We start from the raw sequence: 141,412 nt of genomic DNA, 5'->3' as shown, positions 1-141,412 counted from the left end.
CAAGAAGCAGCCCAAGAGATGCAAGGGTAACACTGCTCCAAGGGCAGGACAAGATGCAGTTTATATGCACTATATTGTTTATCAGCAGAGTTATTTGCAGGGCTTTTCTCCCACTTACAAAGCAAGGATAATTTTTTTTCAAAATAAAACTTTTCCAAACAAAGAGATTTCCGGAGATTTCAGTCATGGCAAGACTTTCCTGAGAATTTGCCTTAGATTTGAGTATTGATTGTTTAGAAGTTCCTTCAGATTCTAAAAGGCCAAAGCACTGGACACTGCCATTTTCAAAATGTTTCCTTAAAAACTGCCATTTACATTCCTATTCAGAGTGCTCACATGGTTCAGCTCAAATAAAATTAAATATTTTGCTCGAAAAGAAAAAAGCAGTGTTTTCCCCAGCCTTTTGGTGAATTTCAAACAAAACTCTCTGCATTATTATTCATCCACCTCCTCCCTTTGCACAGCTGGGGAAAACAAAAACGTTTTAAAAGGTTACATCTTATTACTTGAACCTCACTGGCAGAGCTGAAAAGTGGATGCCTTCTCATCCTTTTTGGATGGCCAGTGTCTCTGTTTGCCTCCTGGGCCTATCAGCCTCCCCTGCATGAACATGTGTCAAAGCTGTTTTCCTAATGCAAAGCAAAAGACACAGTGACTCAGCTTAAAAGGGGTAGTGTAAGGCCTTAAATCATAGTATTTCACTCCATCTTTGTTAGGAACAACCATTTAAAAGCTAATTCAGGGTCTGGAGCATGTGTTTTGCTTGCTCATAAATAGACCCCAGTAACACATAAATTAAAATGAGAGGTCATAGAAATGCAGTAGAAGGTAGGACACTCCCTGCAAAAACAAACACAATGGAAAGAACCCAAATTCAAATGTAAGACTTGACCCTACTTTGCCTTTTCAACACATCAGGGAAGTCAAACATACAAACTGGCTTTTAAAGGGTTGCTAGAGGAACCATGAGAGGCCCATCTGTGCCCCAACTTGAGACTGTTCTGTCCCTTTCTTTTTTGATGCTTCTTGCACCAAGCAAACATAACAATACCAATGTGGGTGATTTCAGGCAAAAATGTGAGTATCCTGGAGTCAGAGCACAAGCAGCATCTCATCTGAGAAAGCACATAAGGAATTCTTTCCCTGTTCCATGTCCTGGCAATAAAAGAACAAAGGAATTCCTGAGAAATCTGGGTTGGATCATCCAATCCCTCTCATAGAGGTCCAAAAATATAAGAACAGAGACTTGGCATCTGACTGTTAGCAATCAGATCTCTAGGACATAGCATATTTTGAAATGATAATTTGTGCTCTGTATGATTCACAGTGGTATCACTTCATAAGGAGTTCCACTTTTGAACTGGGAAACAGGCAAAGTAATTCGCCCCAATAATTACCAAATTATCAATTACCAAAATAATTTGCAGAGACAGACTAACTCACCCAAGAATGCAAGAGGCTTAAAATACTACTGTAGCTGAGATGAGCTGTCTGTGCTCCAACCACCTCCATGATACATTTCTGTACTGCCACCTAATAACTAATAAAACATTTAAATTGCTGAATTTGAAATTGCCAAACTTGCCAATTTAATATTGCCAAATGGAGGGGGAATTTTGAAGGATGGGGTAAGGTGGAGTAAGAAGCTCCAAGAAGCACACTGAGCTTGGTGATATCCACAAGCAACAAGGAAAGATCTCCAAGAGTGAGAGTCTCTCCTGGAAGCAGCAGGGAATGGGTGTGGGTCTGTGCAGGCACACACAGCAGGGGCAGGGGAACAGAAAGGCTGCTCTGCCAAAGCTCACAAGCTTGAACATTGCAGCTCCACAGGCCAGCTGAGCCCATGAAGAACCATTACTGCAAACACAAGAGAGTTTTGGGTTTCCATCTGCCAGCCTGGGCACAGGGAGATCACATTACATGTGGAGAGAAAATATGAATCATTCTCAATCCAGTGAGAGGAGTGAGAGCTGCAGTGCAGGTCCTACCAGAACTAGCTATTGCTTTGGGTCAAGAGATCATACAATTTCAGCCTGCTCCCTGACTTCTGCTCCATTCCAGCTGCTTTCCTCTTGCTTTAGTGCCTTCCTGCAGGAACAGCTACCTTTCTGGAAAAAATCCAAACACAAGGAGGAGAGGTTACATGTGCCTGAGGGAAGTGACAAGCACACAGCAGGTCACTGCTTAGCCTAGAAGAATTTGAGCAGGGTCAACAGCTACTGACAAAAAAATAGATAAATACACACCTGCACACTATGCAGGGAAAGGATTTACTCCTATGGGACAGCTAGATGCTCAGGCATGCTTGGGGTACCTGGAATCTGCATCTTTGGGAAGCTGGTGCCTCTTACATCTCAATCAGACATGGTCAGGGATTTGCAGTGCCTGAGATCTGACAAATTCCTCCTTCCAGGATGGGCTCCTGTAGCATCCAAGCTGGTAGGGACCAAAACAGCCCCCTCTCCCATCCCACATCCAGCCTGGGGGTTCCAGCTCTTTCCTGCTTCCCAAATGACCATGTCCCACATCAGACAGCCAAGGCAGTGCCACTACCACAGGCTGGTCAATCTTATGCAAATGTAATCAGGGTAATTGGGACAGTTGCAATGAGTCCCTGACAATGTTTGCCTTTGTGCACACCAGTGGTAAATATAGACTGAGCTGCTTTCTAAGGATGGGGTGAGGGGAGAGCTGCACCCAGAGACAGTTCAGCTTCTCACAGGGATGATAAGGAAGTAAGCACTATTTAAACACAAGAATGCTCTCAAAAATGTCCTGATAGCAAGGAAAGAGGGAGATGCTGCAAATAAAAGTCACTGGCTGGAAGTCTCAGAAATATTCAGGGAAGCATAGCCACTGAGACAGGTCTGTGGAGCTGTCCCTCTGCATTCCAACCCTCATTCCACAGTCAGAACACTTCCAGAGCATTCACCCCACTAAGGATATCAGCCCACAAGAGTCAGAGCACCCACCACAGCCACAACTGGACATGGCACAAACACCCCAGCCAGAGCAATTACTGACAGTCTGCAGGCTGCAAGAGCACAGCAGCTAGTCAGGCTCAGTCACTCCTGCACTGACAGCTTTGCTTCAGCCCCATAAATCTCACAATATAAGCTCTGCTTTTGTTGTAGCCCTCCAGAGCCCATTGCAGCAGCAGTGGAATAAACCTAAACAAAAAGCAATGCCCCTCTGAAATCCCATCATGCAAACAAGACTCTTCCCACCCATTGCCAAAAGGCCTGAATGGAAAGGGACTGAACACCCCCCACCCACCCCTGCCTGGTGGTCTTTTTGTCTCGTGACCTTGCCCACACAAACACAACCCCACAACAATCAGACAGGCAGCACAAAGCAGCAGTGCTGCTTTCCCAGCCCTTCAAGGCTGGGCAGGGGAGGGGGGAGAGCTGGGGACAGCTGAAAGGAGCCAGGGATGAAGAACAGATAGCATGGGCAAGAAAATACCAAGCAGTGTTCTAATTTCTACCTGTACAGTCCCATAAACCAGGATAAAAATACTTTTAATGAGAGAAACAAAAGAAATGTAGTCTCAAATGGCTTCAAAGGGACATGGGAATACCAGTCAGTGAGATTTTTGTAGAAAAATAAGTAAATAAATCCAACAATGCTTCTGTGAACATCTCTTGATATCCCCTTCAAGAAGTCAACAAAAATGAGCCGTTTGGTGTAAACTCTGCTGGTTTTATTTGGCTGTCTTTAAGATTTAGAGTCTGAGATGAATTAGAGACAAAGACTTCCCTCTAGACTGGGAGAAGACTTTTTTGCAACTGCTGTAGCTGTAGAAAGCATCAGTACACATGGAAACCCTCTCTGGTGTGATGGCTACAAAGCACAGAAAGTTTTTGCTAGTCTGTCCTGAATGTGGAAAAAGAGAGTCATCACCTGTGCTACTGACAGCCAGCAACAACCATGTCTCCAGGCCCCAGACTGCCCTTTTGGCCACTGCAGGACACAGACCACCTTTGGGAAAGAGCAACAGGGGTTTCCAAGGGCTTCCCAGGAGCAGAACAGGAGACTGATCAGGTAAGGGGAAACTCCATTCTGGATTACCATGGGATACTCCCATGCTTCCTGTGCAGACACAAGAAAAAATACAGACTCCATGGGAAAGCAAACCTGATGAAATAAAATGAAATACAAACTCTCAGAGCCTAGATTCAGTGAGTTTAGCAGGGTCCTCAGCCATGTTTCAGGGCACTGGAAATGCATACCAATTACCTTTACAGGGAAAGGGGCTGTGCTTCTGCCACAAGCTGAGATCTGTGTCCCATGAAATCCTGGCAGCTGAGGCTGTAGGAGAAAGCAAAGCCACAGGAAAGCACTTGTGTGATTTAGACACATTAACCACCTGGGGAGCATGACATGGTAAGAAATGACATCTCAACTCCCTCTGCCAGCACTCCTACTACTCTGTTAGCATTATCACTGCCTTAATTAATGCCCCACAGTGGCCACACAGTGATCCACACCTGCACAGGTGTGAAATCACCTCCATGGGATGGTACATCTGATAAAACAAACAAAAAGTCTCCTCAAAGGCCATGTGCAGCAGCTGGGTGCAGGAGGCCTCTCCCAAACCTGGACCAGACCACATCTGGCCTGATGTACTGAGGTCATGGAGCTGCAACTGACCTTGCCCACACCCAGATATGAACTGGAGTAACTGGAAGAGCAGCAGCACCAAGCTTGCACACAAAGCAAGCCCATCATCACCCTTTACTCTCAGCATTTCTATGCTAGAAAATTTCACTGCATAAAAAAATGTTCATTGTAGCAAGTAAGGCAGTACAACAGATTGGTTGCTTAGCTGAGATTAGTTCCTGTCCTATTTTATTGCATGAAAAAATTAATTATACTATACATTAGTCTTTATTATGCCAATTAAAATTATATAGTCATTTAAATTGACCAGTATTGCTTGCTCCAATTCTCAACTCTATAAGTTTGGAGGTAGCTAAAGTAAAAATTGTTTCAGGAACTGCCACCTGGTGTCACCAGAAGAAGCAGGTCCTGGTGAGTAGCTTCTCCATTCACTCTTCCCACACCAGAGCTGTTGGTTACAGTGACCTGTCCACAGTGCAATGCTGCCTTCTGCAGCCACAGGGAGTGACTGGTACCCAAAGCTGCCAAATACCTTCAGCTGCCAGTGAATTAATGGATTTGAGAAGAGAATCATGAGAATTTTACCTGGGAGACCAAGCCTCCAGAAGAAAAGCAGCTGAGGTTTGCCTACATACTTGCTGATGTCCTTCAGGGAAAACCAGCAGGTTTCTTATAAGTTGAGAGATGTGTTTATAGTAACCCAGAGCAGGCTGCAGATCCCTGCAATCACAACTAGCCAGCTTCAGACACAAGATATCATAACCAGGCACCCCTTCTTGCCTCTGGGGGAGTATTTACAAATGCCACAATGAGAGAAAGAAATGTCACAGAGGTGCCACCCACAGTCTCAGCTATTCCACACTGGTACTTCACCCTGCTATTCCTGCTGCCCACACAGCAAATCTGCCTCTTTCAATGGCCTTCTCAGAAGCACAGCAAACCACGGGTGTTTCCTCAGGCTGCAAAACTGAGACACTGCTCAGTCCAACCCTGGCACACATCCTCTGAGCACAGACCAGGCAGAGGTGGATGCAGTACCCATGGAGCAGCTCATTTTGGCAGCAGTGACAGATCCCCCAGCCAAACTCTGCTGGGCTGAAATCACCAGTATCTGGAGAGGTGGTGGCCAAGGAAGACATCAGTAAAAGATATTTTGCCTGACTTGAAAGATGCTGTCTAGTAGCAAGGCTTGGATCCAGCACTTCACCTTAGAAAATATTAAAATAAATCATAAAAGCCTCAAGGGAAGGGATTATTTGAGCCTGTTTATTCCTTTCACTTTGTCACAACTTTATGGTGTGTATCACAATATTCTCCTTGTATATTTGCTACTGTCCCTTCAGCCCAGGCTTATGGAAGGGATGAAAGGCTGAGGTATTTGTCTCACAGTGCTAAAGGGAAAAACACAAAGCACCAATGTTTTCAGAGTGTAGCTTTGCAATATCTGAGGGATCATCACCACCTCATATGTTTATAAAATGCAATTTATCACACAAATGCTTTCCCATGGAAGGAGCACACAGTGAAACCCTCAGCAAAAGAAATAGAATATTTCAATGTCTGCACGCTAAAAGAAACATTGTGAAATTAAAATTAGTGGAAGTCCTTAGCCTTCTGAAACCAGCAATGAAATTAGCATGGGGCCTGAAGGAAGCAAGGGGCCCCTTCCAAGAGGCCAGGATTTTATTTTGTGTTTAAAACCCCACAGTGGAAGATCAGTACTTATTTTAGTGACCCACCAAATCCTTTTAGTCCTTTGTAACCCTCAATGAAACCTAATAATGAAAAATTATCTTCTAAAACTTGGCTTTTCCTGGAAAATAATATCTGAGCAGATCTCCAAAGACAGCTATTTCTATGCACACTATGAATTTGACTTCAGTGTTTTGTTTTCAGATATCATTTCATTTCCCACTTTCACAGCTTCCTTGGAATAATATTTGATACAGAAAAAGTTGAAGTGATACACACAGACAACAGAACAGGCAGCCCTCAGAAACCACAGGGCCTCTCCATTTGTATTTGCTTTTTATAACAAATACAGCTGGAGCCAGAGAATTCCAAGAAAGAGACTGTCAAGAGACTTAAAAATCCAAGGAAACCATTGCCCTGCAACATTAAATGCATTCATTTTATGAGCATCAAATTCCACCTATTAACAGATCAGTCATCCTCTGCAGCTTCCAATTTACATATCCAGCCTGTGAGCTGCTGAGGGGCCAGTGGGCACAAAATACATTAAATCTGAAAAAGGAAACTAATGTCCATTATAACTCAACTTAATGATCATGTTTTCTTTAGGAGCAGCAGCAGAGCCTGTGCCTGACAGCCACACACCCTGCAAAGGCACCCCAGGTGCCAAGAGGCACTGAACCCTCTGCTGTGAGACTGCAACTGTGCTGCAAATTAATTGCATTCAAGTCCTGTAAAAAGAGGGAATTCCTTGGAGCTACCTTCTTACCAAGTCACTAAAACCCTTGCTATTGTACATGGACTAAATTCAAAGGCCTGAACCTTACTGTGGAACAGAGTTTATCTGAATATACATTAAAACCCTGGAACACTTTGTCAGGCTTTTGCCAAGCCAGGCAGTATTACCAGCTTTAATGTAAGAGCACTTTTGATCTTGAAACAGCCAGACTGTTGCTGGTACATCTATTATTCCATTCCATTCTGTTCTGGAACAGAACCATGGCCTGATATCACACCTACAATTCACTCTTTATGCACAGCTGTCTAGAAACAGATGTAAGAGAGAGGTTCTCAGAGCTACCCCTCCATCACTTCTCCAGTGCCCAATCCAGCATCAATTACAGCTATGGCAAGAAAAAGGCTTCTATTTTAAGCTTCTTGAAAAGGAAGCTGGGTGCTGCAGGCAGAAGAATAGATATGGGGGAAAGACTCCTCTAATCTGGTTTTCCTTTTTTCAATTGGGCACCACACAGGTAGACAACACCTAGAGCAAGTAGGGGCAATCCCACAATCAAATGGATTCAATTCCTTTTTTAGTCTGTAGCAGACAGCTGTAACAGAATATGATAACTGATCTCCTTGTTCCATTTTGTCACCTATGGAATTAAATTAGCTGATACTGGAGAACCAGCTTTGAAGTCCTGGAAGAGGAAGGGCTATTGCAGTGTTGAACAAGGCCAATTCCCCACAATCCACAGCCACCGTGGTGATATATGCAAAAACCCCGAGGTGCAGAAGAATCAGGCTCTGAAGGAAACTAAAAAGCTCAGACAAAAGATGAAAGAAACTGAACATGGATACTTAATACTGCTTTGAACATTTACTGAGCAGAAATCCTTCCCAAAAGGGACAGAATGCAGCTACCAATCAGGGACTCTGGGTTCAGGTTTTTAGGCAAAGCCCACACCTCCCAAGAGATCTGGCTGCAGGGCTCACTCAAAGCCATCTCACAGGCACCAGCTACAGCAGGACGTTAGAAAGGAGGGGCAGGAGATGTTGGTTGAGCAGTGGGGAAGAAGCAAACACTGCTTGTTTATTCACAGGTCTTGCTACTCATACTTGTTGCTTTCATCAGGTGTCACAGTGTAAGTACCTGTTCAAGAAAAAAATCAGGAACAAGAACTAAACCACCCCCCTGCAGCTAATCCAATTAAGACACAGGATAAAGTTGTAGAGGTTAATCAAATCTGAGCCACTGAGTCTCCCTCTGCTGCTGTTTACATATCTGATGAGCAACACCAGCAAGAGGATGGCCAGGCAGGAACACCAATGACCAGGCCAGCCCTGGGAGACAACTGCTGCTCCTCCCTTTGCTGCAGAAAAGAGGAGCACACTGCAGGGCAGCCTGTGGGAGAGCTGCTGGGCTCAGGCTTGGCTGTCCCCCTAAGCCTGGGGTGCCAGGATGCTGTGACTGATGGGCTGTGCTAGACACTCCTCACAGCAAAGACCAGGGCTGTGCCTACTGTGTGCTGCCAGGTGGAAACCAGGGAGGAAATCTACTCAGCAAGGAACAGTTCTGCCCATACAACTGCAGGGAACTCCTCTTACCTTGTGCTTCATTAGCTGTATCTCTGTGTGTGGAAAGGCTGCAGCAGGGCAGGTGAGGCTGTCCCAGTTCAAGGGGCATCAGCACAGAGACCACCTGGACTGTCACAAACAGCTCCTTCAGCACTGGGAGCCAGCAAAAAGTTCTTTTTTTTTTTCCAGGGCTTTGCACTGGAGCAGCTCCACTGGGTTCAGTGCTGACATGAGAATGCTGCTCCTGCTACATCCATGGTTTCCTGCCTCCTACCCAGCCTGACCTAAAGGTACCTCACAGAACTGGGCACTCTGCTTTTCCCCAGCTCAAACCTTCCTGTACAGTCAGACCTGCTCTGCCTCTCTCCCTCTTCCTCCCTGCAGAGCAAAAAGAAGCCAGTGGCCTCAGCTCTTATTGCTGAGACCAGAATCTGCACCCTGTTAACAACTTCATCCCATCACCTCAGCCCTGGGGGCAGGACACTCAGCAGGGAAGGATGGACCTGCTCTGGAGAGTGACCTCCCCTCTGGCCCATCAGGCAAGGAGAGCACATTCAGTGGGGAAAGGAGGAAACTTTTTCTATATCCATTTCTTCTGGGCAGGGACTGCATTTGAACCAGAAATTCATCTCTCCTGGACAGTACATGCCAGCTTTTCAGGAGGACAGATGGAGCAGGCACTCCAGTGGGATTACAGAACTGTAGTGACAGCAAGAAGATGATGAAATGTTTGTAAGCACCATTCTGACAGTGATGCCAATCTTTCTGGTTGCCAGAAATATTGTTTCAGGCAAATGATTCCTAACCAGTGACTGTTGTCTTCCCTCCTGGAAGGGAACTGGGTCTTTTGATACCATTCTACCACACAAGACTTTTGTTTGTCTCCTCTGATAAACTGTTCTCCTTCTTGGTAAATTCTTTAATATGAGGAAAGTGACTGCCACTGTTTTTCAGTTTCTCAAAGGAACTAAAATCTGTAAACCCCAAAATCAAAACTTTTGCCCTTCCTGAAGGAAGTTTTATCCTTCCTTTATAGACGTGAAGCTTTATAGCAATAATCCATGAAACTCGTCAGGAGAAAAACTACATTTTCAAACTCTGGACTCAAAACACAAAACATTTCAGAATAAAAATAGCTCCCTTTTTCACTGTCTGCCAGATCTGGGAGGAAGGTGAAAATCCACAGGGACTTGATTTGATGCATGAAAAACAGAATTCTATAGCAGCAAGTATGCACACACATTTATTTTAGGTTAAAAATAGCTCTGCAATAATACTTAGCTTTGTGGAGAAAACTAAAGCTGGGATAGACCCATGCTGGCTGATGCTCTGGTACTAAGTGCCATGACAACTTGAGCACATCCATCAGAAAGAGAATAAACAATTTTTTTAAATCTTGCCACATGACAGTTTTCCTGCTTTTAAGATGATTTCTCTTTCAAATTGCAACTACTTGCTCCCATACCAGCAACCATGAGAAGTATCTTGGTTAAACTGATAGATCCTAGGAAAAGACAACATGAATCGGAGTCTAAGAACACAGAGTTAAACATCCAGTATTAGGAATTACTGAGTAATGCAGGAGTGAGGGGAGCACAGGAGGGTTATTTCAGTAATTTGATTAAGTGAGAACAGGCAGTCAGTGCCTCCCTGCGGGTCGGGGTCGGGTGACAGAGGCTGGATCATGGTTACAGTGTTGGTAAGTGCCCTGTCACCGGCGGGGAGCACAGCACCAGGGCACTCAGCCACCCCTGCTCCGATGTCACCGTCACAGCTGGCACACACAGAGCATCCCCACGGCAGCAGACAGGCCTGAGCAGGGCTGACTCTGCCTGCTGACACCAGAGAAACACCTTGGTGTTCCTGCTGGGAAAGAGCTCATTCACCTGCATCTGAGCAGAGGGAATGGCCTCAGAAAGGCTGCAGTACTCACCTGCAGAGAGCTTCTTTTCTTAAGTGAACTGCAGTGGTTCAGCATAGTTCAGGCTGCTTTAGACTACAAGAAACCATCCAATGCAGCTTTGTATCTAACCTCCATGCACGTATCAGCTACATAATTCATAAGGATGAAAGAGGAAATTATGCCAAGCTGGTATTAAGTGTTCAGCTTTGGAAGTCAGCAAAAGGAACACACTTCACACATTGCACTACATGCTTGGTCATTAAACACAGCCTTATAAATCCATAAAGTCACTGCTGCTTGCAAATGTGGAGTATGTTTGCATGATCTGGTTTGTTTTGCAGTAGGAACAAAAGTTAATTAGTTTTCACAGTTTTATTACTCCACATGGTCAAATAACAGTCTGGAGCTTCCAGTCAGCTGGAATTACAAAAGGCTCAGAAAATTCTTACTATGCTTTCCAGGACTGTTCACCAGGGTCATAAATCAGCAGCTGGCAAATGACTTTCTGGCTCTTCTTGGCCACCAGTTCCAACACTAAAAGATCCAATAAATCAGTGCAGCAATGGCAGCTCTTAGCTCATGGAGCACAGGGGGAATAAAGATGGAAAACACTGTTTCAGATACATTAAAACAATTTTTTGGGAGGAATTTTGGCTATCACTACCCTGGGACAAACCATCCAGAGCACTGGTCTTGTTGCAGGGGACTTTGGTTCATTAAGTCCTGGAGGAGACAACACCAGAATATTTAACAAGTCAAAGGCACATCCTGCACAGAATACATATGCATAAAACCTGCCCAAACAATTCCCAGGGCTGGAAAGTCCAAGTGTGATAAAGCAAACTCACAGCTTAATAAAAATTCTGTAGACACTTTATTTAGGTTGGAAGGAAGTGGAAGTGATGTCCAGGAACAGCTCAGAGACCAAGGACAGCAGCAGCAGCAGGATCATCTCCCATGCTCTCTATTGGAGTCTGCCCCAAAAGAGCTGCCTAAATGCACAAATTCATGCAAAAATGAATATTTCCCCAAGACCTAAACACTATTGTCAGAGGACATATGAAGGAAAAATGTTTGTGCCTTCCCTCTTGACAGGGAGAAAAAACTAGAGACAGAAATCCAGTAATAGTGGGACTGTGTGCAAAAGCAACTCCTCTGTCAGCAACCAAGAGGGAGTAGCTAAGGGAAGAGGCAGCAGTTCAAATGGAAGAAGGAGCCACAATAAACACTTTGATTTTCCTCCCCAGGGCAAAAGACAAGGCTAAAAACCAACATCATTCCATAGAGGCCACTGGCTGCAGTGAGAAAAGATGCTCAAGTTCCTAATTTCCATTATTTCTCAGTGAGAGTAAAAGTGAGAGGAGTGGCAGGAAGGCAAGCATCTGGCTCTATCTTAGAGCCCAAGGGCAGAACTAAAAACCCACTTTGCTCTCTAAATTCCTATGGGCACACCCCATTCTGACACCAACCCCAGCAAAACATCCAGTTCATGTCAGACACATAAACAGTTCAGGACAACAGGCACATTTGTTTTCAAGTGCTTTGCTAAACCATCAGAGCACTCAGGATCAGATCCTCCAACAGTTTTTGTGACACTTCCAGTTTTTCACCTTCTATAATATTGATCCCTTCTCTGCCAAGAGGCAAACAAGGCTACATCTCACTGGCTGCAGGCTGCCATCAACAAACACCTCCACTACCAGGTACATCACAAACAAAAATGCTACACAAACTAGGGACTCCTTCATCACTGGCACCTATTTGTGAAGGTTCACTGAGGCAGAGGTGTTTCCCCAGGGAACACAGCCCTGAAGAACTGCATGAGACCAGAGGTTTGGTGATAGTCACAAACAGCTCTGCCTCCTGCTGTATCATTCATCTTTCCCTCGTGCAGCTCAGGAGGCTCCAGAGTATTTGCTTGTGACAAAGTACCTCAAGTATCAAAGAACATGAAGAACAGTTCCTCGGGGTAAGATTGATCTTGCTTGTTTGACATCAGTTTCATACATCATTGCTCTTCTCACCAACAACATTGGGTCACTGCAGATAGCTGTTCCCAAGCAACAGGAATGGACACTAAAAACACAGAAATTCTCTAAGTCTTGCTAGTGTGGGGTTTTGCTTTTAAAGTTGAAAGAATTCAAGGTCCAAGTGAGACTCAGAGGGATCACAAACATTTAGCAGTTTCACTACATTTTTCACCAAGAAATGGTGTCTCTAGTGAACAGAATATACCCTGTGCCACCCTGAGCAGCCAAATCGGGGTTGATGCCACCACTCAGGAGACTGGGAAAAGGAAAGAAGTTCTACAGCTTGAACAGGCAAACACAACAAGGTTTGAATCACACAAAAAACCAGGGCATTCAGAGATCAGCTTTTCTCAGCAGTCTGTACAGTGGTGCAGGAAAACAGCCCATCAGCTGAATCCCATCAACTTTGTCTCATGGTCTGTTGGTACTGATTTCAGACCAACATATAGTACAACACCTAGTGAGGAGGCAGAAAGAGATCACAGCTTCCTTGGCTGCTGTCAAACTCAAACACTCCCACTGCTGCATTTAATTTGCAAATGTGCCCCAGTACTTTTGCACTGACTGCAAATACCAGAAAGCAATAGGAACATCGTACTTCCTACTGTAGAGGAGAAACATTTGTTTTGTCTAGTAGAAAGTAACTTTAAAAGTTCTGTAAATGTTACAGGTGTAGATGATGGAGTAGAAAAGAACCTCCAAACTGTTTCCACTCGCTAAGCAGCTGGCTTGTTCCTCTGGAGACAGATGATCTCTGCTCCTTCTCTGTCATGACAGCACACAGCCACAGAGCACAATGCACCAGCTGATTTGCAAAACAGCATCAATCCACTCTGTGTTTATGGCTTTTTCTCCCCTTTCTTTCTAAACATGCAGGCTTAAATGTTTTTATTGCTTCAGTGATTTTCTATGTGCAAGACAGGATTTGAGAACAATGCATTAGCAAGAATCTATGTGCCTAAATCCCATCCTGCACATTCAGCTGAAATGGCAGAGTGGAGATTCCAAAGCCCCACTGCAGCTGGGATCAGGAAGAGACACATGGCTCTGGCACAGCTCAGCATTCCTCTTGGACACTGCACTCCAAGTGCAGGTTTCTAGGCTCAGACATGGAAGGTACACAAATGTGTAATGAGTAGGAAGCCTCCTGAGGCTTTTTACAAATCTAGAGACATCAAGCTGCCAGTAACTCATGAGCTGTGTAAGACTGACTCAGCCTCCATGTGTTTTTTGGTGTGTTTGTTATGACTCCTTGAAACATTTCAGGAGATGCCTGCTTTTACTGGCACAAGCTTAAGAGTGCTGTGTTTGCTATGCTGCCAATATCTGGTTCATATTGATGGCTTCTACTCCCAACTTTTTGCAATAGTCAAAGTCAACAGTCTGTGTACAGAGAGGAGTGTCCAAATAGCCAGGGAAAGGAGAAATGATGGGGTAGCTGATCACAAACCTTTCAAGCTGTAGGGGAGGTGTAAACACAATCTCAGAGATCCACATTCAGCATAAGGGCTGGCTGGTGCTCCCTGTACAGAGGTATTAGACAAGGAACCTGGGACATTTTTGCTGTTCATCTTGCAAGGGGCAGGAAGATCATTAATGACCTCCATGTGGCTTTTTCATGCTGAGCTATCACTCCAGGGTATTGTGGCTAAAAGCCAAATCTGGTTATAAGCCTTGAAGTGCTGGGAGATTGCCATCCACTGTAACATCACTCGGAATGGACACAGGCTAATCCAGGCATGGTAAAAGACATTATCCTGCAGAGGGAATAGTCTCTTGGACATATATTTGCTGCTCAATGCCTAAGTTTTCCTCCTTGACTGAGAGAAGGATAAATTCTCCTTCCCTTTCCCAGGCTGTATTCAAAAAAGCCTCTGGCTGAAGGCAGTGAGGAACTGATAATCCAGAGGGCATCAGCAAACCAATCTCCTTCAGCAAAACCAGATCCCCTCCTACCAGCCCCTTCTTCCCTTCAAGACTATCCACAGAGCAATGAATTTGAAGAGATTTTTTTTTTTTCCCCAACCCCATTACCTAAAGTTGAGGAGTCAAAGGGTTAATGCTGCATGACAAAGGTCAGCCCAGTTTGGAGAGAGAGGAGAAAGGGAAGTATTGTGACCAAAGACAGCAGCTCGCTGTGACCACAACTGCCACTTGAGAAATGTAAAGTGATGGTGCTGCTCAGAAAAAAGGCCTGAGAGCCCAGCCCAAATCCCAGGGCTTTATCACTGACAAAAGCCCAGCCCCTTGAGTCATTAATCGTGTGCTCCATGGCTGGGTGCCTCAAAGAGCAGCAGATGACACATGCCCAGCTGCTACTGCCCCTCCTCAAGGTATTGGGGCAGAGGCAGGTGCACTCCCAGTGCCCTCTGCTCCAGACTAATCTATTTTCCCTCCTTGTCCTCTGCCTTTCATCTCCTCCAGCAGCCCACACTGACAACTGTAAATGAGATTAGACTTCAAGGCATGGGGCAGATGCAGAACCCCCTCTGTGCATTGCCGAGAGACCCTTGTAGATTTTAAAATGTCTCTCCCCTTAACAATGCACAGCTTGGCAGAGGGGGAGAAGGGGACATATTTCTTGTCACACTCTCAGAAAGGTCTGATATGGCAGACAAGGCAGATACTGGTTTGGAGCCTGGATGTTAATCTGTTATCACCATGGACAGTCTTCCCCAGTCACCTTAGCAGATGAAGCAACAAGTTGATGACTGTTTCCTAATCACAGTTCCCATAGTGTCCTATCTGCAGCACCACTCCATTTAAATGTGGACAGATGTCCCAATGAACATGAAAAAGGCAGCAATAGTCCAAAATTCAGGCAAAGACTTGAAGGTTACCCACAACCCTGGGCTCAACCCCACAACCTACACTGCTGCTATCACTGCCATCATTTCCTATTCTTTATATTACAGCCTCTGCTCCACCTGTTCCCTGTGATCCAACAAACCAGCAGTGAGACACAAGTTGTCAGAGGAAGAGGTGAAATCTCCAGGCACAAAGCACTGCCTGCAGCTCAGTGAGACCTGCCTGGAGGGGTCTTGTAGCCACAGCTGGCAGGGGTTTGCCAGCAACAATAGGCAGGGAAATTTTTCAAAGTGAAGGGTCATGTATAGCTCAATAGTGCCCCAGTAAATAAACTGGGATTTCTTTTACAGTGTGGGAAATAGCTCTGTCTGCCTACACTAAAGGATATCGAGAGCAAAGGGACAGTTAGCATAAAAGATCATTATGTTCAAAATAATTCCCTTCCTCAGTTACCACCAACCATGATAATAGCTGCCCCAATTTTATGGATTGCTCTGCAATTTCAATTGTGCAGGAACCAGCCCTGGATTTAAGGCAGCTGCAAAGTCAGCATGTTTTAAAGTATATTTTAATGTTTTATGAGACCATGGTGGAGCAGGTTCAGGTGCACCCACTGCTGGTCGTGTCAGCAACTGAACTCTCCCTGGCAAGGGCATGTCTATCTCTACAGCCTTGTTTCTGAGCTCAAGTTTTCCATTAGCTGCCTACACAGACTGGGTAACTTGGCATCTCTCTGCACTCCCCATAAACTCTGTTCATCTGTTGCCATCACACCCACGTACAAATTTCAGAGAGGAATCCAGGATTTCTAAAGCAGCTGCAACAAAAACACAGCCTGGATTGACAAGCAATATGATCAAGGTGTTGAGCCAGTGAGAAGGGTCTTTTTGGAGAGTTTTGTGTGTGTCTATTTAAAACAAGTTTGTTGTCATGGCTACAAACAAGGGTATGGGTGAGAAGAAGTGAGAACTCCAAGATGAGGGCTGATAATGCTAATTCACCCTCAAAATCTCAGCAGCCATGGGGGATGGGGAAACAGAAGATGGTACAAGCTCTTGGCACCTAACAAGGTTAAAAGCCACCTTCAGAAGGCAGGTCTGTCCCACTGTTGTCCTAGAGAGCCCCTTTCACCCAAGGGCTGGATAACACTGAAATGCAGCCACTGCCAACACGGGCACTGAGAAATGGAGGTGAAGAACTGCACCTGAGGCTCCAGAGAGGACAGAGCAAAGCAGGAACAATCCCTCAGGACACCCATCTGCAGACTCACTCTCCAACCATCAGGCAACTTGGCTTCAGCAAGGACTGGGAGATGTTCTCATGTCTGAGTGCAAAGCAATTAACAGATCTTATTAGCACAGAAAAGCATGAAATTGTCAGCAGCTGCTCCTGGGATTGTCACGTTTTCAACTTTACCAAAAGATTAACAAAAAAATGGGGCTTTGGCCACTGAGGAACAAATGAAGAAAACCCCAAGTGATTGCAGAGGGTTGAAGAGAGCTTACCCTGCTCAGAGCTGAGACTGTTCACAGAGGCAGCACAGAGTCTGTGATGGTGCAGGCTCTGCAGAAGGCAGCAGATGCAGAGCTAATGTGTGTGTGGGGGTGGAGAGTGTTTATGAGCACAATAAATAAATGTATGAATCCCTATAAAAGTTCCCATATAAAAGTGAGTTAGAGCTGCCCGAGGGCGATGGCCCCATAATAAAAACCACATTTTGCAAGCACAGGATGAGGCAGCAGCTGAACTGTAACTGTGTGGCTGCAGCACTGAAGAGCTGGGAGTCTGCCTGCTGCCAAACTCCTGGGTGAAATGCTGACCCCACTAAATCCAGCAGGAATTTTGGTACTTGCTTTAGTGTAGTCCAGATTTTTTCCTGGGAGGGGTTTCTTTGAACCTCAATGCATAGGGAGCAGTTCTGGGTCTGACCTTTGGTAGAATTTAAATTCCTTCTTAAATTAATCAATCTGCAAGTGGCTGAAGATCTTGGCTTGAGTCACTGACAGTTCCTGGTGTGACAAATTAGAGCTGAATCAAAACAAATAAAAAATTCCTCCAGAAAACATGGTCAGTCACTCCTCTCTCCTAAAATAACCAAGCACAAAAGAACTGTTTTATGGCTGAGCAGCAGTTTTTCCATCAAGAAGTTCTGAATTTTTAATTTAAGCTGGGAGGGGGAACATAAAAATACCAAACCCCTTAAATTTTGCATGTCTAAACAGAAACCTGCTTTTTTTTTTTGTCAGTAAACTTAAATAAAAATTTTAAAAATACCTCCTCAGAGGAAAAAAAAAAAAAAAAAGGGCATTAATAATAATTTCTTTCCCCTCTCAAAAGCTATGTGTTTGTGTGCTGACAGGGATGATGGAGTATAACCAACAAGGTTATACACACTACCAGACTGAAAATTCTCAACTACTCTTAACACTTTGTCCAGAGCCTTCTCTTGCTCTCCTGGGAGGCAGTGATGCAGAGGTCCATGTGTCTCAACCAAGAGAGTGGCTCTCAAAGTTCAGTCCTGGTCCATGAGTCACAAATGCACAGACACCCTGGGCCACCCATTTCCACTCCAAGCACACACCCAGCCAGGTCCTGACTCCCAGGGAGAGCTGCAACTGTTCCAGTGTCAACACACAGGCTTTCTCTCTTTTATTAACACTGTCCTCATGTTTCACACGGATGCCAATCAGAGCTAAACAAAGTGCCCCTCCTCTCCTCTGAGAACACTGCTGCTGGGAATAGCAACCTTGTTCCATGACAAACAGCATCTTGCAATTCACTGCAGGACTAATTGCATTGCTTTGCTGATATAATGCTTCAGGAAGATGTCAGCTTTGCCCACAGGCAACAACGACATTATTGATTTATTCAGGACTTATGTGTAGTTGTCACAGGTTGCATTCTCTTTGATAATATGGCCTTACAGACAAGGTTTAAAATTCAGCTGCAGCCCTAATTGAAACATAGCTAATTACTGTAAGTCTGCCTTTAAAGCCATTGTTACTGGGCTAATGCTCTGTGCACCCAACAGTCAAACTCTCCTTTCCCTTAAAAAGAAAAAAAAAAAAACCAGAAGGAAAAAATTCCATCTACTATTCAAGCAGTCCAGTGGGAAATTACAGATTCCTCTCTTTGAGCCCAAGGTAGCTACCAGCCAACAGCCCCATCCCACAAGGACTCAATGACTTCAAAGGATGCCTGTAGAATAAGACTCCAAATTAAGGCCAGTGTTGGAGACAGGAGAATTCAAAGTGGCTGGAACAAACATTCAGCCCAGACCACAAGCAATTTATTGTGCATCCACCTTTTCAGAGGCAGCATCTCTGAGCCCCAGCGAATTCAAACACACCACACAATTTAAGTGTGATCAACAATCATCACACCCAGCTCCCAACCCTGGCTGGCTGTGCCACAGCCAACCTGCTGCAGCCCAGACACGTGGATTAGCAGCTGGTCACAGCCAACGGGGTATAAATGAGCACTCATCAGAACAGGCAGCCCCAGTGAATTGCTGAATGAGAACAGAACCCCCAGGGTACCAAGGACATCCTTTCACAGGCTGCACCACAGCTTTTGGCTTTGTAATTCAGCCAGACACAGAGGCAAGATTATCACCTCATAAAGCAGGGTTGAAATCCCATCCCAACTTTATTGCCAGGATGATCCCAGAGTCAGAGCCAGCTCCCTTACAGAAGGTGACATTTACATGCATGCACAATGGCACAAAAGTTTATGACATCAAGAGTGCTGCAGTTTAGAAGCAAATCAACTCTAGGAGAATTCCTCTGTTTATAGCTGCTACACATTTCAAGCTGGCAGATGGGATACCACAAAGAAAACGTGTCAGTTAAAGCAGCTAAAAGCAGAATTTACAAACTAGAACCCACAACCCAAAATCTCAGCAACTTTAGTTTGGAGCTCTTCAGAGCTGTGCTGACTTCAGCCACAGACCTGACCCAAGGCATTCACCTGACACAACCACAGTCTTTGGTACAGAGTGCCAGTTTAAAGCAGCAGGTCCTGCCTCGATGATGTAACCCTGCAGAAGTCAGTTTAGCAGCTGGGGAGCCATTTCAAAGAACACTGTGCTGGTTTTACAGGTCTTAGTCTGCCTGCCTTAAAGAGTAGAAGAACCTTTAATCCACAAGCAAGGACAGCACAACTGGCAGCAAACAGAGCACCTGCTGCAGCACCTTGGCTCAGCCCCTGTGCCTCCAGGGATGGGCTCACTCCTGTCCCTGGCTCCCCTGAAGAGGAACTGAGAGAAAGGCCCAAAGCAGCCCTGATAATTACAACCTGCACACCAGTATCCTGGGAACTGGGAGCATGCAGCACATTACTCCCAGGCTGTATTTTAAATGCAGGAAACAGCCAGTACAGAGGAAATTAAGCAAAGGTTAGGCTTTGCTCACAAGACAGAGAGAATATATCAGTTGTTCACATACCTGATCAAATAGGGCTTTCCAGTGCTGAGAGGCAGCATAAGGGAGGAAAAAGAATAAAAAGAAGGTATAAGAGCAATGACATTAACATGCAGAAAAAATATTCTAACAGAGAAATAACCAAATGATTTAATGCCATTTCCAACATCCTTCTTCATCCCAGAATCACCTACCCTTCCGGAGGAGGAGGCAGGGGAATCTACCAAACACAGGGAGAACAGTTTTCATTTGCAAATCCAAATTAGGATGAACTCAAAACATTCACGTTAATTCTGTTTTCTCCCACTTTGTCTATTTGCAGGCAAGCAAGGAAAAAAAGGGTTTTTACTTACAGAGATCAAGAAAGCTCTGTGTATACTGAGGGAAGGGACAAATCAGCAATGTTTTTCCAGATCATTTTCTGAGATGCTGTGGCCCAACACTGACCCATCAATTACTTTGCTGGGTTGTCAGAGCCCTGTTCACTGCCTGCTCCTGACTCTGGCTTTCTGCAGGCTTTTTGATAACCCATCAGTTCTGTGAACCACACATGTCCACATCTGAAAAACAGGTAATTCCTCTTGTGCAAGGTGGGAGGATGGGAGGCTGGAGACAGCCCATTGCAAGGATTTACCCCACATCTTTTGTTTTATCAGATCTGCCTTAAAATGCTGTACAGGAGGAAGCTCCACTTCAATGTTCACAGCCATGTGAATGCTCCACAAGTCCTTGTCACTTGGAAACAGAAAAAAATAAGCTGGAAACTGGCTCTGCTTTATGCTTTGTAGAGAAACTGATGTCAGCTCACCTCTCTGACACAGACTTGCTTCCTCAGTGTCCCATGAAACAGAGGAAGTTCCTGGTGAATTGTTTGAAGCTTTCATCTATCCTGGATTTAGGGGCCAGTTGAGAAGACAGCAACATCCATGAACATTTGCACATTTGCATATTTCTAGCTCTGTTGTCTGAAGTGCTGTTTAGTTCAACATCTTTTTTCTGTCTCATTCAACTTCCCAGAAAAAAAAATTAATTGAGTAAAACAACAAATATCAGATTCTCAGAAGCAGATCTCCTCAGAGTGCTATTAGCAAAGAAGAAATCTGGTCAGAGTCTTATCTGGTCCTGGAAGAACATTTCCTTTCACATGGTAGGCAAATCAAAAGCAGAATTGACTGGATAGACATTGGGGTATCAGGCCACTGAATTCCTTTTCATTAGTTAAGTTGTTGGCTCTCCTCCTCCATATGTCTCTCTCCATTTATAAGCTCCCATTTATCATCATAAATCAGCCCAGCACTTTAAACAGAACACTTTGGGACTGCCTGAATCCTGGCTTTATGGAATGCTGCTCTGAGAGCTACAATGACATCACTGCTGAACTGTTACACTGTCAAGGCTGGGACAGCCAAACCTCCACTGTTATATTTTTGTAGTTAATAACACATAAAGAACTGACAATGTGTCAGCTCTTGCTGGCCAAGCCAGAGAGCTTCCATTAGGCTTTCACATGTAATAGCCACAACACAAAATCAACCCCCAGTTAGGTCTCAGGGGGCACAGAGTAGCACAGAGCAGTTGAAATTTTCAGAGATGATGCTCTGTAGCCTGCTTGTTCCAGCAGGAAATCTTGGTGGAGTAGAAGGAGAGCATTTACACCACTTCCTGCTTCTCTGACTTGCAGATGATACTTGATACCTCAGGCTTCTGTCACATCATCTACTGCCAGGTCTCAGCAGCTTCCCATAACCAGTGCAGCTGCAGGCTTTCGTTTTGTTGATTATAGAAAACAGGGTACCAGAGTCAAATAACAATGCAAGTAATGGTGAGACACTGCAAGCTGGATCTGACCCAAGCTGTCCTACCTCAAGGTCAGGCAGCAAGGCAGCAACGGAACTGGGATGAGAATCTAGATTTCATCAAGGACAGCTCCTGTCCCAGGAGCCCAATCCTGCCTGGCATTCAGCATTTCAGCATCTCCTGGGCCCCCTGGCAGAACTGAATTTCTAATGGCTGCATTTTGTAAAGGCTGGAGCAACTTCAAGGGGCTTGCGTGTATCACAACAGGAAATCTTTCTTGTAGGACCATCCAGACAAGCACAAAATTCGTCAGAGAAGAAAAGGTCACAGTCTGACATAAGCAATCACTGGGATTTTTGTGAAAGCTCCTGGAAAGCCACCCTTCCCAAGTCAAAGATACACACACCCCTGAGTCAGGCATCTCCTCTTAGGACTGTCTGGCAGTGTTGTAGCAGAGGTCAAACTGCATCACACGCTCCCTCCTGACTGCACTGTCCTCAGGAATACAGACTGGGGAATGCAGCTCTGGCAAGCAGCTGCACTTCCTCCACTTCCCTCTGGGAGGAAAATCCAACAGCAAAAGAATCCTACGTTATTCAGAAGGAAGGGCTGGGGGGTGAAGAACAGGCTCTGTCCCTAAGCATGCCTGGGCAGCTTTCTCCAGCAGCATCAAAAAGGCAGAGAGAGGGCCGAGGGGATGTGCTATTGCTGGAGGTTCAGCTCTCAGGTGTCCCTTTTACAGTTGTGCAAGACCCGAGCCAGAGCCCGCTTCAGAAAGGTATCTCTGCTTCATGTCTGACAGGCTGAAACAGACCCTGCACTTACGCTGCAGACTGAGCAGACACTTTGCAGTCCTCATCCCAGCCGATTTCGCTGGGAAGGAGAGCTGCGAGCGATCCTGGGATGCACCAGGACTGCAGGATCGCTCGCGTTCCCTCCCTCGCAGACAGGTGCAGGGCGAGCTCCTGCCCCCGGCAGATGCAGAACAATCGCCCGAGCTCTGCAGGCACCGCCGCTCCGCACGGCAGGAGCGGATCCGGAGTGCGCAGGACCCCTCGCGTCCTTCGGGGCTGGGCGAGCAGAGCCGCTGCCGAGTTATCCCACCCTCACCTGCCATCAGAGCTCGGAGCGTGCAGAGAAGCCTCAGCCCTGTGGAGCCCGAGCAGAAAACTTACTCGACTGTTTGTTGCTCGGGGGCTGGAAGAGGGAGCAGCTCCCGACAGCGGGAGCGATTCACACCTGTCACCCTCCGGGTGTCTGTGACTCCGGAGAAGCTCTCTGTGCCCTGGCAGCCGCTGGAGCCAAGGCAGCAGCCCCTCTCCAGGCTCCGGAGCCGCGGCCGTGCGCTGCCCGCCGCCACTGCCCTGCCAGCCGCCGCCCGCCGCATCTCCGCACCGGAGCGGGCACCCAGCGAACCGGGAGCCGGTCACGGCCGGTGGGGCGGGAGGGACGGGAGCTGCGGCCCGGGGACGGAGCAGCCCGGCGGCTGCTGGAGCCCGCAGACACCCAGCGGCGGGAGGACGGAGGGGACGGCGGCTTTCCCTGGTCCCGCAGGGTCACCAGCCCCGTTCCTGTGCCCATCCCTGGCTTCAGCTATGAATAGCTTGAGCCGATTATCCCGACCCGGGGGAAAGGGGGGAAGATACCGAGCAAAGGAAACTTACATCCTCTGCAGCCATAGGTAGGACATCCTCGGAGTCCAGCACCTCGATTTCTTCCGCCTCCGAGCTGGCAGCGACAGCAGGGGAAGAGCTGGCGTGTGGCTCCGGCAGCCTGTCTCCCATGCTTGGAAACGGTCCCCCTCCAGCCCCCGCCCCCCTTCTCCCCAGATCCTTAAAGAAATTAAACCTAGCTGCCGGTTGGCAAACTTTCAAGCGCAGCCGAGAGGGGAGGAAATCCTCCATCCGCGGAACATCCAATTAGCGCGGGCAGCGCCGGCGGGCGGCATCCCGGCGGCCGCGCTCCGGCCGGGGCACTGACCCCTCCCCGCCTCCGCCCCTGCGGCCGGGCGGTGCCCCCGGCCCGGCCACGGCCGGCGCCTCCCCCGAGCCATGGCCCGGGGCTGGGGTCCGCCCTTGGCGGCGCGGGGGAGCCCGGAGCTGCGGCACGGCCGAGGATGCGGGGGAAGCAGCGCCCGGCGGCCCCAGCCCGCGGCCGGCACCGCCTCCACGGGACGACCCGGCGGGTTCGTCAGTGGCCGGCACCGGGCAGAGCCTGCGGGGGCCCGGCCGGTTCCAGCCCTGCCCTCCTGCCCGCGGACAGGTGACCGGACCTGCGGCTATCGGGGCTTTCTGCAGGTGACTTCTGTGTCCCGGAGCCTCACCGTGAGGGGCTGGTGTGGGTTTTACATCTTTTACCATCATTATTTGTTCCTGTATGTCAGGATGGGCAATTTAACCATCTGGAGCTTGGATTAGGAACTTGAGGAATGCCTTGACTGCCGGCAAAAATCCAGCAGTTTTAGCTTCTTCCAATCAAGTGCAGAAATAGCAGGTTGGCAAGGGGGAAGGGCGAGCAGAGCCTGGCTGATCCACATGGTGCCAGTGTCTCTTGCTTCCTGCTAAAAGCCAGACAGAGCAGAGTCAGAGCAGAGTCCAGCACCACAGGCCATGTTCTTTTGATGGAAAGGTCCACTATCAGGTCAGACACACCTCAGCCACAAGCTGGAAGTCCCTCTTTTCCCTACAATCTCTTTAAAAAACAACCACACACAAAAACAAAAGGACAAATCTCCTCGGGAAAAGGAGCAGGATCTTCCATCCTGCAGTAGCAGAGCATACAGCAGAGAAGTAAAAACTTGGACCTGAACAGAACTTTTCTAGCTTAGGATTCATGTAGGAAAATGACAACAAAATAAAAGCTCTTTTGAGTCTTCAGTGCAACTGATGAACAGGAGGGTTTCTGTCCCCTTAATGACATCAGTGAAACAGAGCAGACCTTCTGCACATTCAAAGGCAATTCCCTGAGCTATTTCTCGTTGGTCTAGAGCCTGTCCAGCCTGCTCTCCTAAAGCATAAGAACAGGATACCAACTCCAGCACTTCTGAGAAGCACTAACCCACTAACTTTCACTCATACAACACCACTCCTGCCAAAATATTCCAGGCACTAAACAGCGATTATACAAACAATCTCTTTTTGATTGAAAAACTAAACCTCATCAAAACTTCAAAACAGATGGATAAGCAAAAATATGCTATGCCAACAGAAAGAAACAGCAGTCATTTAAAGATGTCTGTAGGGAGGAGGGAAGCAAGTTTTTAGAGTAAAGAGAGAATAAATGAGCTGAATTTCAGGGGTAACAGGTTCCACTCAGTTGGGGACTGCATCATCTCTGATTTCAGATGCTAGTGGGAAAATGCCAACTGTGAAATCTAACATGAATGCAATCAACAACAGGGAGAACCCCCAAAACTCCTTACCTTAACACCAAACTCCCACTACACTGGGAAATTGCTGCAAAATTACAAGTTCATTTTTCTCTTCTAAGGACTGTTTTTCACTAGTGGTAATGATAATTTTTTTTTTTCCAGGAAAATATCTCTGCACATTGCACATATGAGCTAGTGCTGTGCTATAATTGCCACAGAAAGGAAATTAGCAGTATTCTAATCAGGAATTTTGTTACAGACAAATTATCATCTTGCAAGTGTGTGAGAGTCTCTTAATTTAGAATATCATTTCTCCCCACTGCATACCCTGGTGACTCTACCTTGGAAGACAGTAATTGCTAGATAAACTGGGGGTTTGTGGGCCACCCCAGAGCAGCTGCAGACAAAAGGAAGGGCTTGAGAAGAAATGCAGACAGAAAGGACTTGAGATAATAAACCCCAATACATTTTCACACTCAGTCATATAGGCAACTTTTATATTCCAAATACTGCAAACAAAATGTAGATGTGCATCCTCCCTGCATTGGAAGTGGCTCAAAAGGTCAGCTCATGAATATGCAATAAACCCCCCTCAAAGTAGGGACCCATCCAACATCTGTTAGCTAAGCCCTCTGGATCAAATCTAAACAGTTCGTTCACCAGTCCTTTCTCTACCCAAAGTAGCCCCAAAGGGCTTTTACAGAACTTCTCAACTCTGACAATTGCAACTGTGTGGAGAAACCTACCCAGCTTGATTTCCATACCAGAGCTCAGCCAGCTGGCCAGATCTGGGAGGCAACTTCTGAAGGAAAATGCAACATTTTGGATCAAAACCCCAAAGTGCTCGCTTCCCCTGACTCATGGGTACTCTCCCTCCTGAAGTGAAGGAATAGTGGGAAAAAATAAAGTCCAGCCTCTTCTGTGATTTCTAACTTGTGTTGAAAGATCATCCTCCTGACCCTCCTTATTCCATCTTGTACTTAGAACTTTCCAATCCAGCATTGAAAAAGCACTCTAGTCTTTCTACCCGCAGCCCTCTTCTGTCACAGTAACTGTTATTGGTTGCAGCTGGTGGTTTTCTTGGTTATAGTTAGGGAAATAATTAAATTGCCATCAACAGACAACTTTCTGGGGCAGTTGTCTTAAAAGGGAGCTCTCCTATCAGGTCAGCCTTGTGGTATTTTAAGATGTGTCTGCTTGTTTTTACCTATTACCTGCAGGGATCACAGCACAGGTTCATTCCTAAACAAAAGAATTGTTGGAATGGAGACTGATTAGTAACTCAAGGTTAATTTCCAACATAAAATCAAGTGTTACTTACTATTAATCTTGAACTGACAAGCTTTCGGACAAGAGGTCAAAGCTGAGGGGTGAAGGATGTGTCTCTAAGGAAGATGAATAAAGATCTTTGTCCTCTCAGCGACTTTACACCATGGTCAGGCAATTCATGGATCAGAAATACAACGAAAGAACTTGTTAGAAAACTGACAGCACCAGAAGAAAGAAACCAAATCACTGTAAGCGGGCTGAGGTGCTGCTTCTTCTTCCCAGTGTTTAATTGCAGTAGCTAACTTTTGGACATTCCTCATTACATACTCCATGAGAATTTCCCCTCATGGTAAAAAGAAGAAAAAGCCACAGTACACAGTGATTTTATTGAAATACTTGAAAAGGCCAGCAATGGAAAAATAGGTTTGTCATGAGGAATTTAATGTTTGGTTTATTCGATCATTAAAAAAGCTGTGTCTCTAGGTAATTCTAGCCCATTACAGAATGCACTGTGATCCATGCAACTAATATACTACAGCAGAATAGGCACTGTGTACTATTGTAATTTTCTCTTACACACAGCTTTCAATGAGTATGACTGACAGATGTGAGAAATTAAACTGCAACCCTTTCCAAATTATAACTGTTTATAACATACAAAACTTGCTCATCTGATTCATGAGGGTTATAAAACACTGACAGGGCCGCACCATGCGGGATCTCCCTCGGGCCGGTCCCGCTCCGGTCCCGTTCCCGTTTCCCGCACTCCCTCGGGCCGGTCCCGCTCCGGTCCCGTTCCCGTTTCCCGCTCTCCCTCGGGCCGGTCCCGCTCCGATCCCGTTCCCGTTTCCCGCTCTCCCTCGGGCCGCTCCCGTTCCCGTTTCCCGCTCTCCCTCGGGCCGGTCCCGTTCCCGTTTCCCGCTCTCCCTCGGGCCGGTCCCGCTCCGGTCCCGTTCCCGTTCCCCGCTCTCCCTCGGGCCGCTCCCGTTCCCGTTTCCCGCTCTCCCTCGGGCCGGTCCCGCTCCGGTCCCGTTCCCGTTTCCCGCTCTCCCTCGGGCCGCTCCCGTTCCCGTTTCCCGCTCTCCCTCGGGCCGATCCCGTTCCCGTTTCCCGCTCTCCCTCGGGCCGCTCCCGTTCCCGTTTCCCGCTCTCCCTCGGGCCGATCCCGTTCCCGTTTCCCGCTCTCCCTCGGGCCGCTCCCGTTCCCGTTTCCCGCTCTCCCCGCTCCCAGCGCTCGGCGGCAGCGCCCCCTGGCGGCCGCTCGCGGGCGGGCCGGGGTCTCTCGGTGATTCCCTCGGTGATTCCCTCGGGGATTCCTTCGGGAACATCCCGGGACCCTCCCAGCTCCCCAGGAACCCCGCACTGCCGGAGCCTGTTCAATCAACACGAAAATATTCACCAATTCACTGGCCACAGCTCCCAAAACCCCGCTGAACTATTTCGTTTTTTCTTCCAGTCTTTGTCCCTGACAGTAAATACAAAGTTCATGACTGACTATTTGCATTTCAGCTTTAAAATGTCATAGAAGGCACTTTGGTCTTCTGATATAAATCAGAAATAAACTTTTAATGTAAGTATGAAACCGCACTGCCAAGATATGTAACATCCAACAAGTGAGGCAGCATCCATTCACATAAAGGACAAAGTTTTGTTAAACTCCACCTTTCAGGGCACAGGAAGGTAAAGAAAAAGTAGACAGACACAGTACACAGTGATTTTATTGAAATACTTGAAAAGGCCAGCAATGGAAAAATAGGTTTGTCATGAGGAATTTAATGTTTGGTTTACTCGATCATTAAAAAAGCTGTGTCTCTAGGTAATTCTAGCCCATTACAGAATGCACTGTGATCCATGCAACTAATATACTACAGCAGAATAGGCACTGTGTACTATTGTAGTTTTGTCTTACACACAGCTTTCAATGAGTATGACTGACAGATGTGAGAAATTAAACTGCAACCCTTTCCAAGTTATAGCTGTTTATAACATACAAAATTTGCTCATCTGATTCATGAAGGTTATAAAACATAACATAGTGAGAAATGAAAAACACGGGTTACACACAGCATATGAAGTTGATCTGGCAGTTTTCAAAGTTTACTTTTTTCCTTTTAAAAGAAAGACCAGACTCTAAATATGTCACTGGTCATGTAAAATACAAAATCACAGGCCAGGACAGCAAAGGTGACTCTTTCCTGAAATACATGATTAGAGGGGCAAATCTGTTTGTCAGTTAAAAATATGAATGAAAATCAAAAATTCTGCCTGGTATAGCTTATAGTCCAAAAAGATAAAGTCACTTCAGATGAATGTGAAATAAATAAGCAATCCTTGAGGAAGTATGAACCTTGAGTTGAGTCTACTCTACTGAAAATTAATTTCACCTATACACTAGAATGTCACCATGGTGAACATCTAAGAACTGTATTTTGAATAGGTTTTTGGGAAGCAATGTCTTACTTGCTTTAATATGTACAGGTTATTTACAACAAATTCCCTTTTGGCCTCACAAGTTAAGCCATTTTATCTGGCTGTTAAGATGCAATTCCTTTTTTTCCACACATTATGCAACACTGTAGTTGGAGCTATAATTTAAAATAATCTTATGCATGAATTACAAATATTAATAAAGTAACTCTGCATATATAAATATTTCTAGCAGAATTTAAAGCATTCAGAATGTACATAAAAGTGATTTTTAAATTTATTTGGTAGGGCCAGATGTGCTTCTTCTCAGATCATCGCTGCTTTAGTAGTGCTTTGTACATGGCAAAACCCAAAACTGCAAACACAGTAGCACCAAAACTTGCTCGGAGCCAGAACGTTGAGCTCTTGAGGTCTGCTTGTGTCACATGCCTGAAATTTAACACACATACAAAACCAGGTTAATTCCATGACAGGAACTCCAGACAGCTTGTGCTAAACTACTCTGCTTTTGGAAATTCATCACCACACTTGTCACAGGCAAACAGCTCAGAATTCAGCCTTACGAGCACTTTACAGTCATTTGCTTTTCTTAAAGTTCAGAATTTGATCTGCAGCCCCTGACCACATCTGATCTCCCTGAAGTCAGAGCGTTCACATGGCTGAGGAGAAATGCAGGAGCAGATCATTCATTACTCATGGATGTGGGGAGGGCAGGGTTCTCCTTTCAGAGTACCAGCAAGCATCCAGGAAAGGAAAACAAAAATAGCTACAAATAATTAGTAACTCATAGAGAGAACAACTCTGTCCAGAAAAACATCTTTTTTATTTGTTTTCTAAATGTTGAGTTTAATATTTCTGCTTTTCCATGAAAAACTTCCCAGTCCTCCTGAATATTTACTTATTCTACCCCCCAAAAAAAAGTTTACTGACAAGTAGCAAGTAATATTTTTCCAAAAGCTAGAATCAAACAATTTTTAAATCCCTTTCTTCCCAGTAGTCACAAGAACAGCAATAGAAACAGTCATCCAACACCAAGCTGAAAGCTAAGAGAGTGTGAGTGAAACAAGCAGTGACGATGGCATCAACAGAAAAGGACAGTATGGAGTGAATGTATGACAGAAAAAGCTACATCTCACATGACAGTGGAGACAGGCAATGACCCAACTCTCCCAAATATTGCAAGAAGTCTGTGAACATGCTGAGTTAAACAAGGCTGGCAACCCTCGACAGCAGTCTGAAGTATGACAGCTTACCAGAAAGCAGGAGCTACCATTTAAAATAAGTTACCATAAATGCCATAATTCAAAGCACAGGAAGTTCCTAAACAATAGTAAAGTTGAATTTTTGTTTGTTTCCTTTAGAGATAGAACAGAACTTCACTAGCCTACATGTTTTAGCCTGTGTTAATCACCATGGGTTACTCAGTGAAGCTGCAGGAGGGTTAAGTAAAGGAGCAAAGAGATCCTAAGCACACGCAGGAGTTCAGAGTGAGAACTGCAGAGCTGTAGCTCACAAGCTGTTGAGCAGAGCAGGAATTGCTAGCTGCTATCAAAACACACAAAACCAGTTTTGGATATGCTTTAGCAGACATTTGCAGGAGCCATATCAGCCAGATAGTTAATCAGAGTTCTGCCACACCACATGCTGAAGAACAGGCTCTTTGATGCACACACCACTGCTCTTTAGTCTAAAAAATCCTGATCTTATTCAAGAATGTCTTGCTGGGTTATAGAACAGACCAAATCCAAAAATTCCTGCAAGCATTAGTTTTTCTACAACTAGTTTTGACAAAGTCTCTGCAAACTGGATGTCAGGTGGCTTGTTGAGGGGAAGAAAGGGAAAAGGCATCTGGGTTTGGCTGTTGTTACCTGTCTTCAAGCAAACGTGGACCAAGAGATGACTCCATGAAGATGGAATCTTCTACAGAGTGGACGGCGTGCACCTGCTGCATAATCCTGCTCTCCTGGTCTGCTAACAGCATGGCCCCCACCTCAGCTAGGTAGGCTCTTAACCTTTTCACACACATGCACACTGCAGTTCATTGCATGGCTCAACAACAGCAACCCTCTCAAAGCAAAAAGCCCAGAGAATTTCTGATTTATAGCCACCTAGCCCCTGATTCTTGTGCAGTTGTAAAAACTTAGGCCTTGAGGAAAAGCAGAAACAAATGGAGTTTGTGCTTTTAATAAGCTAAGTAAAATGTATGATTTCATGTAGCTGAGTGCTATTGCTCTAAGGACAAAGAGACCTGCTTAAGAAACTGGGTTTTTCTTCCCACTCCATCTCCACAGGCTGCACTTCCATGTGTCCCACAGGACACTGCAATACCCCTGCACCACATGCACATCAGCCCTAAAACTGATGAGATCCCACTACTCTTGAGAACTCTGTATTTTATCACTACAGTGGTAGTTTGGGGCAATTTCTTAGAAAAAGGCTGCAAAATCCTTGTCTTCAGATCTGTAAACTATAAAACTCATCTGTGTATGTAAAATGAATCACTTGTAGGTAACATGATTTTACTGGATTACATGACAAGCTCTGTTGGATAGGACATAGTGCTTGTTCTACTGTTGGATGAGTATTTGTGTAACTAACAAGTTTCCAGTTTAATTTGATTAATTAAATACCCAACTACTTGTACAATTTAAAACCCCATCACTTTAAATATTCAAATCAACGTTTAAATTGCAAATTAATGCTTTTGCACTGCCTCATACAGCACTATCTCTCACATCTAGATTTTCTGATTCCTATCTATAATTTGCCTTGTTTTGCACATGTCCATATTTAATAGTATTCAAAAAACTTGCTGAGCACGCTTCATCCTTCTCAAAACAATTAATATGTTCTCAGCTATGATAAAATCCTCTTGTAATGTCTAAAAGGAGACTGAATTGGCTTTGATCCCTTTTCTAAGCCTAACAATAGCAGACTCTTTCATTTAAATAAGGAACTAATTTGAGACGGGGACTTGTCTTCCAACCTCAAGGAAATCTACTCTGAATGTTTCAGCCCAAAAATCCAAAGTTCAAAATGCTTACTGAAATTCAGAACATTATGGATGTCTAACTGCTTTACAACTTCATAAATGTCCAATTTTTCTTCTTTCAGTATTCATTATGCTGCCATAAAATCCATTTTTACAACTTTAATCTCTAATATTGTTTAGCTGCCATTAGAGGAACAAAAAAAAAAATCTGAGATAATAAAAAAGGATCAATATTTGTTTTTAGTGCAGGTTCTTTGACATGAAGGTAGCTACAATGCACAAAAACCTTTTCAATACATACTGTATTGAAGCTGCATTTGAAACTCTTGCTTAGTAATAATAAGAATGACATTTCAAACTTTCCAGACAGGCTCCTGTGTGTACTTAATCACAATTAGTTCCACAAATATAAGAAAGCCTAGAAATTTTTGCCTTTGGCACAAAATTCAGATTTTAATGCACATTTTGGGATGGGGGAGGAAGGCATATTTCTATTCAACCTACCCTTAGCAGTGAGTCAAGTACCTTGTAACTTCATCTTTGAAATCTGAATTTTTAAAAATTTTTTTTCAAGAGACTTTAACAACTCACAAGAAGTTTGTCACATGCACTTGCTAAGAAGTTAACTGAGCATGCTTGCCATGGGTACACACAGAAAACTGCTGAGTTATGGGTCAATGCTGACACTTTTCCCTAGGTCAGCAGCAGAATAATTCTTCAGTTTGGGAAGATTTATCCTTAAATACAGAAGTTTAAAAACATTCCTATAGTAACTTCCAAAGCATTTTAAAAGCACAGTGCTGAGGCCAACAGGCTGCTCACAGCAGAACTCAAAGCAAGTCCATGCAGCAGCCTGCTCTGACAAAGGTTCTTAGCATTAAATATAAGCAACTGAATTCCCAAAGCATCACATAACCTGCACAAGCTGCTGCAGCTTCCCTTCAGGCACATATTTTCCTAGGATGCAAACTAAGTCCAGCAGTTAGAATTTTCCCCCATGCATTAGTCATCTAAAATGTGCAAAGCTCCAAATGCATCTTATTACCCATAAAACCTAAAAATGGATGTAAAATGCCAATTCAAAACACTTTATTTAGAAAGAAATCAGGGGATACAGCTTGGCAAATTTCTATGCAGTCTGGGGCACTGAACAGCTTAGAGAAGGAAGAAAATAAATTAGCAGTTTCTGATGTCTTAATGTCATTTTTAGGATGTCATTTAGCCCTGTCCCAATTTGGGGGTCACCTAAGTATAGAGATACATTACTGCAATTAGATTGAATGGTGATACACAAGTTTTGAAAAATAAACTGCATACACTGCACATGGTGAAAGGTAAAACCTGGTTATACCTTAGAACTTCCTCATTATTACAGGAAAGTACAGTAATAATGTATTATCTTAACTTTAATTTCACAGAGGAAAGGTTGTCACAGAAAGAAAATCTTACTAATAATTCCTGAAACAACCAGTTTTCATATAGAATTTCACTAAAATTCCACAATGGTTTAAAAACTTTAGAATAAAAATATCCTCTGAGAACTTTCCTTGCTGAACAACACAATTCTCATGCATTAGGATTGTCTTATTTTGAAGTGAACTTAGCTGACAGAAAAATGCCACTACTGTACAAGCAAAAGGCAACATGGATGACTTAAAACCAAGGGGGAGGAAAAGCCAAAAATTAAAGCCCATCATTAAAGATAAGAGTTAGAATGACAAAAGCAGAAATCTTGCTTTTGGTAAAACAATGTAGTAAAAAGAGATTAGGTGCCAGCCAGTCAAATCCAAGTGAACACCTTAAAAGAAGAAATTAAAAGTATAAAAATATTACAGCACATTAGTAAGTCTCATAGATGCATGTCCAGTGCTTTGAATGCTGTGCCTCCCTCAAAGAACCAACAAAGTGTGACCCTGGGCAGTTCAAACCAACACAGCAATCTCCAAGGTGAAGGTGCCTTTCTGACAGCCTGCAGCCCTTGGGGGAGCCCCTGAAGTTTGTCCACAGAAGAGAAACTGAGCAGGTTTCTCAGCTGCACAGAGGAAATGTTCTTTTAATTACTACAGTGGGAACATTCAAATGTGATTTTATACCGTGTCTTGGTAACAGTGTTTAGGAGTTACTTAGCAACAAAGGGCACAGGAAAGGGTCCAGTGTGAAAAATTTCAGTTTACCTGAAAAGCTTCCACAGCCTAAGGGAATAGGAGGAGATCAGGAGAATAAAGTGCTCAAGAGAAACCTCCTTCCCTAATCACTTATCTAACTTTTGCCCAGCTATCTAACCTAATGGTAAGCACTTGTGAAGGCAAATAAGAAAAGATATAGAAACTAACTGAATCACAAAGTCCTTCTTGATCCAAATACTTTCCCTTATCTAATCACACACCATTTGATGTATGATTTTGATAAGACAAGAAACCCATCTCTACCCTCCTATGCCTACAATAGGGAGCTATTCCAGGTATCCCAGCTCTACCATATGTGCAGTTACACAGCAGCTCATGTGCTGAATGGTAAATAACCTGCAGCAAGGGGTTAGGGAGCAGGTGAGGTGAAGGGAGGGTGCTGGAAACCTGAAACAAGCCCTAGTGACTGAGAGACAAGGGGATTCTAGCAAATAATTCTTCTTTCTGGAGGGAAGTGTTATTGAAGAGCTTTCCTCATCCTGAATTACAGACCTTTTACACAGTAGTAGACTCCTATGTTTGCTAGAGAATCCCTAGTGGCAAGGTGTGGAATCCCAAACCTCAGTAAAAGATTTTGGTACCCTGAGACCCTGACAACACTTCAGAGGAATGAAGTTCAATGTCTAATGCAGGACTCAAAAAAACCCATACAACAGAGAAGCAAACCACAACAGCAAATGGAGCAACCCATACCAGTTCCAAAAAATGAAGATATGCTAGAGGTGATTTCAGCTTCAATAATGAAGAGCTGGGATTTTCTAGTAGTGACTGCTCAATGAAGTTTTAGAATGACAATATGCAAAGAGATTGCTGTTTCAAGGGATTTCTGTCTATGGGATGACTGCTGTAGAAGAGATGCAGAATGGAGAGCCTCACTCATTCAGTCTTTTCCTAAGCTAATGAGTTCTTCACCCTTCCTTGAATTCTCACTCTGTGGTTAACACTTGGATTAAAGTGGTATTTGACAAGGAAAATGCTCAGTAGGTGGGTGTATCAGCAGACCTCCTACATGTGTGTCATTTGCATTTAAAGGAGACAGACACTCTTACATGGAGCAGCTACATCTAAAACCTGTAACAAGGAGTAACATCCATGGACCAGCAGCACCTCAGGATATTCCAACCATGGCCTTCAAATAAACACATTTACCATCTAAGTTCCAAGAAGGCCATGGAGGATGGAACCACTGCACTGCAACAGTTGTTTGGTTTGAACTCCCAATTGCTGGGGTGTGATGACAAGTGCTGGGGTGTTAGTAAATCCTGTGTGTCAAAAGCTGCCTGCAGTACACACAGGACAAGCTATAGCACTGCTTTCAATGCTGAAAACCAGTTATCTCTCTTTACCAATTGTTTTTCCAAAAGTATCTGGAAATGCAAATGTTTAAGCATTTACCACTTCTTACATGTTGCATTTCATTCAGAGAGGAATTGGATGTTAAAAGATCTGGATTATTTTTTAACACAAAAAAAAGAGCCCACTCTTTGTGTAAACCAAGCATAACACACACACACACAGAAATTCTATGAATTCCCAAATATCAAATTAGCAATTATAAACATGTAATATGTTACATGATGCTGCTGTAAGTCAAGCTGTGTCTATGAAAGTATCTGTGTAACTGGGATCTAAAAGACACCACCTCTAATCAATACTAAAAAAAGCTGTAATGTCTCAAGTGAGGAACATTACAGATTTGTAGACACTACTTAATGTCCATTAGCAGTTCCCTAAAAACACAGTCCTAATTCCTGCATAGCACTTCTGCAATCACAAAGACCCTGAATCAACAACCAAATCAGTAATGTTCCAGAAAAACAACTGAACTAAGCTCAAAAGAACCTCCAAGTTAAACCAAGTTTGATAATTCTGTGACAATTATTAAAGCATTGGCCTATTTAGTGGATATGGAGTGAAAAATCTGCGGTGTACAAGGTTACCAATTGCTTTTTCAAAGCCACCCTTTATTTTAAAAAGCACACCTGGTACCTAGTAAATAAAGTTAAGGACCTGTTAAGAACTGCAGTGAAGAGTTTGTTCTTTACAGATTGCAGCAAGTCTGAGTTGAGGAAGTTCTGACAGATGCAAAATGTACACCTGTTGCAGGCGCACATACAGCGTAACCGGGCATGGCTGCGAAAACACACAGAAGGACAGGAGTTGAAATCTTGCTCATCAAATCAGGTGCACATTAGGACTGTGCCACAACCAAGAGAGAGATTTAGGAATAAAAGGTACATTTGAATGAGTAAGGAGAGGAGGAAAAAAAAAATACACTGGGGAAGAAAGGGTACAACTACAGCTGTGCAGAATTTAAAGGTTAGAGGTTCTACGTCTTGGACATTTTGGCATCACCACCATACACAGATCTTAACAGCAAAGCACAAATATGAATGAAAGTGTTTGTTGAATTTATACAAGTCCCCATAAAAGGGAAGCATTTGAAGGCTTCTGAGTATGTCTGCACAGCAATAGGTAACACCCCTTTTTCAAAGGAAAGGAAGCCACATTTTCTACCACTTGGAATGCACTCTTTACAGGGTGAGCGTTGCCTCTATTTTCCCACCCTACCAAATACATGCTTGAAAACTAAGGGAGAAGCAGGAATATTGATATCACAGACATTTGGTCAGTGCTACACTTTAGTGGTTTCCCACTATTCCAGTTCTACACAATGAACACAAGAGAAAAACAAACAAACAAAACCAAAACTAAAGCTTTACAGATGTAATTCAGTAAATTCAGTTTCAAATAATTAAAAATACCCTATTATTTTGGGTGAAAGTGACATTAGTTCTATTTATTTTAAAGCAAATGTCAGCTGTCATACTAGACTCCATCTGCTGTAATATTTATGTAGTTCATCACCATATTAAAAGCTTCACCCACCAAAAAAAGAGATGCAAAGTGAGTTTAGCAACAGGGAAATGTGTAGTGAAGGACAATCTGAGCTTAAGTATCTTGTACCTGAAGTCCAAAAATGTTTATACAAAAATTCTACTAAGATTATAAGATTTATTAGATGAATGAACTGAAGCACATAGTAATAAAAACCCTGAAAACAAAAGTACTTTAAGCAGTGCATTGGGGGAACTGTTGAGCACTAAGGTGCCATTGTTTGTAATCAACTGTCAAGTTGAGCTACCAACAAGAACTGCAGTACAACTCACTCTCAAAAATACCAAAATATGAAAACTGCTATACTTTTTATATCCCCAATACCCTGTTTGTTGGAATTTGCATTCCAAATGATAATTCCAAGTGAGCTGGATAAACTAGGGTATTTTTTAAAAACACCTTAGCAACAATAGCCGAGACTAACTTCTGTGTTGGACACATGCCAATTTCCTCAATTTGAAATAATTTAAAGTTTCTATTGAGATCATTGATATCTCTCTGTTGCTAAAGCCCAGTGAGGCAGTTCCATCCTGTGGCTAACAATGGCATGCAGTGAGTGGTGCTGTGTGACCATGCACGTGGGAAACAGAACAGCTCTGGTACTTACGGATACATTGCCATAGTAGTCAGCTTAACAAAGATATCCTTACTCGGCACATCAGCAGTATTACAAGTAAAGGCTTGGGGTGGAGGCATTTTGTGTTTTTTGCAGAATTCAGCAGGAGAAATACTATATTCCTGTCTAACTTCATGCAAGTCGGACTTGGCAGCTACCACTAAACATGGTATTCTGCTGTCCATGAAGTGCTGCTGTAAATTTAAAGAAAAAAAAAGTGAAAGAAACAGTATATGACACATTCAAGCTGGAACAGGCTGTATTACACTGGTTGCAGCAGCACTGACATACATTCATGGCACTGAAGTCAGGCATTTCTAGAAGCAGAGTAGTTTACATAGAAAGGTAGATGTTTGCTTTGTATGAGTAACAGAACTGCACCTCTGCTAAGGAATCCTGATATATAAGAAGCACTTAGAAATAAAATGTCTTTTAAGTACTAGAACTATGTATAGGTCAGGTAACTGGTACTGAATATTTAGCCAGTGAGAAGAAATATAAATGCAGAGGTTTGTAAATATAAATTCTACAAACCTTAAAAATCCTGGCGCAGTACTCAAAGGATTTAGGATTACTGACATCATATACCAGGCAGACAGCATCGCATATGGTCTCAGCATCAGTTAAAAAGTCTGAGTCACTGACATCGTGTAGCTGGAAAAAAAGATGGTTGCAGAGGGAAGAAAGCTTGTCATTATGCAGTTAAAGGAAATTTGTAACTTGTCTCATAATTTTCATGGTTTCTTTTTATGTATCCCTCAAACTAATGGACAGACAATAGGCAGAATTAATGAAAAAGAACAGTAGCAATTTTCCATGGAGCCAGCATATGTGAGCTGTTATCATCACATCTGCAAGCAATTACAACCTCAACATAAAAAGTGATATTTACTTTAAAACAAAGGCTTAGACACCCACAGAAATGGGCATTCATGCTACAGAGGAAAGCCACAGAGCAGGACTAGATCTCAGAAAACAAAGAAAGAGATCATATTATCATAAAGGAAAACTAGAGTGGAACAAGCCTTAAAGAACAGATTTCTCCCACTGAATACTAATTTTAGCCATTCCAATCACTCTGTGTGACAGATGCTTCTTACTGAATAGGTAGACTGACTTCTGATCATTTGTCACATGTTATAATTTGAAACACTGCAGTATAGTCATAAATGGACTAGATTTTGTACAACTCAGGTTAAGGTTTCAAAAATAACAGGTTTGACCAGGTTTGGCTAAATTAACAAAAAACCCCAGAACTTATTTGGGACAGAAAATAAAATGTTAAGAAGAGAGAATTAAAACTAGCTTGCTGTAGAAGGGTCTGAATAATTCAGAGAACTTTAGCACTAACCAGTCTTAGGCAAACAAGAATGAGGCAGTCTTACCAGCAGGTATTTTTCCTGTCCATATACATAGACTGTATTAATGGCATAGTAAGATTTGTGTTCTGCACGTATTTGCCTCTGTCTCTGAAAAGGCAGAATTTCATGTTAGACCACAGCAACTTTTTCCTTTAAGTTAGATTTGAACTGCTGGTTTACTCCATCTATTAATGAAATAAAAATAGAGTAATTTTTGGTGTTTTTTGTAAGGAAATGCACAGCTATAATCTATGATGTACAAGTCATTACTGCATGCAATAGCCACTGCCAAAATAGAACAAAAACAATAAAAAAGCAAACTCCTCCTTAGTAATTCCATATTTCCTCGAAGAGCTCTGCAAACTGAGTAATAACCATTAAAGCTCTAAAATCTATAATTTCTGCTGTTTAATCTTAACCCAAGATCATATATAGGTGAATACAGGCAAAATGTTTCCTACCATTAGATTTCTCCCAAGAAGAGCTTGAAGAACTCCACTTTTCCCACAGCCTTTCATTCCAACAACATTGCATCGGAAGACATTTCGCTGAGTCTGTTTTTTCTGGAGGTCTATTTTTTTATCTCTTGTCACTTTTGGGAAAACACAAGATATAAATTCATGTGAAAACATGAAAATGCACACAAAACAATCTCTCAAAAATATTAAATCAAAGGTTTCACTTGAGCAGAAAGCAAGAGCAAATGAAAATAGCTGATCCATTAAATAATTTACTCTTTAGCGTATTTCTAAATTTAAATTTCTCTGTTATATCAAATTTTTATTACCTGTAATTGCTGATGCTTGAGATTCTTGTTCTGCAAGTATGGAGTACCCTAAATAACCCAGGTACTCCAGGCAACGCTGCACATCCAGGTATGTGGTTAGTCTGGCAGAGGGGACAAAAAGAACTTTCAGGTGTCACCATCTGGGGAACCAATTCTTTATAGTACTGGAACAATCCTTATCTCCTGTCTCCAGACTGACATGACAGAAACATTCCTGGTACTATGCAGTACTGAAGGACAAAAATCTCTGAGAGTAAATGATGATAACTTCAGCAGCCTTACTAGTCACCAGAACTCTCCAAAGGCAGTACTTGCTGAGGTCTATCAACCCACACTGTATTTTCTTATCTCCCCAAGTAACGTTTTTCTCATTTTCTGTATTTTAAATTGGGAAAAAAGCCCCTTGTTATTGAGCACGGTTTTTCAAATCATCTCTAAGGGGTAAAACAACAGCAATAACATTGTGAAGAGACACTTCTTCATTGTTACCACTAAATACTGGCCAAATCCTGAACAGGTTATAGCAACAATCTGAAAATCAGGCTACTGAATGGCTACAAACACTTGACTGCCTGGATCAATTTTCAACTATTAAATTTCTACTCTTTCCAACAGTTTTTTAAGAGGAATCTACAAACACATGATCATACCCAAAGCTCTCAACTACTAAAATGTCCTGTATCACACTCACGTCCACTGGGAGAGAAACCCTTGGTATGTGATCCATCCTCTTTCATTTGTACAAACTGTGTTGTTCACATCAGGTCCCCATGGCATGTAAGGGAAGACTTTGAACAAGTCTTTCAATTCTTCAGGAGATAAAGCACAATCTCTATCCTGAAACAAAATATGGTATCAGACATAATTTAATTTGTGTCTATTCTAAATTGGTATTTTCTTGCTATATATACACTTTCAAGATACAAGAAACAAAGCTTATTTCTTTTTAATCTTTGTTCTTTTCTTGTTTTTTAATAAAATTAAATGTATGAGCTAGTTAAAAACAATTTGGTACTACAGCTGTAACTGCCAACTCTCCTTGTAGAAATCATAAGCTGCAGGTTAGTTTTGACTCACAGGTTAAGCTAAAGCAGGTTTCTGAATAAAATGACATAATGATAAAAACACGTTTTTGTTAGCAAAACTCCTGACAAACTAAGGCTTGTAAGTATAAAGACACACACACACACTCAAATGAAATGCTTACCAAATCATGTTTATCAAAAATACTTTGAAGAAACAAGTATGCATGATGATTTAGTTCTGTTGTGCAGTCAGGGGGAATTTTTAGGCTGTTTATTGAAAACAAAAAACAAACACAAGAGGCATTAATTGTTTATGAAATACAGAATATTAAAACTCAAAATACATACTTTTGGATTATAATATTTAGTATCTGACTTGGCACTTAAATGTTAAGAATTTATCTTCACATAGATCAAAGCACATACTTTTTATTAGGAATTCTAAAATGATGAGTGAGTACCTTTATATGATATATAGCTCTATAGCAATCACATTTTTGTTGGTTGGCTTTGTATCTGTACTTTGGGGTTTAGGATTTTTTAATAAAAAATGATGCAGTTACATTTTTTTAACAGAAACCACAGAATTGGTCAATCTCTTTTTAATTCGGGGAATTTTCAATAAGTCTCAAATGCTACGAAAATTCTGAAAGATTTGTCAGTATTGAATACAATAAGCAACTGCACAGATTTATATTCTAGTTTCTTACTAAGAGTCTCTTCTGCCACCTTTGTTACAAAGAAAGAGAACAGAACCCGATCTGTCACACGGGTGCTCTTCCTTCATGCTGTTCAGTCACATGTAGGTTTTGGCTGGTGGTTCTGGGTAGTCACTAAGTAAGGGATGTATTTGATGTAACAGTGTGCTAAATAAACACTGCAATAACTCTCTCCTGCTGCCAAAGCAGGAGCAGCACAGCCTAAACTCCAGCTGAGCAGCTGAGCTGGTACTTACGGAGGGAACAGGTACTCTGGTGTGAGCTCTAGGTCATCGTCGTAGCCAAAGCGACGCAGAACAGTCCAGGTTGTCTCATGCCTTCCTCGCTGAATGAAAAGTGTGTGTAGGAAAAGAAAACCTAAAAATCAAAAATGGCAAAATCTTAAGGCCCTGAAGTGCTTTACCTGCTACAAGTGGTTTCAATAGAATCAGTATCACACTTGGCAACAAAAAAAAGCTCGAAATGCACATTAAGATTTGAAACCTCCTGGGTGATATTACAGCATTATCTACACAGACTGAACATTCAGGAATCATGGTATTTGCAAATTTTCTCCAAGGAAACACTTCCTTCAAACAATCCCCTTGGTTTTCTGTTGTTTGCTTTCTCCAATACCAGCATTTTAAAGCTGTATGAAAATAAACCAAATATTTTCAGTAGTTTAAAACAGAAAGCTTTAGCCTGGAGAAGGGTCTCATGGAAGATTGCTTTTAGTTTTCTTGTATCAAAATAACCAGGTAGGATTTTTGTTTGGCACTTTCCAGGGCTTAAAGAGCACTGAGAGATCACTGTTCAGTAATCTCAGCTCTTGTAGTCTGAAAATCAAGACAGATTATATTCTAAAAGACCACCATTTTTATGTAAGAGTGATTAGCAACTGTATAAAGACACATCTTTTAAGAGTTAAATAAGACTCACCTTTTAATGTCAATCCATTATCTGCGACTCCATCACTTAGGTTTTTCCTGACTACATTCTTAACGTCTTCCAAAGCTTGAGGTGCCAGTGGTGTATTAAAACAAATTCTCTAACACAAAAGCCAAAAACAGCATTTTAGGACCACTGGCTACTGAGCTGGACAAACAGCATGAAATAAAGGTGTAGAAACTGATTTTTAAGTACATTAATAGATTTTAAAATTTTGCTTTTGAACTTGAACAATGGTTAGAAATAAAAATAATTTCATTTCTGTTTTTACAAATCCATTCTTTTATGCTGCACTTGAGACCTAGTATTTAGGCTTGATTCCCTTACAGTTCATCTTCCTATTATTTTTTCAAAACCAATCACTTGTTTTTCTAGCATTATACAGTTCACCTTTAAGCATGGTGGAAAGCAAAAGAGGTACCTGAAAGAAGTTGAGCTCTGCATCATTGAGAGTACCATCATTATCTTGATCAGAAATTCTAAAAATGCGAGTCAGTGCTTTAATACAGGCAGGTTTCATCTAAGGAATAAAATGAAGTTCAGTATCTTTCTAGGCTTGAATATAAAAGGATTACACTGAATGACACTAGGCAGCTCAATCAGATGGAAACACACACTAGTCCTCATTTACAGTTTCAGAACAGAGGCATTCATTCACATGTACACAAAAGTCAAAAGCAAGAGGAAATTAAAAATTGATTTAGCAAATTTATATCCATAAATTTAAAGCAATCATTCCACATTAAATGCTTTTCTATTCAATTATTAGAAGAATCTCGAACTCTTCACAAGCTGAAGGTGGCACTACTAAGTTATTAAAAAAAAAATAAAGCTCAGTTCTCTAAACTCAGTTTTATTGCTACAGAAAACTTTGAGAAACAACTAAATTTTTTTCCCCAAAACGATTTTTGATGGGGAAAACTACTATAAAATTCCAGTGCTTTGCAAAACTAAATAGGTCTAGAACTACAGCCAGGTAGCTTCAAACATCAAATACTGAAAAATCTTCACAGGACTCATTCATCTACCAGGCAAAGCATTGAGCATATGGACTATCTCTAGGACAAAAGAACTGCTAGGATACCTTCCAAGTGAAGGAAAACAGACACTGGTAATTCTCTCCCAACAACTACCGTGATGATGGACTCTTCTCTTCACAGAGGTCACATAGATTGCATAGAGATTGGTTTTGGAAAACCAAAAAAGATTTCAGCACAACAATTTTATCACAACATTACTAACTCATATAGATGATTCTGATGGAAGAAATCAAAACAGGGTTATTTCTCTGATTCTCTACTTAACATGGTATTTACAGCTGAAGCAACTTTCTTACTTCCCAATACTAAATGGATACAATTAAGAGATTCTATTTGTATGTGCCCTGGAAATTTTTATTAAAAAAAAAAAAATACTCCTTCATAATATACTCAGCCAACCACCTGATACCTAAAGACCAGATCATCACTTGTTTCTCATCCCTTTTGATAAAGTTTCATAGTTTTCCCAAAAAAAAAAAAACCAATTCTCTTAGATCAGACCAAGTCTAGAGTGTTTTCCCTGAAATAAATGGAGTTCCTGTGAAATGTACATCTAAAGGAGAACTGAATTGAAGACATAATTTGGGTCACATTACATTTGGCTCAAAGCCATTAGCAAAGCTTCTCATTTTACCCAGCAGCTCACACAGGCAAAAAAAAACCAACTGTCTTCTTTGCTTTGAACAAAGAAGAAAGACAGGTCAGGTTCATATATCACAAAACAACCCCTGTGGTTCTGGGATGCAATGCCTGACATTTGGGGGTGGGGTGCTGGTAACAGAACACACTAAAAGATGCAAAATCCACTGAAAAGGAAAGAACAGGAAAGTGATTCACTCCCCCCAGATTATTTACTTTGAGAATCTATGGATAAATACCTCTTTCTCCTCTGGGCAATAAAGAGGACCTGTAGGATGTAGAACAGCTTTCTGTGCATAATAAAATAGCTCAGATATATTCTTCAAGTTTTTGGCTGAACACTGAAAGAGAAATCCTCACATTGATGAGCTAGTTTCTTGACTATTTGGCGATTTCTTCTGAAATTTAAGTAAGCATCAAATTTTTAAAGACTTAGACCCCTCCTGTTGGTACAGGGCTGGAAAAAAGGCATCCAGCCCCTGTATCTGTTCAATTAATTAACAACTTGAGGCTTCACTACAATTTGTTGTCACACCATGAACAGAAATCAAAAACCTGTATCTACTCTGGGGGGAAAAAAAAGAAAAGAAAAAAAAAAAAAAAGGAGACATATCCATACATATGAAATCAATTTTGAATACTTTGCAGACATCTGTCTGGCTTAATATTAAATTGAAAACTCTTGTTAAAGGGAAGTATGTGAGGAGGCTCTAAATATTAGAATTTGACAGTAACATTTGATTATACAATAATGTAGTCTTCTCTAAAGAAAGACAGCATATAAACTCACTATTATAATTACTCATGTTTGAAATATTTAGTTTGGAAAAAAGGAAAACCCCTTTTTCTACTATCAAACTGCCATACATGCTTGGCAAGAATGTATTTTTTGTTATTTAACTTCAGAAAGTCTTGCATACCTCTACACACGTTTCTATCTCTGTATATTGATTCATAATGGGAAGGATAGTTTCCATACTACTGTACTCCACTAGATCAGACTTGTTTCCAACTAATATAAGAGGCAGCCTAAAAACAAAAGAATATTAAGAGCTTTAAAGACAGATTGATAAAAATATGTATCTTAATTTAGCATTTTATGTCCCACCAGAAACTATTGTATTCTTTTTATTATGTACTTAAATGTCACTGGAGGCAATGGGCAAAACTAAATGAGAGCAGTTTAAATGAAGTGTTTTGATATACACTCAGACAGAAATGTACTTCTTGTTGATTCTACAAAACCCACACATTTAAATACAATGGTAACTAATCACATTGTTATTACCCAAACCAGCATCAGTAGAAAAGCTACACAGACCATGGAGCCAAAGCCAGTCATACCACAGCAAATATAAACACACCTGGTAAAAGCTGCCCATGAAATTCAAAATAAATAACATTGCTGGCACATGTAACAGACCTACATACATCAAAGCTCTTGCTGCTTGGACTTCTTATATAAACTTTAAGTTTAGTATTTGATTTTCTTAAACAATTAACATCCTCAACACTGTTGACTGACACCCATCGATGTGCAGCCTAATTCACACTTCTCATCTTTACTTAAGCACCTGCTATCTTTGTCTGTCCTTTCATTGATGAGAGGAATCCATCGACTCGTTACCTAAGTGGGATTAAAAACAGACATGAAAAATACATATTCAAATTAATGTGACTGAACTGTGCACAAGTTTCACTACAACTGCTACTGGTTCTTTCACAAAAAGGCACATACTGACCCACAAAGGAGGAAACAAAAATTGGAGCTGATTAATGAGCAACTTTCTCAGAAAGTGAAATGACTAAAAACTCTTATGTTGAAATGGAGCAGAAGCAAACCTGTCTGTTCTCTTAACAACCAATCTCAAACTCCATCTCAGGCATTTGAAATGTCTAATCCAGGTTTCAGCTTGACATCAATTAACAGTGCACAAGTTACATCTCAATAATGGGATAAAATGTGTTACTGTACCTTATCAATAGAATTCTTGTTGTTAACAGCATAGACTATACAAATCACATTTGCCTGAAATGAAGAGAAAGGAAAGGCATGGAATTGCAATGCTCAGAAACCCTGAGTAACACAGACAATTAAAGACCATACATAACAACATCAGAGTCAACTCTCTATAGAACTCTGTTCCTGGCTTGTTTAAGCTACTTGGAGCCTCAACAACAAGATTAAAACAAAGAACTTATATGGTGAGCAGTGCCAAAAAGCCTGTCTTGCAGTGTGACAGTCACAGCTGGTGCCTGCAGAGACCTGTGCCACCAGGAAATCCAAACTCAAGAGTCATAATGTGCAGCCTCCACTGAAGCACCAAACTAAATGCCAGAAATGGAACACAACACCATGACAGACTGTACAGAAAATGTGCAAAGGTGCTCAGAAAGAACTGAAAATAGAAATCAGAAGGGATGACAAAGTCACCAAGAAGCCTGTGCTATTCATAAATGCAAGAGCACCATGTGACAGGAAGAAGTAAAATGGATCTTTTCAGGGTAGAATTATTTATACAAAACTGGCTTGCTGATTAAAGGACATTTAGGTTCTGTCCTTTCACTTGGAAGGACAAAGCTTAAGTTCCATTCACCAACACAGTGCCATTACCTACTTTCTTCAATTAAGATTTCTTAAATAAATATATCTTTCCTATAGCACAAGTCACAAAAAACCCCAGAAAATACCAAGAAAGAAAGGTCTTTTTCCTTTGATTTAAACTGAAGCCCATCTAATGCAGAGACCTTCAAAGGAAAGACTAGTATTTTCCCTAAACTATTTTCTAGCAAACATTAAAATACACTTACCTGTGATATTTCATGGTAAAGCTGCTCATCACTTTGCTCTGCTTCTGCATTCAATAGAAGAAGTTATTCATTAATACCAAAATTTTTGCAAACACAAAAATTTCTGAAACTGAACTAGGGTATTTCAGAAGGCTCATGAGACAACTTTGTCAAAGCCTTGTTATTTAAACTTCTTTTTATAAAACACACTAATGAGTGCTCCTTCCAAAACAATAATTAAATTGGTCCATTAATTTGTAAGACAGAAACAGTCTGTTGCACATCAATTTTCTACATCCATTTGGAAGAGGAATAATTATATTTGTAGAGAGGCTCTCTACAAATCTCTCTTGGAACAAATGATAGTTTGCATCCTTCTACATTTTTCAAGAGCCCCTTCCTTCTATAATGCAAACTTCACATCAGAATATATGTTGATTTTACTACAGCAGTAATGATTTTTATAGTGATACCAAGCCTCTGCTAACTGAATCTATGAAAAAATCATTCAGTAGAAAGAAAAACTCACATAAATTTAAGATCAAGTCCAACAACAACAACAAAAAAATGCATTATTTCTTTTTCCAGGTGGTTAAACACATCAAAGACACTTCCTCAGCAGTGATGGGAGAGACAAGGTACCTGCTAACTTGGCCTTGCTCTTGGCTTGCACTGTAAATGGCAGAAGGGTTTTTCTAGCTGTGCAACAGTTGTACAGATTTATGATAGCACACAAACCTTCTCAGTGAATCTATTTATCTATTCAGCAATAAGATTAAAATACAAGAAAAAAATACAAAAGAGTAAACTGACCCAAAATCATGAGGTGTCCTAACTTAGAAATTTGGAAAATTTCTGCTTTTCTCCAGGCTTGTCCCACCTGTAGCTCTAGTCCCAGACCTGTCTGTGACAGGCTGTTGAGTCAAACAATCCCACACCAAATCAGTGATGGTGCTGAGCAGCCCCTACCTGAATAATCCACTATGTGGGTTGGCACTCTCTCAGGAGTGACATCAGCTGGAATGGTGATTTCTTCAGCTCGGGGAGGAACCTGAGGTTGAAAGGAACAGAAAGAAAGAGCCTTTCAAGATAATCCAAATAGTGAAAAATGTCATATATTGTAATACAGCTGCCATTTAGTCAGCTTTAAACAGAACAACTAATGCTAGTTGTTCAAGTTGTTTCGTTATTTGAGTACTTTTGGTTCTTATTTGTTTGGTTTTCTTATTTTTTAAGTACTGAAAGTCACTGCTACCTTCTCATTTTTACCTGTCTAGTTACTGCATATGGAACTTCCTGCATGCTTTGCAGAAAAAGCATAAAGAATATTTCTATAAAACTCAAATCCACTCTATTCAGCACCTAAACAAGCATGACAGACAAAACACATCTCAATTTTTAAACAACTGTAACCTGACAACATCCTTGCTTTTGATAGTGCTAACCATTAAATTCAGAAAATCCTGAAAAGCAAAACATGATGCTAAAAAAAGCCAATTCTGAAAAATGCTCTAAACTCTGATAGCCCTTTTTTCCAAAGAACACTAATCCATATTCAGGAACAATCAACTTAAACCTGATTTTAATGAAAATATCCTGCACATCTATTTATTGCCTTTCACCTGTTGACACTGAACTTCTATGATATTTTCCTTTTTGAAAACAAGGGAAAAAGTCAATCACCACAAGAATGTCTCTTTGTGGAGCTTCTGCTCAGATCTTCTTCAAGAGTGATTATTGATAACACCCTGAACATTAAACACCATTTTCAAGCCTGAAGTGCCTGTTAGACCCCAAAATGTTGATCTAATCTGCCTGACTGCCCTGAGGAACTGGGCAGGTCTCTTTCAGCAGCTTTTATAGAATGCAGCATTTTCACAAAAGTTTTTTTCTGTAATGTCAGGGAGATCTTGTGTTATATATAAATCATGCTTTTTCTCTACATGCCCATTTAGATAAATATTGTAGGTTACACTACAGGGAGAAGCTGAGAAGTGAACAGAGGACTACAACTCACTAAATACAATAAGAAACAACCTGCCAAAGGAACTAGATCTCCTTTTTACCTGCAAGGTTAGGAACTAAATTCAATTATGTTAACAAAATTCAGTTATGTTTACAATCCAATCTTGACTCCTGAACTGTTGTAACCTACAGATTTGCACTAAACCCAGAGCAGAGTAGATTCAAAGAGCAGCACATGATGTCTATTTTAAGACCTGTGATCAGAAGAAATAAACATTCATGTTTATATGTAAAAAGCTTAACTATTTGCAGCAGCTGTGGTTCTTTTTATGATACAAACAAAACTATGTGCTGCTTTTTTAAAGCAACAATATATAGAAGTAGTTTTTTCTACAGTTTTTACTTCAGAGTCAATAAAACATTATTCAAATACAGAAGTGCAGGCAATGTCTTGCTTAGGTACAAAAAACTGGCTAATTTAAACAATGTAACTTCGAATTCCTTATTCTCAAATATTTTACAATCTACCTGCTCCTTGAATGCAACAGCCCCCCAAAAATAACTGATGGTCTCTTTCAGCACCTTCCCATTTATGTGTCTCTCATATTGAAACATGCTGTCGGTTTGGACCAATTACAGCTCCTTAAAAAACCTGCCCCTCATCAGAACTTAGATAAAACTTAAATTCCTAATGTCATGCAGACATGTATTTAAACTAACCTATATCACTCTTACTGAAGTAATCTTTGTAATTTTAAACTTTATTTTGTTTTTAAACATTACAGCAGAGTCTATTAACTTATTTTATGACAAGATAGAAATAAAATTGAGAATACAAATGAAAGTGCTCTACCTCTTCTGGGAATTCCTCACTGACAAGAGACATAATTAGTGATGTCTTCCCAACTCTGGCTGCAAAACATTAAAAACAGATATTAGCTTGTTTTGTTACACTTAACAGTTGCACCCCATCACAAAACAAGAAGATTTAAAAATTGTTTTCCAATTCACCACATTAAAAGCTTATAAGCTGTTGTTTAATCATATGAAATATGGATGACAGCAATTTTCTTGCAATTCTTTTACTGCAAAAACCTGGGGTCCATCTGCCACTTCCACATTTCCTCCAGAAGGGAAGGGAATTCTGCTCTGCCTTACACAGAAGAATTGTCAGGTTTTAACCTTTACATAGAATACTCAAGCAAACAAATAATCAAAACAAACTAGAAATGATTTAATACATCTTCAGAAATACAAAGAGAGCAAACAGAAAAGCATGTAGAAATTAACTGTTTTTATATAATTCTTAATATGATGATTGCACTTTAGTCCTAAAATACCAAGGATGAGAGCTGGAAAAGATGACAAGAACAAAGTCTGCAGTACTTTGACTACTTCTAAAGTGCAAGAGCTTAATCCCTTTGATATAAATGAGCTGCCCCCCCACTAAAAGTGAAAAATACCCCAAACCACCAACCCTTCTAAAGTCACAGTTTTTTAATCCAAGAGTATCATCTCAGCTTCAGTACCCGAAACCATTTAATCAAATAAATGACTTTGTTTGCCTGCAAAGTTCAGACTTCTGATATCACAACTTAGCTGCTTGGATTTGAGAAGCTCTGAAGTGACTATTTAAAAACAAGAGTTGGTAACTTCTCTCAGCGTTCCACTCTCTCTAAATCCCTTAATTTGTGAATTTTCTGGTCCTCTGGAAGTCTTGTAAGACTATTACTGCTTTATTTGGTTTTGAGACACTTCTTAAAAACCAAAATGCTCATGTTCAAATATCCTCTGAGTCTGTCTATTTCTAGCAAAACTCAAATTCACCCTGGATGTACCAACACCTCTGCCAGCAGGAATGTGTTCAGCTGATATCACTGCATTTACACTTAACTGTGTAATTGTATAGAAACCCAAACATGGAAGATGAAGAGAATTAATTATACCACTGGCTGATTTTGTGCAAGAATTGGTGTTACTGACCTGATGATCCAGTCAGAGCATACTCAACTTATCTAGGTCTATTTTTGGTATGCTACCATGTTCTGACATTCAGAAATAAAATCTTCTCTTTAATTTACCGTGGTGAAGAGTAGCTGTAATAAGGTTATGCCAAGTGAAGAAAAGCTGCTCTGAGGAAGAAGATTTCTGTTTTCCTTAAGAGAGAACTGCTGTAAACTTCTCCCTGGTGGGACTCCCTGCAGAGCAGCAGGTTGCAGGTTTAACAGCAATGCAGTTGTGTTTCCATCAAAGATACTCAAGTGAGCTAAAACCCTAACTTAAACAGCCAGGCATCCTCCTGCATCAACTTCATCTTAGTTTTCATCCTGACAGAATGGGAAAAGCTTCAGAAGCTCTCCTAATTTCACAGGGAAAAGAGATGAGTACTTCCCTTACAGGTAAGTAAAGTTACTAATTAGTGAAAATAGTTATGTGTGTTTTGCACCTGACCAAGACAGTTCCCACTTGAAGCAGTGGCAAAACTGGTTTTGCAGATACAGAAATTCTGAAAATAGAAGATATGTGTTGCTGGTGAGTAAATGTTCAGTATTTAGAAGCTCTTGATACATTTTCTAGTGTCCTTGAGTTTTATGAAAATCCGTAAGTTCTAGTGCAGAGATTTGGGTTATTTTGTTCAAATCTAGGTCAACCTTCTGTCCTTCCCAATCTGTTTATAGTCTTAGAAATAACAGCCTAAACAGTATCAGCTGACTGGGAAGGAAAGCACCACAGCACTTTATGATAACTAATTTGTCTTTTTCCTCATATGTCTTCTACATCATGCAGCATAACATGCTGAACATATTCTGAAAATTACTGGCTATGAAAAATTGATGTTTGCACCCCCCATATGAGGACTAAACCAACTTAAACCTAAGTTAGGACCACTGGGGATGAAAAAGGCTGAGTTTTGGAACAGGCTTACAATAGAGTTCTTGGCATATTTCAGATTCTGAACCTGATGGTCTGCTGTCACCATCTAACAAGTTTTATATGGTCTGGACTAATCTGTGGTTTCAGACTAATAAATACACATAAGATACATACATACATAACTGACAAGTTTTACCAATTTGTAAAACAAATTTCTCCCTCCTCCTCACTACAAGTCAAACAAAAGTGTAATACAGAGATGCTCACAATCTCTGGTGTGTGCCATGTACTACACATTGCTCTATTTAAGAAACCTGTATTTTTAATATTCCCATTTGGACACAGTGTAAACCTTGTAGCCAAAACAAAGTACCTGTTACACCTGTGCAGAAACCACTGCACAGAGCCAGCTCAGAACACAGCCTTGCCAAAGACAGTGAGGTTAACCAGGCATGTATTCTAAAAGAGGAATTAAACTGTGTATTCAAAGGCACCAATTGCTAAACACAGTCATGCAAAACTAACCAAATACAATCTTAATGAGTTAGTTCTTTCTGCACAGGGACAGCTCCCTCAAGATTTCCCTCTAGAGAAGTCAGTGTCCTTCTATGCAGTATAGACAAAGCCAACCTGCACTGTAAAACAACTGCATAAACTGCACTATAAATATATATGGGGCATTCAATCCTCCCAAAAGCTTTGTTAGTAGTACCACATTCTTAGTATAACTAGGTGATTTTACTAATAACACTTGCTAATTACTGTGCATTGTTTCCCCTCGAGGAACATAAGCTGGCTTTGCAAACTAACAGAACCTTGCTGCTATTTATACCGATGAAAAGCTGAGCCTCTGCAAGCCTTGTCAACTTCAGGACTCAATTTTATTAAAAATTCCAGACCCATAGCACCTCTAGCGTGCACCTACGTGTGTGCTGTTTATCCAAGGTCACACAGAAAGTTAAAAGCAAAAAAAAAGGATGCGGACTCCCTGTCCCTGTCCTGGCCACAAACACACAACACCCAACCTATAACAACTAGGAGCACATCAAGCCACTGATTTCCAAAAGCAGTAAATGGAAAACGTGCAAGTGTGATTTTCACGCAGAAAAAGAAGGGGGAAGGAAATAAGAAAAAGAAAAAAAAAAGAAAAAATAAGAGAAAAAATAAGAGAAAAAATAAGAGAAAAAGAAAAATCAAAACTTTAAACAGGCCGTGGCCAAATACCGGTCAAGAATTTCACCCCGGTGTCATCTCCAGGGACGTCCCAGCCGCACAATTCCACCAAGCGTCGGCCGTGCCGGTGCCCGGAGCAGGGGGCCGAGGGGCTGCAGGCCCCGCTCCGAGCGCTCACGGCGAGCCCAGCCCGAGCCCTGCCCGCCCCGCGGGGCCGCCGCCGCCCCGCGCTCCCCGCCCGGGCCGGGCTGAGCCTCACGACACCGGGGCGATGTGACAGCCGGCGGCCCCACCGCTACCCGGCCCTCCTGCCTCGGCACTCACGTTCTCCCACCAGGAGGATCCGCACGTCCTTCTTCATGGCCGCGCTGGCTGCCCCCGGCGCGGGGCCGCTCACATCGGGCGGGGCGGCGGCGGCGGCGCCGCTGCGGCCTGGGCTGCCCGGGCTCCCCTCACGGAGCGGGGCGGGCGCGCTACGGCGGCTCGCGAGGGACCGGCCGCGAGCGGCGGCTGCGCGGCGGCTGCGCGGGGCGGCGGCCGCCCCTGAGGGCGCGGGCGGGAGGCGGCGGCTGCCCCGGGCCGGCCGGGACCGCGGCGAGCGCTGAGGAACAGCCCGGGGCACAGCGGGGATCAGGCAGTGAGGGTGGAAAAGAGATCATCCCGTCCAACCCACGAGCCAACACCGCCGTGCCAAGCAGAGCGTGGCACCGAGTGCCATGTCCGGTCTCTCCCTAAACACCCCTAGGGACGGTGACTCCAACCCGGGCAGCCCGTTCCAATGTTTAATCACCTAATCAGGAAATTCTTCCCAATGTTCCAGCAGTGATACAGTGGGTCCCCATCTGCACTGTGTGTCGTTAGGTGTGTTGTTGCTGTGATCCAAACCATAACAAATTGCTGCCTCTGGGCACTACAGTGCAGCTTGTGTGTGGGAAATTAGGGATGTCCAGAGTTCATACTGCAGCTGTTGTTTTTCCAGATGAACCAGTAAAGGACACCTCAAGACTAACAAGGCTGTGGCTTTGGCTATCCCAGGAAAGCCACCCCAGCCTTGGAGATGCTGAGACACAGCCCTGAGATCATACAAATGTACATTTAGTCCATCAGCGTTCAGTGACAGCAGGGAGTAACTCTGGAGGTGAGCAGCAGTTCTGTAAATTAGTTTAAAAGCCAAGGAACTCCATTCCACTAAACCAGATAGTTGAATCCCACACGCTTTATTCACAATAAACTATTTACTTTGTCAATTCTGGAATGCCAGTCTTCCTGAAAAAGTTTTTGCTTCTTGGGAATGCACTTTCCAGTTTGCCTGCATGAAGCAGTGATCTCTCAGAACTCAAGCTGTAGGTTTTGTGGGACCTCAGCTCTGGTCCCTTCACCCCCACAGGCAACTGAGAAGCTCTGAGAAGCTCTTCTCTCTTGAGAAGTTTTGTCTCAGGCTTGCTGGCAGGATCAGATGGTCCTTCCCATGACAGAGTCCTGTTTGCAGGCCCTTTAAAAGGGCAGTAAAGTGACTGCATGATTTACCAGCTGGTATAAACACACTTGAGTATCTGTTTCCACAACCATACCCATGGTCACACCACCACCAGGAATGACAACCCTTTGGCCTGGGCATGACTAAAATATGGTTCCAGTGAGATGATTTTCTTCTGGGACACCTCCCTGAAATGCCAGGTCCTCAAATCCAAACCCTATTTCCTAGTTAGTGTCTACCCTAAAGGGAAAGACTTTCATACCTAAGATCAGTAACATTCTTGCCCTCTGAGCATTCCTAAATCAATCAGATCTTCTGAAGAAAACTCACTCGACAGAAAGTAAAGGCATAATCTGTTCTCCTGTATTTTTTTATAAAAATGTAGGAAAAAATGAAGAAAGGTTCATCCCCAACATTAGAGCACCCTTAGTACATTCTTTCCTAGGAATATCCTGGGACTACTTAAAGCTGCCTGACTCCCACAGGGGTGCTTACTGCCTTTAGCATAGGCTGGAATTGCTTTAGTGAAGTACAGCTAGACTGGAGCAGAGAGTGAAGTATCAGTTGCTGATTCCCAGAAAAGCCTGGATAGTTATTCCTAGCATTCATTCCTTGATACATTCATTCCTGTGCTAAACACTGAGGCTTTTACAGAAACTCTGCAGTCATTGCCAGAATTGTCCCTCTTCTCAACAGACTTTATCTCCTGTTTGGCTCACTTATAGTTAAAGATCCATTTCTTTCTAGAGTGTACAGCCAGAAAGCAGGGTAGAGAGGATTTGAGGTACTGATTTCAAAGGTGTACAAAAGCATTTCTTTGTCAGCAATGGAGTAAAATGACACTGTCTTCTTTTGTAGCTCCAGGAAAACTCCAACCTTCAGTGGCTTGTCCTTGTGTAATAATGTTTCTTGATTCTTATGCCATGCTGACAGCTGTTTTTTAGGACCCACCCATTCTACACACCAGGAATGCTCAGTCCTTCCCAGTTTCTCCCTTTTACCAATCATTTCATGAGCAACTCCAACAGCCCATCCATCACTGTCCTTGGTAATTACTTCCCAGTAGTGGCTCCCAGTAGAGAAGCCCTGTGAACACATCACTTGGCTGATGCAGAATCTTTTGGGTGATGGTTGATAAGTGGTTGGGTGGCTGGAAACCACCACTCTCCTGTTCTGGGCTGTGAGTGCCAAGCGCTCGTGTACTCTTGTGGGGTCAAAAGTCACATTCTCTGCCCCTGGAAGACAGAAAGGAAAATATTCTCACATGCAGGGAACAAGAAGGCAGGTGAATCCCTGCTCCAGAAGAGAAATGAAACCCAGTGATCATACCATAAACCTGAATCAAAGTTCAAGAATCAAAGTTCAACCAAGCAACTGTATCCTGGGCATATTGAAACATTGAACAGGAACATCTCTGTAAATATCCATGACAGGCTCATGTGCACTCCAGTGGAAAGGTGAAAGTACCTTGCACCCTACAAGATGGATCTTATTCCTAGACACAATATTTTTTTTTAAATTACCCTTCTGTCAATAATAAATGGGATGTTTACTCTAATAAAGCTTACAGTCAGCTGTTCACTGGGACAAGTTCTTACATATTTTATCAGCTCAAACATTTGTTAAGCCACAGCTGCAGTACAGTGTGTTGATTGTAAAAATGTTTCTGTCAAAATGATGCAGAATTCAAGTAACAACTGGAGTGATTAAAGCTTAACAGCAAAGATCAGTGAGATGCAGTAACTGCCTGTACACCAGCTCAGACTCTGCAGCCAGCACAAGTTACCACAGTTTATATGAAAGAGGTTTCTTATCTCATTTTTTATCCTACACCTGCAGTCAGGTACAGTGTTACATTATGTGTCAGTAGCTGATTCATTCATGGCAACTCCATTGTGTTTCCATGCTTCAGTAAACAGTCACATCTCCTGCTGGCCTTGGCAAGGACAGTGCCCTTCAGCAAATCCAGTCTCAGGGTCACCTGGATGTTGTTAGGAGTCCTGCTGGCTTGGATACTTACACTGAGATAATGGGTTGGAAATGCTTGGTTCAGGACTTTGAGCTGCAGACTCTGGAGATGATGAGCAGACACTTGGCTCCTGATACGAGTCTGGAGGCTGCACTAAATACAAAAATAAGTAAAGTGTTAAGACATTTATCTAAAATGTACATAGGAAGTATTTAAGCTTCTGGAGGAAAACACACCTTAATTGAACAGAGCCACTCGTTCAAGTACAAAACAAGGAGTTGCTTTTCTTGATTGCATAAATTACAAAGGATGGGTAGGCAAACATTTTACTAAAACATTTTTACAAAACACTGTACACTGCTGTGGTTAGAAGGGAGCTGGGTGAGATGGGTAAAGCAGTTGGATTGTTTTATGCAGATAAAGCAAGTTCTGTCTTAGAAATTTTTACAGTGTTCTTTATTTTTTTGCTGAGTATTGTGTTTCTTGTTTTACTTGCATATGTATTTCATAAGCACAAAGTAATTTTTTTAATCTGTTTGCTAGATCCATTGCCTTTAAGGAAAATATTTCAAAATAAGGGAAACTCACCTGGTGGGAGTTGCTGAGCATAATTCTCGAAGAGTAAAATTTCCAACTTTCTCTTAAGATCTTCTACAGCACTTTTGACAACATTAAGCTTCTCATCAAGTGTGATTTTATTAATTGTTGAAGGTGAGCCTTCATACCTCTGCCTCTCAGATAAGTCACTCTAATAATGACAAAGTATCAAGGGAAAGATGTAGACAGCAGCAGTTATTTAATCTCACAGATCAGATCATAATGTAAAACCCAGTGGAAAAAGAGCAGTCATCTCTACAAGAATCTTATTCTTTGAATCAAAAGTTTCCTATATAGAACAGTTACCTGAGCAGAACAACCTGAAAGCTTACAGAAAATAGGAAAGGATATTCTTATTAAAAAATAAAAAGACTGTGTTTTCCCTAAGAAAACTGAAAATGTGACTACGTTTTCTTTTATATATATATATATTACAATTTCCATAAGTATTCATATGAATACACAAAGTTACTCTTTTTAAATTTCCTCCTTCTTCTAGAATCAAAACCGAATGTTTGAAAATGCATTAGTGGGAAGAAAGGGTGAGGTCAGTTTGCCTAAATTTAGAAATTGTGGAAATCTACATCTGCAGTTGCTCTGTTAGTTTGTGTGTACAGCCTGTAGGAGGAATCCTTTTGGAGGCTGGATTAATCTCCTTTGCAGGTGGATATCTCAAGTAGGCCAGATAACTCTGAAAGTTCCCATTTCTCCTCACTGACTCTACAGGACCCTGGATCAAGTGAATTCCAGCATGGGCACCTGTGCCTGGGCCCTGGAAGTCCAATTCTGTCTCATGGCACTTCCACACCCAGTGAGCCTCACTCCAAATTCCTGCTGGCTAACTTGTACCACTTGGCACTGCAACATCAAAACGGGCTCTGCACAATCTCAAGTGCTTTACCTGCATCTTTTGAGGGCCCTTGACATGTTTTCCCCAAGAAAGTTGTTACAAAATATTTAATAACTCTGTGAGTTCTTTAACTTTCACACCTATGTGTAAGTACAAATTCTGGAAAATAAAAAAATCATGAAAGATCTCAACTTTAGATTTGACTGAGGACTGGATTTCAGCACTGCAGCTCCCACTTCATTCCAGCTCACCAATATCCTTGGAAAAAATCTAGTTCTGAATTGCATTCCCAGCCTGTTCCTCTTACAGTACTTTTTTCCTCTGCATTTCTCACTCCAAACTCTCCCTGCTGACAGCAATGTCCATGGATTGGCACCATTGTTTCTATGAGAATGGTGCAGTGGGGACCTCAAAGGTGCTCTGTACATATTCAGCTATCCCAGACACTGAGCTTAAGAGTTTCTACTCATATTCTGCCACCTCATTTCATCACTTACAGTTTGGGCTTTGATGTCTGTGAGCTGGTGAATAGTCTTTTCAATTTTCTGCTGAGTAGCTTTTTGCTCTTGTTCAATGAACATCAGTGTGTTTCTCTCCTGTCTCTCAACATATTCCTTCATGCAACAGAAATCTTTAGTAATCTGGCTTTTGATCTGAGATGTATATTCCTGAAAGGCAGAAAATATGGAGTTCATTGTGTGGTTAGGAAAGATACATGGAATATGAGAATTACTGTCTCATCTAATGTGCTCTTTGACTGACCCCTGCAGACCATGAAACTTTATTCAAAGGAATAAAATACATTTGACACTATCCTGCATTTCATGCAATGAGATTTGGGGCATGCTAAAGATCATGACTATTTTATGGCCAGTGGACTCTGCTTGACAACTTAGAAAGTTCAATATTCCCTCTTATGATTTGTAATTTGCATCTAAGTGTACCAGAAACATTCAGGCTGCTCCTGGGACAAACAGAAAAATGCAACAATGTACAACTCCAGTTGCCTTTGTGCCAGCCAAGACACAAAATAATGCAGCTGATGCCATATATTCATTCTCACCACTAAAAACAGAATTGTGACAGAAAAGAAGGAAACAAAAAGGCAGATTCCTGCTCTGAGCTGGAAGGCAACCCTGCAATCACATTGCTAGCCCAGAACAGAAACTGAAAGTTTCATTAGCAGGAAGTTACTGTAGGTGATGAATGTACAATGTGTACCTTTGTTTTATTGAGATCTTTCCTCAACAGGTGGACAGTCTCTGCAGTTATTTCTTGGTTCTTGGAGCTCTCCCATATCTCTTCCTCCTTTAAAGTGACACATTGGACTATTTATCTATATAAACCTCAGAGAAAGCATGACTAGGTTAAGCAGCAGGATGACAAAAATTCCCTACATCACTGACATTAGTTAAGCAATGGACTGGTTGAGGAGGTGCCTGAAAAACACAATTCTGAGTAGGAATAATCAAATGAAGCCAACATCAACAGTCACCAATTAATTACATGTTCAACTATAATTGTGAGCTTCAATATCCTCTTAGCTTGAATAAGATACCAATGTACTAAAATAACGAAGGTCAATTGATTTTCTCGTCTCCTCCTCTGAGAGTCGTTATAAGCAGAGACCTAGATCATGAACCTATCCCATTTTGTGCCATGAAGCTGGGTGGAGCTGTAACCCTGTTTAATAATGTTATGTGTCCTTCCAGCAGTCTCCAGTGCAACGCTGATGCAATAAATAACACCCAGCACAACGAAGTCACTTATTAGTCACTTATTACTACTGTGCATCAGCCGAACATGTACAGGTATTAGTTCTTTTAATTCAGCTATGCAGCTCTCAGTGTGGCAGACACCACCACTGAGCCCTAAACACTGTTATCGAAGCCATCTGCTCCATGGATTACCGTGGGATGGAGAGGACGGAGCCTCGGGCTACGCTGGGGATGCCGCGGCATGGAAAGCCGGGCGGTGCCTCTGCTGCTGTCGCAGAATGTCGGGGGCAGGAATCCCTGGGTGTCGGGGGATGTCACCCGGGGATGTCCCGGGGGAGCTGGGGGATGTCACCCGGGGATGTCCCGGGGCAGCTGGGGAGTCGCGGAGGAGCCCCGAGATGTCGGGGGTGAAGCTCGCGGGTGTCGGGGATGGAGCCCCGGCTGCCCCGGCCGTACCTTCTCCGCCGGTGCCCGCCCCGCCGCGCTCAGGTCGTTGCAGGCAGCAGCTCCACAGGGCTCCGGCTCCTGCGGCGTTTCCCAGCCGTCCTGCAGCTCCCGCGGGATGAGGCTGAGCAGCGCGGCCAGCTCGCGGTTGGGCCGCAGGTGCCAGGGCGCGAAGGGGCGGCGGCAGAGCGGGCAGAGGGCGCGGGCCCGGCCCGAGCAGTGGTTGAGGATGCAGTCCCGGCAGAAGCTGTGGCCGCAGTCCGTGAGCCGCACGGGCTCGGCGAAGGGCTGCAGGCAGCAGGAGCACTGCAGCTCCAGGACGCGCTGCAGCTGCTCCAGCTCGATGACGGCGGCCATGGCCCCGCAGTTTCGATTTCCCCGGGCTCCTCCTCCGGTGCCAGAACGCCCCGGGCCGCGCCGGGTCTGCCCCGCTCCGTTCTCTGCTCCCCTCACGTGCCTTGCCCGCAGGATTTGGGTTGCGGTGGAAATGGACTGTGACGCAGAACTCTCCAGGACCTGGCCTTGACTTTGATTGACTGTCCAAAAACCCCCGTTATTTGCCCCACTTCGTTTCCACCGTGAATTTCCCGATTTTGTAATAGTGAGAGTTGCTGACATGGGCAGTCTGAGCAGTGGCACAGCGCAGCGCAGACCCTGTCTGACTGAACTCCAGGCTATGGGAGGGACCAAACCCTTCTGAGGTCACCCCGAGCTACTCAAAATAACGATTAACAAATGAAGACTGACACTATTCCTCACACAAGTCAAAAGTTACTTTCTGTTGATTTCAGAAGCTGAAGCATTAGGCTGTTTAATAGAACTGCTGAACCACAATGTGAGCTAAAACAATTGGGGGTGTGTGGGGACAGAGCCTGGAACACAGGGAAGTTCATAGGAGCATGTCAACACATAAAACTGCTGCACATTGCTCAGAGCTGGACGATGAGCTGGCTGAGAAAGGCAGAATGATGATCCCACTCAATTCCTTTGCACTATTGGGCGAGTGGGGGTGGGGAGAAAGAAGAATTAGTGTCACTAATTCCTGCAAGTATTGGCACTTCTCTTTTTAGCAGAAAAAAAAAGAACTATTTTCAGTATCTCAAGACCAGCTGGCAATTGTCAGCAGAAGGTGGAAGCCTCACCAGAAACTTGGTCTGCAAGACTTCCTCGATTTACAAAATAAGGCTATCTGTAAAGAAGAATTAAATGTGTGAATGACTTGCTGCTTGGTAAAACCAGATCTCAAACTTTGTCTTGAGGCATGGAAACACTCAGTGCTCTGTGTCAGCCAGTACAATCTCCATCAGCTCCTGCACACAGTGGTACCTGATAAGAAGGCTCCTCTCCAACACTGAACACCAGTCCTTATTCATGGGGTTTTTGCAAGCAAGTCACTAAAGAAAATACTTTTAAAATTTGTTTCTGCCTTTCAATGTTCAGTCTAATCAAGCTCATTAAGCTTCATCTGTTTTTAGGTGAGACAGATCAGTGTATGTTCATCCTGCACTCTCGATGTGCTCATCAGGGCACCATGTGGGGTTGTGCTTTGGAAAAAATTCATTGGATGTTGGATTTGCCATTCATATAAATGCCAAACAGTAGATACTGTTGAAAGCAAAGAGCTAGAAACATCTGTGTGATTCCATTAGAGGAGTGATTCTATTACAGTATCCTCCACAATTTAAGCTTGGCTTGTTTTTTTAGTGCCAGAAATGTAGCTCTGTAAGAAGCATTCAACCCTCGCTGTTGGAAATAACCTGTCCCTGTGTGGCCAGGAGCTGCAGCCAGCTGGAATGTAGCTGCCTGCCTGCTCCTCCCTGGGGACATCAGAGCTGGGTGATGACTTCGTTCAAGGCATCCATCCACTCCTTCTGCCTCCTGTCATTCTCACAGATGAACACAAACTCTCTCACTGGTGTGACCAGAGTGATCACTGGTTTTTTCTTCTTCACGCAGACTTTCTGGGGTAAATCATCTCGTACTTCATATCCCTCATCCCTCCTTCCAAGGTAAACCTGGCCCAGTGCAAATGCATCCTGGAAAGAAGGAAGCAGAGGACAGCCATCAGCAGCAGACAGTGGAGCTGCAGCAGGCACTGCTCTATTCTTTCACATGGAACAGGATCTGGGGATGCATGGAGAGGAGCCAGTGACATGGACTGGGGACACCAACAGGAACATACAAGGGGTATTTTGCACTCACAGGGGTTCTCAGGAGAAGGCAGGGCCCCACTCACACAGAGCTGGTTGGTGGGTGCTCAGAAGGGGAAGGGAAGGACATTCCCATGGCTAAAGCAGTGCTAGGCAGCAGGATACTGGGGCCTGGTACTGGAATATTGCTCATCTTGGCTAAGGTTACAGACACAGAGGCACTAGGGCTGGGGGAGAGGGGGCATGAACACCACAGGCAGTAGCAGTTAGTTTTAAAATATCTTTCTCACAGCCACTGTATAGGCCAGAGTTCCCAACCAGCTCAGCTTCAGAGACATCCTTGGACTCTTGAGGCTGGGCCTGCTCCAGTCTGGCACAGCCACTGGAAAAGGTGGATGAGAACAGACCTTTCCTCCCCACCTGCTTCATGAAGGGGCTGTGGAACAAAGAGCACTCCTCTTACCAGTGGATTTTTTAAGTATATCAGGTTCCTTTCATGAGAATCCAAGCAGAACCAGCGTACCTTAAAGGCCTCCTTCTGCTGCAAGGAAATGGTAGAAATTCTTTAAAGACCCATGTCTCAAAGTGTACTTTGGTCTATCCAAATTCCAGGACCACTTAAATGACTTGGAGTTGGAGTTCAGTTTCCTTCATCCCTGCAACTGGTAACAGGACTGCAATGTGCAGCCCTCAGCTCTCTCTTCTCCCTGAGCTCAAAATACAGATTTACATTCAATGACAATCCTTTGGGCAGGGAAGTAATCAAATTAACAGGATTAAGGAACTTGCATGAAATGGATTGAAAACACTGCAGAGAACAACCCCTGAGCCAGGGGTGATAGTGAAAAGAGGGAGCAATCAATTTCAACAATCTGATCAGGGAAGTTGTCCCTGGAATTTTGGGTGTACAATACTAGCTGGTTTTTTTTAAGTGCTAATTCCATCAGCTACACTTACTTGACCATTCCTGAGCTATTACTTGCTCAGGCTGAACTGAACTCTTCTAGGACTCAGCTCAGTTTAAGCAGAACTTAGGCCTCAGAAAAAAAAAACCCACAAAATCTTTCATGTGCAAGTACCTGCAGAAAGAAGTGCTGGAACACTGGCACAAGCTGGGCCAACACCCAGCATATTCAGTATCAGAACTGCACCACTGAACGGGCTTGGCTTGTGGTTCACTCAGAGGAGAGCAAGGCAAGAAGTGCCTATGTTCAAACAAGAACTTAGATCTTTTTCTCCTCCTTCAGCCATGCCCAAAACCTTGCTCTTCTACTCCCAGAGTACTGGCCCAAACACACTTTCCACAACAAAACAAACCAAACTAATGGCTTCACTGCAGAGAAATTTGCTCAAATGACACTTTGCTGCTCTAAGTAGATACAACTTACATGCAACTGACACTAAGTGAAACAGAGAAGTAGGGGGATCAGCACTTCATGTTCCGCTGTGGCAGGAGCTGCAGTTGGCAGATAGAGCAATCCACTGGAGCTGTGTAACAGCACTTTGCATGTCCATTCACAGCTAATCCATCTTGCTACTCTTCAAGGATTCTTCTTCCCAATCTTATTTTTCATATAAAACATGGTCCAAAAGAACATAACAGGCTTGAATATAGTGTTTTTTATCAACCCAGAAAGCAGAGAGTCACTGAGCAAATATTTTACAAGTCAGCATCATTGAACTACCAAATATTCTCTATGTGGAATGATCCTGTTTGTGTAATGCCAAGCATGCACTTACTTTTGGTCCTGTTTTCTCCATATATCCTTCCTTGACAAAATTTCTGGTGATCCTGGGTATGAGCTAGGAGAACACAAACACAAAGAAGTCTGTCTGTCCCAACTGAAACCATGACAGGCTGTCTCATTCACGATTGCATTTCTGTTCTGTTTTTGTCAAAGTTAATCACTGTCAATTGTGGCTTTTGGGGTCTGGGATTTTTTTGGCTGCTTGGTAAAAGGAAGTCTGAAGTAACAAGAAACATAACATTTTTGACAGATTACACTGCATAAGGATCACATGGAGACTTTAAGGCCTTAAGTACTGACTAAGTTTTTGCATGTTATTCAGCGTGGCCTTTCCTTCTACCTCTTCTGTCCATTCCCTGGACCCAAGTGCTGCTTTTTGAATATACCTGACTCTGTCAGAAGAAGTGAGAAAATATTTTCCCATTATATGTTTGGCTAGACTGCTTCAAGTCCTGTTCAGTTCTCACCTCAGGCTCAGGGACATTTGGGAAGGTTATTCTGAGATAATGGTAACGTGCTGCCCGAATAGCATTGAACCAGTCAACGATCTCCTGGAAAAACAGCAAGCACAAAGATTAACAAGAAAAGTAAGAGCACTGCTTCTCCAAAATGCCCTTCTCCTTCTTCTTCATAGATACTCTCTCCCCAAGGGACAGAGAGAGTCAGTGATTTGTCCCAAACACCTGAAAAACATTGACCCTTGAAAATAATTTAAGAATGCCCCTCCTGGGAGGTCCAAGGCATTCTCAGCATGGACAGACACCTAAGTCTGTGTACACAGGCTTTTTCAGTTAATTCAGTTGTGGGTTGTTTAAAAACCTTTGTACCTGAAAAGACACAAGAACTCTGTCAAAGGAAGAAACAGAAGTCTAACAATATCTATAGAGATAGTTTTTAAAATTATCACGACTGTCTTGGAAATAATGTAGAATCATATTCTCTATGCAAGTCAAGAATTTAACCATGAGATTGTGTAAAACCATGAGGCAGTTACTTTACAGAGATTTACATCCATGTACCATTTAAGACTATCCAAAGGCTGACTTTGAATACATGCCCCTACAAAAGAGCAAGATGCTACAGTTAGGAGTATCAAATTCTGCAACTTTCTATACTCTACAAGTCTTAGTGATGCTGAGTAAAAGCAGATCTCGCAGACACAATAACTCTTCCAAAATACAGATCCAACACCTAAGAATCTTGCTTACTCCAGAATCTCTATTATATTCACCTTTCCACTTTCATGATAGACAAAAAGGTTCCTTGTTTGACCATCTGTGATGTATGTGATCTGCAGCCCATGATTGTGTCCTATTTTCTCCACCTGGAACATTGCATTCAGAGTCTCAATGCTGATAACGGCTTTTGGACCTCTGGACTGTGAAATGAAAAGCATCACTGTATTAAAGTGCTCTCAGGGAATGTATTGAAGGATAGGTCAGCTGTATGAGACCTAGATCCCTACTAAATTTAAAGCAGACATCCTAAAATATCTGAATATTGGCTATAACTGAAACATAAAGACTTCATTACATGCAACATAAAACCACTTACAAATAATCCTTGACAAATGCTGGGCCACTATTAAAGAGGGCTGGGTCTACATTGCAAAGAATGAGTCTATCTCCAGCCTCCTAGTTAGAGAAAACTAGCTAGAATCTCTCACAAAAAGAAGCTGTGTTGAGTACCCTGCTGCAGAAGCTGTTGAGAGGATATTTTGATAATTTAAGAGGTAAAAACTGCCAGCAGATCTCTTCTTTGTCTTGCCATTCAACTGCCAGTATCCATTTCCTCTGTCCACTAAGCAAAAGGAGGCTGCAGTGTTGAGATAAGGGATGAGAAAAAGAACTAAATCCAAAATTGCCCAATATACCACATATGTAAATAGGGAAACATGAGGACTCCTCTAAGCACAGGCTGGCTACAAAACTAGAGACAAAACTACTTTTGCTGGGTTTTGCCCACAAAGAGCAAGGTCTGAGGGTAAGTGTTGACCTGCTACCTATGGCCAGCTCTAGCTGAAGAACTCACTTCTTTGCTGTAGTACTTCATCACCCCTTCCCTTGTTGATAGGAGAAATTGCCTCTTCTGGAACTGTCTGCGTACCTTCCCAAGCTTCCAGAGGCATCCTTCACGGCTGCCTGCAGGCCAGACAGATAAGTGTCAGAGAAGGGTGGCACAAGTGCAGGACTACCCAGCTAAGGGTGATCTGGCACGTTTGCAAGTCTCTTCTCCATCTGCGAATTTTCCCCTCATATGAAAAAATCAGTGGAAGAAATAGAGAACTGTAAGATCTGAATATACCCTTGCACTTGTGTAAGTGCCTTTTTCTTAGGAGTTTCTTCTCAAAGCTAGACTCAAAGCAGTGACTGCACATCCACAGTTCAAATGTGACAAGCCAACCTCAGAGACCTCCAAAGCTGCCAAGAGAACATTGTGCTGTTGGCCTCAAGGCTGAGACCTCCCTGACAATCCTTTTACCTGCAGAACAGGGATCTGGGCAGACTCGGGTGTCAAGAAATTCCCCACGCTCATATTTAGCTCTAATCCACTGCTCTCTTAAAACCCTGAAAGAGGAAAACATGGATAAAGCTGATCTGCCTTGTCTCTAATTTCAGCAAGCAGCCAGGGAGACCTGTAAGGGAAGCAGATGTAGAGGTCTGCAGCACTGAATACACCATCAACTTACATGCAGTCATGGGACTTGGGGATGTAATAGTACGGAGGGACCTTTGCCTCATACTTAGCTTTGGCCCAGAGGTTCCCGTGACTCCTCATAAACTGAAATATAAATTACAGTTAGGTGTGCAACTGCAAATCAACACCAAGTTATGAACATAAAATGAGACTTGTATCAAATGGAGTTCTGCACTTGCTGAGTCTTGCCATAACCCTCAGTGCGTGTATACACACATTTATAAATTCTCTTTGGCATTAGAGTTTGCTATTTTTAGGTGGATGCACCTTTTTTCAGTATTTACAGTTCTGAACCATGTGTGAAGGAATACAAAACTGTGGTTGTTGATGAAAAGAACAAAAGAAAATTAGGAGAAAATTTGTTTATGATCTCCCTATTCCTTCATCTCCTCCCAGATATTAACTGTGATTGTATTGTTAACACAATTCAACTGAATGATGAGAGGCTGAACCAATATTTAAGAAGAGTATGTTGCTTTCTTAATTGAACATACTACTGGGAAATATTTGTGAGTTTCTAAACCACAGCAAGAAGTTACATATGACAGTCTGTATATATATCACAGACTGTTAGGAACATGGTCACCTATCAGTGTAGTTTGATTGAGTAAGTCATAAAAAACCCCCTAAAGTTACCCTTGCAATTAACTTGGGTCTGTGTGGTTCTGTTGCACTGTCCATGGTGGATGGCACAGGAGGTTATGAAATGTGGAGAATTATTGCTTTTTCCTCTGTACCTCTATTAAATTGCTCTCCCAGAAGTCAAGCCGAAGGGATTTGACTCTGCTGATTTCAGGAAGATTGCGATGGATTCCAGAGCAATTCAAACAAATGAATATTCCAAGTTTGCAAGAAGCCCACTCTGGACCTAGATAAAACCACAAAGAATAAATTAATACAGAGGAAAAGGCACAGCCACTGGCAAGGGTGAAAACCCACATCTGATCCACAGCCCAGGCTTCCCACCTAATAAATACCTCGAATCCCACCCTATTGTTTATGGCTGTCACTTCACTGTGTCCAGGGGAACAGTACCTGCTTTCCCAGTGAACGACATGGTCCCTGCGTTTGTACATTCTTTAACTGCCTATCTGCTTCAAAATTAAGGTGACTGTGCGAGTGGATGGAAAAGCTCAACTAATTATTAATTCTGCATTAAAAGCCACTGTTGCCGAATTAAGAATGGAAGGAAGGTGCCGACAGCGTGCCCTCTCCTACAACAGGAGTACAACCATTTGCAGCGAGGACTGTCTGCCGCCTCTGAAGGCTCATGCTCTTGCCTGCTATTTATCCCTGCTAGCATCCCCTGAAGCAGCTTTGACAGGTGCATCCCTATAGGCATTGAGTGTTCTCGCAAGACCATTTCCTTGGATTGCGCCACCGTCCACTTCTCCCTATCCCGTCAAGTTGCTAAACAGAAGCAACTTGGCGCCTTCTGCAGCTCCTGCCGGCTCCCGCCTGACCCACCCGAACGGGCGCCCGCCCGGCGCGGGGGCTCCGACGGCTTTCCCGTGCTTTTCTCTGCCCCAACCCTCGCGCAGAGACATTCCCCGAGCTGCAAATCCACCCCACGCACCCTCCCGCTCCTGGAGCCCCATGCCCCGTCCACAAGTAACCCGGGGAAGCGCGCGGTGCGAGGCCGTTTCCTGCTCGGTGCGGCGGTGTCCCGGAGCGGGCAGCGCCGCGGGACGCGGAGCGAGGGGCGCGGTCGGTGCCCGCGCGGAGCGGGACGAGCCGCCTTACCCGGCTCCCCGCAGTCGGCGCAGCGATCGTTACCGGTCCCGGCCGCCCTCTGCAGCTCCAGCAGCAGCGCCTTGTTGCGGTCGTAGTCCATCGCCGGCGGAGTCTGCGGGAGGCTCGGCGCAGCCGGGAAATGAGGAACCGAAGCAGCCCGGGACGCCCGGTCCCCTCCCGTTCCCCGCCGGGCGCCTCCTCCACCCGCCCATCGGCCCGGCCCGCTCCGCTCCCCGCCGGCTTTCCCGCAACGAGTCGGGAATTCCTGCGCTGACAGCGCAGGGCTCGTATGCGCAGCCCCAGCTTTGCCCCAACCCCACCTCTCTAAAAAGGTTTACAAAGCTGGCTGGGTACCAGAACGGCAGTCGGGCCCCAGACATCCAGCACAGCACCGGGACCGCCGGGCCAGGTGAGTCCCGCAGCTCTGCCCCACTGCGAGGGCTCACACAGGCTCTCAGGGAGCTCGGTGACACCAAGCAGCGCCAGAAAAACCCTCACACATAGCTCAACGCGGGGACAAAACAGCATTTCCACCTTCACAATGTTCCTCTTGATGATAAAGCAAATGGCAAAAAGTTTGTGACTTAATATTGTTTATCTAAGACGAGTAAAGACAAAGAGAAAAATGTGAAACAAAGATTGTCAGGAAGGTTACTTAATTCAGAAAAATATATAGAGGTGTTCAAATATTTTTTCTAGTTTGAGGTTAAATTTAATTTGCATTGCTATAGTGCAATAGTAAACAATGCTTCTTTAGTAAAGTTTATCTACAATCTTGTAAAAATTTTGTAGATGACTAAAAACTAGACATGTACTAGCAGAACCTTTCTTCCATCTTCTAGCAGCAGCTGAGTATCTGAAAAGTTGTTCAACTACCTACATAGAACCTCTTTTCAGCACTCACCCTCTAGGAACTGCATACTGGAATGTAAACCTGGATTTAACTTTCCTCAGGTAATCTTGCAAGCCATACACCAAAGCTTTCTGCTAGCTTAATTTTAGTGTCCTTGCAACTCCTGTGGAATAAAAGGAACATTTTGTATGACATTTGAGGAGTGGTTATTTATATCTATCTTTTACACAGACTTGATAGTCTTGCTTTTGAAAGGGTCTTTCCCTCCTCCCACCTCTACTCTCCTGTAGCACTAACACAGTCTAAGCCTTTGGCTCATTCTTGCAACCATAACTTCTTTCTTCTGTATTATTCATGAGATGGTAGAATAATGTCACCCTCATTTACATTCTGGAAAGTAATATTGGAATGACAGGAAAGAGAAAGAAAATCTTGAAATTTGGTTGAGATTTCCCCAAGAAGAACAAGATTGTTGGTTTTGTTTTCAAGTTGCTGTATACCTACTCGTAACTGCTGCTTAAATGGGAGAGTCATTGTGAAACTCCGGGGTTGTTTTTACTTCTGATTTCAAGACAGAAGTTAGCTGGAAGGGCAGTACATAAAGGACTGACCAGGACCCAAACTAGTGCAGGAAAATATTTTGCATCAAAAGCAGAAAAATTTCACAGTACTAGAATTTGTGAAGCATTTCCTTCTAGGCAGAGTTAATCAAAACCAGCCCCAGGTCCCTTTTCCTCAAGCCCATCCCTCCTGGAAACTTGATTTATTTTAGCATACAAAAGATACCCCTACCTGATGCATCAAAATCCAAAGGTGCTAATTTATCAGAACTCAAATCATCACATGAAGATTGTCTTTCATTCAGAGTAGCTTGAGGTGATTTCATGTGATAAGTATCTGATCAAGAAGGGAAATTGAATTCCACCTTACCTTGTGGACATCACAGCAGATTCTGTAAACTTCTTAAGGCAGTTATTAAAACCAGAGAGCTGACTTCAAAAGAAAGTAAATTGTCTCTCACTGCTTTCTAATTTGGGTCTTTCAAATCACCCCTGAATCTCCTATAATACTACTACTTAATATGATTGTTTCTGATTTATGTAGGTCCCCACTGTAAACCTAGTTAGATTGATAGTGTCTTTAGAAAGCATTGAACAGATACACTTTACTTTTTAAAAAAAATTTAAAATGGTATTTATTTTTACAAATCATACATTGATACAAAAGATCAAGCCATGAAGATTTTAGCACTTGAACTTTTTGATAATTCTGGACTATGGAAACAGTAAACTACAAAGATGATCTACAATGCAGAAGCTTAAAGTAATTTACTGTTTCCATAAATGTTTCTAATTCATGAACATCTTTAAGACATGAAAAATGTAAGATAAGACCAGAACTAGCAAAGGGGCTTCCTTATATTTACAGAGACACTGAGGTAAGTGGAGCACCACTGCATGGCAGCAGTCTGACTGAGTTTGAGGAACAGGAACAGTCCAACTGCAAAGGCAGAAAAGTACATGGTTTAACTAATTCCAGTTTTAAAATCCATTAAAAGTTATGTTTCAGGAGTTTTGTCTTTCATGCAACAGAAACACTGAGATTGTAGCAGTCTCACAAATTTATTGTTGTATAAAAACGGATTCAATCACAAATAATCAGGCTGAAGTTTTGTCAAATACAAAAAAAAAAAAAAAAAAAAAAAGTTTTAGAACACAATATACAAGACTAGAAGTAGTTAAATATTCCTGTACCCAAAGTAACACTGGGATAATTGTTATTTACAAAATCTTGCCTAAATCTTTTGAGACCATGTTGAGCTACAGTAATAATTTCTCTACCCTTTTAGGAGATTAACATGCAGATCTGACAGCTGTAAACAATGAAAGGAATGTGTACAAATATATGTACATTGAGGCATAGTGCTTTGTAAGGACTTTGTTCCTTGTGGTCAAAGTGAAGAGTTTTAGTCACTTAGATTTTGGAGGACTTGTTGCATCCTGTCTGTGCCCCCTCCCACCTCAATTTATCACTTTAATTGCAAATTCAGAAACAAACTTATTTGAACAAAATGGTCTCCTCAGAAAACAGCAGCTTTGCTGTGGAAGTTGTGATGGTTGTTACAAAATCACTTCTTGCTATGTGATCCACAAATTAGAGAGAGAGCAAGAAGTCCTCCCTGAATAGTTTGTGCATATAATATTATGAATGCCCTTACTGGACAAGCACCAAACAAACCCACACTTCAGCTGTGGAGAGCAGTATAATGACAATAGATATATACATTATTTTAAATACTTATAAAATTTAATATACAAATGGCTCTGAATATACAATAATGTGGTAATTAAAAAATATCCAAACAAACTGTGGTGAGAATACCACCATTAGGCACAAAGTATTTCTGGTGTTGGCAATTTTAAGGGAAGTCCAAAGACAGACTATTTATCACTTGTCTGGGTATTTCAAGATGAATCCCTTCAAGATAATGCAAGAACCTATTAAAAAAAAATGTAAAAAAGACTGTTAAGGGAACAAAGTTAATTCCAAATATAAGGCAGCACTTTTATTATTTTGAGACAGATGTCCACCTTCCTTGCCTAGAATTATTTGACAAAATATTTTATTAAATTCCTTAACTACCTTCTATACTGAAATGTAGCAAGATTTAGGAAAACCCAAACTTACCTTCTTTTAGTCTTCCCTTGCTCTTTAAGCTTCTCAGACCTGCAAATACTGCGGAGAGTGGGGAGGTATTCAAGGGTACTGGCTTGCTTATTGCCCAGGTTTAAAGGACTTCTGGAAAACACAGTTTTGATGACAGCCAGCCTCTTCTGTGCTTTTTTGTGAGTGCTAAAATGAGAATGAGAGAATGAAGCTTTATTGTTTCTTATTCAAGAAGGTGCAGTGATGATTTTATTTCTTTAGGATCAAAGCCACTGGTTTTAAGCTCCTTTAAACTGATGTCCAGAACTACATCCCAATGGATCAGACATCTGCAGCTTCTAATTACACAGCATCACAAAGCTGCACTTGGACAGAAACATGAGGACCAGCAGTTTGTTTGGCCATGTTCTTGTCATAGTGGTATGAATGTGTATACATCAAATCTGAAACAGTCCTACACCCTGTGAAATGTTCTTCCTGACAAATAACTGCATTATACTCCAGAAGTATTAACAAAATCTTACCTTGGATCAGCTGTCTGACTGAAGGATATGCAATCCCTTGTGTTTGAGACAGGCAGAGTAAGTCCCTTCAGCTGATCACTTTCAGATGTTCTACTGGTACTCAAAAAGGATTCCAAGTTTTGTGAAATACTAACAGAAATTTTGGTGAAGCTAAGTGCTTCAATAGCTGCCTTTATTTCACTACAGCTCTGGGAACTCCACCAATCAGTATTTTCTATACTGAACTCATCACAGAGACCATTTCTGATTTTGGCATTTGTCCAATGAAATTCTTCACTTTCAGAAAACTCCAGTGGTTCCCTGGTGTTAGTGTTTACACAGCAATCCAGGAAGGACATGTTTTCCACAAACTCAGACACTGAATTCAGGCACTGAGAAACAACTGCAGATCTCTTCCCATTTGCTGAGGTTTTAGTTTTAACTTCTTTTTGTTCTTGATGCATCAACAATTTTGATTCCTTTTTATTTATTTCAGCACATGATTTAGGACTGTCTGATGGCAAAGTTATGAATTCAGCTGAATAGTTCAGCTCAGAATCAAATAAGTCACTATCATCCAATATCTCAAGCCTTTTCTGAGCCTTTGTCTTTTTAGACCTTTTTCCAGGGCTACTCTTCCCAGAGCAAGAGCTCTTAGTAGATCTTTCTTTTGAAGAAACTATAGTAGTCCTTTCAAGTATAGACTTAGAGGCTTCAGACTGGTTTGACAGAACTTGCACTGGTAAGGGAAGAATAAGTTCAAGATTATTATATACAAAATCCACATGCTTCATCTGGAATTCTGTGAGAAGCTGCATCAATTTATTCCATTCCTCCACGGTTGTGATTTTGTGCTGCAAAATAATAATCATGACATTTTTATCAATATACTAAAACACATTTTTTTTTAAATAAAAATGTTACTACAGAATATCTCACACTCCTGGCTTTGTGCCTATGAGGTGAGGGACTGTTTTGCTTGCAGACCACCCCAGTTCAAACTGTACTTGATAAGCACAGAATTCTATAATTTCTACAACAAGCCTTTTCAGAGATTTGCTTCTAAGATGATGCTATTGCTAGTGATGGTTATACTCAATTGTCTGGCAATCATTCAAAATACTAACAAGTCAATTATAAAAATACCTTAAGAAATGTAAACAAATCTTCTGAAGGCAACAGGATGTTCTTAAGGCCAAGCAATGTCTCTACACAGCCTGTATCACATTTTGGAAACTCCTGAAGATGTGCATCCTCAGCTTGAGGAAAATCCACCTTGGAATTGTTAGACTTGGCATGATGAATGACATTATCTGCCTTCCTTGTCTCTTCTCCTCCTGCACAGAGATAACAGGCTTTACTTGAAAGAGAACAACTGCATCATGAAATTGATTTTCCACCTCTTTGCCTCAGTTCCTGTCATGAAGGATGCTGTAACTGTCACCTCTTGCTGTGGTGCTGAAGGAACAGAGCAGCTGAAATGAAACATCCCCATGCCCCCATCACAGTGTTACCAACCTGCTCTCCTGCTTCCCAAGTAACCTTTGAAGGAGGCTGTGCCTCACTTGTCTCTCCCTGTCACTCCCTCTAACCCCTAAACTCCTCCTGAATCCTTTGGGATCAAGTTCCTATCCCTGCTTGCTTGCCAGCTGTCATGTTTTTATCCCTTTTTCAGCTCTGCTTCTTCTGGGTGAATTGCTACAACCCAGCTATATGGATAAAGAACTGCAAACTCTGAGGAAAATTACTGCTGGTTCCCTTCTTTGCTCAGTTTTGCTACTCAGAACATGAAAGGGAGATAGTAAGTACCATCATGACAGGCAACAAACCCCTCAATATTTAGTTTCTTATGCACTAATACAAGGCTTTGAAGTAGCTAAAAATAGCAGAACCCCCCCCCCCAAATATTTAGGAGTCTTACAAGAAGTTACCATTTATTCATACATGCCTAAGAATACTTCAATTCAGTCAAATTCATATATAGATGAATTTTTTTTTAAGATTAAATCAAATCAACATACCATGAGGTGCCAAACACTTCTCTTTCAAGCATCCACCTCCACTTCTAACCCAGAACTGTAAGTACAGAACACTTTGCCTGATATCACAGTTATTTGTGGTCAGCAGAGCAGCCAAGTCCTTCACATCTGTCCGTAGGTTCTCAGCCAGGCACAGAGCTTGGAGGTAGCTCACAGAGTTTATCTAAACAAGAGTGACAATAAGCCACTGAAACAACTCCTGCCAATCACACTGCAGCAAGTCACAAGAGCAAATTATTCTATTTGTGCTTGCAATACATTTTGCCTTTTAATACAGAAGATTAGTTTATTAAATCCGTAAGGAAAGTAAACTACTCAATCTCTGTAGTCTATGCCACAGATTTAGGTTCAATTTAGAAATTCAGCTGGTTAAAAACAAACACACAAACATATTCTGCTCATGGTCCTGAGGCTACTTACACCTTGTTTCTCATTACCAGTGATCAGCTTTTACTGAATTCATTTTAAAGGTTTTTCTTGCATTCTTTCTTTTAACTCTGCAATTACCTGGAAGTCCAATAGTTTCAGTTTCATGTTAAGAAATTAGCCCTTCTCAATTATTAAGTCCATCTGATTCCTGTTCATTTAGGTTTTTCACTTAATACACAGCTGCAAATAAAATTATTTGCTACACAGAACACTGGTGTTAACATTAAAGAAATAACCCATAATATTTCTAAAATAGCTCCTGTACTCTTTAATGAATGAATCAGTACTGAAATAACCAACCTTCAGATCAGAGCTATCAGATATTTATATAACTACATTCTAAAAACTAAATGAAATTATTAAGTGATGTTTTTATTGCAATTCTCATTATCACTATATTGTTTGGAAAATAAATCTTCCATGCTAGTAGAACAGTTTCTACATGTAAAGATAAATATGTTCTACACATCCTTACAGAAACCCCAAAGACATGTCAGACAAATATGTTACATCAGAAATATATAAACCTACCCCATCATTTAAATGTCAAACTGAAATCAGGTGACAATTACTTGCTTAGGATGTACCTGCATTTCCAGACACAGACTTACCAGAGAAGGGGTTTTAAAGTTGATCTCTTCAAAAGAGCCATCAAACATCAAGCTGAATGTTGGATCTATAGAGAGAGATCAGTGAACTGTCATGACATTATGTTCAAACCCCATTATTTTCTTTATCCTTTAGAGCAGCCAGTACCTTCATTCAAACACTCAAATACTTTCTTTACAGTAGCCACTCATTTAATTTTGCATTTAGGAGCAGCATTCAACCATCACCATTTACAGGCTCTAAATAAAAGTGACTCTTCTGTCTGTAAAACCTAATTACTGTTACAAACACTACTCACCATTGGTAGTAAGAATTACAGGTCTCTTTGCAGTTGCCATAAATGTCTTTATTGCATTTAGAAATCCTGCATCTTCATCAAATATTATATCCACCTACAGAAAACACAGAGAGTATCAATAGCTTGAGCAGCAGTTACAAGCTGTGAGCCCAGTCACAGTACATTTCATGTGAACTTTACCTCTTCAAAAAGGATGAGAGATGTTGCACTTTTCCTGTTGTGTTCTCCTCCTTCTTCTTTGTTTATTGTCTTAATTTGAGCATCTTTCTTTACTTCCAGTGAATTCTGAGTATTTCCTGCAGATGGATGAATAATTGAGCAGGAAGGAGGAGTGAAATCATTTAATGCTTTTCAGGTACTGGCTTCAAAAATTCCCCATGTATCAAATGCTTAAGAGAATCTGTTCTTTTCTCCACACAGCTCCATATACACAGTGTAGCATTTCCATCTCAGAAGGTAATTCATTATTAAAAAGAAATACCTACCTCCATTTTTTTCTTCAGATGTTGCTTCTCCATCAATAACTTTACATTTGGAAGAAATTTTGAAGTAGTTTGCAAGTGTTTTAGAAGGCAAGCTTCGTTTTAATCCTGCTCCTTTTGGTGACAGTGGTGGTTTTCTTGGAGAAATAACTTTCTTTGGAGAATACATTTTTTCTGCAAGGTATGTTTTATATTAAACTTCATCTGGAGATACAATGTCAAACTGATATTTCTCAGAAAAATTTAAAGTGAAACCCATTTTTTATCTATGGTAAATGACAGGTTTACTGTGCTGATTTTTGCTTGTTTTTCTTTTCTCTTGTTACAGGAAAAGCTTTCTGTTCAACTTTCTATTCAAATGCTACAGCACTTGCTCCACCACTGCAGAAATAACATAATCAAGAGTCAGTATTTTAATAAAGCCATCATTTAATTTGATCTGTAGTTGTGTTAACCAACAGACCAGTTCTTACTCTTATGGCCAGGTAAGCTAAATCTGCTGTCTTTTTAAAAACAAATGACATCTGAAATTTGTTCTGGGAATTCAGTCTTTAACAACTTCCTCCCCTCTATAAAACCCACCCCATAATTCAAACCAAACAAAGAAGCCCAGATAAGAACCATGACACTTACTTGGTGACTTGGCAGTGCTACAGCTGTTAAAAAAGCAAGGCTTGTGTGCATTCACACCTTTTTTATCCACTTGATGAGACTGAGTAGCTTCTTTCAGCTGGGACAGAATCTGTCTCCCACTACGCTGGCAGGAGGCATTGACTTCAAATATCTGCAATGGTAATAAATTTACAAAAAAAAAAAAAAAAAAAGGGAAAATTAAATTGTAGAGGTTTTGTATTACAAATGCTTTTGCATCATTAGTTATAAATAACAAAAATGCACTGAGCAAAGAAAAAACTCCACAAACCTTAAACCCAAGTTCCTGAGCACAAGCATACACTGCAGCAGTTTTCCCCACTCCTGGTGGGCCAGTTATCAGAACTGTATTGCAAAGGGTTGTCTCTTCTTCAGTATCAGATTTACAATCTTTAAAGTCAAGGCTGCTTAAAGAATCTGTATAATTATTAAAAAGAAAATAAAGGATTACTGTTATTTTTTGCCAACTTTTAACAGAAGAGAAGCTATATTAATTCCATCAGTACCTTCTTGCTCTTTATCCTCCTTTTCCCTTTTCTGATTTCGTTTTTCCTCCAAATCAGCTCTCTTTTTCCATTCTTGTAACCAACTATAAAAGGGAAAAAAAAGAATAAAAATTGCAGGTGAATTAAGTGAACCAAGATGGAGCAGAATGTAAAACCAGAGGACATCAGCCACTTGTTACCTTACAGAAACCTGTAAAGTTCTTTCAGATAAAAGCAAAAAAATGCTCAGGATTTGATTATTTGTAGAAAAGGTTTCCTTTTTCATTCTCCCTTCTGTTAGCTGGTTGGCCTAAAACCAAGTCACTTGGTGAACAACCTATTCACTCATAATTCAGTGTCTTTTTATCAGATGGATCTTTAAATTCTGTGTAAGAGCCACACCAGTAACTTAAACCCACACAGAAAATTTAACTGAGAGCCTGATGTGTTAGGTGGATTTCAGTGCTAAATTCCTGACCAAAGCAGACAGTACAGCAAGGTCAGGATCAGGATGTTTGGAGGGAAGTACAGACAAGTACTACTCTCTCAGTACTTGAGCATTATCAAGTAACATGAGGTTTTGAGTTATTTTAAGAATGGATCCATGTTCCAACTTCTGACCTGTGTAGCCTTTCAATTTCTTTCTTGTTCCCTACAAGTTCACTGGAATCTTGGGGCTGATATTTTTCTGTCCAGAGCATGTCTTCTTTTTCCACACCTGCAGAAAAAATATTGGTTTTGAACAGTTCTTCATGCAATAGAATTGATGAAATCTAGCAGATTTAATCTAGCAGATCTAGATATGATTTTTGCATCACAGTGGAAAGCTGACACATATCACACATATGCTTCCTTAATGCAAAGATTAAAATGAGACAGGAAATGCAGTTACCTGAAAGTGCACTTGGATCTGATAAACACCCAGTGTCTTCTGTCAGGCTGTCTGGTTTCTGGGTCTTGTTTTTTCCCAAGTGTGTGGCTAGTCCTGTCTCTGCCTGTTTTTCTCCAGATATGGAAGGAATAAGGTTTCTGGAAACTCTTGATTTCATTTCAGTCTCTTTACCTTCAAGCTGTTTTCTTCTTTTTGATTTGCGGTCTTCTGTTTCTTTCCTTTTCCTCTTTGTTTCCTTCCAATTGTCAGGATGTTTCTCAATTACATCAAGATTTGCAGTGCCATCTCTGCTTTCTAAGAAAAAAAAAGTGCATCCATTTAAAATTTCAGGCTATGTCCATTACTTCTGTACATTCACTTAAGCCATATTTGAAGAACTTGGTCAAAATAATCTAAAATGTGAGGATCAATTTATTTCCAACAACAGTATTCCTTCAGTAATGTATTTTTAAAAATTCCCAGTTGTTTTTTAATGCCACAGAGAACATGGGTGGTTTTCTCCCAACATGGATTCCTAACCTGGTGTGCTGTTTTCCAATGCCATCCGTTCTGTTTGCTTTTTCAAGAACCTGGAGTAGTATTTTCTCACTGGAAATTGAGAATTAAAAGCCACAATTTCATCTAGCAAATCTTTCTTGAGTGCATCATGAAGAGCTGGTCGGTAGCCTGAAAGCTGCAATACACACACAGAGAATTACTCAAAAACTTTACACAGAATGCTTTGCATAATTTAAACTGGTAGTATCTTGTTAAATTCAGAGATTAACAGAAACTGTTAAGAACTGATGAGAAGTGTCTAATGGTAAGTAAGATGCAAAATGGGTAACTCACACACTGGGAAATTAAAAAAAAAACCAAATTACGGGACTGAAACAAATTCAAACAACAGAATTTGTTAAAAACATAACTCCAAACAAATATAAAAACAAATTGAATTTCAAAGTACTAACCCCAGGTGCAGAACAATTTCCAGTTTGTTTTGAATTCACTGTGGAAAATTCACCAAGTGAGAGAGTGATTTTTGTGATGTTGGTGACTTCAGTACTCAGTTCCCTCAGCTTAGTTAATAGAGGACATGATGGTGATTGCAATTTCCACATTGGAGAACCTACAAAAGAACCCCCACAAAACCAAAACAAGAGTTAACTTCTATTCTAGGGAAAAGAAATGGAGTGGTATTCTCTCTTTTGTGAAGTCTTTTGCTTTGTCAGAGGGAAATGGTTTCTGCCCAAATCAGTCCAACACAATCTTTATTTTCCTAATGGGAACTTAACAGACCAACTTTTTTGACTAAATATTAAGAATTTTTCATCCTTACCCATGCATGTGTAGACTACTTTAGCATCAATTTAATTTGTACATTTTGTATTCAAAAACATCTCACTGGAAGCTTCTAAGTTTTGTTCTCTTACTGAGACACAAAACAAGAGGAAACTCCCACCTATTCCAGTCCTAAGCTGTTCAAATCTTTTCTGCACAAATTCCTAAGAAATGATTATGTACATTTAAACAAAACTCAAAAGCTTAACACAAGCTTACAGTCATCCTTCTGCTGTACATGGACAACAGTCTTAAAACAGGAACTTGCAAGAGAGTATGCTTCCATTGCTGCTGCCTTCTTTGCAATCTGCCTTTTCAGTGACTCTGGCAGTCCACTCATCAGGAATTCACGTTTTGCTCTGAATGGATCATCATCCTGAGAATTTTCAGATGCATCTTGGCTTTAATGAAAACAGAAAAGAAAAAGAAAGAAAAAAAATATAGAATTAGTAGAACTTCCTGCTATGCAAGGCTGAATTTAATCACATTCTCTTCCAAATTAGTTAAAAATAGTCTGTCAGAACTGCTAAAATTAATTTTAATGTAGTTAGTTTGAAATTAATTCTGTGTTAGAAATTTTAATCTAAAAAAAATTATCTTTGGTTTTGTATTTTTATATCCATTTTGAGATTTCTTTTTAATCAGTCATCAACTACATTTCCAGACATCTAATATGGTTCTAAAATGGTTGAGGAACTCTCCAAGACACTCCTAAAATTTTGCAGGCAGATTAAAATATTAATCAGTATAAAAGTCATTAATATTTATAGCACATTTCAGTAAGTGTATTTAAATCTGTAAAATGAGAGAATGTTAAAGTAACCTTGAAACACATTTTGATTTTTAAGCACTCTTGACAACTGACCTGCTTTCATCATAGATCACAATTGGTTCACCTGCAGAGTTTTGAGCATTTGTGCCTAGGCAGGAAGGTGGACATCCTAATTTCCCTTTAAAAAGGTAAAAAAAAATTATTATATTAGCACTGATACAAGATTCTAACCTTGCTTCTGTGTTCACTACCTGCATGTTTAATGTAACATCATCAAGGAATCTCCTTTTCTTAAGGGAAAGCTAAATATTTTAACAAAATTCATTATAGCTTTATTTCTAATTATTTCCTCAGTATAGATGCTATTTTCTAATATTAGGGAAAAAAAGGATGCAACAAAAATGTGGTATATGATTGACAATTTTTCAAACAAACAGTTGTCCTCAAATGAAGAAAAAGCAAATCAACAGATGTAAATAACCTCTACATTATTAATTCATACAAAAAGGAAAGGTATATATTGGAATATTATACAAAATAAATCAGAGAAAAAGATTAATATACTCAAAGGCAGCTTTATGAAATAAAGTTACAGTAGCCAATAATATAAAATGTTTCTGTAGCAAAAAATAAACAGTCAATAAAACCAAATTACCACCGGAGTTCTTTGCAACCTTCAAGATTTTAGATTTCTTCCCCAGGACATCATTTAAGCTCCGAAGTTTCTTTTCCTTCACAGTCTGCTCTGTAGCAGTGACACTATCCATGCTTGAATCTAAAATGATTACTGATTCCTAGAGGGAAAGCAAATCTAGTAAGAAAGGAAAGCCAACTTCTCCTCCTTTATTAACAATACTTTACAAACATTTCTTGTAAAGAATCAAATAGGAATCATTTGTGTTGCTTATATCAATCAGAAATATATAAAAATATTCCCCCCACAAGGTGCAGCCTTACATCACTTTCTTCTAATTTCTTCTTCTCAGCAAGAATTCGCTGTCGAGACGAGCGTCTCACGGGAGCTGCTGAGTCTTCATTCACTTTTGATCTGCTCTGCTGTATAGCCTTTGCTTTTTCAATCAGCTGCTTTGCTTTGGAGATGTTTTTAGAAGTGGAGTGTATCTGTTAACAAAGAACAAAAAAATGAAATAGCAATTAATAGTACTCTCTTCATTAAGTACTTTGCATATAATTTTTCACTTTCGTAGAAGTATGTAGCTGTTGCAAAATTTCATTGGTGTCAAAAAGAAAATGAAATAATTGAAAGGACAAGCAAACTAACAGTTTTCAAAAGGGAGTGAGAGGCCAAGGAGATCCCAAATTTTTTCATGGAACAAATAAAATATGGGCAGTGACATTCTTAAGCTTCAGCTGTTTTGCTGTGCCCAAAGACTATCACAAATCACTGGATCATTTAGGTTGGAAAAGACCTCTGAGACCATCAAGTCCAACCTCTGGCCAATCACTACCTTGTCAAGTAAACCACAGCACTAAATTCCATGTCCAGTCATTTCTATATCCCATCCTGAGAACCTGCAGCACAGGAACATGCTATTTTATGGGATTCCTCTGTTGTGAAAGGTGGATTTTTACTAGTAAAACATGTTTTAAGATCTAAGGTACAAGAAACTATCTCAAATTTCATCATAAATCAGAGTATATTCCCTTTCCATAGGGCAGCTGGGAACTGTTATATTGTATTACACCAGATTATTACAACAAACTGAATACACCACAGATATACCCATAGAGGAAATTACAAAACACTGACACCAATTGTTACATAAATTACCTTTGTGTTTCCAGAGTGAGACTCTTCATTTTTCATTGCTTCAGCTTTATTTGATTTTGTAGCTGCTTTGATACGTGTAAACCTCATTCTAATCAAGGAAAAAAGTATTATGAAATTATTACTGGTTAATAAAGGGAAATGTTCCTCAGAATCCCATTTTCAAAAGCCATTGAAAATACAGTGTTGTAAACAGAAGCAACTCCCCAACTGGTGGTTGAGATTTTTTTGTTGTTTGGTTGGGGTTTTTTTGATGTCTTTAGTACAAACACATTTATAGTCAGGCTTTTGTTCCTCTCTATTTTTACCCACCATGATCAGCATCCATGCAGCTCTGGTATACAATCCATTTATAATTAGGTCATATATTCAAAATATTTGCATACAATTAATGGGCAAAAAGTTAGAATATACTCTGAAAGGTTTTTACCTTATTGGGCTGTTTCCATCAAAGGGCACAGTAATCACCTCAGCTCTGTACATGTTGTTTGTCTTGCAGGATTGTCTGTGTGCTTTAGGGGTGGAAGTGTCTAATGGGCAGGAACTTAATTCATCTGCAGAACAGGCACTTTTAGCTCTGGGCTTTTTAGGAGTAACATTTGTTGATGTTTTGGTTTTCTGCTGCCTTAAACTCCTCCTTAACTCAATCACTTCTGGACTTGATGAAATTGTTGCATCTATGGTGTTTTCCACAGAAACAACACTAGCACCTGAATCTTCTTCTCCAGTATAATTGCTGGTGTTTGAGACATCCATTTCCTTAGTTTCTGAAGTCTTCTTTCTTCTGTTTCCTTTTTTCTGAACCTTCCTAGATCTTCTGGGTTTAGTTCTATTGCTTTTAGGTTTGGAATGTGTGTATTTGTCCACATAATCTTCTGGTATCCTGCTTTCTAATCCTTTATTTGAAGGAACGCTATCTTCAGATCCTTCTTTTTCTTTCAAAGACACTGCAGCAGCTTGCTTTTGTTTTCCAGGTGCCTTTTTAACTCCACTTTTTGCTACATCTGCTGTTGGTTGTCTAAAAGCTTTCATAAACTGATGCTTTTCTTCCAGAGTACATTTTGGCCTCAGAGAATCCAACCCTGCAGTCTCCAGAACAGCCAGCTCCAATTCTTCTTCCTCAATAACGACATTGGATTTTCTTTTCTGAGTCACCTGTTCAGTTTGCTCACTGTCCAAAAGGGCTGGGCTGCTTTCTTTTCCCCTTACACGTCCTTTCTGCTTCAAAAAAATGGAAGCTATTTTCCTAGTGCCTTTCTGTTCCTTATGTGAGGGAGGTAATCTGGGGGGAATGGAATGAACTTGTGCAAGGACAGTCACTGTTCTGAGTGGCAGCTGTTGGGATTCCTCACACTTTTCTGTGTCACTAATACTATCACTTTTGTCCATTTCATTTACTGTACCAGAAGTGTCCATTGCTGACTTTGTGTCTTCTTCAACATTACTTTCTCCCTGACTTCTCAAGAAGTCCTCAAATGACACTGTTATTATACAATTATTTACCTGGGATGTCCCATCATCTGTATGAACCTCAAAACTGGAATCACCAATAGCAGCATCACACTCTGCTACTGGATTTGTCTTCTCTTCAGTTTCCTTTTTACAGGTTTCATTCATCTGGTTTTCCAATGAAGAGCTTTCAGGCAAATCCATATTTACTTTGTGCTTCCTTTCCCTTGATTTTCTCATCCTGTTTTTTGATCCATTTGTTTCACGGCCAAAGTTTTTTGCATTTTTTCTGGAGGGGACAACATTTGGGAAGTTCTCTCTTTGATCATCTTTCTCTTCTGCTAATTCTCTTGCACATTTTTTGTCCACTAGTGTACAAGAAGCAATAAAGTCATTACTGTCTTGTTGCAGTCCTGTAGCTACTCTGCTGTCATCACTACTAATTTCAATTTCAAGGTCATGCTCAGATTCTTTCCTTTCTTTTGACCTGTTATTTAAATTTACTTTCTTCCCTTTTCTTTTCCGCTTTAAGGATGGCTTGAAAGATGATTTACATTCTTTGTCATCACCCTCCACCAGTTCTTTATTTTCTCCTACTGGGAATGCAGCATTCTCAGTTGCAGACGTCTTTTTAAAATAATCCAAGATATTGTTGGATTTTGGTGATGACAATGCTTTATCCACTGGTTTTGCTAATGGTGAAAAATACCTTGTGATTGTTTTCACAGAAGAATCTTCCTCTCGCCGCTTCTTGCATGGCTGCAAAAGGTACAACATCAACCTTAGTTTTTAAAAACTTAATATGACTAATATAGAACTTTTTCAGATGTCAAAAATCCATGCTAATGTGCTCAGACTGTGCATGCATCAACTATATCTCCATGTTTTCAGAGGTCATCTAAGCTTGAAATAAAGATTCTGCTATTTCAGATAAATAAAAATCCTGTTCTGAAACCTTGAGGTGGTCAAAACTGAAAGGGACCACAAGGTCTTTAGCTCTATAGAGATTTCACAATACTGTAAGTCTGAAAATCTAGGTCAATTCAGATGATCGACCTTGAGATGTTCCCCAGAGCATTTGTTGAGCATTTAAGAGGGAATTCTAACATCGCTTTAAAAAGTCGGATCCTACATCTGACATATCTTAGAAAGACACTGTACCTTTAAGAGTACTTAAAAAAGTGAACATAAGAAAATTCTTATCTCGTATAATGATTCAAACAAACAAACAACAACAAAAAAAGAGCATTTACTTCTACAGTTCCAAGTAAGACTGCGGCTCATAAAGACTTTTATAACTCCTGGTTTACCAGAAACTGAACTCCTCTGAAATCGCACCCTCAGAAACAGAAAACGCCTCTTCCCAAAGCCCCTCGAATGCGTTTAATGACAGCCCGGCCCGCGGCGCGGCGCCGACCGTCAGAGCGCCGGGAGCCCGGGCCGGGGGCCCCTCACCCCGGGCACAGCGGGGGAACACGGGCCGGGCCGGGCCGAGGCCAAAGGGGAGATGGCCAGAGGGGAGAATGTCAAAGGCAGCGATGGCCAAAGGGGAGAGCCAAAGGCGGCAAACGCCAAATGGGAGATGGCCAAAGGGGCGCCCCCCGCCAGCCGCATCCCCTCTCTCCGCCCTCACAGCACGACCCCGGCCGGCGTACTCACCTGAACGTCGCCGTCGCTCCCGGGGAGTAGAGGAGAGGCGGCCGCCGCGGCCACGGCGACCCTGCCCACCATGCCCCGGCTGCTGCGGGCGCGGAGCGCTCCCGGATGGCTCGGGGCGGGGGGAGTGCGGACCCTCGGCCCCGGGCGGTGCCTCAGGGGCTCGGGGCGCGCGCCGCCGCCATGGCCCCGATGGCGCCGCCTGACGGGCGCGCGCGCCGGGCGGGCGGTAAAAGCGCGCGCGGGACCAGATTCGGATCCTCCGCGCGGAAGGCGGGGGGCGGGGCCTCGGGCCCCTCCCACGTGACCCGCGCTCGCGGTCCAACGACCGCCAGTTGTCCCGGTCACGTGACACTTGCGGACAGGCGCGCGGTAGGAGCGCGGTAGCCCCGCCCCTGCCCCGCCGGGGCCACGCCCCCTCCTGCTCCCACTCCCGCCTTCACCGCTGTCAGTCCGGTTTTCACGCCGCGGCCGTGACGTCACGCGGCTATCCCGTGCCCTGCCCGCCGCTGACGTCACGCTTCGCTGGCGTCATCAGCCGCCGGTCCGTGCCCGTGGCCGCCTCCCGTTCCCGCCGCGCTTCCCGCCCCGCCCCGCGGATGCGCGGCCCTTCCGGGACCGAGCTCCGCCCGCTCCGCCCCGCCCCTCCCCGCCGCCGCCTCGCTGCCGCCGCGGCTGCCCATGGAGGCCGCCGAGGCCGAGGTGCGGCTCCTCTTGCAGGAGGCGCGGGAGAGCATCGAGGCGGCGCGGAGCTACCGGCGGGAGCTGCAGCAGCGGCTGCGGGGGCTGCACCAGGCGCGGGAGCAGGTGGGGAATTGGGACGGGACGGGGCCGGGCTCTCGGGAGCTGCCCCGGGGGGAGAGGCCGAAGCCCTGGCCGGGCTGTGCGTGCCCGGTGCGGGAGGCGGCACCGGGATCCCCTGCGGGGCGGCGGCCGCTGCTCTCCCGGGGCCCGCTGTTTGTGCACGGGTCCTGTCCGCCGGGAGAGCCGGATGGGGCTCGGGTGGAGGACGGGGAGCCCCGCCGGACCGGCGGTGAGCAGAGCCCCGGGACCCGCTGTGGCCTCGGCGGTGCCGGAGATGGAGGCCGTGGGAATGGGCAGATGTGCGGCGTGTCGGGGAAAGGGATGCGAGCTGAAGTTCTTGTTCCTGAGCTGACCCTCATTCTCTGGGACCAGAGGGAGCTTTCCCATACAAGAATGAATATCTTACAGAACTCCTTTTTTCCAAAGTAGCTGGGATGTTCGGTCTGGTTTAGTAGGGAGTTATTCCCATCTTCTCGTCGGATACCTGCCTGGGCCAGCTGCTCGCTGGTGAGGCTGCTGTCCCCATGCACCGCAGTGCCTGGCTCACGTACTCGTGGGTCAGGCAGGAGGGCTGCCAGCATTCCAGGGTGGCTGGTTTGCCTGCAGCTGGTGCAGCCAGGGCAGAGCTCCCGCTGGGACTGTGACCCACCCGCCGGGAGATGCGGGAGGAGATAGGCAGGTGTGGGCAGGGAGAGCCTGGCTCTTCTGCTCAGGCAGCCTCTCAGCATATGGGGTTTGCAGACTGCCTTGCTGTCTTTCATCGGCTCTGCAGGGGGTAAATAAAAACCCAAACAAAGCCAAACTTAGCAAGTGTTTCTGTGGTGACCTGTTAGTTTTTCTGAAGCGGATCCCGTTAGTGCAGAAATCTGCTGTAAATCTGCTGGGTGAGTGTCCTGCTCCCAGTGTGTGCAGGTGATCACTGTACATTTAATTAGTCAGGATTGAAAACACGGGCTGCTTAAAAAATTAATTGTCCATGGCTGTCTTTCATCCAAACCTTGTCATCTCGAAGTGTTGCTTGGCAATTCCGAGTGGAGTGAGAGGCAGCCCGTGTGCCTCTGTGCAGTGACTGTGTAGTTAACTCACCTTTCCTTTTCCTCTTGGGGGCAATGTCTTTGCTGTGTGCATGTTTCTGTTTTCTCTCTTTCCATCTTCAGGACCATTTTCCTGCTGTTTTATGCACATCCAAGAGGTGCCTGTGTTCCCAAAGTGCTGAGTGAGCTAGACTGGGGTTCATATAGTGGCAGCTTTATTATTTTTGGACTGGTTGGCTGATGTGACAGGACTGATGTGATCACTTACGTTTCATCCTTTTTCTTTGGACCAATGGGACACGATTTTCCACAAACTTCCCGCAGCTCTGTGTTCAGGGACTTGCATTTCCTCTTTTGCATGATGAGCAGTGTCTAATCCTGGGGCTGAGCTGCTGAATTTATATCTGCCTGTAATGGAGGTAAAGAGCTTGGAGAAGTGAATGTTCTGCCTTTTTTCACCCCACCCCTTCACAAAGCTAAATACTTCCTTTTTTTTTCTTCAAGCATTGAAATTACAAGAAAAGGGAAACAGAGCTGTGTGGCAGCTGCAGAGTTTCATGAATATTTGTTGAAGAGGAAATTTATTTTACCTAACCAGAGAACTTCCTGTGTTGTCTGTACTTCTAAAGATCTAGAAATTACGTGTAAGGCTGTAAGCATGTAGCTGCACTTCATTGTGTTCATGACTTAGAAAAGTTGTTCACAGGGAGATGTTTACTTCTGATTTTTGCATCCCTAGCTCAGGGATGTTCGAGTGTGGTTTTTTCCCCTGTAAGCCAGATTCAGCAAGTTTGCAGACATTTTAATGAGCACTTGTAGAACTTTCTGTGGTTGGGTTCTTCCGGAATCAAAACAGACTTGCTGTTCACTGTGTCCTGTCACAAAGGGTGGCTGTTTGAGCAAAATTTAAAAGAAAGCAGTTTTATGAGGATTTAAAAAATCCAGTGAAGTGATAGGGCTTGGAAAAGTGCTCCTAGATAGTTTTTTAAGAGTCTGATAGGTTTTTGTTTGCAAGGAGAATTACCTGTGTATGATGGCAGAGTGGTTTTTCAGTAGGATTATAGCAGTGGGGGTTTTTTGAGGGGCACCAGGGGGGAGATCTACAGAACATTTGGATTTTTCTGACTATAATAAATCCTTGATTGAAGCACCCATAATCCAAGTTGTATTTTCCTTAGTTAATATACTCTTCCCCTCATGCAGGCTGCTTTCTTTGCCTCTCTCCCTGCTGTACACTTACTAAAAATGACTTCACTAATTTGTTATCTGCCAGTGGTCATTTTTTAAAGCAGACTTCACTCACAGCTTTTCTCCAACAAATGTGGATGAGATGCTTCAGAAGAATAAAAGATGTGCATGGCCTTTGCCTTTATCCTGAACCCTTGTTTCCTGTTACCTGAATCCAGATCAAAGATAGTGCAACATTGACCAGAGATGTGCTGGAGCAGCATTTTAGTGATTTGAAAGGGACCCTGAAGAAGCTGCTGGATGAGAGACTGATGTCCCTGCTGCAGGAAGTGGATGTCATAGAGCAGGAGAGCATCAAGCCCCTGGATGAGTGCCAGAAGCTGATAGAGCACGGGGTCAGCACTGCTGATGATCTGCTCCGGGAAGGTGAGGCAGCACCTGGTGCTGAGCCTGAGCTCTGCCTTCCACTGTGGGTCTGTCAAAAGTCTGGGATATTCCCCTTATTATCAGTGTGTTTGGCTCGTTTTGGACTTAGCTCAAATGAGTGTTAAGAATTGGGTAGATGTAGTGAAGAGCTGATCATTATTATCTCCTGCAAATCTGTATTTTAGCACTCCAATCCCAGGGTGTACATGTCAGTGTAGCCTCTCCTGAAAGGCAGGAAGTACCTCTTTGAAAATTATTTCACTGCAGAGACATTCTCTACCTCTGCAGGCTAGACTTTGAAATAAAATACGTTGTGGGTACCCCTATAACACAGTGTCTATTTTGGTGAAATAAATTATGTCTGTCTTGCTGAAATTGCAGCTGAAATAAACACATTGTTCTGCTGAGTGTAATTATGTTGGCAGTTGGTGGGAAATATGAGGAATAACATGGCCACTGTATGAGGAAAATTTCTCTAAAAAAGTTTGAAGATGAGGCAGACAAAAATGGACATGTGGAATATTACTGTAAAGGCCAGACTATACCCTGCTGATGCTAAATACCTCGACAGAAAGGAATGTCACTCTTGCCTGTTTTCCCCAGGCTGGGGAACCTACTGGGAGCATGTCTGAGCCATGAGTGTGTTGGCAGTTTCCTTGCATTGTTCTCATGTCTCAACTTTAACTTTCTTTCAGCATGAGCTCAGCTCTGGGAGCTGAAGCACATTGAGCTGTGTCCCAGGGGTGGGAAAGCTCCCAATTCCTCCTCAGCCCTGAGTTTTGGGAGGCCTGGGAGCTCAGTGCCTCCTGCTCACAGGAGCAGTGGCAGTGTTTAAAGATTAATTTGTTGGGTTTTTCCTGCCACCACAACTCTGGGACAGCTGGTATTCACCTTGTTTTTATTCTAAGTCTCAGGTTACTAAATTAGAGTGGTGGCAAAAGCTGTTTTGTGTGAAATTCTGTGGGGTTTCATGAGAAGCTGAGTGGCTGCAGTTCCCAACCCTCTGGGTGCTGTGAGCAGGATGAGCACACACTGCAGCTGAGGCAGAAAGGAGTTAAACCATGGTTATTAAATCTCCTGCTGCCAATTATGACGTGTGCTTTCCTTCAGAAATTTGTAATGTGTGTAATTCTCCACTTGGAAAAGGACTGAGCTTGCTGAAGTTGTAAATTACCCTAAAGTCAGCAGACAGGAGACTGGAGTATGTCTCTGTAAGATGAAGTATGGGATGCTACTTTATATGGAAAGCTCAGGAGAGTATTTGTATTTATCTCCACAGTTCAATGCATGGATTATTTCCTTCAGTGTGACAATAGTACCATTTTGATTGTAGCAACCAGAGCAATTATTGAAATTATCTCTTGCTTTTAAGTGCTTGGTTTTTTATTTTCTGATCAGTGAAGGTGTTTTGCTTTCTTCATTTAAAGCTGGCAGAGAAAGGGATTCATAATCCTGATTTTTAATATCTGACCCCAGTTCTGCTCCTGTCTCAGACCTGAGGCAAATTATTACATCTGTTATGGGTGTGTCTGCAGGTAGCTTTGAGAGCTTCAAAAGTTGCTAGATAGGCTTTATATTTTTACCTATAATTGCATTTTCCAGCTAAGACTTGAGAAAGTGCTGAGAGTGCTTCACATTTAATTGGTTGTTCATGTCAGAACTGGTTATTCTTTGAAGCAAAGAATGCCTTCTGTGGATGTTGTCTCATTAGGAATATTTTTACTATTTGGTTGCAGGAGAGAGTGCAGTCGATGGAGATGTGGGACAACAGAATGAGAAACTTTGCAACTTTACAAAAAAAGCTTTACATATTCAGCTAGATAGGTAAGACACTAAAATTCTGAGTGATCTGAGGCAGTGGCACCTGTGCTCTTCTTTGTAGGGGATCTTTTCTGCTCCATTGCCTCAAAAGATTCATTTGAAGTGCTTCTGTCCTGTTTTTTACCCAGACTTTCATTGGGGCTGGCACTCAGAATGGAGGGGGATTTCACCCTCCATATGTTCAGTGCAAATAGAGGCTGTTTGTTTGTGAAGGATGAAGCCACTCCCTGTAGAACAGCCTGTGTTTCAGAGTATTTGCTGACAAACAGACAGTCTGGTTAGGGCTGAAAAACAGTATTTTCTGAGTCTTTTAAGTTTGGAGTGCACGTGCCAATTTCTGCAGCTGGTCTCTCTTTGCAAGTGTGCACAGATTCAAGTGTATGGATGAAATAGGAATTTGTAGAAGCTGGCCCCTCTCATTACAGCAAACTTTCCTTTCTCAGCTTACCAGAAGTGCCCTCCTTGGTTGATGTGCCTTGTTTATCTGCTCAGCTGGATGATTGCCTCCTTACTATATTGAAAAATCAGATATTCAGACATGGAACTGTGGCATCCCGCCCACCTGTACAGCTGGAGGAATTTGTGGAAAAGCCTGGAGGTATTTTAGTCCGATGGTGTAAGGTAGGTAAAACATCCTGTGTGAAAATCATTTAGACTTGAGTTTTTTTCTAGAAGAACCCAAATAATCCACTTTCTTTCTGAATTCTCTACTGCCTTCCAAGGACAGGGCCACTCCAGTGTGGAGTTAAAAGCTTCAGAAGAGTTTTTTTATGTTAATTACTGTAATTGTGGTTTTTACTGGGGTTTGTGTGTGCCTGCAGTGACACTTGCTTTAGCAGACCCAGGATAAGGCTGGACCTGCTCTGTTATGCATTTACCCCTAAACACATTTGTGTTCCTATGGAGATGCAGTGGGTAGAAGAAGAAAATATTATATTAGCTAGTCCAGTAGCCTGTCTCTTCAATGCACAAAAACTATTTTTGAGTAAACCACTGCTGTGGTCTGATGTGGTTTAGTTGTTGTTGGACAGCTCTGTGTCCCTTGGCAGCATCAAACAAACCTTTTTTCTTCTAGCAACAGCCAGTCATTGTTGGCCATCCTTCACTTGTAAAGGATGTGGACTCAGGTTATTAAACCATAGGCACTGTTCTCACGTGGGGTCTGATTTTCTGTGCTATACAGGAGTTCCCCAAATTTGGTTGTGCCTGGGGGGTAATGGAGGGGTTTTTTTGAGGGGGTGTGTGTAAATATCTTTTGAGTTGGAGATATCAAACAACTGGAAATCATCCCCTGGAACAGTTTATGAAGGACAACACTAATTTTCCCTTGCTGTTAAAAACTGGCACAGAATTTCTTCTGCAGAGTTGTTTTCAGCTTTTGGCTGAAGGATCTTTTTATATCTCTGCTAGAACGAACAGCCTTCTGTTAAATGTTTCTTCTGTAGATATTTTCTAACTGCAATAAAGTCATTCTGATACACCATTTTGTTGGTTCAGACACTGATGTTACTTTCTACAAGGCACATTTTTCTGCTCTGAAGTACCCTGTGAGTCTGATCAGCTGCAGTGCTGTGCCCCCTGGGAGGGCAGAGGAGAGCCAGAGGGGTTCTTTGCATGTTTCTGCAGGTGGATGAGGATTTCATTCCCCAGGATTACCGGCTGCAGTACCGCAAGAGCACCTCCAGCCACTTTGAGGACGTGTACGTGGGCTCAGAGACGGAGTTCATGGTGCTGCACATCGACCCCCACGTGGATTACCAGTTCCGCGTGTGCGCGCGCGGGGACGGGCGGCAGGAGTGGAGCCCCTGGAGCGTCCCCCAGAGCGGCCACACCTCGCTGGTGCCCCACGGTACTGCCAGCCTGCTGCTCCTGCTGCTCTGCATGGAGCTGGGTGTGGGGGTCCCTGAGGGGGGCTGTGAGGGATGAGCTTCAATCCTACGGTTCATTCTTGGCTGAGGGACACTCAGTGATGCTTTCACAGGTGGCTCACTGCTTCTTTAGCTTTGTAAGGCACGTGAGCCAGAAGAAAAGCATTGTTTTTTCTTCTCCCTCACCGCAATGTAAGCATTTTTAATGACCTGCAGCCCATAACAAGCTCTTATCTTGGAGAGAAGAAAACTTAAATTTTCTTTTCACTTACAAGTTTATAAGCACAGTGGGTAATGAAGGCTTTCCTTTTCTTACAGTAAGACTTGGCAGGGATTGCAGCAAAGAATGAACTCCTTGTGAACTCTCAGCTGAAAATACTTTTTGTAATTATAATTTATTTGAAAAACAGATCTCTCCTAAGAAAAAGGCAAAAACAGCCCCTGTTCTTAAGATAGTTTAAGCTGCATGAGTTGGACTGAGTGGACATTGGGACTGGCTTGATTTTGCAGAGACGGGATCAGATTGAGGTTCACAATTTTCTCACTTTTTTCTTTGTTTGTTTGTTTTCTTTGAAGAATGGACAACTGGTCTGGAGGGTTACAGCCTGAGCAGCCGAAGAAACATAGCGCTGCGCAATGATTCTCAGTCCTGTGGTGTGCTCTACTCCAAAGCTCCTACTTACTTCTGTGGGCAAACATTAACATTCAGGCAAGTCCTTTTTGGGGGCTGGTGGCTGGTGCATCCTCTGTGAGCCATCACATCTGAGTTATAAACCTGAGGCATGTTTGAGATCTAAATCAGCTCAGCTCCAGTCAAGGTAGTGTCTTTATGTGACATCTGACCTTCCTTTGGTTCTGCTTCCTGGCTTTGTAGGAAAACACCTGATGTTTTTGTAGGACCTGCAATTACATAAAAGAGAGGTGAGTGAACTCCTGAGGGATGGTAAAATATAGCTCATGCAGAGCAGATCTGTGGAATGTTGAACTTCCTGATGTTTTGTAGCAGCTGTTACTGGCTGAAGTCAGTGGAGCTTTGCCTCTTGTTCCTTTTAACCTTAGGTCAGGGTTGCTTTCCTTCCCAGACTATTCACTGGCTCTGAAGACTTTGGACATGAAAACACTGATGTGCTGTTGGGATGACAGTCTGACAACTGCCTTTAACATCTGAGATAATTAGTGCTGGTCAGACTACTGCTTGAAACTGGCATTAGAATATCCAGAGTGGAGAAGGGATCTCATGAATTTCAGGCTTTCCATTTGACACAAAACATGATTAAAAACCTTGGCAGCTTTGCTGCCTGACATCCTATCACTGAGATGGTGCTGTTTAATAGGGTATGTGGAATGTCCTTGTGGATGTGTCAGTTGTGATCACAGACCTCAGAGACTCTGAAGCTTTGTTTCATCTTTTCCCTGGTTAAATAAAACTACTTGCTGTACAGCAGGCAGCCCCCAAAGGCAATTAAAAAGGGCCATTCATGATACTTTCATGACTTATTCCATGGTGTTTCATTTATCCCTTCCTGATAATGTATTATGTTAACTTTAGATAGTTGCAGTGTGAAGATGTATCAGTTTCCCTGTTTGAGGTTCATGAAAAGATCTAAAGCTTTCATTTAAATGGACTTCTCTTGGCTCAGCAATGTCTGTGAAATTAAAGGCAGAACCTTGAGGTTTCCCGTGGTTTTTTCTCAGTCCAATACTTTTTATTGTTTTTATTGGTAGCATATGAAAATGTTTTGCTTCACATTTTGGTTATGGATTTCTCTCCAAGAGTAGATTTTTTCAGGATGGCAGAGTTCAAAGAAACATGTGTCCACAAGAACTGTTGTGACACCAATCTTGAAATCGGTATCACAAACCTCAAAAATTGCTTTTGTTCCTCCTCCAAGGACCAAGAGTAGCTTCTTGTTTGGAAGTGTGAGAGATTTTCCTGACTTGGGAGATGTAGTACTTTGTGCTTGACTTTCTCCTGCTGTTGGAACACAAGTTATTATTGACAAGCAGCTCTGTGTTCAGGACCCAGGCACAGCTTGTCAGTGAGCAGTGAAGCTGTGATAATCCCAGTGCTTTGTATCTATCTTTTAAAGATAATCTGTGGCAGTTGTCCTGAGGTGAGGAATTTGGCCAAGCCAGAGGAAAACATCACTGCTTTAGGTCAAGTCTCTTCCTGTTGCCTTGCAGCCTCCAGGGAGCTGCCCTTAGGGAAGGGAACATTTCCCCACAGAGCCCTGCTCTTCATCTCTCTAAAGCTTTGTTTGCTATGGGGAGCCACAGTCCTTGTAGCCAGGCTGGTGATTTGGGCTCACCCAGCAGCTGCCCTTTGGTGGTCACAGTGCCTGTGTCAGGAGCCCAGCACAGCTCTGCTGACACTGATGTGATGCCCCTTGGATGGATCTCTCTGTGCTCTGAGGCAAAGGGAAACTGCTGGTGGTTGACCAGGTTCAGTGTCTGGGCTGCAGTGCAGAGACAAAGTTTTGTTTTGCAGCATTTTTGTTGTGCACCAAAATGAATTTGAAATCTCCTTTAAAGCTGCTTTGGGAAAACATGGTAGATCCTTTCCAAAGTAAAAACTTCTTGGAGATTCAAGTAATCGTTTTCCCTTTGTTTTACAGTGCAAGGCTATTGCTTAGTGGCATTCCCAGGGGACTGAAAAACTTAATGGAGTGCAAAAGTAAAACATGATTCCAATTTTATCTTTGCCTCTAAAGAGTTAACCCATTGTGTTCCAGTCCACTGCCCCCTCCAAGTGCTGGTTCTTGAAAGTTTTGCAGTTTTCCCTTGTTTGCCAACAACCATGGATCAGTCTGTTCTTTCTCTCAAGCTGCAAAGAAAATAACAACTGCTTTACTTTCTAGAAAACACCATCTGAATTTCCTGAGTCACTCAAGCTCTCTGTAAAGTAGGATTTAGCACCTTTGAGAGGTGGCAGTACAAGAAAAAGGACGCAAGTTCTGAGCAGTCCTTCAGTGTATGAACTGTGCAGCCTCACTCCTCTGCTGGGGCCCAGAGGGAACTGGGTCCCTGGTCATTTGCACTTGTTTGCATTTTCATCAGAGATCCTTTCCCCAGCTGAGCAGAAACCAGACATGTAAATGCTCTTCTAGGCATTACTTGGTTTGCACCAGGCTGATTTATTACAAAAGCCCAAACCAAACACATCCCCAAAGCAACACCCCATCTTCATCCCATTACAGCAGAACATGCCAGGGTCCAAAAAACCTGTTTTAGTCATGCTTATTAAATCCCTGCTGAAACTACAGCTGTCTTGCCATAATACATGATACATAACATAACACACCAGTAGTGTTATATAGCTGAGCATATTGTCTGCTTCAGATAACTGGAAATAATTTCTAAAGGTCATTTCTAAGCTGTGCTAGTGGAGAATTGTATTGAATAGTTTGCAGGAAGCAAAGGTTTGCTTCCTATCTTGTACAGATTAATAGAGTATTGCTCAGTGGAGTTCTTGGGAAAGCTGCTAGGAATGTTGGTCATTCCGCAGGGATCTCCCCTTTGATTTGGATGAATTTGTTGAGACCCCTGAAGCACAGTACAGGGATCTGGAGTGACTGGATTTCATGCTAAGCTTTGATTTATAGCTTGATGTTTTGACTGAGCTTTTTGCTGGTTAGGATTGAGACAGTGGGCCAGCCCGACCGGCGGGACAGCCTGGGGGTGTGCGTGGAGCAGCGCAACGGCGACGACTCGCTGCAGCGGGACAAAGCCGTGTGCATCAGCACCAACGGTGAGTCTGAGCCACCCAAACACACACGTCTTTACATCCCTGCACTACACAGGAGAAACTTTCATGTATGTGCTGCTCGTGCAGGGAAAAATCTTTGGTGAGATCGTGGATCTCCTCTTCCTGCTCGCTGTTATTGCAGCCTGTTCCAAAGTGCAGCAGGGTTACTTCCCTGTTTGCCTGCAAAAAATAGAAAGATGTGGTCTTGCGTGTTAGTATGCACAGAAAATGAGAAATATTGTTAGATCTGCTGACTCTTTCAGGAGCAGTATTTGTAAATGGAAAGGAGATGACAAACCAGTTGCCTGCTGTTACTTCTGGCTCGACTGTGACCTTTGACATGGAAGTTGTGCAGTTGGGACCCTGCAGCAACGAGGGAGGAAACTTCAAGCTTCGAGTAACCATCAGCTCTAACAACAGAGAAGTGGTCTTTGATTGGGTACTTGATCAGTGCTGTGGCTCTTTGTATTTTGGATGTTCATTTTCATACCCAGGCTGGAAGGTTTTGGTCTTTTAGCAGTGAGTAAAGGGATTTTTTGTTCTTGCTGTAAAGTGTAATGTTAAAAGCTGAGTTTCCAGCTGTTTGACAACAATCTGGTAACAAACCCCTGTCTTTAGAGTACTTGAACTCCACTATATTGTACTTCGTACTGGATTAATTTAAACAATAGTTGTGAACATTGGATTTGTTACTCTGGAAAAAGCTAGAAACAAGCATTTCTGTAGGCAAATTAATTTAAGCAGTCCATCAGCCCTTTCCCTTTTTTCCTCTAGACTTGATTTTTGTCAGTATTTCATTGTACTCGTCTCAGGGTACGCGCGTTGTGTAGAATTAACTTTGCTTAAAGCTGCTGCTCTGTGAAGCGTTTTAGGGGTGGTAATGGACCAAAGTTGTATTTCTACCACTCAGAGCACAGTATTTAGAGCAGCCAGGTCCTGCTGTGCTTCCCTGTGCACGATGCTGCCTTAGGAGCCTGAGTGGGCAGCGGGGCCGCCCCGTCAGCGCTTCCTCCGCGCACGGTACTGTTCATCCCTCCCAGCAGGGACTCTGAGCCAGCCTGCTCTTACTGCCTCACTTAAGTGCCTTATTCCAATACTTCTTGAACTGTTTTCTGTGTTGTCACTTGGAATATGTTTTCTAGAATAGCTGCATGGTGATGCTTACGTTGACTATGCACGAGTGCCAGAGCAGGATATTATCCTGTGATTCTCTGAATGTCTTCCCTGGTTACAATTCACACATAGCCTGTGTCAGAGCAAGTCTTGGTGATTTGGTACCTGAGCTCAAGATGTGCATTGGCAGGTGTGATTCCTCAGAGCCCTTCTAACAGAGACAACCTTCTCTTACTGTCTGTCAACACAGATGCTGTTGTGATGTGCAGGATTCCTGGCAATCCCAAATTCTGCCTGGGGACACAGGGCAGTCAGTGCAGGTGTGTGGCCCAGGCACTGACAGACCAGCTGCTGCTGGAGCTTCACCTGGAGTAAGGGAGATGGGCTTTGGGTGGGCCTCAGGCAGACCCACCTGCAGATTTAATATGGGGCAGTCAGAATTGAAGAGATGGTGGTAATTAAGCTGTCTCCTCCACAGAGTAGGGTGGGATAAATAATAGTGTGAATTAAATGACTTGGAATTCAGAAGTTACATAAAGTTATATTTTTTCTCTAAGGAGCAACTAAGATGGATAAGTTCAGTCTCAAAGAGAGCCTATTCCTGGTTAAAAGATTGCAATGCTACTGGATTTAAAGAATATTTAAAAGTAACACTCACTGAGGGGCATCTTACCTCAAGTTCAATTAAAATTAAATATATTTTATCATGTTAGACTAGCACTATTTTTATAAAGCCTAGACAATCATACTGCCTGTCCTTCAATGGCAATGTACAACATTAGCCCTCTATGCTACCATAATAAGCTTAAAGCATAAAAGCTTATTCTACAATTAATTAGTATTGCCCATACTCATACTGTCAGTTAAAAAGATCAGCCATCCTGCTGAATTTTTCCCCAAGCAGCTGTAGCAGGGATAAAGAATTTCAGACAAGGAGAATGGCTGCTGGTATTTACACCAACCTATTTACAGAAGGAAAAAAACCTGTGTGGATTTAGATAAATGCAAAGAACCTGCACAAGGCAGAGTTAGGTTGGAATTGGCTGGAAGACTGAAGTGCTGCAGGTCAGATCATCCACTGTTAGCAACAAAAGGCCTGCAGTACTCTTAGTTTTTCAAGCTTCACTAGTTCAGTGTTAGGGTAAAAGAGAATACTGTGCTTTCAATGTTACTTAAATTCTCCTATGAAGAGTGTTTTCTATACTTTTAAGAAATGGTTCACTAGATGAAAGTGCCAGTCCTGCTCAGAGGGTTGGGCTGGCACCCCAGATAGCAGCTGACTTAAATCTTGCTCCATGTAGTAGTGCTGGCAGTTCTACTTACACACTTCAGGTATCAGGTACTAGTTGTAACTTAGTACTTTTACCATATGGAAACTAAAATTGTGAATATCCACACTTCTGAGGTACCAACAGGTCAGGTACCTTTTCATTTGCTTTTGGAGGGGCTGGTCAGACTGTATATTCTGCAGGATATTTACTTACATATTAGAAAATAAAGCTTAAACCTTGAATTCAGGTACTTGCAGAGGTGGCAATGCTGTGTCAGGTTGTTCAGAATATACATAAAAGCAGCTGAAGATGACTGTGAAGGCCATGAGAGGCCCCTACTGCTGCCCTGGAGAGCTGGGGAGGGCAAGAGAAGTTTTTCTGCCTTCAGCCTTTAGCTGTGTGTTGAACAAGAGCAGTTTGGTTCTTTTGTTGTTAGTGTGGTGGTTTTGGTTTTTGTTTGAACTTGGCACAAGCCTCGCTGTCCAAATTGCAAATGAGGTACTTTCAGCCACCTCTTGGAGCTGCACCTTGTGAGCAGGGGAGGAGTGAAGAGTCTCAGGACAAGAGACACGAGCACTAAAGGAACAAAGGATGCAAAGAAGCGGAAGAGGCTTGAACTAAAAGGTGAAAATTCTGTTCTTCCGCAGCAGAGTTCAGCTGGATGGAAAACTTGACACTTCCTGTACAATTTGCACCTCTAGCTCTTGGAGCCCTGCAAGCAACAGAGTGTTAATGGCTTATGAAACCCAATCCTGAAAGTTGTTTTCCTAAGCTAGTACATTCACTTACCTCAACTAAGACTTATGTGTCAAGAGAAATTTGATTTTTTTTTTTTTTAATAAAAGTTTTATCCCTCAACTGTGTATGGTCTAGAAAATTATTTTTTGGGGCATAAAGATGACCACCACAGCATTCTAACAATGTAAGAAAGTATTTTTTAGAGCACTGCAGCCATCTTTAGGAGCTTCTCCCCATTTATTTTTCCCATTTATTTAATCTTCTGTCCCTCCCTATTTAATTTTAACTGATATCTCTTACAAAAAATATTTTTCCCTTCATTTGATAAAATTTATTACTTCATCTGTGAGCTACTCCCCTCAATATTCCATCACAGCTGATTTGTCTTGTCTCCATTTTGCTGTTCCCATTTCTTACTGGCACATTCCATGGTGAAACTCTTACACATCTGTAGTTTTGGCCAGCAGCAGAGGTATTTAATCACCTTCAAATACAGTCCCTGTTGGACTAACACACAGCTTTACTTCATTGCTTCAGTTCTGCTTTACCTGGAGCCTGTTCCAGATCTTTGGTCTCTTTTAAAGGAAAAACAGCTTGTGAAACCAGTAAGTGAAGTTGCTGACTTGGCAGCTTTCTCTCATAAGTACTCCATTCACATGAGCTTTCTTCAGACAAGATGCCAAGTGTTTCTCCTCCAGAGCTGCAGCTTCACTCTCAAATTGAACAGCCTAAAAAAATCCTGCAGGTCAGAGCCAGGGAGGGACTTACCTGCTCCAAAGCCTTTGTTTTCTTGGATGTGAAAGCACAGCCAGATTTTAACAGGGAACACCTCCACTCGCTGATGATGGCACCAGACTTCTGTGAATTAAGAAATATTTAACTTGGAACAACACTGTCAAAATTGCCCTTACAGAATGTATATCCAAAGGTAAAATCAAATTTCTGGTTTGGGAGTTTTGTTTTGTTGATTACATAAATAGAACAATTCAAATCATGGGCAACTGCTTCATTCCAAGCAGTGAAGCTTCATCCCACCCCTCAAAGTTCAAGGGCAACATTCCAGAGGTACTCCAAGCAATGTACACTGAAAGTTAACAATTCATCTACCACTTTTGAATATAGTATTTAATGCACTGAATTAAATATTCAAATCATATTAAGTTCCAGGTTGGGGTTCACAGACCTGTTGTGATCACCAAGTACAAAACATCATTAAAACCTGCCATGAGCATACTGAAAGCCAGATTAGGAGAACCTGGACAACATCAGAGACAAGAACACACTGCCCAAAGGCAGCCTGAGGTCCAGTTTGCAGAGCCCAGCTGGTACAACCTGCACTTCAGCATCTGGATCTTAACATGGAAAAAGTTTTCCAGTATCTGCTATTTCAGAGTCAGTACTTGGCTAAGCAATGAAATTCCTGACTTGTCCTACAGTATCTGGAGCATCCATCTTCTGCAGTCCTAGAGAAATGGGATTTAAACTGACACCTATTTTAACTTTACTCCATATAAGCCAAATAGTTCATAAAATGTCTGAGAAATTAACCACTTGCATGTAAAACTACACATGTAAAATCTTAGTTCTGTAACTGACACACAAGCAATGTTTCATTTGCACTTCTGTAAATCACAGTTTTGCACAGTAAAGCACCACACTTACACCCATCTCAGGTATTCAGGTTCTACCCCAAGAAAGGAGAAGGAAAGTTATATCTGGCTAAAACCCTGGAAATTTATGGAGATACCTTAAATAGAGCTGCAACAATCTGGCAAAAGAGAACATGTATCCCAATTTTAAGTCATGCAGGAGAGAGTTTATACAAGTGCTGCTGGAGGTCTCTGCACATGGAATGACTGGATACCCATCATGGCAGATTTTGTTATTACTGAACTTCATGTACAAAAGCTCATTTCATTTAAAACATTTAATGAAAAACAATGGTTCATTTAAACAGCTGAACTTGTTTTGGTTTTTTTGGGGGGAGGGGTTTCTTTTGTTTTTACATCTACTGTACCGTTCAATTTTTTTAACCAGCTTACATGGCATCTTCAAAGGTACAAATAGAAAAGGCATCTTTATAAATAGAAAACAAGGGGATTTTTTCAGCTTTTATTATAAATTGACATGACATACAAAGTTTACTGAACAGAAGTAATTTCATTACTATTTTTGGGGGATCACCAACTTTTTGTGCAAACAATGCTAGCCTTCTTTTAAGCATTAAGAGCATAACTGCTTAAGAAATGACATAAGCAATAATTCTAGAACTACATCTCCCCTAAAATAATCTATTTTTTTACATATGTGCACAGCTTTAGCAAATTAAAGCCAGAGAGAAATGCATGATGTACTATCCAGAGGCATAATTAGAGTTTGCTAAAACTCGAGAGAGCTGGCAATTCAAGGAGTTTGTAATGAAAAGCTGCAGTTTCCCTCTTTCCTATTTTGTACACAAAATCAGTGACTAAGAACTTAATACTGGATGACAAATCACATCCACACCATTAGTTAAATAGTCTCACAGTTAAACACATCTTAAGGACCATCAAAATCAGTATTTACATTTTATAAATTTCTGAAGACACCATTAGAAAGCTTATATACCCCTTCAACAAATAGGGAACTGCATCTCATGGTGATGGAATGAAATAAAAAACAAAAAATACCTGTATTTACAGCAGCATTGTTCCTTTATAAATAAAGAATATGAAAAATGAAATATTTTAAGGATAATAAAAAATTGAGGTGATGTCACTCAACCACAGTGCTTGCTGGAATAAAACCCTTCGGTGCTGATACTGTACCAGTAGTGAAACCACTTTCCATTGGAAAAAATCTGTAAACGTATGCATAAAATGTGTTAACAGCAGTGCAAAACTGCTCAAATATAGTTTAGTCAGCATCTTAGTATCTGTATTGAATACAATACATCACAGAATACTTACATAAGAAGTGCAACACATTTTCTGGTCCAATTTTACAGTGCATTTTTCCCTCAAGAGTGGCATCTCAAAAGCCAGAGCTAAGCCCAGGGCCTGGCCTTGCAGTCGGCGCCTGCAGACGGACACAAGGCTCCAGCCTGAGCACCCAGCAGGGGCCACCCCAGGCACAGGGGGCTGCACCCAAATCCTCTCTGTAGCTGTGTAAATGTGTAATAAACATACAAAGGAGCTAAATGTTCAAGTTTAAAATGGTACACTGGGCGATCGATACATCAGAATTATCCACGAAACCCAAACTGCTGGTTAAACCTCAAAAAGCCAAGGTGGTACTTCACTGTGTCTGGAAGGTGAAAAGCCAAGATCTTTCCAAACAGGCACAAGACAAAGGAAGTGCTTAGTTCACCAACTTTGATAATTTTTAGTGTAAAAAAAATTGATTTGTAATTTATGATCAATTGATAAATGATTTCAAATACAAGGATCAAGGTTAAACTGTAAATAGTCAGACGCTATTTTCACAAAAAGCTAACTGGAGAATTTCTAAATAAGAAAAGCAGAAACTGCATCCCAATTCCCTTTCCCTAATGTTTCACAACTTCATGGTAGGAAAAACAGCCAGATACAGATGCAAAAATCTTAATATAAAAACGGTTTTACATATACTTAAATTATGTAAATTCCATAAAGTTCTTAAGACACTAATTACTAAAATTACAAAAAGATTTTTATATTGCTCTTCATGCTCAAACTCTTAGAATATTGTCATTACATCACCAAAACCAATATACGTGAAGTACTTGCATAAGTAACTGAATAAAAACCCTGTTTAAACAATATCCTTGTTGAAATCATTTATTTCCATCCAGCAGTGCCTGTTTGGAATCCCTGTATTTCTGTGTGTAACTCTTTATAGAGCTCATGCACCCTAGAATGTCACTTCAATGCTTGTCCGTTGAATGACAATTAACTTTTGACTTCAGAGCTTCTGCTTCTTGCTCTGTTTCGTGACACCTGAGATGCTTTCCACTTCTGAAATCCTCTCCCTCATGGTATTTTCACTGTATCCATTTGCTGTCCCACTTTGTTCCTCAGAAGATTCCTCGTCTGTCGGGGAGGCTGATTCTCCTTTCTCCAACTTCTGCTGCATCTCTCGGAGCCTGGCCACAGCTTTGTCTATGGACATGATGCTGATCAGGTTAAAGTCATGCATGCTGACCAGGTGGAGCATAAAGTTTCGACACAAGTTCTTCTTAATGATTTTTTGTCCATAGTTTTCAACAAACAGCATACAGGCATGATTCATTTGATTGTCAGCAATAAACCTGTCAAATAAGAAAGCCATCATTATGTAATTTTTTTCAAAAACAAAAAGATACTCTACAACATGATTTATCAATGTAACTGCAGAGAGCAGCTATTTTTCTTTTCAAAGCCCAAATGCTACTAAGGCACAAGAACTTCTTTAAATTTGCTTATTACAAATTATCCTTTAATGATCCTTTCCTAAACAATTGAGCCAACTGAATTTTAAGTATTTAGTGAATTACAATGCAAAATTATCAACCAATCTTTAATTATTTGTATCAAAGCACAGTAACATACCCGTGCTTCATAACATGAAGATTCCATAATTTCATCACTTCTTTCTCTCCTTCGTTAACATCAGAAAATTCTTCAATTTGCTGGAGATTGGGAGGAAGGATAGGAAAACAAACAAAACACACCCATCAGAAGTGCATACCTGCTGCCAAGTAGTGAGATACTACCCAAAATTCAATATTTAAATACCCAAAAATTCAACTCACACACAAAAATATGTAAAGAAAATTCAGGCTGTAAAGTAAAAAAATTTAGAAAAATGCCATTTGACGTAGAGACTTTTGCTGGTAAATTATATCCTTATTATACATCCTCATTATATATCCAAAGTGTGTGCTCCTGATTCCAGCATCTCCTTTTCGAAGGAGAAAAGCAGCCACAAACAATGCAAACTTATTTGAACACATGAGAACTGAACTAACTACAAACTGAAGGCATATGTAAAAAAACCCAAACTTTGATTCCACAAACTTCCACCAACAGTAGTTCAGCAAAACTTTCTGCTCCTAAAATGCGGCATTTTCACAACGTACGCCAAATTGTTCCCTAAAGCAACTTCAGATCATCTTTTAAAAACCGCGATCCGCTCGAAAGAACTTTGTTTAAAGGGAATAATTACAGTGATGGTTTTCTCCCGGAGCCACTCGGGGTCCTTCTCGTCCTCACTGTCCACCTCCATCTCCTGGGGCCGGAGGGGCAGGCAGGTGTCGCTGTGGAAGTAGAGCCGGTTGTGGCCGCTGCTGTACGTCCGCTGCTGCTCCACCTCTCCGTCCTCCGACTCCAGGAACTCGGACATGCTCGCTTTCGTGCGCTTTGGCCTGCCAAGGGAGCAGTCACTGCTGTCACCACCACATCACGATTGCAAATACTGACAATGCTCACTGATTAATGTAATTTATTTTTAGTTCGAGCTTGGAAAAATGTTTGGAGGGGGGGAAATCTCCAGTAATGAAATAATCCCCATTAAAAATCCAAGAGTTCCTGACCCAACTCTCCAACTTCATCTTTTGGGGAAGTTTTTGGGTAAGGCAGTTAAAGAGAGCTACATTGTTATGAACAGATCTCTCAATTGGAAAGATACAGAAAAATCATAGGTGATGTTATCCTCCTTGAGTTACATTTTATTTAGTCATAACACTGAAATTTAGCACTGTGTATATGCATCAGCAGATGCACGAATTCCCCAGGTTTCACAAATCTGATTTACAAGCCAAAAATTTCTTTACAGGAAGAGTGGTTGGACATTGGAATGGGCTGCCCAGAAAAGCAGTGGAGTAACCATCCCCGGAGGTGTTTAAAAAGACTGGACGTGGCACTCAGTGACGGTGTCAGGTCATAGGCTGGAGCTGCTCTCCTGATCCAACACAGGCTGTTTGCCAGCTCCCCACCTGCACACCAGGATGTGTGTGATTGGAGTCCTTTTGACGGGCCCGTTGCGGCTGAAGGCGAAGCCGGGCTGGCGGTGGATGTCCTGCGGGTTCCCCGCGTACGAGCCATCGTAGCACTCGTTGATGGACACGTCTATCCGAGCGCCTTTCGGGTGATACTGCAGCACAGTTGCAAATATTCAGCACACAGTAATGACAATGCATCAAGAGGTTTCAACAAGTAGCTTATCAGTTCTGAGTATCTTAAATATCATCTCTTAATAAGCTGATACGGCTCTAAGTTTTCTTTCACAACACCTAAATAATTTTTAACCTCTAGAAGAAAATTACACTAAAGCTTCCTTGCTCTGTACTATTTTACTCTTTTGTATAAAATCACTTGAAACTAATTATTAAATTAAGGAAAGTATCAGCAAAATACTGCTAGCAAGAAGATTTCTAAATTTTCTAGAGCTTCAAGAGACTTCCAACCAAATATAATTACATCGCTTTCTACATCAAAGAACACATTGATGCAAAAGCAGTAGCTACATTTAGAATTCACCCTCCAGTGGTCAGCATTATTTAATACATATATATTTAAAAGAAGAAAGAAAATCAAAACCACAACATTTCCCCTCCATGTAACACACAAACATTCACTTCTAAAGCAGCTTCTAACCTGTAGATACAGCCCTACTAAGCCAGAAACAGAATCCTTCCATTTGCAGTATCTTTGACAGACTGTATAGAGTTTCATAGTGCTGAACTACAAAACGGTTACTTACAACATAATTAAAGATAAATCTGCTGTGGCAGAGTTTAAGATGTTTGAGTAAACTATAGAGTTTCCGACAGTTCAGTGTGCACCAGGGGCAGTGCAAGTCGTCGCGGGCCTCGGTCTGCTGCCTCGTGTTATTGTTGTAAAGGAACTGATGCAAACAAAGGAAAAGGCAATTAGCAACAAATGAGTTTCATTCATTAACTTCCAACCCCCAAAACCAAGTTGGATGTTGTTACAGGAGACCTCCAAGCAGTAGTTAGACCTTGGGAACGCTGTATCAGCTCAGTGTACTCAAACACTGGTATTTCAAGAATTCTTTTCCCCATTGGAAACCCACCTCCCCCTCCAGAAGGCTAACAAGGAATGTCCTTTGTCTTTCAGAACACAGAAAGACAAGTTTTCCCCCAGAAAGATTAGTTTTCTAGAATACTTCCATAACGAGTCTGTGGAATGGCTTTCAGTCTGTGAATCTGAGACTCTTTAAGGCATCCATGAAAAGGGCAATGGAAATTTCTGCCCAGCTCCCAAGCAAACATTTTAATTCCACATTTAATTATTTAGATTCTAGTTTTTCCCCTCTAATGATTATTTTCAATACCTGGTAAAATATTCGCAACTTCTGTCGAGGTTCATTTAAAACATCTCTCTCTTTCCTTGTTTGAAGGTCTGTAGGCAAAGATTCTTTCACAGCTGGAAAAAACCACATGTAGACATACATTTCTTTGGTGCACAGGAACAGACAAACACTGTTTCTTACCCAAGTATGGAAGTTGTGAGAAGGGCACTGCTGCTGAAGGAAACAGGCTATTTAAATGTCCTTTGACATAAGTAGTCCTACCAGCAACAAGGAAGTCTGGATGCTCAGCTTCCTTCACAAACCTACAGGCAAACCCATTTCTAACACAAGATTATCTCCAGTGTTGGAGAATCATTCAAAGAACTTAAAAATGGTCAAGTAAAAAGCAGTATTTTTCTTACTCCATTTTTTATGTATAGCTAAAAGCTGGGAATTAAAAACCATCCCTGCTTTCAGATTACTGTATTCAAATACATAATTAAAATTTGATTTTAAAAGTTCCACAAGCCTCTAAAGAGGCAGCAGAAATGTTAGTGAACACACAAAATATTTAACTGAAACTTTAACCCTTGAACACTATATGTATGTGTAATGGCACTGCTCAGTTGCTTCTGAGTCTCTTCCATACACTTTAATCTATAACAGCATTTTGATTTCATACAGTTAACAAGAAACTCCACATAACTAAGCAGGTTTATAAATCTGCCCTCAAGAGAAATCAAATCATGACCCTACTTTCTTCTGAATGGTGATAAAGATGGGAACAAAAGACTCAGCTTTACTGACCTAACTTTTAGAAGATGCACTTATTTTGTATTTAATATTTTAGAGAAGAAAAGAAATTCTATCTTCTTTCTATATGAAAAAGAGAGGAGGCCTGACACTTTAGGGTGTACCACATCAGAGAAATCCCAATTCCATGGCTCAGTTACTTTCAGAACTTTGTCATTACAGCAAAGTTTAAGCTGCCACATTTAGAAAGTCTTTGATGTCTTTATTCCACTGGTCTGCCTTGGGAAATATGCTGAAGTAAAATGACAACACCAAATTTATGGACCATTGGGCAAGATGCACTGGATCTTTATCAGAACCTCTGATAGAAGTTTTGTACAGTTTTCCTCTCATGGTATTCAGATGCTGCAAACAGCAGAACTGTAATAAATACCCCACAAAGCTGCACATTACACTACAATATATTTGTGTATGAGAGTTGGCTGTATTTGGGAAGGTTGCTCTGCCTGTAACTTTAGCAATTTACTGGAATATTTAGCTTTTCCAATGGAATCAAAAACGAGTTTCAGGTTACACTGGCAATGCAGGCTTGCCCCATTCCTGTTGCCTCTACATTTGTTACAGTTAACTATCACACACCTTCAGGAGTTAGCTCAATTCTCATTTCTTTTGCAAGTCTGAGCATAAAACCTGCCTAACAAATTACAATACAGGTCTCCAAGAAACTCTAAAATATAAGGAAGCCTGGTATAAGGAAGTAAAGAGAAAGCAGAATAATTTCTACAGCAAAAGTTCAAGGACCTCCCAGGTTCTGTTGGAATTACTTCCCATTTGTGTGCACTGTCAGCCATTCATCCTAATGGAAGAAACCCAAGTGTCTGCAATCCCTAGCTCAGGTAAAATGCTCAATTCAGGATGCAGATATCAGTCTTATTTAAATATTCTTGTACTCAGAAAGATGTCTGTAGGTTGGCTGAGGATGTTAAGGGTCATTCTAGACACTGACTTCTGCACAGGTGGGCTGAAATTCTTCTTGCTCTCACCTTTTTATCACACTAAAGCTCTAAAAGCAGCACAAAGAGTCACCACTCTTATAAAGTCTCATCATCAAGTTTCTCAACATTTACTGTAACACAACTATATAAAACACACATTTGGAAAAAGTGTTTTTCTCATAATTACAGAACACTAATTGGAGTGAGTAGGGCAAACCAGACAATCCCAGAAATCCTAGGGATGGATTTTCCCCAATGTATTTCATAGCAGGATTTACAAGCATTGTATTATAACCACTTCAATATTGACCCAATGTTTAGCTTTTAACCTTAAAAAATTTTACAAAATATGGGATACAACAAAGCCCACTCAGTTTTGCTTTTTCCTGTTGAGAATAACCTGAAGCAGCTGCACTAGTGAGCCCTAAGCACACAAGGGTTAAGCAGATGATTATTCAGCAGCAAAACCAGTTTGCTTACCTATAGTCTGAGTAGGTTTAACAGAATTGGGCTTGTTTTCTTGAGGGAGGCTGTCAGAATTTCGTGTTGCAAGAGGTTTAGCTATAGGAGCTGTAGACTTATCATTTGTATCTCCTGTCCAACGAAGAGTAAACTGAAGTGTAGGTCCCTGAGAAAATGTTTCAAATGGAGGCAACCTCTGGAGAGTGGGGGAAATAAAAAAAAACAAAACAAACAGCAGAATAAGTGTCTTCACAAAAACAATAATGAGAAAATATTCACAAATGTAGACTGATGTCATTTATTTTAATGCAGGTAAAGGCTGATCAGGATAGTTCAACTTATAACTGTACTTTTACTAAATAATTTGGATCATCTCTGGTTTTTTTCATAATTACATGATAACGTTCAGACACAAATACTTTGCAACCATCTGGAATCCTCATGTTCCTTTCTACAATCACCAGCTCAAACTCTCCCAGGACATGTGAGCATGACTATGTAAGTGCATACAGTCACTGAGTGTTGATACAACTCAGTCAACAACTTCTCTCTTCTCAACCTTCCTCCTACACTCTTCTTTTCATCACAGCATTTCATCAGCATTCTCTTAAGGTATGTACACAAGATCACACCTGTCTGGGTTCCACTTTCTTCCCCTTAAATATTCTTCTGCTTCTTTTTGATATGTCCAACTTGTTAGAATACCTGATTTTCTAGGTCAGGAATTCAGAAGTTACTGAAAAGAGACAGCTGCCATACTTACAGTAGTTGACATCTGCTTTTCTAAAGATCCAGTGTAGCCAAAGCTTTCTAAACTGAGAGCTAAATTAAAATATATGTCCATACATTCCCAAAGAGAATTATTTCCTGTGAAGACAGGTCTTTTGGCCACTAAAACAATCCATACCTTCCCATCCAGAATTGTTTCCCATGTTGCTCTTTTCTTGCTAATTGGACACTCTTCCATTTCCTGCATGGCCACTTCATATTCCCCATCCAGAAGTTGCAAGCGTCTGCCAAGACAAAATATGTATTATGTGTAAAAAAGATCTTTTATTGTTTGTCTATTAAAATGCACTATTGCACAGTAATTCGATTTCCACAAACCTGAAGACATTTTCAGGCAAATTTGATGAGGTCTAAATCTTAGGCAAACATCATCCATGACAAAGAAAAATGTTAAAGACTAAACAAAAAATATATACATTTTTATGCATGATTTGGTTCTGCTGCAAATTAGTCTCATTTATACAACAGCATGCCTGAGAATGTTCTTGCTTGTCATAACTACAAAACCATCTAATGGTTCATATCCTGTTTAGTGTATTGAAGTTCTCCAGTGGAATTAAGTAATAGAAAAGAACAAAAAACTTTCAAGACTTCTAAGAAGCTATAGATTAGAAAAGGACATTTCTTAAAAAAAAAAACTCTTCTCAAAATACACTTCTAAAACCCTATTTGGATAAATAACCATTTTGTCAGAGTTAGCTGGAGCTAGTTTAAACAGCTTTTCCTTCAAGCTCTGTTTTTATTGATAAAGAAATCATCTAAATACCTACCTCTACCTGGGACCTGCATTTGACATGGAAAGAACTCATTTTCATGTATTGTATTCTGGCTGTTGGCACTATGATTCCTTTGCAGTACAACCAACCAACCAAAATGTCACCCAGGAAATGGTCTGGTTGTTATTTTCTGAACTGGATCTAGCATGCTCTAAGCTACTGATATTTGAGTTTCACTCCACTTTCACTTATTTGAAATACATTAAGTAGTATCACGATAATAAATAATTAAACTATGTCACATGTTACAATTTTAACTACTTGGTTGATTGTCCTGTAGTCATGGGTAACTAATGTCTTCTGTAGCTGTCAGCAGAAGGAGACTTGTGACTATACCAGCAACAGTCTGGTATGGAAAAGATTATGGCATCCAACAGAATGTTAGCAGTAAGGGTATTTCAGAGACCTCTTCTTTGTTTAACTCTTTAATTATGCTGTCACTGATCTTTAACAGAACCAGAGAAATTACATCTGCCAAAAACTGGCAAGGAACAGACAATATTCAAGTTCACAGATGGGAATTACTTACAATAATCACTGAATAAGCCTCAGTATAAAATCTGTTATAAAACTTGTAGGTTTTTGTAAAAAAAAAAGATAACAAGCCTAAGTTCTTATTGTAAATAACAACTAAAATGGAGCCAAAGACAACCTACACTGTAACAAAGAATACATGAAGTTTATTACCAAATTTTTATTGATTAATAGAAGCTATGTTTGTTTTTACAATATTACCTGTTTTTATCAAATACAGTCATTTGTGCTACAAATGTCTTTTCCCCATCTTCACGATTTGAAGAGTTTCTTTTCCTTCTAGCTGGAAGCTCCTCATTGACATCTGCACATCAGAAACATGGTATTCAATCATTATATAAGCACAGATTCAAAAGATCTAACAGTCTCTATGCACTCACAAATGTAACTGCCTATTGACTGTGTCAGATGTGCCATACAATAGAGAAGGACAAAGCAATGAAAGAGCACTTAGCTTAACAGTAATCATATTTTAGGTATGTTCACATGTATTTATAATTTCATTGTATTATTCTGTCAGCATAAAGAATTTGGGATTTGATCTTCCTCATCTTGTGGCTATAAAATAAAGAAATGAAATTGTTCATTCTACATGTACTCTCCAAGGCTGTAACATTTCTGATGTAATACATCTCAACAAGATGAAAAAATAACTTTAAAATATTTGTTATTGAGGCATTTTTTCTATTGGCTTGTTATTTAGCTTTGATGAGAAACACAGATACCCACAGTGAGTCAGTAGTGAGCAGTGCTGGTGGAGGAATAACTACACTCTCAGTGACCACAGGGCTCTCTTGCACTGTTCACCCTCTAACACTGCTGCCTCACACCTTCAGCATCACATTAGTAACAAGTGGTGTTAAATTTACACAAAAACAGAAGTACAATTTCTAGCTACCAGCTGAATTTCAGCCCCATCTCAAAAGAGACAGCAAACAAATAAAAGTCAATCACTCAGTTACTACTGGCCCTTGTCACAGTGTGACCCACACTGCTCATCAACACAACCCCATACATGCCCACAAGATAAACCCTGCCAGAGCAGGTTTAAAGGCTGAAGTTACCAATGTTTTCATTAGTTTCTCCATTGATCAGTCCATTAAATTCTCTCCTTCCTGGGCGAGTGACTCTGAATAACAATGAGTAAGACTTCACCATATGGCTGTTGCTTGGTTCAAACTCATTGCTGGAAACTGCAAGTGATGGGAAGTTGCCTGGTTTTATTTGGCTGAGGTCTGGGTTTAAAGGCACCTGCTTTTTACCTGTAGGAACCTGTCTTATTGGACAACTGACATCCTGCAGCAAAATAAGAAAGATAAGGTTCAGGTTTTTAGACTTCAGAGTAAAGACATAAAATATTTAAATTGATGCCATTTCTAAACTGTATTTGTTCTGCCAACTTTTGAAAATAAGCTTATAATAAGCCTTGAACAGATACAAATAAAAAAACCTGGAATAATCCCAGATTTTAAATGCAAATGCAGATATTTTTAAGTGTAAATAAAACACTGGCATTCTATAACCCCTTCTGGCAGCAGCCATCTTCCTCTATATGATTAAAGTAAGACTAACATTAGGCACTTAGACTGTAGAACAGTCATTAATACTAATTGAATTCTGTTTACCTGAAGAAATTAAATGTTTTGGTTATATATATATATATTTCTCAAGGGCTTCCTATCTTCTCCTTGCAATATTTCAGAGTACATTTTGTGCTATCTGTGAGATAAAGAACCACTTACCTAGGATTTATTATATTTGGGAAAACAAGACAAGATGGCCTAAATATGAAACATGCAGCAAAACATTTAAAATAAGCATTAGCACCTCCTGATTGCACTATATTTATCCATACTCTAATAATTAACAAAATTGGTTAGAAACAGTATTAATTCTTAAAAACCTGTCAAATCAGCCTGGCATTAGGGAAGAACACACAGCTCTGACTGCAAATCTTTCCCTTTCTGATAGAAAACTAAAGCATTACTGAGCTTCCCATATTCTCATAGTTGGGAGAATAATTTGCTAAGTGATGTGAAATAAGCTCAGCTAAAACTGCAAGCAAATTCAAAGATGCTTCAAAAATAAATATAAAATTGCTTATGATTCACAGTAGCTAAAATTTGCAATAATTGAAATAATCGAAGTAAAAAACACAGGTACAGAAAAAGCAAGGAAAGAGCCAAGAGTTGGCAGATAACTGAGGAATTCAAAATAATTACAATTTGTTCCTTTTTACCCCTAAACTCTGAAAGGCTACTTTATGATTGTCTGGTTTCCTTAAGGCTCTGGACATCACAATAGACTGAATTATGTGATACACAAAAACTGAGGTAAAACCAGAAGTGGCTGAAATTCACAATGAGTGGATGTGATGAAATCAGTCAACAAAGTTCAATGTTTTTTAAAACTCATTTCTCATAAAGCAATGCAAAATCCAAGAAAAAACAACTTAAATACATCAGTTCTTAAATTTAAAGGCTAATTTCAACAGAAGCATCACAATATGGCAGAGTTACTTAGATATTCTAGAAGCACACACACATTTTGCTTTAATGTATATTAATACATTATCAGATCATTTTTACCTTTCGTTTCTTGTGGCAAACTTTCACTAGCAGTACTTCCAGAGTGACAGAATTTTGTTCATTCTCTGAGTTTTGTGATGGCTTATCTAAACAGAAAAGTATTTTAAGTTCTGAAAAAGCAAAGATCTATTCAATGATATAAATCCATCTGTAATTACTTTTTAGCCACAGGCACCTCCCAGGTACAAAGACCTTTAACCACATTCTAATTTTCAACTCTCACCAAATTTGCTACAAATTTCCACTTGAAAATATATTCTAATTATTCTCATATTAGCTGATTAAAAGGCATAGCTGATCTCCAGAGTTTAAAAGAGCAAGATTGTTAACTTTTTATAACAGAGAAAAATGTTATGGGTAGTTTTAAGGACAGTAACAATACACTCATTACAAATAGGTTGAATTATTTTCCCCAATTTTTTTTCTTTACAGCATGCAAACCTAAAATTTGGATTTAAGATTCCGATGATTTCAAATAGGAAAAAAAAAAAAATTACACCACCACCCCTTTAAATATTATGCAAGGCTAAATAAATGCACAGTAGTTGTTAAAAAATTCTCAAACTAACTTGAAAAAAAGTCTTAGAAAATAAGACTTTTTTTCAGAAACTGTACAATAAATTTCCTAGAGCCTGTAATGTTCAAGGCAGCTGCTGCCAGTGGTGTGATCAGCAATGGCAATAAAAAATTTGAAATATAATTTTATTTTAATAGACAGCTTTTGCTCTCAGAGCAATATAACTCTTATTTTGGTCAAGGAAGTCCAATATTCTGATACTGAGAGGCAAATTTTTATGTGCTTAAAAGGCATCATGGAATGACTTCAAGTCACTAAAATACAGATTTCCATGGCTTCTATAATTGTTAACATGGTCTTTCCTTGATTTCTAGACACGACAATTTTTTTTCTTACACTTCTGCTTTAAAGCAGAAACCACTGAATCTTCCAACTATTTGAGGCTGTGAGGATTTTTAAAGCTACTTCAAACACCAAAGACACACTCCCAGAAAATCACATTCTTCAGGAAAGAATTGCTTTCCTCAAGGTCTGTTTCAGTTTGAATGGATGATGGCTTGATTCTGACTAAAACCCTGAAGGCTTATCTTCTTAACATCACAATTACACTACAACATTTCTAAAGCACCACTGAATTACAACTAATGAGACAGGCTGAACAAGTAAATTAAAACATGCATCCAAACAGCAGAGAGTAAAAACATTCAAGTATTCCCCTCACAAATCTCTGCTAATTTCAAAGGTGTTATACAAATTAACAGTGGAATGAATGAATTGGCAAACATACCATTCTTATGGAAGAACCCAGTAAATGTAAGTTGCAAATGAGCAGACAAGCTAAACAGGAAAAAAAAAAAAAAAAGGAAATGTTAGAAGAAATAAGTGTTTTCTTCTCACAGCAACCACTTGACTGATGTTCAGTACAGTAATGATTCAGTCCATCCTTTTAACTTGGAAACTGCCTGGATACAGCAGTTGATGCAGAATTGAACAGCAGTTTTCTTTTTACAGACTCATTCTCTCTGTGTACTCTATGACTTGATATGTTAAAAAAAATAAAAATTAAACACTACAGTAGAAGAACACTGCCTGAAGACAGATCTTGCCTTCACAGGCAGTCAAACACATTTTTTGGACACTCATCAGCAACAGAGTTCAGTTCTGGTGGAAGTGTTCTAGAATTTCAGCCTCAACCACAGTCTTGGTGTAGATTAAAAGGAAACCAAACCAACAGGGATTATAAACTCAGTAATGAGAATCTTTACAAGGGGGATTCTGCACCTTTAGAAATAAAAAACTATCAGTTAAATTAAGTCCATATCATTCATAACATATGCAATCAAAATAATAATTGCATCTGTTTTGTTTCACAAAACCACTGACCATCTTATTTCAAATCACAAAATTCAGGGCATATTTCCATTCAAAACAAGTATTCATAAACTAAATTTAAAAGGGTCTCAAAACCACTAGTATTTCTGCAGTAGACATTGAACAAAATATAATCTGTTCCACTACACCACCAGACAACTTTGTGCACCTCCATTTCTCAAGCAGATACAACCTGACACTCCACACTTATTTTTAAACACAAGCATTCCCTAGAGCTCTGAGATGATCAAAGGGAGTGCCCAACAGCTCAAGCATTCAAAAGACTCTACCTACACCAGCTTGCATCATTCATCCACGTTACTTTTTCATACCAAAGCACATTTTTTATAGTTTTGAAAGCACAAGAAACAACACACACAAATCAATATTCTACATTGGCCTCAACAAAGCAACTAACCACAATACTTGGAGCAAAATATAACTAAGAAAAATACAGTAAATCCATAAAACCTCTTAGAACACAAAATGTGTAAGTTTGTTTCACAAAACTGTTTGTTTTGTATCCAGCACAGCTGCCTCTGAAGTAGTCTAATGATTTGCAAACACCGTGGGAAAAGAACAGGTTAAAAATAGCAACTATACAACAACAAACTCCAAGCAGTAAAACTTCATGATGTTTTCCCAAATCCACCTCATTTTTTTACTTTTAATTCCAACACACACAGATTACTCATTGACACAACTGACACTCTAAAAAACAAAGTAAAGGCAAATACCTTTTTGAGGTTTGTATACACATTTTAAAAGATGCCACAACACATACTGGAAGTTTATCTCAATACTGTTTCTCTCAAGGTTAGGTGATCAGCATACATACACACATTTTAAAATTCTGGAAGCAACATTTCAAACAGCAACTACCTTGTTTCAAGTAATGATTCTTTATCACTTGTATTTTATCAGCCAAAAGGACTTCTGATAGAGCCCATGTATGTACTCATTTGTACCCACACACATAAATATACAGCAGGACAGTACCTGTGAGATTCTTGCTCTCCCTTCATTTTCTCTACTTTTGATAACATGTCATCTACTTTGAATGTTTTCCTGTGAGGAAAAAGCAAAAACGAATTGTTTTACACAGCCACCATACCCACAACTTACAGCAAGAAAATGTATTCAGCCTGAACTTTGACTTGATTTTCCATCTAAAACTGTCTATATATACCATTTGAGCCCTTTCTTCAGAAAACACCCTTTAGATACATATATGCTTTTTTGGATCTAGTATCATGCCTATGCTGTAAGCAACACAACTGCTCCTCAAAAATAATACAAGGAATTAAACCCGGATCTTGAAACAGTAATCCTACTGCTGATAAGTTGTTTCATTTAACAGCAACATATTGAAACCCTTGCAATGAACATGTTTAACAACATTTCAGCTTTGTCAAAGAGAATCTTTCTGTTATTACTGACACTTGTACATACCAGGAATTGACATATCAGCCCCTCAGTCATTACTATTTTAATCTTCACTATATTAATGAAAAACACTTAAAACTTTATAGGACAAAAGAGTCAAAAGCCTAATTAAAATCCTAAACCCTCATTTCTCCACACATTTCTATAAAATGGACACAATGCAAAGAGCAATGAATTTGGAAGCTACCATTGGAGCACATTCATAGGAAACAGAGGACAATGACAACCAATGACAACAATGTCATAGAGAATAATCACTTCAAATCTTTCCTCCCTGTAATTCTGACATCAGTCTGTTCATGTTCATATGTTCAGCCTGTTCTACCACACATAAAATTTCATGTTCACTGCTAAATAAAGCAATGGGCAGAAGTTATTTAACATGTTACAGAACAGTCTTTCCATTTTTCATTAAAGGCAAGTTAACACCTGGATCTAGACGGCCACAAAATTGCACTTGACTACAGTGACAAGGCAAGAGTGCAAGGGCACCTCTCCTTTATAAGAAGAACATAAACATTTGCCAAACGCTGGATTTCTTGCAGAGGGAACAACACAATTCACAGGGGAAGTGGGAAGCATTTGTCTACAGAAATGCCCTGACAGAAGAAACACTGATGTCACTCTGTCCACACTCAGCACGTCACGCTGGGAATGATTGAGTTACACATCACATGGTGACTAAACAGCAACACTGGGCAACAAAACTACAGGGCTGCACTCAGATAACAAGGAGAAAAACAATTATGATTTGTGTAGTAAACAATCACTGATTCAAAGCTCTACTCAGCTCAAGAGTCACACATATGACAGACTAAAGAACTGACTCACCTACACCAAAAGTGGGATGGTTCAAATGCTCAACTTTAAAGCAAGAAGTGCTAAGAACAGAGCAATTTCATTAAAGTTTCACATTCTAAGGCAAGAATGTCTCTGTGTGCACTTTGCTCCAGCTCATCTAAATCAGTCACTGTTCTGCAGAACAGCAAGTTTAGAGGGTTTCTCCAGACTGAGGAATTGCTTCAAACAGATTTAGAGCAAAGTTATGTCATGAGCAGAATACGAGCCAAAAACCAGCTAAGAGACAAATATGATCCCAGAATGGGGGAAAGTTAACAATCTCATAAAATATACTAATATCTGACAGAACTTGTATTTAGTATGTGACCATTATTGATCCAAAAAGAACAGTGGCACAACCTTTGCTAAATCCAGACTCACATTAGTCAAAACAAAAGAGTCTTCCTAAAAACCAAAAATCTTTCCGAGAAACTAAAAATAGCAACCAATAAATTTTTTTTGCCTTTGAAGTTAACTTGTAAGAGCAGAAATTCCTTTAAAATTAATTCCTATTTATGTTACCATGTTCCCATGCAAAACAGATAAAATTAAGTTCTTGTAATAATCATCCCTCACACTCAGGATTTTCAAGACAGCATTTACTTGTGTAACAAGTACGTGCATCTTGTGCATTCCTTTCTCCACCCACTCTTATTCCAGACAAGAAAAGTAATAATTAGCAAAGTATTAGAAGTCTCATCATAGCATGCCATTATTTTGCCAATAAATAATTATTCCTTTATCCAAATACTGTATGTGAAGCACTTTTAATAACAGTAACTTCTTTCCAACACCATAATCTGCTCTAATAATATACTAAAACCTGAAAACAAACCCAGAGACACAAAGTCCAGTTCAGCTCTCCCTCAAGTATCAGCTGACCAAAGCCCACCACCTTTCCAATAAGCAGCAATTTTAACACCTTTCTAGCCCAGGCTGACACATGCCCATTAACTATTCCCTACAACCATTTTCCTGTGCTCTAAGCATTCTAGGTTTTCTAAACACTTCCTAAGTATTAAACAAGTAGAGCAATATCAACAGATAATTTTCTGGTAAAAATGCAGTTTTAGTTCCCTACCTCCAAGAGATAAATTTGTCTGGCATTTTTCTCAGACTAACATAAAGCTGGAAGTAAAAGATGTGGAGCCATAGTTACTATTCTTTAAGTAAGGTCCATTATGTTTGGATATTAGTTCTTTATATTTTACTTAGGACACTGTTTAATGAAATGACAATCAAAACAACTGTCATCAATTTAACAATGGTAACATTTAGGAGTTCTAGAGGAATAAATTAATGTACATGTATAGTCCATATAAGCAGGCTAACATGATGCAGGTCCAGAAAAGACTTCTTTACAAAGAAAACTCTACTAACACTTTCACTGAAACCACTGTAAATCAGTTATACTGAAACCAGAACATAGATTTTTCTTCATGTAAACCTCAGGATTATTTTCTCTACTCCAGATATTTCTCTCTTTTAAAGCCCCTTTGTCACCAAAACAACAAGATCATAGAGCTGAACTACTTGTGTTGAATGAAGAATAGTGATTTGGGTCTTGCACATATCTGTAAGCATTTACCAGCACAGATCAGCAAACAAGGATCCCACTAATCCCCTCAGGAAGTGCAGCTCAGACTCTTTTGCCAAACTCTAAGTCCAAATTACCTTTAAATTACATCTTCTGTGGTTTTAAGCAGGCTGAAAGAGAAGGGCCACAGTACTGACTGAGCATGGAAAGGGCAGAGGGAGCTTGGGGGAACACACTTCACAATCACCTTCTGGCTTTTTCCCTTTCAAATACACCTGCTCACTTCTGTTGCATTATTTTGTTTTTATAAAGAAATCATACTGAAACCTTTTATTTAATCTTTCTAGACCTAATTATGAGCATGATTTCAGTAAGTCAGCATCGTCACAACTACTGAAAGGAGCAGCTGTAATCTGTCTGATATTAGAACAAGTCCCAATTAAACTCACAGTTCTAAAACTAAGTGTTAAGGGAACTGGTAAAAATCAGCATGTTTCAAACAGAAACCAAGCACTGCTTGTGCAGCTGAATCAACTGGAATTTGGAACAGAGGATAACAACACACAAGCAAAGAATTGTCTCTTGCTTCCCAGCAAAGTACAGCAGATATCCAACAGAACACTTTCAGGTAACACACACACATTTCAATCAATAACAAATTGATCCAAGTTATAACCAAGTGCTTCCTGTAGTACAATTCCAGTTAGAAAAACCAATCTAAACCACAAAAACCAAAACAGCCTGAAAAGAACGACTTAACATTTTGTTCTGACTCCCTTTAAAATAAGTAAAAAAATTCATTTTGATAACTTTCTTATGAAAAAGCTGCAACTTCAAGTTAAAAAAACAAATAAATCTAATCATTACCTATCCAAAGTACCTGAAACTGTATGTTATGGATTCAGTTTTAAGAAAAAGTTATATTATGCCATTGAAACTCATAGCAGGAACATTAAACAATATCCAAAAAATCCAATAATGCCATAAACAGCTCCATTAATTTAAATAAAAATATGCAAATTCTATTGATTAACAGATCATGCAAATATTACCTCCCTTAGATATAAATATGAAGTTTCAATTAGAATTGTCTGTATAATCCCATTTTGTTGCATATTTGTTGTACTTAAATCCCACAGCAACTGTTTCTAAGTGATAAGAACTTCAATGCTAAAATATTTCCAACTACACGTTCAGGTTACAAAAGAAGTCTAAACTGTAACAAAGGATTTTCAGTGAAGGGGAAGTATCTAGTAGGGCCTTGTGATTCTGCTAATAAATAATGTACACTGCACTTGTCCCTCTGCAGTGTTTCTGTGTTTTCAGGCCCCCTGACAGGCAGCTGTAACACCTCACATGACAGGAATGATTATTTTGCAATATCAAAACTGAAGCCCATCTCTCAGGCATATCCAGCTCCAAGCAACCTTTTTAAAGTATTTGCTGGAGTTCTTCTAAAAATACTATAAACAGATCTGCTTTATTTTCCAGCGTTTTAAATAACTACAGAAATAATTACTGGATTCTTTCAAGACTAATTAACAAAGCCAGTAGTTTTGTATTTGGGTTTTGGTTTGGTTACAGTTTAAAATAGAATGTTTCATAGGATTATCATTAAACACCATTGATTACAACATGTAATACAGTTTTGTTTGTTTGTTTTTTAAATAAGTTCTCCTCCAACATAGAAAACAAACACGGGAGAATTAGTTAGGATTCTGCAGATAATTCTCCACATTTGAATACTCCCAGTATCCACAGAAGTCACATGGATAAAGCTACACATTCACTTAACACTGCAAAAAATCTCTCAGGTCTCAGAAATCAACTGTACACTGAAGTATGCATTTTAAAGTTCTTCAAAAAGAAAACAGGAGGTCACCCTCCACTGCTTTTTGGACTTCTGCTACTTGGTGAACATTTTAGGATTACTTTACAAAAACAATTTTACCTTTTGATATTTGTTCGGGAGTTTCTGTGGGACATGTAAGTGAGAGTTCTGTGCAAAAATATTGGCTGCAGGGGGGAAAAAATAGAAAATGGTTATGCTTTAATTAAAATTTTCTACAAATACAAAGTAAAGGAGTGATAAAACCAATTACTCACTGCTATTAGATTCCGGGTACGTAGAAATCTGTATATCTGTGTTGGTTCTATGAAAAAGGAACATGTGTTATCCAATGTAACTTATACCTCCAGAAAGATGGTCTTATAATGATAAATAGTATCTAACTTCATCTGGCAATTACTTTGAAACAATTATCACAAGAGCCATTAACAGAAGCATCACAATGTCCAAATAACTCCAAGTTATCACATTCAAGATTACTTCAACTCTACAACACAAAGCAACTTCTTATTTAAAGTGCCACAAATTAGAGGTCACAACTCAACTCTGACTGCTCTTGTTTTCTACAAAATGTGTTTCTTACAGGCTTTATATCATTAAAGGGCAGAAAAAGTATCTCAACATATCACAACCTATGGCCATATAGCTAAGTTAATGAACTTAGAAGTTAATGAACACATCTGCTACAATACCAAAATAGCACAATAAATTTACACAGTCAGACAATTTGGATTCTTTACACTTCTGGAAAGTACCAAGGTCACTTGCAGCAGGTACTGACACAAGAGCAGGGACTGTCAGATGACTATGATCCATAATGGATCATTCTAAGGTGGGGAATTAATGCTGTTTTTAGCAAAGCAACTATTGTTTCCAAGTGCAAAAGGAGAGAAGATAATTCAGCTGTTCACAAAATGGACACTAAAGCACAGCATCATCTCAAATAGGTTTGAGGACCAATTTTCAAAGGATCAAGACTTGCTACAAACAAGAGGAGGACCTTCAGTTTAGTTTTAACCAATTAAGTTAAATCAGGACAAGGAGGAGTTTGTCTGGATCAGGTTATTTCTAACAAGAATTCCAAACTAAACTGGAATACACACTACTTAAACTGATACAAAAGCCAACTTCATTAAGTAACATCAGCAAAATGTCATAATGATACACATCAAGTAGAGAGAAAAAAAGAGAATAGATGATGCATTGAAGCCCGTGCTAAGGTTGGTAACACTCCATCCATTTCCCACATAAAGAGAACAAAGTTTATTCTTAAAGAGATATAAAATTTTCTTTCCATATGACTGCAAAACATTTATTTCAAATAGATGGAAACCTTATTGTGTGGAATTCTGTAATTAGAAGTAGAAAAGGACAACTTTTTATATCCTTTACACCTTTTAAAAGATATGATTCAGCCATATTTCTACAGTTATGAATGTAAGACCCCGAAGAACACATAATTAAAGAGATGTATTACTATTAGAGAAGGAAATCTTAAAATGATCACAGTATTTCTTTTTAGAAGCCTGATGAAAGCCAGTGAAAACCAGCTTAATCCAAATTATCACAATAAAATCTGTATTTCTCAAATCAAGATAAAAGAAAGAAATTAAGATGTGTGCACTTTGCCACAAAGTAAAAATATAGAGTAGTCACGACTTTGAAAAAGACATCCCAGGTTCTTCACTCTCAAAAACCCCATGACACAATTATAATTTCTTAATGTATGAAAACATTAAGTTACATTCACAAGGATGTAATTTAATTTAAAGGCAACGCATTGCTGCTTCAACAATAGTTTTCCCAAGTGGAAAAAATCTGAAACACACTCTTCAACCTGCAGAGAGACATATGTCTCACAAGTCTGTATTACTCAGCAAAAGCTTAAAATAAATCTTTTATCTTTTCCTAGCATATGACCTTGAAAAGGGACAAAAAGAGTCAGGAAGAATGCGATTCAATACTACACACGTTAGGATTTTTTTAATCCAGCATTTACTTACTGTAGTTTTCCCATGATGTTCTCACTACAAGGTTAACATATTATGTATATATATATCTGTATATCTACACTGTAGCTTCCTCCTGGTCCCCACCTGCTCAGCTCTGTGCTTCCCTTGTCTGACACACTGAGCCACAGGCAGAAGAATTCTTTCCACCCTGGGCACTGACACTGAGAAAAGCTCTTAAAACTCAAGTCTGCCACTTGACCCATTTGCAACACAGCATTTACTGAACACAGAGTCTTGTTAAAAGGACTGAGACTCAAACGGCCACACATTATTTGAGACTACAACAAAAACTCCAACACTGTCACCGTCTACAGCAGGTATGAGCACTGACAGCACCAATCCCAAAACAGGATCACGTCTTCAAGAAGGGCAATAAAAATTCCCTTCAAATCCTGGCAACTACACAGGATTTTTTTTAATGCAACTTAAGTTTACTGCTCCACTATGCTTTTACACTATATTTCCAAAAACAACTTTCCAGTGAATTCAGGGGGATTCTCCTCCTATGCGGAGCTGCCACAGGGGGGACGCCTGGGTCGCAAAGGTCAACTTCTAATCCGAAACCTCGACTAAGTGAAAATTATTGCCAAACAAAGAAAAGCCAAGTACAGTGAACTCTTGATCGCGTCCTGCCCCTGAACGGGGCTCGAACGGCGGATGCCAGAGAGGAAAGGGCCGCTCGCCCCTCACTGCCCAGAGGCTCCAGGGGCTGCTGGAGGGAAGGGAACCAGCCGCCCCGAAAGCCTGATGGGAAGTGCTACAGAGAACCAAGTTCATCGCTGGGCGCGGGCGCACACACACACACACACCCTCGCCCTCCGCCCGCGGGCCCCGGGCGCCTCTCGCCGCCCTCCCGCACACCGGCCCCGCTCCCCGCGCTTCCGCCCGGGCCCCGCCGGCCCCCGCCTCCCCCGGGCCCGCTCCCGCTCCCTCCCTCCATCCCCCGACCGTGTTTACCCCCGGAAGCCCCTGCTCCCCACAGCCCTCCCCTCCTCCTCCCGCCCTTTCCGCGGCCGCCCGAGCCGGTCCCGCCGGCTCGGCCCCCACTTCCTCCGGCGACCCGGTGCTCACTCTCAAAGGCCTGAAGAAAGAGGTCGTGGTCGGCCTGGATCTGCTCCATCTTCGGCTTCTTCACGGGGGGCAGCGCCGCTGCCGCCGCCGCCGCTGCCGAGGAGGCCGAGGAGCCGCCCGAGTACCCGCTGCCTCCTCCGCCGCCGCCGCCGCCCGCGGCACCGCCGGATTTGCCGCCGGGAGCCGCCGCCGCGGCAGAGCCCCCGAACCCGCCGCCTCCTCCGCCGCCACCTCCTCCTCCGGCGGCGCCGCCAGCGGAGCCCGAGCTGGGCCCCGCTCCTCCACCGTGCTTCTGAGGAGCCATGGGGGTGGCCCCGGGCGGACCCCGGCGGGACGGAGACCGAGCGGGGCGGGCAGGGCCGGCCGGGGCGGGTGCGTGAGGCGGGGGGGGGACGCGCCGCGCTCCAACTCCGCCAAGTCTCCTCCGCCCCGCTCCCCTCAGCGCCGCGGCCGCCGAGCCCGACCGCCGCCGCGCGCCCGCCCCCCGCGCGCGCCCATTGGCCGCGGGGATGGCGCCGCGCCGCTCCATTGGTTGGCGCCGGCCCCGCCTCCGCGTGACGCGCGGATGGTTCTGGAAGCGTTTGGTTGGTCCGCGCGTTCGGCGCGCGCCCCCCCCACCCCCCGCCTTTGAACTGAATTCGCGGGAAAGCGCCGCTCGCGCTCCGGCGCGGGGCATGATGGGTGCGGGGGGGCCCCGCCGGCCTGAGGGGCCGCTCGTCGGGCCCGCCCTCGCACCCGCCGGCCGCTCTCCGCCCGAGCCCCGGGCCCGCTGCCCCCGGGCCCGCCGCCCCCGGCCCCCGCCTCACCGTGCCCGCCGTGCCCACCCCGGGCTCTCCATTCCACCTCCCGCCGCTCCCGCGGCCGCACAGGTGGCTGATGCCCCTCTTGCCTGAGGGGCCGCTCCGCTGTCTGCAGAGCTCAAGAGCTAAGTTTGTCGAAATAGAAGTTCAGGTATAAACCGATAATCGGTTTTGTGGTGGAAGTGGTTATACTGGGTCGGCCATGAGGTCCTGCTGCTATCGCACAGCTTTAACTTCAGCTAACCGCGAGGCTTCCTCAGAGGATGGCACAAGAAATTGCCAATAGGTGCAAGGAGACTTAAATTCTGAGGTGAAGTTTCTCTGGGTTGATCAGATCTTGCTCTGTGGCCGGGGAAGTGTAAAGTGCAGGTTGTGCCGGAGCCCGGACAGCCGAGCTCGGGCCAGGGCCGCTGTCAGGGAGAACTGCGGGTCCGACTCCGCCCTGGGGAAATTCAACAGCGGCTCCATTTAATCACCTCCTTATCAGCACTGCGGCAGCTCATGCACAAAAGCATTCGGCAGCCGTTCCGTTCTGTTTGCTTTCCTTGGCAAAACTTCTCCCGGGTAATTGTACAGGGTAGGGGAAGAATGGTCTATGTGCGAAATGCAGCCTTGAATTCTGATACCAGATACAGCTGTGGTGCTTGCACCCCACCATCTCCCTTTATCTTCGAATGTCTAGCTTAGTGATAAATATTAAGAGGAAAATCATAAATCAAAGTCAGTCATGCTATAAATGTGCCTTACGTTATCAATAGAGGGAGATTCTAAAGTGATGTCTCATTTCTCCCTCATTAACCTTATTATGTTTAAAGAAAATATATGTACATACACCCTAAACATTCAAGTAAGTCTAAGCAAGTAACTCTTGTTTATTTTGTACAATTAGAAGCAAGAAAAAGAAATAATTTCTTTTTAGAAAGATGGAAATCATAGAAGTTTCTTCAGAAGAAATGAACCGTGGTGTAGGACTGTTGTGTCCTTGACCTGCCTAATAATACAGACCCCTATAGATTTTACAGATGCATTTATTAAAACCCAAAAAATTAAAACATTTTTCTTCCATACATCTATAACAGATAACAGAAAGTTGCCCATATTTAGTAAATGGCACTGAAAATGTGTTTTCTAATAAAGTAGTCTAAAAAAGATGCAGTGAAATATAGTGTGCCTGCCTGAAATCAACACAAACATATTAAATTAAAACGGTAGAGGATTATGATACTGTATCTTTTTGCCATAAAGATAAAAAGTGCACAAACAGAATGGATGGGGGGAAAAGGCAGTTTAATAAGTTTAAGATGATAATGGAAGAAACAATTACTTGCAAGCCAGGAGTGCTGTTGGAGCAAAACCCTGAAATGAAAGCAGAAGTAGGTAGTAGAGGTGCTTTCATGCTATGTCAGATTTTCAGTCTGATGGTCAATCCATTTTTGTTTTCACATCCTGTTAGTGGGATTTGCATTTGATATCCAAAAGATCAAATTTGTTCCCTGCAGATTGAAAGCATATGCTACTTGTAAATCTCTCTTTCCTATGGCTTTTTGCAGTCTGTGCATGCCCAGCATTCCTGTCATCTTTAATGGATGAACTGCAGTGATTTTTGCCCCTTCAGATATATATGTAAAAGAACATGTATATTTTATAGCACTTTATGGATTTTTGTTTTGTTTCATAGTTACATGACTTATTGGTTGCCTGCAGTACCCCTATGGCCACACTACTTAACTTTTCAGCTTCCAGTCCTCCAAATTACTCAGTCTCAGCACAAGAATCTTCACAAAAGATTTTTTAAAGGAGAAATAAATAGTTGTGTATTTGGAACTCAGTTTAAATGAGGGTCAGTATAAAGCTTTACTCACATCTTTAAACATAGATCTGTCTATATAGTTTGTTAGTAGCTATCTAAATACTACTACATATCAGTTTATCTTCTGGGAAATTAATATTACATGTAACTTTGGAAAAAAAGAGTGCTTATGAGCTAAATACATAAATTTTCAGTCAGTCTTCAATAAGGATTGGTTCCAGATTTGGGCCATCCTGAAAGCCAGGGTCAGTATTTACTAGGGAGCATTGTTACTCCCCACTGGTAAGGTACTGGAGTGGGGTGTTCAGAGTATTGTTGAGAATAATAATTCCTCAGTGACTGTTCTGGCTATCTCTGTTTCTTTGTTTTGCCCTTGAGTTAATAAGCAGAGTCAGTGGGATTCAAGGGCATTGAGTAAAAAAGACTTTACATACTCCACTTCTGTGGTTAAATCCAAACCTTGCTTCTTGTTGTTTTCATTCACACCCTACTCCCAAACCCAGATTTTCCATGAGAGAAGTGAGGACACACAAATGCTCCAGAACTGAGACAAACAAAAACACCTCGTGTAGATGGGAAGGTGCCATCTGTGTCACTGTACTCCAAAACCAGACCCATTCCAGTGGCACCCCCTTTTTACAGGTACACAAATAAACTTCACTAGGTGCTGAGTTAACATCACCTGCAATAGTTATTAATTCGTTTTTCAGTTCATATTCTTTTAGTCTGATTTAATGTAGATCAACAGTAATTTGCCATGGAACTTGTTAGATAAGCTATTCTTCCCTACCTACTTGGAAAACAAAAGTCAACAGCCACTAAATGTTTTCCCAGACTCTTGTAAACAGAGGCTACATAATATTGCACCTGGAGAAAAGGAGCAATTCCAGCTTTCTGGGTAACAGCATGACAGCAATTCCAGCTCTCAGGGTGACAGCACAGGAGCAGCTCCAGCTCTCAGGGTGACAGCACAGGAGCAGCTCCAGCTCTCAGGGTAACAGCACAGGAGCAGCTCCAGCTCTGAGTAACAGCACAGGAGCAGCTCCAGCTCTGAGTAACAGCACAGGAGCAGCTCCAGCTCTCAGGGTAACAGCACAGGAGCAGCTCCAGCTCTCAGGGTAACAGCACAGGAGCAGCTCCAGCTCTGAGTAACAGCACAGGAGCAGCTCCAGCTCTCAGGGTAACAGCACAGGAGCAGCTCCAGCTCTCAGGGTAACAGCACAGGAGCAGCTCCAGCTCTGAGTAACAGCACAGGAGCAGTTCCAGCTCTCAGGGTAACAGCACAGGAGCAGCTCCAGCTCTCAGGGTAACAGCACAGGAGCAGCTCCAGCTCTGAGTAACAGCACAGAAGCGAGTGGAGTGCTGGGTGTATGTTGGGGTGGAAGCTCTCAGTTTCAGTCTGTTCTTTCTGCATATTAGTGTACAGTGCTGCCCTGCTTTACTAAGCAGGGAACTCAGCAAAGAGAAAATAAACTTTGCTGTAAGGGAAGCACTGTGGAGCATGGCAAAAGGGAAGAGTTGGGATCCCACCCAGCAAGCCAAGCGTGGCCGTGAATGCCGTGTGTGTGTGAGATTGACACAGCAGCCACTTGTGATTCTCCTTCACGTGTTTGGCTGGGGACAGCTTTTGTACAGAGCTGCTGAAATGTATTCCAGGAGCACAGCACTCCAGGAACTTGGCCCTCAGGGAATCTTAATGCACCCACAATGCACAGCTTTCAGCCAGCAGGTTGCTCGTGTGTCTTATTTTATTGTTATTGCAGGAGTTTAGTGTTATTGCAGGAGTGGAAAGTGAATACACAGGATGTTTTGCACCAGAGAGTCACCTGCCTTCTGCTTTCACATGGTGAACAATCAGTGATAGCAGTCAGTATTGCTGAGGACTTGTTTTTTAGAGTTCTCTTAGTGATTTTTCATAATTCTTCTACAGTGATTTATTTCCCCCCCCCCCCGATTTTCAGTTAATGATTTATTTCTGCTTTGTGGATTTTTCAGATTCAGATTTTGTCATCAGAATTGAGATAGTGGACTAAAACTACTTGTTTCAAAAGCATTATGAAAAGCCTGGGCCCAATAGATTGATTTTCTCTAGAAAGACAGTACATCTCTTAAGATGATTAAAATGTGAAACCAGAAATATAGTAACTACACAGAAAAAAATCTATGCCAAAACTTGAAATTAAAATACTTAATACATGAAAATGGACTAGGAATCATTCCAGTTCATGCTGTAATTTTAAAGATGTATATGTGTAGTACACAAAACTATCAAAAAATGATTCGAAGTGAACTTTCAGGATTTGTGTTCTCTTAATTGAGTCCCGGAAACTCTGAAAGATACAGCAACTGAAACACTTCAGATGCAAACTTAATGATTAATCTCAGAAATGCAGAGATCAAAGAGAAACTGCTGGGAAGATCTGAGAATTAAGTCAGTTACAGATGTAAATATCAGTTTCTGAACAAAAGGTCTGTTGACAGTGCAAGAATGAAATCTTCAATCACTCAGAAAGAAAAATATTGGAGGATCAAAGAACATGTCACTAGACAGTAAAATAAAACCTCAACTGAATTAGTTAACTAATTAATTTCAGCTTTAAATAAGGGATAAGTTTTAACAGGGACCAATTCTTTCTTTTGTGGCAAAACCAAGTACAGATTAATAAAGTGAGAATTTGGAATTTTATCACCATCAGTTACTTAAAGGATAAGATCAAGTCAGAAACCATGTTCCCAGTGTTTACCTGTTAGCTCAGATACACAAAATTCATGCATGGGAAAACTTATCTAGATGTTTCATAGGAGAGTTATCTGGGCTTTCATGTTATCTGGGGTTTCATATGCCAAAAGTTGCTTCACAAGGCTTTTACAAGAGTTTATCTTGTTTTTGGAATGCTGCTTGGGAGGATATGATTCTGCAAACTATAATCTGAATTATCCACACTCCAGAAGTAGTTTTACTGGTTGTTGTCATGACTGTGGTCAAAGTAATTTTACCAGGCTAAAACCTACTGTGAGAAACACAGTGGGAGGCAAATTGTGACCAGTCCTAATTCCAGTTTTTGGAAGGAGAACTAAATCTTGATGTAGTATAGTTTATGCTTTTTGTTGTGGCAGTACAATTGATCCTGGCACCAACATGTTTGTGTTTAAAAGATACAAGGCTTTTCTCTGAGGAAGTTCTATCTTTCCTGAAATTGCTACTTATGGCACAGGTCACCCAAGGCCACACCACAATTTCACCTACCCTTCAAAACTTAGACTCAGTGAGGTAAATTAAGCTTTGCATGACTCTGCTCTCCAGACCTCAGGCAACAGACAAGAAATAAATCAAATTAAAGGTAATTAAGAAATATATTTTGTGGTGTTGACATTTTGGGAGTATGCAGGGGAGATGACTGATACAGTTTCAAATTGTTGAAATATGACTGGCATTCCACTAGATTATGAATTGGCAACTAGGACATGATGACTGACTAGTTGTAACTACCCTGCTGCATTTAGACAGACTGTCAGCCACTCACCAACCAGCCAAATGACAAAGTCAAATTAAAAGCCACACTCAGAGCCACTACTGTGCAAGTCCCTGGAGACCCTGAATAAGCAGATGGATCTTTACTGAGTGCCAGATGTGGATTGGCAAGGAAACAATTCCAGAGGCATCATTCCCCTTCACTGGAAATTCCCTGTGTATAGAAGTTCAGATCTTGGGGCAAAACAGAATGCCTCAAAATGAGTAGGAGGAAGAATCTGATTCATAAAAATTCAAGTTCAGAGCCAATGCAGAGAAGAAAGTAAAGGTTTTGCCTTTTAAAAGCGATGATATGTAAAGTATCAGATAATAGTTCTGTTAAGGCATTAAATGAAAATATTTGTATTTGTTGGTTTGGGGGATTTTTGCCACTTAGAGCAGAAAAAAGAGAAGAGTGAGTGAATGAAATTGCAGGAGGGATTCAGATCTGAAGTTGCAGGGTCAGTGCCAGCAAACTGCAAGATTAAAGCAATGTATTGACAAAAATTAGCATTTTTCTATCAGAATGGAAAAAATAATATCTGTCTAGGACATGTACCAGGATTAATGCTGGTATGGAACAGTCCAACTGACCAACTGCAAAGTCTTAAACCTAAATTTTTGGATGCTCAGAGTGGAATTGCAGTGATGAAACCACTATTTATTCAGATTGACTGCTGGTTTTGGCAAGGGTGAAACCAAATCATCATGTAATTATTTTAATTACAAAACTAAGGAAGTTAATGTAGTCCAAAGTTCGGGCTAGTCTATTTTTGAGAGTAAATTCCAAACTGTTTTATGTATTTTTAAATCAAAGGCTCACATGCTTAATAAATGCTTTCAGGGCTTTGTTAAAAATATATCCTGAAGGGATGAACCACTTGCTCAGCTGAAGTCTGTGGAAGCTTCCCAATTCTTTTCATGAGATCATAACATCACTCTCATTGTTTAAAAGGCATTTTCATAATGTACATGTTAATTGTAAAATACTGTACATCTGGGGGCATCTTCTAAAATGCTATAATTGTTTCTGCACTTAGGAAGTAAAACAGCAGAAATAAAAAAGATATCAATAAATTTGTAATTTAAATATTTGTTATGCTCATTAACCATTAAATGCTTTAATATAGACAAAACTTCAAGGAAAACCACTGCGATTATTCCTAATTCACAAGACATCCATTGCTTGCAGACATAATCTATAAATATTAAGCTGTGACAACTTGCCAGAACTTCTCTGCAAGAACCTACTGATGGAGTTTTTCCAAAAAGACTTCATAAAAGCAGCAAACTGCAGGACCCTACAGTTGCCAGCTGCAGCAGTTGTTTCCCCAGTTTTCCCAATAAGATTTGTTGAAACTCTCTGTATGGCAACGTCTTTATTGGTAATGGATCCCTCCTTAATTTGCACTGATGCATTTGGAATGTCAGCTTCCAAAACAAGGCACATGGGAGGCATTTAAAGTAGATTTTATGAAAGGGGAATGAACAAAGAGCACGTCAGGTTCCATTTTGATTTGCATGACAAATCCAGCATGCAGTGTTCTGGTGGGTCGGGCTGGGCTTGCCTGCCACTCAGGGCGTTTGTCACTTTGGTATGAGCACTTTTGACAGTCCGTTATGTTAATTGTTCTAAGGATTGTTTTGCTGGGGGAAGAAAAGGAAAGGAATTTTTATTTTTGTTCTTGTTCCGTCTACAGGAAAGGAGGGATATCTTGAGGGAACAAAAAAATATATTTTAATCGGGTTTTGATCTATTTTTTAAATAAATAATCCTGCGAGGTCATCAATGAAGTTTAGTGTTTTAAATCTTATTGTTACTCACTCTGTGGTTTTGAGTGGGAAGTACTAGGCCCCTAAACTAGAAACTTGGGGAGTCTATTGTTTTGGTGCACACCATTCTTTGATCCTTTGAGTCCCACAGTGATGGGTCCTGCAGAGTGGTTTGTGCTGTGCCTATGTGCTTCTATGGGATGATATTGTGGTGCTTTGACAAGTGCTAGCAAGAAATTTAATGCCCTCTGAGGCCTTGTTGGACACCCATTGTTACCAGTGTGTGGGGGACTCTCAGACCTGTTGGGAGATCTGTGCACGGGGCTGAATTCTCCTGGAGGCACATTCAAGGTGGAGGTTGCTGTGGCCCCTGAGTAGTGTATGTGCACACTCCTCTACCATCTACATTAAAACACTCATGGATAGTTTGGTGAGTTTCAAAGTTCCTGATGGACTTCAGGTGGCAGAACACTGTAGGTTGATGGTAGATGGTAGAACATTATTTTCAGACAGACAGAACAATCAAAGTTTCAGAAGACTGTTGTTTATTTTGGTGTCTCTCTTTTGCAGTTACTGCTGATTTTCAGATAAAGAAGAGCTGAATGGTTGAAGAGAGAGGAGAGCAAGAAGATAGAAACAGATTTTTCCAGAGGTTTTTGGGTAATGGCTGACATTTACCTTTTCAATTCATAACTCCTACACTGCATGTAGTGTTCTCATTTCCATGTTGGGATCTACATGCGCCATGAGAAATTAGTTCTAAGTACAGAATGCTTTTTATTATAAAATCATACAGTCAGATGCAAAAATACTCAAATGAAGTGAAACAATCTAGTAGTAATTCCAATCACATTCTTGGTCAGCAATTCAGTGTGCTAATGTTACTTAATGTGAACTTACTGAACTTTAGATCCCAAGGAACTGAAGGCTTTGGCTCACCAGTGGGGATTTCTGTGCTGGGACAACCCTGCTCATTCCCCTCCAACCTGTGGCCATTCAGTGTGGGACAAGAGAGTCTCCAGGGAGGACAGTCTCCATCAGGAATTGCCCTTGTCCTTGAGGGGTGGGTAAGGAGTCTCTTGGCATGAGGCAGCTGCAACCCAGAGCTGCTAGATGACCAGCTTCTGAATGCAGCACCAGTCTGTAGTTCTTGTTCTTGTGACTGGATGGTGTCTCTTCATTTCCTGGTAGCTTTCTTGTTTGGTTTACTTCTTGGAAAATCATGTCACTATTTCCTGTCAGAGTGAAAATTTGCTAAACTTCTCCCACTAAGAATTAGTTTTGTTTTTTTTTAATAGGTCCACACATTGAATAAAGCCACCACAAATTCAAGTCACAGTAGGTGAAAAAAAATACTGCTGTTCTTGATAGTTCTTATAAAGTGTTTTGTCTTACCTGTGTTTTTAACAAAAGTCAATTGCTCAGGTACTAACTCTGTACTTGGTAACACCTGTTAAAACTTTTGACTGGTAAGGAAAAAATCTCTCACTTTTTTTTGACTATTATGTACGAGTTCTATGCCAGAAGCCCTCTTGCCCTTAGTCTGCTGCCTCTTCCTCTTGTACTTGTTTTTTCAGAGACAAACAGCTGCCTTTTCCCCCAGCAGGGAGTGATGGCTGTGCCAGGGTAGGTTTGGAGATAGGGTTGGTTCTGTGGCTGACCAGCTCAGTGACAGCAGTGACAACTCAAAGCATAAGCAGCAGATACTGCTGTCGATAATACGCATTTAAGGAATTTTCTCCATCAATTATCTCCCATCTCAATTTTTATTTTCTGGAACATCTTTAATTTCAGAAACAAAAATTTACTATTGCCTGGTTTTATTGTTAATTTCCTCAGAATCATAGACCCGTGGAATGTTGGTTGGAAGGGACCTTAAAGATCATCGAGGTCTAACCCTCTGTCATGGGCAGGGTTCCTTCCACTAGACCAGGTTACTGCAAGCCATGTCTAACCTGACCTAGAACATTCCAGGAATGGGGAATTCACATGTTCTCTGGGCAACCTGTGCCAGTATCTCACCACCCTCACAGTAGACAATCTTTTCTTAACAATTTGGAAGGCAGAAAGAACGAAGGTGGCATGTGAGAAACAAAGAGATTCATCCTGGAAGAATCCCATAGAGGAGCAAAGTGCTGGAGCAGTTCCAGGCAGATGTCCCATCACTAAACCTGGTCAATGCCATCGTGTTTAGCTGGTGCCAAGAGGATGATGCCACATTCTTTTTGGTGATGCCCAGCGACAGGACGAGGAGTAATGGCCATAAACTAAACCACAAGAAATTCCAGCTCGACATGAGGAAGAATTTCTTTCTGTGGAGTGTGGCGGAGCTCTGGAACAGCCCAGGGAGATGATGGAGTCTCCCTGTCTGGAGGCATTCCAAACCCACCCGCCTGTCCCCGGCTGCAGGTGACGCTGGCCGGGCAGGGGGTTGCGCTGGGCGGTATCCAGAGGTGCTCTCCAGCCGGCCGGCGATGCGGAGGCTCGGCGGCTGTGGCCCCGCCGGCCGGGCAGGGGGCGGCAGAGCGCAGCGGCGGCCGCGGAAGCGGCGCGGGCAGCGGGCGGAAGCGGGGCCGGGCCGGGCCGGGCTGGGCTGGGCCGTGCCGGGCCGGACACAGCGGAGCCCCGCGGCCATGGCGGAGCGCATCGAGCAGCGGCTGGAGGATCGCATCCCGGAGCTCGAGCAGCTGGAGCGGGTCGGGCTCTTCACACGCAAAGAGATCCGGTGAGCGGGGCCGGGCCCGGGCGGGCGGGTGAGCGCACGTGGTGCGGCCGGCAGCGCTCCGGGCGCTGATCTCCCGTTCCCGCAGGGCTGTCCTGAGGAAAGCCTCGGCTCTGGAGTACAAAATCCAGCGGAGAGCGCTGCGGAAGGAGGATTTCATTAATTACATCCAGGTAGGTTTCACGGAGAAGCAGAGCGGAGCAGCTCTCGCTGCAGACCCAGCTCAGTTAGACCCGGGTGGTTTCGTAGTGACCCACGCTGGAAACAGGTCAGAAAACGAAGACAACTCCTCACCTGGTCCCTGGTGTTCACCTGTGAGCGGCTCTTGGCACCAGAGTATGAAGCGTGGCCAGGAGCTGGTGCCCGAGTTTGGGTCAGGCTTCTCTCGTGGTTTGACTTTTTCCTGTAGTTTCTTGCATCTCCAGGGATGTAGAGCTCCCAGTTCCCTCATGTGCTGTGCAAACTGTAGTTACGGGGAATTAATAAGTTTAGTATTAGGCAAATGTTCCTGAAAGGGTGGTCAGGCTCTGAACAGGCTCCTCAGGGAATGGTCATGGCCAGGAGTCTGATGGAGCTCACAGAGTCTATGGACAGCACTTTAAGGGACAGTGAGATTGTTGGGCTGCCCTGTGCAGGGCCAGGAGTCTTAGAAATATAGTCCCTCAGCCAAAAATTAGTGCTTATGTTTTCCTGACTGTAATGTCCATTGTCCACCTGATCATCTGTGACAATCCTGATATAGTTTTTTCTTGCCTTGCTGTTATGTGTCTCCACATTTGCTTTTAGATGTTTTTTTCTTCCCCTTGTAGTATGAAGTTAATCTGCTGGAACTGATCAAGAAAAGAAGAGCAGTAAGTCTGTCAATTGTTAAGAGTGCAAAATACTTTATGCCAAATTTTCTATTGCAATAAAATGTGTATTTTTTTCCTCCTAGCGCATTGGATATTCATTTAAGAAGGATGAAATTGAGCACTCTATCCTGCATAGAGTCCACAGCCTGTTCAACCGAGCTACAGGGAAATGGAAAGTAAGTTTATTTGTACTCAGATTTGAAATTCTTTTTTTGTGCATGCCAGGTCATTGTACCAAGGGTGTGTTGTTTGCTTGTCAATGTACAAGTGATTTTGTACATAGTGAGATTGATTCTGTTCTTCTTTTGATTTCCAACAGGATGATGTCCAGCTCTGGCTTTCCCATGTTGCATTTTGCAAGCAGTGGGTGAGTTTTCAAATCCTGATCTTACCCAGGTTGAGACTGGTGCTTATTCACACACTTGATTTAAAGATAGGGGTACAAACTTTACTGCTACATGCTGCAATACTGAAATAACTTTGATACTATTGTTGGAGCTGCTTGGGATTTTCATTGATGTATGTAAGTGTAGAATTTGACTGAGAATGAATTAGTATGAAATTAGATACTTGCAGGGGCAAAGGTGAGGCTGCATTAAATCTGGAGTGCTGGTTGGTTTATGAGAACCATAATATTGGTTATACCTTCTCTGAAGTGAGTGATTCACTTGTCTGTGAATTGTGATTTTGTTCTAAATATTTATGGTAGTGGCTGTGCTGAACAGCCTAATTCTGTCAGTTCTGTACTTGATAAAGTTACTTGTGCAAGGGTTCACGTTACTGGCATTCAAGTGTTGTCATTTCTGTATTGAGGAAGGTGACTGCAAGGTGGTAAAGGTGACCAAAGGAAAATTCAGTCTGTATCTCAGAAGAGGGCAGTGAAACCATGGGCTTGGGACTTGGGTAACGTGTTAGCTGTGTGGTTCACAAAATTTGAGTTAACCATGCTGCTCTAATGTGGTAACATTTAAATGCTGGTCACTACTGAATAAATATGAGAAACTTTTTACCATAGATAAAGTAGCAGAGAAGCATCTTTTTCGGAGCAGTTGCACTACGAGTTGCAACTTTTCCTACTGAAACTTTGGTACTGGGAGCTCAATTCAGTACCAGAGAGTGTGAAACAAAACTGCTTCTTTTACAGAATGCAAAACATCAACTCAGTAAGGTGTTTTCTACCATGTTGGCCATTCATTCCAATAAACCAGGTAAATAACACAATGGTGAGTGCTGCATAAATGCCTCAGCATAGACTGTATGGTGTTGGTTTAAATTCTTGTAGATATCAGCTCAAGCTGTTGGGCTGAAATTCCTACTCTCTGTTCTTTGCCTTGCTGCTGTTGCTTCACAGGAAGGGCTCTGACAGGGGTTGTGCTGAGCAAACATTAAGGGATGTGAAGTGGGTCAGAATGATCAATTCCCAGCTGGACTGGGTACTGGGTTGATGTAGAAGTGAGAGATGTGGAGTGCTCATGACTGCTTTCTGGGCTTTGAAGACATCATTAGATTTGTAGCTAAACCAGATTAAACTTCTTGGATCTGCCTGTCTGCTTTACAGTTTTATGTGGGAGATAATCAGTCTTATTTTGGGGTTGAGCTCTCATTGAGAGGTTAAATACATTTATTTGTGTCACCTGTTGCAGCACTGTGGATTATGGCAGCAAAGTGGGAAATGGAGACACGGCTGTCATCAGAAAGTGCCAGGCACTTGTTCCTCCGTGCTCTGCGCTTCCATCCAGAGTGCCCCAAACTTTATCAAGAAGTGAGTTCCTGTTTTTCTTCTATGACCACTTGATCAGTCAGAGCAAATCAGCTTATTTCCAGATCTGTCTGAGACAACTGGAAAAATTTGTTTTTCCATCTGCAGGAAAATGTCAAAAATACTAAAAAAACCAACCCCAAATTTCCTTACTAAGGTACTGTCAAGCTCAGCTGGGGCGTAGTTGTCAGCTCAGTCTGGCATCCCAATCTTTGTTAAGGAACTTGGTTTTCTTTGGGGGTAAGTTAAGCTTTAAAAGATGACTAAAAAATCATCATTGCAACCTGTTGGAAATTTCTGGGCAAATACACAGGGCAGATAATAGTAGGTGCACAAACCTTCAAAAACCAAGGCTCTAGGACATGTGTGGGATATGGTGAAGTCCTGATTTGTATCTCCTCAGAGCTTGTTTTACCCTCTTTGTGGACTTAGATTTTTATTTCATTTTGTTGTCACTCTTGCAGTATTTCAGAATGGAACTTATGCATGCAGAAAAGCAGAGGAAGGAGAAGAAGGAATTTGAACAAGCAAAGATGGACCTGGTAGGTCAGCTGACCATACCTAATAGTTATGTCTGCTTGTGTATTTCATGTTGAAATCCACAGGTTTGGATTAATGGTTTATTTGACAATGACTTAGAGAAAGTTTTTGTTCATGTCCTGCACCTGTGTGGAGCTTTTCAAGTATTTGCTGATGCTGAGCTCTAATACTTAATACATTTATTTTTTTCTTTGCATTTGTAGAATCATCTATTATATTCCCAGTCTGAAAATTAACAGTAATTTCTGGAAAATAATAGTCAAACTTCCTACCACGTTTCTTTATAGTTGACTTGTGCAAATTACATAAAAATATACTTGCATGAAGAAAAGCATTAATGTCTTCTGATTTTTCTTTCCCTGTTTGCAACAATGGTAGCTGAGAAAGGACAATAATTGCTTCAATATGTGATATTTCAGGGGGAATTCAGTTACTCTGAAGAAATTCTCAATGGGGAAATGGCTCGCATTGTCTACAGGGATGCTTCTCAGAAAATTAAAGGTGAATGAACATTTTTTGTACTTATTCATTAAGAAAATTGTAACCTTTAACCCAGTTCTGCAGTAGGCAATGGTGATAGACTTGGCTTCAATGCACACACTGAGATTCTTTTTTCAAATATACCATTTCTTCAGTAGAACCTATTTAATGCCAGAGTATAAACTAATGGTGCTGGTAGTTCTGATTGCATGTCTTTCCTGCAGGCTGACATCTCTTCCAGCACAACAGCTTTTTGGACCTAGTGCAGGGTTACAGTCTCAAAACTTGATTGTTTAAAAAAGAAAACCAAAGGACAGTTTAAAGTTATACACCTTTTTTACTTTGCTGAACATTAGATCACAACTAATCAGTTAACACTAGTAACAAAAAAAGTAAAAGTTCAGACTAATAACAAACTAGGCTAGATTATTTTAAATTAAACAGGATTGGTAAAAATCAGCCATTTTATTGAGAGAATTGGGTAAATAACTGCTGACTAGTAGCAGATATCTTTGAAAACTCATGATAGATGAGGATATTTGGAAGATTGGGCAAAGTGCAATAAACCTCATTAAAAATTAGTGGGGAAAAAGGACATTAGAGGAAATTTCAGAAAAAGTTGGTTTAATGTAATTTTCTGGAGAAATACTGGAAAAAATAGGCATGCAAGTGATTTGCAAGCACCTGAAAATAGTAAGATGAGTAATGGCTGGTGGGGGTTCACAACGATCTGATTGTGTCACATCATGTCACTTGACATTTTCAAAGGTAAGTTGTGGAGGTAAAAGATGGACACAATTCACAGACATCAATTTTGTGCAGCTTTGGAGAGATCTGTCCTGGGTGTGGAGCATTTTGTGTTTTCATGGCAGAGTCAAGTGAGGGAGTAGAGGAGGTGCTGATTAAATTTGCATGTGGAACCAAGCTACAGAAATGCAAAGTTCAATTGATGAAATGTGTTGAGGAATTCTTCAGCAAATACTCCACTTGATAGTTTTATCTTCTTTTGAAATGTAGGTGTTGAGTTCCAGCTGGCTGTGCTCTCTATTGCAAAGCTCTTTGATTTTACCCAAGATTTGCAAAAAGAAATCCTTGAAAGGTGAGTTGTGGCTTTGTGTTGTATTTTTATTTTATTTTGGTTTGGTTTTTAAGAAACATATTCTCGTAAATTCTATGGCTTACAGTGGATTGGATGGACTCTCAGAACTGAAGGCTGTTCCTCTAGGGAAACATTGTTAATGCTTATGTGAAGTCCTTTAAGAAAAACAAAAGCATGATTTTTACAAGAGGATATTTATATCCAACTTCTGAAAGGGCATTACAAGGCTGCTAAGAAAATGTAGGTAAAATACAGTTGTCACTGACTAGTTACTGCACTTGGTTTCCATAAATTCATTGCAGGAACTGTGGATTTTCCTAGTGTACTTTCGTGGGGTTTTTGCATTTTTTGTTTCTCCTGTTGTTCCTCTAAAAAGAAAGATCTCTCTTGACAGCTGCCTGTTTCTTGTTATTTCTGGAGAATATCCATATTAAATAATATTTTAAAAAGCTAATGTTTTGTCTTTCTCTTGTGGAAAGGAATTATTTTTTTTTTTTCTGGCGTTTGGTTACTTAGCAATTAACTACATTTCTATAGCAATATAACAAACCTCTTAAATCTGCAGGTGAAGAATGGTGGCTGTGGGCTGTTCCAAGCATGTTGTGTTTAGTTTGCAGGCCAGATATGCTGATGATCCCCTGACATGGGACTACATGGCCCGCAGGGAGCTGGAGCTGGGCTCCCTGCCACCCACAGAACAAACCACAAAACAGCAGAAAGTCTCAGAAATGGCCCAGAGAGAGGAACGCTGCTGTGCAGTCTTTGATGAAGCTGTGAGAGCAGTCCCAACAGGTGAAATGTTCTGCCTGCATTTTAACATTTGTTTCTGGTATTTGAACCTGTAAAAGCCTTGAAGAAGGTGATGGCAGGCTCTACCATACCTAAGAGAAGGCAAACAGTTCTTAGATGCTATCTCTTGGGATCTACTTTATTTGTTATTTGGGTTATTTGTCAATATATTTATGCTTTTGGAGGAGCTGCTTAACTGAAAATGTGAGTCTGTTGCTGGTCAGCTGTGAGTAAGCAATGGTGTTGAGTTGCCAGGAGAATGGATATCCATCTTCAGCCTCTGGTATCATCCTTAGTTGTAAAGGAGGTTGTCAAGGGACTGTTTGTGGAGTGGTCTTGATCTTGCTGCTGTACAGCCTTTAAAACCATAGAATAGTTTGGGTTGTAAGAGATCTTTAGAAATCTTAGCAGAATTGAGAGTTTGATGCCCTTTATGAAGTCCATTTACATTCTGCAACTTGGATTGGGGAGCCATTTTAAAGTGTAATGTTAGAAATCTAGGGCCTCTCTTGTAATACAACATTTTAAAACAAAGTTGGCATTAACACATTGTATCATTTAAATATTTGTATTTCTTAAAGATAAAAATTTGTGCTTATTCTTGTGATTCTCTAAAGTGTGATATTATGCCTTTGTTTCTACAGAGGACATGTGGAAATGTTACATCACTTTTTGCTTAGAGAGGTACAACAGAAAAACCAACAGTGCAGAATTAAAGCAAAAGGTAAAAATTCATTAGGAAATAATAGTAACAAATCATCCCTATTTTTATTGACTTCTGTAATACCTCAGAGAAGAAGCAAATATATTTTGACATTTTATCAAAAATACTTGCCTGTGGCTATCATTAAAAATAACTTAACCTCCATCTGGGGAGATCCCTTTTACTGCCAGGCTCACAGGTGGCCTGCCTGGACATGAGTAAGCTGGGCATAAACCAGCCTTGTAGTCAAGTACAGTGACCTCTTTGGATGAAAGCTAAGACTTGTTAATCATGGAATGGTTTGGATTGAAGGGCATCCTAAAAACTCACTGACAGGTCCTTCAAACCTGTGCTTGTTCAAAGAAGAAGATGAATTAAAATGACTCATTCAAATAAGTCTGGGCAAGGTTTGGTGCTGGCATGTGGGTAATTCAGTTGTGCATCTCTGCTTAGGTATGACTCAGTGAAATAATTAATTTTCCTCTGCAACTTGGTTCCCTAGTATTACACTGAAAGAACAATGCAATGTTGTTCTTTGCTCCTTAAGGAAGAGAAGTAAATGCTCAGATTTCCACTTTACCTTGGAATGTTTGCAGGTACTTAAAGCATTAGACACATAATGTGTAATTAGATATTCACTGACATGATACACAATCCAGTGGGCTTCTTGGAATGCTGGAATCTAGTGTATATATAGGAATACTGCTTGTTTTCTCTTTTTTTCTTCTCTGTTGGTTCTAGAGGCTGGAGAGGACACTGAGTGTGTTCAGCAAAGCCCATGAGTCCAATTTGCTGTCAGAAGCTCTCTACAATCAGTGGGTAAGAACTGACACAGAAGAAATAGATGCTGAGGCTTTCCTGCATTATT

General features: G+C 41.6%; 8 protein-coding genes and 1 long non-coding RNA gene across 16 annotated transcripts in view; 4 read left to right on the top strand and 5 right to left on the bottom strand.

Annotated features, from left to right (window-relative positions):
- Window positions 1-21,266: 21,266 nt before the first annotated feature.
- LOC306810528 (uncharacterized protein) lies at window positions 21,267-23,257 on the top strand (the record flags this gene model as incomplete). The annotated part of the gene is made up of 2 exons (XM_079323214.1): window positions 21,267-21,314; window positions 21,457-23,257. The coding sequence occupies exon 2, from the start codon at window positions 22,364-22,366 to the stop codon at window positions 23,255-23,257; it is 894 nt and encodes a 297-aa protein (XP_079179340.1). The 5' UTR covers window positions 21,267-21,314; window positions 21,457-22,363.
- A 3,321-nt stretch (window positions 23,258-26,578) lies between these two features.
- On the bottom strand, window positions 26,579-53,128 carry RHOT1 (ras homolog family member T1). Of its 4 annotated transcripts, XM_079323764.1 has the most exons (22): window positions 52,955-53,128; window positions 49,437-49,495; window positions 47,588-47,669; window positions 46,640-46,683; window positions 45,804-45,857; window positions 45,403-45,455; window positions 44,749-44,857; window positions 44,068-44,169; window positions 42,571-42,669; window positions 42,141-42,249; window positions 41,459-41,579; window positions 40,686-40,770; window positions 40,170-40,315; window positions 39,479-39,579; window positions 39,153-39,283; window positions 38,716-38,799; window positions 37,865-37,984; window positions 37,322-37,524; window positions 35,827-35,949; window positions 30,507-30,650; window positions 28,239-29,067; window positions 26,579-26,906 (listed from the first exon to the last, which is right to left on the bottom strand). In XM_079323764.1, the coding sequence occupies exons 1-21, from the start codon at window positions 52,989-52,991 to the stop codon at window positions 28,950-28,952; spliced, it is 2,124 nt and encodes a 707-aa protein (XP_079179890.1). In that variant the 5' UTR covers window positions 52,992-53,128; the 3' UTR covers window positions 26,579-26,906; window positions 28,239-28,949. The 4 variants fall into 4 exon arrangements, with proteins under 4 accessions (XP_079179890.1, XP_079179891.1, XP_079179892.1 ...); XM_079323765.1 differs by lacking the exon at window positions 30,507-30,650; XM_079323766.1 differs by lacking the exons at window positions 30,507-30,650; window positions 35,827-35,949.
- Window positions 53,129-53,437: 309 nt separating this feature from the next.
- Window positions 53,438-61,214, bottom strand: RNF135 (ring finger protein 135). Its single transcript, XM_079323612.1, has 6 exons — window positions 59,698-61,214; window positions 58,745-58,831; window positions 58,021-58,191; window positions 56,665-56,824; window positions 56,128-56,229; window positions 53,438-55,342 (listed from the first exon to the last, which is right to left on the bottom strand). The coding sequence occupies exons 1-6, from the start codon at window positions 60,301-60,303 to the stop codon at window positions 54,807-54,809; spliced, it is 1,662 nt and encodes a 553-aa protein (XP_079179738.1). The 5' UTR covers window positions 60,304-61,214; the 3' UTR covers window positions 53,438-54,806.
- A 151-nt stretch (window positions 61,215-61,365) lies between these two features.
- On the bottom strand, window positions 61,366-68,210 carry ADAP2 (ArfGAP with dual PH domains 2). 3 transcript variants are annotated; one of them, XM_079323635.1, is made up of 10 exons: window positions 68,024-68,210; window positions 67,018-67,148; window positions 66,273-66,364; window positions 66,065-66,150; window positions 65,615-65,724; window positions 64,815-64,961; window positions 64,051-64,134; window positions 63,576-63,638; window positions 62,299-62,376; window positions 61,366-61,721 (listed from the first exon to the last, which is right to left on the bottom strand). In XM_079323635.1, exons 1-10 carry the CDS (start codon window positions 68,112-68,114, stop codon window positions 61,512-61,514), a joined length of 1,092 nt encoding a protein of 363 aa, XP_079179761.1. In that variant the 5' UTR covers window positions 68,115-68,210; the 3' UTR covers window positions 61,366-61,511. The 3 variants fall into 3 exon arrangements, with proteins under 3 accessions (XP_079179761.1, XP_079179762.1, XP_079179763.1); XM_079323636.1 differs by having other exon boundaries at window positions 62,359-62,376; XM_079323637.1 differs by lacking the exons at window positions 61,366-61,721; window positions 62,299-62,376 and adding an exon at window positions 62,383-62,535.
- Window positions 68,211-68,221: 11 nt separating this feature from the next.
- Window positions 68,222-81,176, top strand: LOC306810734. 2 transcript variants are annotated; one of them, XR_013776540.1, is made up of 4 exons: window positions 73,390-73,838; window positions 75,692-75,767; window positions 80,091-80,202; window positions 81,001-81,176. It is a non-coding gene; the product is annotated as an uncharacterized lncRNA (long non-coding RNA). The 2 variants fall into 2 exon arrangements; XR_013776539.1 differs by lacking the exons at window positions 73,390-73,838; window positions 75,692-75,767 and adding an exon at window positions 68,222-68,423.
- ATAD5 (ATPase family AAA domain containing 5) lies at window positions 71,153-85,262 on the bottom strand. Of its 2 annotated transcripts, none has more exons than XM_079323600.1 (23): window positions 84,912-85,262; window positions 82,234-84,011; window positions 81,807-81,894; window positions 80,972-81,136; window positions 80,670-80,808; window positions 80,108-80,192; window positions 79,462-79,643; window positions 78,873-79,042; window positions 78,442-78,595; window positions 77,923-78,216; window positions 77,652-77,748; window positions 77,052-77,134; window positions 76,817-76,962; window positions 76,528-76,678; window positions 75,898-76,068; window positions 75,593-75,708; window positions 75,413-75,506; window positions 75,117-75,181; window positions 74,059-74,239; window positions 73,184-73,374; window positions 72,059-72,891; window positions 71,556-71,720; window positions 71,153-71,365 (listed from the first exon to the last, which is right to left on the bottom strand). In XM_079323600.1, exons 1-23 carry the CDS (start codon window positions 84,981-84,983, stop codon window positions 71,287-71,289), a joined length of 5,499 nt encoding a protein of 1,832 aa, XP_079179726.1. In that variant the 5' UTR covers window positions 84,984-85,262; the 3' UTR covers window positions 71,153-71,286. The 2 variants fall into 2 exon arrangements, with proteins under 2 accessions (XP_079179726.1, XP_079179727.1); XM_079323601.1 differs by having other exon boundaries at window positions 78,873-79,030; window positions 84,912-85,261.
- A 107-nt stretch (window positions 85,263-85,369) lies between these two features.
- On the top strand, window positions 85,370-99,011 carry CRLF3 (cytokine receptor like factor 3). Its single transcript, XM_079323633.1, has 8 exons — window positions 85,370-85,715; window positions 88,153-88,360; window positions 90,097-90,184; window positions 90,625-90,802; window positions 91,808-92,030; window positions 92,626-92,758; window positions 95,685-95,797; window positions 96,058-99,011. The coding sequence occupies exons 1-8, from the start codon at window positions 85,590-85,592 to the stop codon at window positions 96,309-96,311; spliced, it is 1,323 nt and encodes a 440-aa protein (XP_079179759.1). The 5' UTR covers window positions 85,370-85,589; the 3' UTR covers window positions 96,312-99,011.
- Window positions 99,012-101,014: 2,003 nt separating this feature from the next.
- Window positions 101,015-124,176, bottom strand: SUZ12 (SUZ12 polycomb repressive complex 2 subunit). Its single transcript, XM_079323603.1, has 16 exons — window positions 123,708-124,176; window positions 120,882-120,928; window positions 120,727-120,791; window positions 115,952-116,020; window positions 114,369-114,418; window positions 113,065-113,150; window positions 111,541-111,772; window positions 110,678-110,780; window positions 109,285-109,390; window positions 108,396-108,573; window positions 106,210-106,301; window positions 105,616-105,759; window positions 104,849-105,006; window positions 104,080-104,278; window positions 103,464-103,543; window positions 101,015-103,183 (listed from the first exon to the last, which is right to left on the bottom strand). Exons 1-16 carry the CDS (start codon window positions 124,009-124,011, stop codon window positions 102,838-102,840), a joined length of 2,259 nt encoding a protein of 752 aa, XP_079179729.1. The 5' UTR covers window positions 124,012-124,176; the 3' UTR covers window positions 101,015-102,837.
- Window positions 124,177-134,150: 9,974 nt separating this feature from the next.
- The window catches only part of UTP6 (UTP6 small subunit processome component), a 10,108-nt gene continuing 2,846 nt past the window's right edge, over window positions 134,151-141,412 (top strand). Inside the window, exons 1-13 of the mRNA XM_079323604.1 lie at window positions 134,151-134,326; window positions 134,412-134,496; window positions 135,133-135,174; window positions 135,258-135,350; window positions 135,494-135,541; window positions 136,319-136,382; window positions 136,818-136,936; window positions 137,398-137,475; window positions 137,893-137,974; window positions 138,971-139,052; window positions 139,663-139,844; window positions 140,486-140,565; window positions 141,286-141,363. Coding sequence (XP_079179730.1) covers window positions 134,235-134,326; window positions 134,412-134,496; window positions 135,133-135,174; window positions 135,258-135,350; window positions 135,494-135,541; window positions 136,319-136,382; window positions 136,818-136,936; window positions 137,398-137,475; window positions 137,893-137,974; window positions 138,971-139,052; window positions 139,663-139,844; window positions 140,486-140,565; window positions 141,286-141,363 — 1,125 coding nt within the window. The 5' untranslated portion in view covers window positions 134,151-134,234. The remainder of the gene's footprint in view (window positions 134,327-134,411; window positions 134,497-135,132; window positions 135,175-135,257; window positions 135,351-135,493; window positions 135,542-136,318; window positions 136,383-136,817; window positions 136,937-137,397; window positions 137,476-137,892; window positions 137,975-138,970; window positions 139,053-139,662; window positions 139,845-140,485; window positions 140,566-141,285; window positions 141,364-141,412) is intronic.

The sequence above is a fragment of the Erithacus rubecula genome (genome assembly GCF_903797595.1).
Source record: "Erithacus rubecula genome assembly, chromosome: 20".
NCBI classification, from domain to species: Eukaryota; Metazoa; Chordata; class Aves; order Passeriformes; family Muscicapidae; genus Erithacus; species Erithacus rubecula.
Note: the sequence above shows the minus strand (reverse complement) of the source record. Positions and strands in the feature narration are given on the sequence as shown.

Coding starts and splice junctions, on each gene's coding strand:
- RHOT1 (XM_079323764.1), bottom strand. CDS start 52,991: ATGAAGAAGGACGTGCGGATCCTCCTGGTGGGAGAAC. Junction 44,170..44,748: donor AGATAGAAACGTGTGTAGAG/GTATGCAAGACT, acceptor TTTCTCTTTCAG/TGTTCAGCCAAAAACTTGAA. Junction 30,651..35,826: donor TTCACTGCAGTTCTTAACAG/GTCCTTAACTTT, acceptor GTGTGTGAAAAG/GTTAAGAGCCTACCTAGCTG.
- RNF135 (XM_079323612.1), bottom strand. CDS start 60,303: ATGTCAGCAACTCTCACTATTACAAAATCGGGAAATTCACGGTGGAAA. Junction 58,192..58,744: donor AAGATCTCAATAAAACAAAG/GTACACATTGTA, acceptor TCTGCCTTTCAG/GAATATACATCTCAGATCAA. Junction 56,825..58,020: donor CAGACATCAAAGCCCAAACT/GTAAGTGATGAA, acceptor TGTCATTATTAG/AGTGACTTATCTGAGAGGCA.
- ADAP2 (XM_079323635.1), bottom strand. CDS start 68,114: ATGGACTACGACCGCAACAAGGCGCTGCTGCTGGAGCTGCAGAGGGCG. Junction 65,725..66,064: donor CCCAGATCCCTGTTCTGCAG/GTAAAAGGATTG, acceptor TCTGGCCTGCAG/GCAGCCGTGAAGGATGCCTC. Junction 64,135..64,814: donor TCTATCATGAAAGTGGAAAG/GTGAATATAATA, acceptor CTGTTTTTCCAG/GAGATCGTTGACTGGTTCAA.
- ATAD5 (XM_079323600.1), bottom strand. CDS start 84,983: ATGGTGGGCAGGGTCGCCGTGGCCGCGGCGGCCGCCTCTCCTCTACTC. Junction 79,644..80,107: donor GTGATCTATGATGAAAGCAG/GTCAGTTGTCAA, acceptor TTTTCATTAAAG/CCAAGATGCATCTGAAAATT. Junction 79,043..79,461: donor TGTACAGCAGAAGGATGACT/GTAAGCTTGTGT, acceptor GGTTTTGTGGGG/GTTCTTTTGTAGGTTCTCCA.
- CRLF3 (XM_079323633.1), top strand. CDS start 85,590: ATGGAGGCCGCCGAGGCCGAGGTGCGGCTCCTCTTGCAGGAGGCGCGG. Junction 92,031..92,625: donor CACCTCGCTGGTGCCCCACG/GTACTGCCAGCC, acceptor TTTTCTTTGAAG/AATGGACAACTGGTCTGGAG. Junction 92,759..95,684: donor GGGCAAACATTAACATTCAG/GCAAGTCCTTTT, acceptor TTTGCTGGTTAG/GATTGAGACAGTGGGCCAGC.
- SUZ12 (XM_079323603.1), bottom strand. CDS start 124,011: ATGGCTCCTCAGAAGCACGGTGGAGGAGCGGGGCCCAGCTCGGGCTCC. Junction 120,792..120,881: donor GTACCCGGAATCTAATAGCA/GTGAGTAATTGG, acceptor TCCCCCCTGCAG/CCAATATTTTTGCACAGAAC. Junction 116,021..120,726: donor TCCCGAACAAATATCAAAAG/GTAAAATTGTTT, acceptor TTTTCCTCACAG/GAAAACATTCAAAGTAGATG.